The sequence below is a fragment of the Furipterus horrens genome, unplaced genomic scaffold (genome assembly GCF_987537825.1).
Source record: "Furipterus horrens unplaced genomic scaffold, mFurHor1.1.pri manual_scaffold_8, whole genome shotgun sequence".
In the NCBI taxonomy this organism is placed as follows: Eukaryota; Metazoa; Chordata; class Mammalia; order Chiroptera; family Furipteridae; genus Furipterus; species Furipterus horrens.
In genome coordinates, this window is record NW_028327178.1 from 36,029,660 (window position 1) to 36,173,838 (window position 144,179).

General features: G+C 36.7%; 1 protein-coding gene and 1 pseudogene across 2 annotated transcripts; both read left to right on the forward strand.

The window, feature by feature from the left end:
• The first annotated feature begins 502 nt into the window (after positions 1-502).
• SS18 (SS18 subunit of BAF chromatin remodeling complex) lies at positions 503-72,040 on the forward strand. Of its 2 annotated transcripts, XM_090285691.1 has the most exons (11): positions 503-670; positions 3,380-3,456; positions 15,742-15,826; positions 35,041-35,194; positions 39,004-39,225; positions 51,115-51,282; positions 51,947-52,051; positions 54,838-54,930; positions 55,646-55,768; positions 57,792-57,925; positions 70,283-72,040. In XM_090285691.1, the coding sequence occupies exons 1-11, from the start codon at positions 602-604 to the stop codon at positions 70,307-70,309; spliced, it is 1,257 nt and encodes a 418-aa protein (XP_090141817.1). In that variant the 5' UTR covers positions 503-601; the 3' UTR covers positions 70,310-72,040. The 2 variants fall into 2 exon arrangements, with proteins under 2 accessions (XP_090141817.1, XP_090141818.1); XM_090285692.1 differs by lacking the exon at positions 54,838-54,930 and having other exon boundaries at positions 505-670.
• Positions 72,041-110,521: 38,481 nt separating this feature from the next.
• On the forward strand, positions 110,522-115,870 carry LOC150002732 (large ribosomal subunit protein eL19 pseudogene; annotated as a pseudogene).
• Positions 115,871-144,179: the final 28,309 nt, after the last annotated feature.

Consider the following 144,179-nt stretch of genomic DNA (forward strand, 5'->3'; position numbering starts at 1 on the left):
CTGACCTTCTTCCTCCCCTCTCTCGCAACGCATACCGGGACTAGGTCGGGCAGCCAATTCTTCCCAGGAGGGATAAGGATAAAGCTGGAAAACTGAAGTCAATTAAGAGCAGAGTGCTGAAACACAGTTGGAGGGACGCATCAGCGCGCGGGGGAGGGAAGCAAGTCGCACCCGCGTGAAAGGGGCGGGCCGGCCCGGGCGCTCGCATTTCCTGTGACAGAGGCTGCCCGAGCCTCTCTCTCCCGTGGCGGCGGGACCATTTCCTGAATCGCTGAAGCGGTGGGAGGACAGGGGAGTGGCCCTACCATTAGCGCAAAAGGGTGGGGGAGGTGGACAAGTAAAGGTTGAGGGACAACTGGTTGACCAAGAACAGGGAAGTTACTTGGGGGCTCTGACTTTCCAAGCAAACACCGAAACGAAATGTCTATTGGTCTGAATGCCGCCGTTGGGCCAGGCAGGGAGCCTGTTTGTTCGACTCTGGAGCATCCCCCCTCCCCACATTCCCGAGGTGGTTCAGTCCGAGAGGCCGGCGTCTCTCCCCCAGTTTGCTGTTCACCCGGAGCTTTCGGGACTAGCCGACAGTGGCGGCGACGGCGGCAACATGTCTGTGGCGTTCGCAGCCCCGAGACAGCGAGGCAAGGGGGAGATCACTCCCGCCGCGATTCAGAAGGTGAAACCTCGCGGGGACGGGATGCCGCCTATGGGAGACCTCGGGGCCGGGCTGGGGGGTGGAGGCGGGCCTGCTGGGAGGTGGCAGTGTGGGACCCCTGCGGGTTGTGCCTGAGTGGGTGGCGGAAGAAGGCGAACTGGTCCTCTTGCGGAGAGCTTCACACATCGGAGCTCTTTCCTCCAGGCACAAAAGCCTAAGTACCGCCGCCTGATTTCTCTAGGGATGGGGCGGCGTTCGGACAGCGGGGCGCGTGCGCCGGGTGGCGGCGCCGCAGCGCGGGGAAGGGCTGTTTATCAGAGCCGGCGCCCCCCGCCGCCCCGCGCGCGCTTCGCTCTGGAGTTACTTTGGCGTCGCCCCGCCCATCGGGCTGTGGCTGCTTCGCGTAGAGCCAACCTGAGGTCGCGGGAGGCCGAGGGGAAGTCGCCGCCCTCTGCCGCGCTGCAAACTCTGGCGGAGTTGGGGTGCTCCCAGGAGAACTTGGAGGGACGCTGCAGGGAGCCTTAGTAGAGTCAAAGAGACGGGCGAAGGAGACTTACCTCTGAGTCTTAATTCCGGGTTCACCCCATATCCGTTTACACCACTGAGCGCCTAGTCTAGGTTCTGAGGCTACATTGGCGAGCCACGGTCCCTGCCTTCAGGGCGCTTACAGTCTGGTGGTGGAGACAATCGGATAATCATGATCAATTACAGAAGTCGTGATACACAGGGAGCTGCGTTGCTGTTGGACGGTAGCGTGCTGCCTCTTGTTGCTGTGTCACTGCCAGTTAGGGATACAGACATTATTGTCTCTTCCCCTTGTTGCCTACGAGCAAGTCAGTGTTCTGAGTTTTATTCAAACTTTGAAAAGTTATTTGCTCAATATCGGTTTTGTTTTATGCACTGGAGCAAGGATGAAAATTGAAGAAAAACCATCTTTTAAAACTACTTAGGACACCATCCTATGCCCAATAGATTTTTAAAATGTATTGAATTGATTGGGGTGACATTGGTTAATAGTTATATAGTTTTCAAGTGTATAATTCTATAATACCTCATCTGTATACCACCCAAAGTCAAGTCTTTCTGTCACCATTTATTTCCCCTTTAACCTCTTCAAACCCCGACACCCGTAATCACCATACTGTTGTCTATGAGTGAGGTTGTTTTTTTTTTTTTTGCTTACTCCCTTTTACCTTTTTCATCTAACCCCCCCACCCCACCACCTCCCCTCTGACAGCTGTCAATCTATTCTCAGCTCTGTTTACTATAAGATTCTTTGTAGTGTGGCAATTGACATTTGCCTGTTGCTTTATTTTATAAACTGACCATCTTGGCAGCTCTTACATATGCAGTGTTTTCATATAGTGTGTTGGCAAATACATACGGAAACATATTTCCGGGGTGGGGAGGGTTAACTTTTTATTTTTTTGACTGTTGGTAAGTCCTTAGATTTTCTATTTTTTTTTCCTACAGAGTTATTCTTGCTCTTAAGATATTTCTCATGCATGATTAATTCAGGAGATGCTTGCTCATCAAGTAGTTTAATCCTCAGATGAGAAGGGAAAATGGATTTCAAATTAAGTGCCTCATTGTACAGTGTGAGGGATTGATTTTAGATATGAGACAGATAATCCTAACAATGACGTTTGTTAGGTTGAGGAATCTATTGAGAAGATATGTTGTGAAATAGTTAGATTGGACTAATGCATTTTAAGGACAATTTTTTGGCATTCGATGGTTCTAATTTAAGAAATAAAAGCACTTTTTTGGAGGGACATGTTAATGTATTTTTTTGCAGCAAATGAAGATGATGATTCATCTGAAGAAAAAGTCACAGTTAATGTTAAATGGATCATCGTTTTTAATTAAAAGACTTGCATTAACTAAATTATTGAGATGGAATGATCATGGTATTATACTTCATGCTTTCATGGAAGGGTGGGGCAGGTACAGGAGAAACAGTTACTTCTGTCCTTTATCTTACAAATAATTTTGACACCCTGAAATCTTACGTGGTTTGCATGGGATAGCAAGGTTGGCACTAACATTAACTGGCCTTTTGCTACATCACTACTTTTCCTCAATGCCCTTTGCTTAGATGAATTATTTAATCCTTAAAGCCCATATTGCCTTAAATTATTTTAAGAGGATAGAATGATGTTGATACACTTTTGTTTTCAGTTTTGGGACAACTTAATTATAAGGTCAGCTCATAAAATCCACAACGAATATTATACATACATAGAAATGATTGTATTTGATTCCATATTTGGAGAATCATACTGTGTAAAACCTGGAAAGTAGCCAGCTATCTCCTCAAGCCCCCTGGGCTGAGGTTTTCATGTATGTATTTCATTCTGGATAAGGACGATTTTTCTTTACTACTAAAAAGCATTAGAATAATAGAAAGCCAACTTGGACTCAACTTTTAGTCTTCATAGTTTAAAGCTATTACATATAACAGGGGTAATTAAGTGTTTGAATGCAAAAGAAACTCCATATTTTTCCTTCTGGGCTGCAGGTAATAACTCAGGGAGAATAATTGAAATAGAGCTATTAAAAATTGTTGATTAAACATGACATTATTCCAGAGGTGTAAAATAAGACTTAAAAGACCTGAGTGGATTGAGTTTCTGTATAGATAAACATTTCTAGAAATCTGAAGGCTTTTAAAAAACGTTTTACTTGATTTACTAGATTTATAATAAACTTTTTCTAATTTTATTTCAGATGTTGGATGAAAATAACCATCTCATTCAGTGTATAATGGACTATCAGAATAAAGGAAAGACTTCAGAGTGTTCTCAGTAAGATTGACATGAAATTAAAAATTTTTTTTCATTTTTCTGTGTTGGTTAACTTTACTTTTCTTCTTAACAGCTTTAGTGAGCTATAATTCACATACCACATTATTCACCCATTTTAAAGTGTATAATTCAAGATTTTTATAATATTCATACAGTTGTAATACCATCACTTCAATTAATTTCAGAACATTTTCATTATTCCAAAAGAACCCCTATACACATTGGCAGTCATTCCCCATTTTCAACACCTAATTCCTCACCCCCTGACAACCACTAATTTTTCTGTCTGTGTAGATTTGTCTGTTGTGGACATTCCATATAAATGGATTCATACAACATATGGTCTTTTTTGATTGACTTCTTAGCATATTTTCTAGATTTATACATGTTGAAGAATGAATTAGTACTTCCTTTTTATTGCTGAATAATTTCATTGCCAGCTATGCCTCATTTTATTTATCACCAGTAATAAACATTCGGCTTGTTTTCACTTCTTGGCTATTATTAGTAATGCTACTATGAACATAGTTACGAATTTTTATTATCTTGATTTTTACAAAAGAAAAATTTATTCTCTGGGATGGAGTGGATATTAATTTTTTCTTATACTACTTCTTATTCTGCATTATAAAATAATGATTTCAAATTTGTATATGGTCCAATTTGTGGAAAAGTTAGATCTTCATCTTCATATATATAGGATATTCAGTTATATCCATGTATGTGATTGAGAAAGCAAAGGTCATACCTAATAAATAGAGAATTGGTCATCAGTCCTAAGAACTAATTTGTTAATTTGAAGTGTTATGTCTGAAGTAAACATTATCCCTTAATAAAATTTGATGGAGAAGAATAAATTGAATTATTTTATCAAGTCTCTAGAACAACACCATTTGGTAGGAATATATTGCGAACCACATGTAGTTTTACATTTGCTGGTAGACACATTAAACAAAGGGAAATTGATTTTAATAATATTTTATTTAACTCATTTCTAAAATAACATTGCTTCAATATATAATCAATATAAAATATTGATGAGATAGTTTACATTCTTTTGTTTAATCTTTTGTTACATTCTTTTGTGCATCTTACTTTATAATAACATTGTTTTGGACTAGTCACATTTCATTGTGTTTAGTGGCTACTGTTTAAACAACACCTCTCTAGAGTATTTTATTCTCACCATCGTATTGGGGCACATCTGTCTTTTCTAGGGGTATCACTGGTCTGCTTTCAAGTAGATCAGATACATTGGTTTTCATGTGTCTTGAATATACTTTAATCTGGAACAGACCTTCAATCTTTGTTATCTTTAATGATACTGATGTTGCTGAAGAGTGTGGAGCAGTTATTTTGTGGAATATCTTATTTTGGATTTGAGTGGTATTTCCTCTTGATTAGATTCACATTATGTACTTTTGGCAGGAGTATCACAGATGTAATGTGTCTTTAGTACATCTTCAGATAGCCATATGATTTTTCCCAGTATTTATCCCAATATTTGAGATAACTTTGGTCACTAAGTTAAGGTGGTACCTGCCAGTTTCTCCACTGTGAAGTTTCTATTTTTGCTTTATAATTCTTATCTATCTTGTTGGGGAGATACCTTGAGACTCACATAGGCTGTTTCTTATCATACTTATTCACACATTTATGTTAGCATCCACCAATGATTTTTAACTGAAATAGTTATTTCTATGGTGGTTGCCAAATGGTGACTAAATCCACCGTTCTTTCCACGTTTATTTGGAATTCTGTAAGGAAGAAATTTTCCATCTCTTGCCCCCATTCTTCATCATTTATTTATATCTGAATGGACTTAGGGATTCTTATTGTATTCCCTAGGTTATAACCTATTACTCTATTATTTATTTTCTTTCCCAAATTGTTTCTGATGTTGGCCTCAGGCAGCCCCTTGAGCTAGCTTTTTGATGTACCTCTGTTATTTTTTGACACTTTTTTCTTATTTTCTTGCATTTTAAAAGTTTATCTTGTACTTTTTTCTGCCCTAGTTTGGAATCACTCATTTCTTAAAGCCCTGGTCTTTTTTTGGAGAACTATGTTTAGAGTGCTAGGATGTGTTATTTTCTAATGACAGCACATTTTCCATTTTATATAACTATTTGCATTTTCTTTAGGCATATTCTTTCTTCGATAAATCTTGTCTGTTTATGTTTGAAAATACTGTTTCAAATAAAATATATTTGAAAATTAAGTAGCTTATTTACTTCCTTAGTTTAATTATGGATAATCATCAGTGGTAAGGAGATTACTAACTCATCAACCATGAGGTGATAAAAGTTGAGCGGTTCTAATTAGAATTATTTTCACCTATAGCTTTTAAAACCTTAGATAGAGCCAAGGGGTTTTGTGGCACAGGACTGGTTCATAAGGGACCCAGCAGTATACGGCACAGATAGGAAATAGCTCTAGAATCACCTTTTCCAACTTAGGTCAGCAAAAGTTTATATTGTTTTATTCTTTATTGTCGCAACCTTTTTTTTTTTTTTTTTTTTGTATATATGATCATTTCCCTCATTCTCTACATATTGGAATAGACTTCATTTTTGCACATAGGTGTACAAAAGGGGCTTAAGTTGATTTAGGTAGAATCTTCCTTTTTTTCCTACTTTTCTTTTTTATTGTTGTTCTATTACAGTTGCCCCAATTTATCCCCCTTGTTCTCCCCTGTCCTGCCCATCCCCTGCCTCAACAGTCAGTCCCCACCCTATTGTTTGTCTCCTTGGGTCATCCATACCTGTTCCTTGACTAGACCCTCCCCTTTCTTCCCCCCCTTATATCCCTCCTCCTCCCCTCTGGCCACAGTTAATCTGTTTCTTGTTTCCATGACTCTGGTTCTGTTTTGCTCATTTGTTTGTTTTGTTAATTAGGTTCCTCCTGTAGGTGAGATCATATGGTATTGTCTTTCACTGCCTGGCTTATTTCACTTAGCATAATACTCTCCACTTCATCCATGCTGTCATGAAAGGTAGGCGTTCTTTCTTTCTGCTGCATAGTATTCCATTGTGTAAATGTACCACAGTTTTTTGATCCACTCATTTACTGATGGGCACTTAGGTTGTTTCCAATACTTGGCTATTGTATGTAATGCTGCTATAAACACTGGGGTGCATAGGTCCTTTTGATTTGGTGTATCAAGATTCTTAGGGCATAATTCTAGCAGTGGGATTGCTGTATCAAAAGGCAGTTCCATTTTTAGTTTTTTGAGGAAATTCTATACCATATTCCTCAGTGGCTGCACCAGTCTGCATTCCCACCAACAGTTCACTAGGGTTCCCTTTTCTCCACATCCTCGCCGACACTTGCTTATTGATTTGTTAATGATGGCCATTCTGACTGGTGTAAAGTGGTATCTCATTGTGGTTTTAATTTGCATCTCTCTGATGGCTAGTGATGTTGAGCATCCTTTCATATGCCTATGGGCCCCCTATATGTCCTCCTTGGAGAAGTGTCTGTTCAGGTCCTTTGTCCATTTTTTAAATTCGATTGTTTGCCTTCCTGGTGTTGAATTATATGAGTTCTTTATATATTTTGGAGCTCAAACCCTTGTCTGAGGTATCATTGGCAAATATGTTTTCCCATATGGTTGGTTCCCTTTTCATTTTGATGATGTTTTCTTTAGTTGTGCTGAAGCTTTTTAATTTGATACAGTCCTGTTTGTTTATTCTTTCCTTTCCCCTAGAGGATATATTGGCAAAAATATTGCTGCGTGGGGTATCTGAAGTTTTACAGCCTATGTTTTCCTCTAGGACTTTTATGGTATCATGGCTTTTGTTTAAGCCTTTTATCCATTTTGAGTTTATTCTGGTGTATCATGTAAGTTGATGGTCTAGTTTCATTTTTATGTGTGTACCTGTTTAGATCTCCCAACACCATTTATTGAAGAGGCTATTTTTACTCCATTTTATGCTCCTGCCCCCTTTTTCAAATATTAATTGACCATAGAGACCTGGGTTTACTTCTGGGCTCTATTCTGTTCCATTGATCTATGTGTCTGTTCTTATGCCAGTACCAGACTGTCTTGATTACAGTGGCCTTTTAATATAGTTTGATATCAGGTATTGTGATCCCTTCTACTTTGTTCTTCTTTCTCAAGATTGCTAAAGCTATTCAGGGTCTTTTTTGGTTCCATAATACTTTTTGAAATATTTTGTTCTAAATATGTGAAATGACATCACTGCTATTTTAATAGGAATTGCATTGAATCTATTGATTGCTTTGGATAATATGGACATTTTAATGATGTTAATTCTTCTAATCCAGGAATACGGTATATTCTTCCACTTATTTGTATCTTCCTTAATTTCTTTCTTCATTGTTCTGTAGTTTTCTGAGTACAGGACTTTCACCTCTTGGTTAAGTTTATTACTAGGTACTTTATATTTCTTGTTGCTATAGTAAATGGGATTTCTGTTCTTGACATTTCATTGTTGGTGTACAAAAATGCCTTTGATTTCTGAATATTGACTTTGTATTCCATTGTTTTGCCCAATTCACTTATTAGATTGAATAGTTTTTTGGTGGCGCCTTATAGGGTTTTCTTTGTACACTATCATGTTGTCTGCAAATAGTGACAGTTTTACTTCCTCTGTTCCAATTTGGATGCTTTTTATTTCTTTTTCTTATCTAATTGCTATGGCTAGAACTTCCAATACTACTGTATTTTTCGCTCCATATAAGACGCACTTTTCTCCCCCCAAAAGTGGGGGGAAAATGTCTTGCATCTTATGGAGTGAATATGGCATCACAGACCGTGATGTGTATTACCTGACCTGTCAGCGGTGGCAACAGTTGTTAGAAGAGAAAGTGGTGGGCTCACATGAAACCTGTGGGGATGCTTAAATGTCCCACTTTACTGCTGAATCTTAGGATGTCTGGTCAGTATGAAGATAGCAAAGAAAGTGATATCAGTGAATGTGAGCAGCTGAGCTTCATACATTTTGACACTAGTGATGATGAGTTCTTGGGGTTCCCAGAAAACTAGAAGAGTACCTGAACCTTAAAGTCTCTCCTCATTTGTTAATGACAGTGATGTTTCTTAATATCGCTGTTGACTGCTGTTGACTTTACATGGTTGAAATATTATTGTTATATTTTGTTAAATATTTTAGTACACCATTTTTTTCAGAATATTTTTTTTCTTGTTTTCCTCCTCTAAACCTAGGTGTGTCTTATGGTCAGGTGGATCTTCTAGTGCGAAAAATACATTATGTCGAATAAAAATGGTGAAAGCAGACGCCCTTGTATTGTTTCTGGTCTGTGGGGGAAAGCTTTTCGTTTGTGCCCGTTGAGTATGATGTTGGCTGTAGGTTTCTCTTATATGGCCTTTATTAAGTTGAGGTATGCTCCCTCTATTCCCACTTTGCTGAGTGTTTTTATCATAAATGGGTGCTGTACTTTATCAAATGCTTGTTCAGCATCTATTGATATGATCATGTAATTTTTTTTTCATTTTGTATGGTATATTACATTCCTTGATTTGTGAATATTATACCATTCTTATATCCCTGGGATAAATCCCACTTGATCATAGTGTATGGTCTTTTTAAAGTATTGCTGGATCTGGTTTGCCAATATTTTGTTGAGGATTTTATCATTTATGCTCATTAGTGATATTGGTCTGTAGTTTTCTTTGTTGTGTCTTAACTTGGTTTTGGAATTAGGATAATACTGGCCTCATAGAAAGAGTTTGGGAGTTGTCCCTCTTTCTGAGTTTTTTGGAATAGTTTGAGAAGGATAGGAGTTAGTTCTTCCCTAAATGTGTGATAAAATTCTCCTGTGAAGGCATCTGGTCCAGGGCTTTAGTATGCTGGGAGTTTTTAAAAAATTATGGCTTCAATTTCACTAGTTGTTATCAGTCTATCAGGTTTTCTGCTTCTTGATTCAGTTATGAAGATTATGTTTCTAGAAACTTGTCTGTCTTCTCTGGGTTGTCAGATTTCTTGTCATATAGTTGTTCATAGTAATTTCTCCTCTTTCATTTCTTATTTTAATTATTTGGGTTCTCTTTTTTTCCTGATGAGTCTGGTTTAAAGCTTGTCGATTTTGTTTATCTTTTCAAAGAGCCAGTGCCTGGATTTACTTATCCTTTGAATTGTTCTTTTAGTGTTTATGTCATTTAATTTTGCTCTGATCTTGATTATTTCCTTCCTTCTACTTGTTCTGGGCCTTTTTTTTTTTTTTTTTTTGTTCCTCTAGTTCTTGTAGACACTGGGTCAGGTTGTTTATTTGAGATTTTTCTGTCTTTTAGGTATGTCTGTATTGCTACGAACTTCCCTCGCAGGACTGCCTTTTCTGTGTCCCATAGCTTTTGGGCTGTTGTGTGTTCATTTTCATTTGATTCCAGAGACTTTCTGATTTCTTCCTTGATCTCACTATTAACCCATTAATTATTTAATAACATGTTTTTTTCTGTCTTCATGAATTTGAAAGTTTTTGAGTTTTTTTTCTTAAGGTGGGTTTCTAGATTCAAGCCATTGTGATTCAAGAAGATGCTTGATATGATTACAATGTTCTTGAATTTGTTGAGTCTTATTTTGTGACCTACCTTGTGGTCTGTTTTTGAAAATGTTCCATGTGCATTTGAAAGGAATGAATATTTTCCTTCTTTGGGGTGAAAGGTTCTGTATATCAGTTCAGTTTATTTGCTCTGAATCTAGTGTTTACCAATGTATTCTCTTTTCTGGATCGCCCCTGGTGATGTCAGATGGTGTCCCATTCTGGCCCCAGGCAGCCTTTTTGAGACTATCTGCGATTCACAGTCTGTGGCTGCCTTTTTCAGCTGTTGAGTCAATCAGTAGTCAGTAGTCAGCAGTCAGGCATAAGAACCACAGGGTGGGGCAGAGTAATTCCTGTGGGTAAGGCTGTTGCTTCTCCTCAGGCTGATGCCACTTGGATAGGAATGCTCTGTCTGGCTCCTGCAGTATGGGGGATGAGTCAGCATAGTGATCTTATCTGCTGTTCCCTCAGTTATCTCTCCAAGCCACCATCTGCATCTCTAGTCCAATTGCCGACCCCCCCCCCCCCAGCTTTCCAGGGCCCAGGGTAAGTGACTGTAAATAAAATTTCATGCATGGCCCTTTAAGAAGCTCTCTGTGTTTCCAGCCATCTGTTCCTGGCACACAGAAACACTGCTGCTTTTCACAGCTGGATGTTATCTGGGTTCCTTTCTAGCTCTGGTGCTGTAGACTGGGGAGCCCAGCTTGGGGTTTAGATTCTATGCTTTTCAGGAAGAATCCCCCAGTCGCTGAAATATCTCTCTGGATCTTCAGCCTCGCCCAGGGGAGACCAGCCAGCGCTGTCGTGTCTCCATAACACTGTACTGGTCACATTGTGGTGAAGTGTTTTTCTCTGTCTGTGATTATAAGGCTTCTCTCCAGCTATTGTTCAGTTGGTTATTCTGGATGATTCCTCTGCAATTTAGTTGTAATTCCAGATTGGTCCTGGGAGGAGGTTAGAGTAGTTTCCATTTACTCCTCTGCCATCTTGGATCTCTTATGCAGAATCTTAAATTATGCTCTTTCTAACAGATTTCACTTGATTTGTAGAGTTCTTTATTCTTTCTTTTCTTAACTTGTCAGCATTGGTTTGTGAATGAAGAGAAAAAAGATTCCTTCTTTAAGTCTTAATAACTGTGTCTTATAGTAGGAGAAGTAAAAGGGAAGTAAAGAGGAACATCAGTAAATAACCACCACCTGGGAATTTATAGTTCAAATGTTTTTTTATTCTTACCCAAGGACATAAGCTATTGATTCTTTTTTAGAGAGGGGAAGGGAGGGAGAGAGAGAGGGAGAGAAACATCAATGAGAAAGAGAAGCATCAGTCAGGTGCCTCTCATATGTACCTTGACCAGAAATTGAACATGTAACCTTTTGGTTTACCGACAGTGCTCCAGCCAACTGAGCCACACTGGCCAGGGTGAAACTGTTGTTTTAATTGAAAATAAGTTTATTTTTATGAGAACAGTATATGCATTGTAGAAAATTAGAAGACACAGACATGTAAAAATGAGATAATGAACACCATATTCTTGCCACCCAAACATTTTTCACTCTTAACAATTTGTGTATATTGCTCTATGTACTTTATCTACATACACACGTATACACTCACATATTACATTCATATAAGTCAGTGAATCAGTTATGGAGCTCATATACACAGATTGTCTTCTCTTTAAGTCCTAATAATGGGGGAATGTAAGATTGCTCTTCCGTGATGTTTGGTTTGAGAATTTCCTATATCAATACTTGTTTGCTTAAATATATAAATTAATTTTTTTTATTTTAGAGTGAGTGCAGTTATTTCAGAGTGTACTGTTGTTACAGAACCCCTGGGCTGCTCCAATTGAAACAGAACCCACGGGCTGTTTAGTTAGGGGCCCCATTGCCCGCCACCAGAATTATAACTCAATACCAGAGTTTAGTGAAAAGAAAAAGAATTGTTTACTTAATAGTTATATAGACTTAGATTTGCGGATTTCTGCAGTTAAGTCTTATGTTCCTCAAAAACACCCACAAACACATATCTTTGGCTGCCCCTACCAAACCAGGCTAGTTTTAGAAAAGTTAGACATACTGTTTCCCTACTTTCTTAACACAGTTCAGCTTTACCAGTAGCTGCCAATCATTCAATTCTGATTGGGGAGACCTTTCTGCGTTGTGGTGTCCACCAGCTTTTAATCCAGAACCGTGTGAATTCCCAGCCTTTCCTTTCCAAAACCACATGGTCAGTTATTTGTAATCCACATGGAGAACTTTTCAAAAATGCATGGTCATTGTCCCCCGTTAAATCCGCATGGTCAGCCTAGTAAAAATGTCTGCCGCTTATTTTTAAATCCCTGACTGCCTCCTATGATTCAGTGGGCATGGCACTCAGTTCTGACCATTCACAGAACCTCACAAGAGCTGTGTTTCCTTTTCCATACCACATCCCCTGGTCCAAGCCCCCTCCCATCTACCTGAGGCCTTGGATGCATTAAAGCCATTTTGCATAACAGAGACACCAGCCCCTTGTCTCAGGCATGTGAAGGCATCCTGAAAGCTGCTTCCTTCTCCCCATTCCCCAGCTACAGCTCTGGGAGTTTTTGGACACCCCCTTTCTGTAACACTGTCAGTAATTATCAAGCAAAAAATTTCTATTCATAATATAAAGGAATGTGGTTTAATCCTTAGTTAGGAAGATGACTTTTATTCTGTAAATTGTATTTTTGATGTCTTAAGAACACAGTCATCTAGCTTCTAGATAAAGTTTATTTTTGTTTTTTTAAATGAAATTTATTTTGGATTCATTTTTAAATTATATCAATAAATTTAATAATGATTACTTTACCTTATTCAAGGTAATTGATGTAGTTCTTAGTGGAATCTTTGGAAGTGAACTAACTACCTCTCATTTAATAGGTTAATAATGATGGATGTTTTGGAATCATCAAACATAAAATGTTGAATATGTTTTGTATCTGCTCTTAGCTTATATACTTGATTTTATTTTATTAATTTAGACTATTTTAGAAATAACCATATACATTAAAAAAGGAAACTGTTTCAATGACAAATGTAGTACTATTTATAGGAAAAAAATTAAAAGTTTCTCAGAAAAATGTTTCTTTATTATTTGTAGGAGAATCTAACTTTTCATTTCATTTCAGTAGTCTTGGCTGAAGCTAGATTTTTCTATAATATTTGCTTATTTATTTTTAGGTGACATATAAACTTACAAAAGCATATGAGTATATAGTATTTTTATTAATGTTCATCTTTGAGCTTTGAATAATCTTATTCAAAACTGTAAAATCACAGTTTTACACAAAATAAAACCCACTGAAGTTAGAAATGGCCAGTTAAAAATGATCATTTTTATCTACTGCCTTACATTAGAGAAAAAGATTTGTGGCTTTTTGGACAATTGGAGAAATTTGAATGGGTTCTGTGGATAAGATGGTAATACTGCATCATAGTAATTTCTTTATAGTGGTTATACAGGGTATGTCCTTGTTTTGGGGAAGTTAACACTGAAGTATTAGTAGTAATGAGGTATTATGCCTGTAACTGACTAAAATGGATTTGGAAAAAAACGTGTGTGTGCTTGCATGTATGTGTATGTTGGTGTATATGTTTAGGATGGAATAAGACATGTGGCAAAATACTAGTGATTGGGCAATGTAGGAGAAAGATATATGGGGTTCTTTAAAACTGTAAGCTTGAAATTTGAAACTTAAAAGTTAAAAATCGCTGGGGAAATGGTTTAAAATTAAAGTACTCAATAAAAAACGCTGTACTTGTAGATGTTGAGAACCACGAGGGGCTTTGAGAGCTACTTTAACCATTATTTTACAAATGAGGCCTAAGAGCAGGGCAGATTAGATTTAACAGTATTTTAATATTGGTTTACTAAGTACTAATCAGCATAACTAAAATTTTTTCTTACAGGGTCATGAGTAAACCATAGTTTCTTATTAGGTTTGGATTTTTGTTTTTGATAGGGTGGTCAGCCAATCTCATATCTTAGTATAATGCAACCATACTAATACTCAGAAAAGAAAAGGAAAACTTGAAGGAGTAGATCCTGAAATGGGTTCTATGTTCTTATTAAAAATGGCTGACTGATTTTTAAAAAATGGTAAGATTGTGGAACCCCCATATCTTAAATTTTATTTGCAGTCTCTGTAGAATAACGAAGTAGTTTCAGCTAGTTGTGTCTTCGTGCTGTTTGAAGAGTTTTGACAACATAATTAACTGTTATGAGTAATTCAATATAATATAGTAATTCTTGGTCCTTATTTGTATAAGGGTCACCATAACAATATGTCAGGTCTGACTGAGCAGCAATACAGTGTATATGTGAGGAGGACCATTAAGAGCATAGAAGTGTTTTTAAACAATTTAAAAAACCCCAAAACAGGGAAACAGGAAACTGAGAAGTGCTGAATATCTATTACTGATATTTTGTGGTGATGGTATCACAGGTATTTTGCCTCTGTCCAAACTCATCATATTGTACACACTACATGTGGTTCTTTGTATATCACTTATACCGGAGTAAATCTGGAAAAAATAAACAAAAAAACATAACTTTATCAATGCGGAAGCTTTAAGGTCAGTGAGATTTAACTTTTTCTTTCCCAGTAAGAAAAAGGTAGTGAAACAAGTTATTTCTAATAGGAAAAAAGTAATGCGACAAATAATTTACTTGGATTCCTTTTACGGTTGTGTGTTTTAGAAAATTAACTTCATCTGAGATCTATATGAAACGTCTTTATTTAGCTGAATAAAGTTCGTTTGACTTATTTGTATTTAATATTTCTTAGTAAACAAAATTCTAAAACAGCCAGACAACCTGATGCAGGATATAAGTTTGTATCTTGGGGGTTTACAAACACTAGTATGTAATTGGATCACCAGTACTTTTAATCTGGTTTGGTCTTAGTTTTTAAAATTATGAAGAGAATGTTAGCAAAGCTAATTCATAAGCAAGATCACTGTAAATGTGTTTAACCACTTCTCTCCAGTAATGAGAATCTGCTTTATTTTTAAAAATTAATCCTTAATGCTGTTGGTGTACTATCATTTCCTCCATCTCTGCATTTTAGCATATCTATATAGGTATGTGTAATTGGAAACACCTATGCATTGTCTTAATAGATGGGTAGTATAACCACAGCAGGCATAAATTGTTGGTCACTGCTCCAAGAGCGGGAAGGAAAAAAATGTGTGGTTCCCACCTCTTTTCTGCTTTTTAGCAGAGCATGCTGACTGTTCTTGGGACTGAGGTTTTTGACAACATGAAAATGGCACAGGGAAGGGAATAAGCATATCAGTTTCAGTGAATTCCTTCATTCTAGACCTCTTTTTAAAAAGCATATGTACTAGATGTGGAGTCAGTGCGTATCTTAGTCACTCAGTTTACTAAGCTATGTAATCTTGTACAAGTTACTAACCTTTCTAAACCTGTTTCCTTATCTGTAAAATGGAGAAAGTAAGAACTTTTACTTTATAATGAAGGTGTTGCTTTGAGGACTAAATGAGATAACTATATAACTATAGCAATATTTAGCATATGCTAATACCTCTGAGTTTATCATCATCTTTGAATGTATTAAGTGGAATTATTTTGCAGAGGAACTAGAAAAAATGAAATTTTATTGTGTTCAGGTAACATAAGTCTTTTATTAATTTCGAGAAATGATTATAATACTGTTTGTATTTAAGCAGACAGGAACAAAATTATTTTTCAATATTGATACTTGTTTTGTTTTAATAGGTATCAGCAGATGTTGCATACAAACTTGGTGTACCTTGCAACAATAGCAGATTCTAATCAAAATATGCAGACTCTTTTACCAGCAGTAAGTACCTTTAAAATACTGTGAAGCAGACAATCTTTATAGAGTCATGTATGGTATAACACATTTTTGTTTAGTGGTTTTTGAGATTTGTTTAGTAAATCCTGGCCCCCATCCCCCGGGAACATGAAGCTATTTACCTGTGTAATCTAAAAGGTTTAATGTTTTGCCTTCATATTTAATTTGAATTAATTCACCTAGAATTGATCCTCCTGAGGAAGTCATATCCATCCACCCATTCACCCACACACCTATCAGTCTATGTATTTTGTTATGTAATCTGTAATTTACAGATAATTTATGAATAAATCTGTAGTATTTCAAAGCAAATCCCAGATATTTATGTTTACCTATAAAAACCCTAATATGTGTCTTTATCAAATAAGGACTATTATCCTACCCAACAAAATTAACCAGAGTTTCCTAATGTCTTATAATAACCAGAGTGTTCTTAATCTTTACCAATTATATTAAAAATTTGTTTTTTATGCAAGATTTATGCATAAAAATTTATGCATGATACACTGAATGTATAATTGTTTTTCCATTTTTTAATTATTCTATTACAGCTGTCCCATCCTTCCCCCATTGCTCTCCCCTTCCCTGCCCACCTCCCAACATAAATGTTTTAATGATTGTTTGCCACAGAATCCAGACAAAGTCCTCATGCTGCATTGATTGATGTGTCTTAAGTCTGTCTCAATCTGTATCAGTTTATCTTTTCTATTCTCCATTTACTTGTTGAAGAAACTGGGTTATGCATTTTGTAGAATTTCTCACATTCTGGATTTGCTGATTTTATCCTCATGGTCCTTTAACATGTTCTATTCATCTCATTTCTTTATTTCCTATAAACTAATAATTAGAGGCTTCATGAGAGTTAGATTTAATTTTGTATTTCATTGGTGGTGCCATGTATTGCCTATAGTTTTACACTAGGAGGAATGGAAAATCTAATATGTTTAAATCTATTGCAGTCATTCTTTGATACTCAAGTTATCTCATCTTTGGTCAGTGGGAGCCTCTTCATCTGACTCATGTCCTTCTGATATGATTTTACTGTTCTTGTGGAACATCTTTGCTTTCAGTATATGAGACACATATCAGGTTGATTATATTATTTGTCCCAGAATTGTTCTGCTGAAGCTATTTTTCCAAGCAGTCCTTTTTTAATGGGAATTGATATTTAGAGCACAATTTGTGTGTTCGGGGCATTCATCATTACTGGGTTTTCATTGTTTCTTAGGTGTTTTCAGTGGGTAGAACTAGTAAATACATTTTTTAGAAAAAAATAAATTATTGGATTAGTGATATTTGCCCTTCAGGGAAGGTTTTTTGTTTTTGTTTTAACTTAGCTTTAATTTTATGTGTTGGTATCTCTTCTTACTCTAGCAATCTTGGTACCTTAATGACATTATTATAATTTTTTATTTACTATATACTTTATATATAAGAATTTCATTTTAATACTACCAAGTTTACCACTAACAATAAGATGCTTAAGATAGCTCCCACTAAAGATATATAATTAGTAAATTTTGTTTTGAATCTGAAATAATTTTTTTGTGATTATTGACATGAACTTGGTTATCAGCTAAGTAGAATTTATTTTTGCTGATAGTGTGAAAAATAGGTTCGATTCATTGTTCCCATATGGATAGTTCTCTCGTCCAGCAATATGTATTGGAGAACCAAATGTATCTTTTCTCTCTTTTGTCATTCCATCTATATCACATATTGGGTGTCCAAAAATGCCTCAGTCTGATCTCTCTATTCTTTGTCATTGGTCTGTGTTTATAAATTCTACTATCCTGTCATACTTGTCATAATCTAATAAATCTTAATGTGTATTAGAGAAGTTCTTTACTTATTCCTTCTTTTTTTCAGAATAACTTGGCTGTTGGTCCTTTTTGTTTCCATAAACACGTAAATTTTAGCGTGTCCAACATAATCCTGTTGTGATTTTCATTGAGATTACCTTAACTCTAAATCAGTTTGGGGAGAATTGGTATTTTTACAGTATTTAGTCTCTCTCTCTGGCTGTGTTGCTCATTTGGATAGAGCATTTTCCCAATATGTCAAGGTTGCAGGTGTGATCCCTAGTCAGGGCAGGTACAAGAATCAACCAATGAATGCATAAGTAAATGAAACAACAAGTCAATGTCTCTGTCTCTTAAAAAATCAATTAATAAATAAAAATGTAAAAAAAAAATATTGAGCCTCTCAAATCAGGATCATTGTCTATATTTTTATTTATTTAGTCCTTTAATATCCACCAATGAAATTTTATGATTTTCTCTGTAGAGGATTTGTGCATGTCTCATTGGACTTATTGCTACGTGCTTAATGTTTTTTGAGGCAATTAAATGGAGTCTTTGTGGTCTAAGTTTTATTTTCTTTGATTGCTGTTTACATGGAAATGCAATTGACTTTGAATTTCACACACTTGTTCAACTCTTTATTTCTAATAATTTTCAGTAGATACTTTCAGTTTTCTGTATTCACAAACATATCTTTTGTGAATAATTGGTTTTGTTTCTTTCTTGCCAATCCTTACACCTTTTATTTCTTTCTCTTGCCTTACTTCTCTGGATAGGACCTCCAGTACATTCCTGAGTAGAAGTGGTGATAGAGGACATCCTTATCTTGTTGCTGATCACAAAGGGAAAGCTTTCACTGTTTGACCATGAAGTATGATGTTTGCTTTAGTGTTTTTTAGTATTTTTTTAGATAAATTTTTATCAGATTAAAGGAAGTTCCCTTTTGTTTTTGTTGTGTTAATAGTTTATGGTTTATGTCTTGAATGAACGTTAAATTTTATTAAATACTTTCATTGCATCTAATAGATGATCATAAATTTTTCTTTACTCTGTTTATGTGGTAAACTACATTAATTTACTTTTTAATGTTCAATCAATTTTGCATTCTTGTAATGAACATACTTTTTCATGACCCACTTGGTATTATTTTTGGGGGGTGGGTGGGTGGGTCATGGTCTTTTAAAATATTGCTGTATTCAGTTTGTTATAATTTCAATCAAGATTTTTTATGCCTTTGTTCATTAGTGTAATTGACCTTTAATTTTTCTTTTTTTAAAGAAGATTTTATTTATTTATTTTTAGGGAGAGGGGAAGGGAGGGAGAAAGAGAGGGAGAGAAAAGTCAGTATGTGGTTGCCTCATGCGTGCCCTCAACTGGGGACCTGGCTCGCAACCCAGGCATGTGCCCTGACTGGGAATCCAACCAGCAACCCTTGGGTTTGCAGGCCAGCACTCAATCCACTGAGCCACACTAGCCAGGGCTAATTTTTCTTTCTGGTAAAGCCTTTGTCTGGTCTTTATTATGAGGTTATGCTAGCTTTATAATATGAGCTGGATAATATTTCTACATTTTCTTAATCTAGAAAATTTGCATAAGAGAGCTGCTGTTTCTTAAATGATTGATATAATTCTTTAGAAAAGCCATCTGGGTCTGTAGTTTTCTTTGTGAAAAGGTTTTTACTTAATTTCCATAATTGTTACAGGATAATTTATTTCTCTTTTATGAGTTGCCTATTTTTGTAAATGGTGCTTTTCAGCATTTTACTTTAATTTTCAAAATTGTTGGCATAAAGTTCATGAAATAATCTTCTATGTCTAATGTCCTCAGTGATTTTTTTTTTCTTTCTAACATAGTTTATTTGTGCCTTATCTTTTAAAATATTTTTTGATACTCTTGCCAGGTGTTTATCATATATTTTTCAAGTCTTTTCAAAGAATCTATTTTTGGTTTTGACATTTCTCAAAACTTATTTTTTAAATTGTTTTATATTTTTATTTATTTTTAGAGAGAGTGGAAGGGAAGGAGAAAAAGAGAGAGAGAAACATTGATATGCTAGAGAAATAGATTGGTCATCTCTGACATTCCCTCAACTGGAGACCTGGCCCACAATCCACGCATGTGCCCTGACTGGGAATCGAACCGGTGACCTTTTGGTTCACTGGCCAGCACTCAATCCACTGAGTGACACCAGCCAGAGCTCAAAACTTTTTGTTTTCAGAATTCTTTACAATTAAAAATTGTTGATGGCTCCAAGGAGCTTTTATATAGGCTGTATATATTGAGATATTTATAAATATTTCTTAATTTTTAAATTAAAACAAAAATAAGATTATTTAAAATGAACAATAATAAACTCATTGTGAGTTAAAATAAAATTGTTTAAAGAACAAAATTTTTTTTAAAGATTTTATTTATTTATGTATTTATTTAATTTTAGAGAGAGGGGACGGGAGGGAGAAAGAGAGGGACAGAAACATCAATGTGTGGTTGCCTCTTGCATGCCCCCAACTGGGGGCCTGGTCTGCAACCCAGGCATGTGCCCTAATTGGGAATTGAACCAGTGACCCTTTTGTCTGCAGGCTGGCACTCAATCCACTGAGCCACACCAGCCAGGGCTAAGACTACTTTTAATGACATGAATGGCATTGTTTAGTAATTTTGCAAATACCCTTTAAATGTTAGGCTTAATAGAAAACAGCTGTATCCTTATGTCCACTTCTGGATTTAACCTAGTGTAATATGTTTTGGTTGAAGTGGAATAAAATCTAGTGTCACACAGATAGGGAATTGGAAAAGAGCAGAATATTTTAATAGCCTTTTCAGATTGTTGTTGATAATCTTTGCTAGTACAACTGGTCTCAACTATTTTTTTTAAAGGTTAGTGTAATATGAAATCTGAAATCATATCAATACCTTTTTCTTACTCTGGTACATTGAAGTCATCAGTGTGTCTTGCATTTTGGATAGATCTTTTTACTCATGCATAATTTTGTAATAATTATGCTTTGATCATTTGGAACATAAAACTTCTCTGAGTTATTCACTTCTAAATATTGAAATTTTATTTTATAATATTCCAAAAATCGCATTTGGTATATCATCAGATTACTACCAGTTTCATCAGAAAAGTCTTTTAAGTATTAAGTGCTTGAAGCTCAGACTGTAGATAATAGTTTGCCAAATTCCTAATTCTTGCTTGTAAGTCAAATTTGATAATTGGCTACAAATGCTGTCTTGGTATTCCAGGCTATGTTCATTTTTGAGAAAATGTTTGTGAGGTCCCCGAGCCTGGATAAGTAGTTTGTCTAGCAGTTGTTCTTTAAAGTAAAAATCGTATTCCATGGAAACAGCACCTAGATCAGCAAGCTGCTCAATCACAGTGTACTTTTATCTTACTTTGATTGGCAATGTATATGTTTATTATTTTCTCATTTAATCACAGAACATTTAATTGACATAGAACACTTAATAAATGAGTAATTTTACTGCTTCATTGAGGACTTTATTTATTTATTTATTTATTTTTAGAGGGAAGTCAAGGGAGGGAGGGAGGAAGAGAGGGAGAGAAACATCGATGTGTGAAAGAAACATTCGTCAATTGTCTCTTGCACATCCCCAACTGGGGACCTGGCCTGCAACCCAGGCATGTGCCTGACTGGGAATCGAACCAGTGACCCCCTTTGGTTTGTAGGCCAGCACTCAGTCCCCTGAGTCCAGCCAGGGCATCAAGGACATTCTTAAGTGAAAATGACCTTTTCTTTTTACTTTTTTTCCCCCCCTTTTTAAGATTTCATTTATTTTTAGAGAGAGGGGAAGGGAGGGAGAAAGAGAGTCAGAGAAATATTGATGTGTGGTTGCCTCTTGTGCGCCCCCAACCTGGGACCTGGCCTGCAACCCAAGCATGTGCCCTGACTGGGAATCAAACTGCAGCCCTTTGGTTCTCAGGCCAGCACTCAATCCACCGAGCCACACCAGCCAGGGCCCTTTTTTTGTTTTTGTTTTGTTTTGTTTTGTTAACTGCTCATCTGTAGCAGTCAATAATACAGTGATATACAGTTGAATATGGTGCTTTGACTCATGCTGCTCTAGTAGTTATATCCCCCTTTTTGTTTTTGCACCATTATTGTAAATATCAACATAGCATAAAAGGCACCTATCACTTAGTATTCTTATGGAAAAAGTTTTGACCCTTTGGACCCTTTGAAAGAGTCTTGAGAACCACGCTTTGTGAACCATTACTCTTTTTGGTTCTCATTAATTTCTGATCTTCTCTTATTATTTCCTTTCATTTTCCTTTGGTGTATTTTGTTGTTCTTTTTCTGAATTTTGAGATGACTGCCTTCATCAGTTTTCATCCTTCCATACTAATATATACATTTAAGCGCAGAAATTTCCCTCTAATCATAGTTCTGATATGTACTGTATTATATTTATATTATTTCAAATATTTTCTAATTTCCATTGTTATTTTTTCTTTATACATGAGTTGACAAGTACATTTTATTTCCAAACTTATGGAAATTGTATAATTTCTTTTTTCTTAATGATTTCTGGCTTCATTGTACTGTGATTGGATAACAATATTTTGTATGATTTCAGTTCTTGGAATTCTTTTGACAATTGTTTTATGGTACAGCATATGGTCAGTCTTTACAAATGTTCCATGTATACTTAAAAGAAATATATATTTATCTTATATATGTTTATCAGGTTAAGTGTGATAATCTTGTTTGATTTTTTTAACCTTTCTGAATGTTTTGTTCAGTCAGCTACTGAGAGATGTATATTTAAAATGTACAGGTATAATTGTAGATTGACTTTTTCTTTGTAACTCTTTCAAGTTTTCATTTAATTCATTTGAGGCACTGTTAGTGGTTGCATTGCATATATCAGTATATTTAGAAATGGCATGGCTTTCTAATTCGTCGTAACATTTGTCATTATGAAGTATACCTTTTTATCTTTAATAATGCCTTTTGTTCCTTTGTTTACTTATCTGATATCAGTGTAACACCATCAGTTTTCTTTAGTGTTTTGCATTGTATATATATCATTTAATTTTCTTGCATCAGAGGTATTTGTCTTGTGAACAGCATATAGATTAAAAAAAAAAAAAATCCAATCTAACAATCTTGGTCTTTTAATTGGAACATTAAATCACTCATTACCTGAGTTAAACCTACTATCATAAGTGCACTTTTTGTGTGTCTCATCTGTTGCATATTCCTTTTATTTTGTTCTTTTCGCCTTTATAATTATTTGTATTGTTTCTGTTTTTTCTTTGCTAGTGTGAAATTACATACTTAAAACTATATACTTATTATTCTTTTAGTGGTTACTATACAGTTTGCATTATACATCCCCAGATAATTCAAGGACCTTCACATACTTTATTTTTATTCATATCCTCAATGACATATTCGTTATTTTCATACATTTTAATATCTACATGTTTACTCACAAGTGATTGTACTTTTTTAAAAGTTAGTATTCATTAGAATTATCATTGTTAACCATTTCTGATGCTTCTTATTCCTCTCTTTGTTTAAAACTTTTTTTCTCAGATCATAGTTTTTCACTCTATGAAGAACATTTTTAGTATTTTCTTTTAGTGCTGGTTTTCTGGTGGCAAATTACTTTCAGGTTTGTTTGTTGTGCTTATTTTTTATAATTTGCAAAAACCTTTATTTCACCATGCTTTTTTAAAAAATTGAATTCATTGGAGTGACATTGGTTAATAAAATTATGTAGGTTTCAGATGTGTAATTCTATAATATATCGCCTGTATTGTGGACTTATCACCCCTATACCCTCTTTTACCTCCCCCGACTCCACTTTCCCTTGGCAATCAAATATTGTTTGTGTCTATGAGTTTACTTTTCCTTAATCCCTTACCTTTTTCATTCAGTCCTGCAACTGCTTTCCTCTCTGAGAGCTGTCAGTCTGTTCTCTAAGTCCATTTCTATTTTGTTATTTTATTTGTTCATTATATTCCACATATGAGTGAAATCATATGGTATTTGTCTTTCTCTGACTGGCTTATTTCACTTAGCATAATAGTCTCCAGGTCTATTCATGGTGTTGGAAAAGGTAAGATTTCCTTATTTTTTACTGCCAAGTAGTATTCCATTGTGTAAGTGTACCACAGCTCTTTTATCCATTCAACTACTGATGGACACCTGGGCTGCTTCTAAATCTTGGCTATTGTAAATAATGCTGCAATAAATATAGGGGTTCATATGTTCTTTTGAATTAGTGTTTTGGGTTTATTTGGATATATTCCCAGAGGTGGAATCTCTGGGTCATGAGGGAGTTAGTTCCATTTTTAATTTTTTGGGGTAACTCCATACTGCTTTCCACAGTTTATATTCCCTCCAACAGTGCACTAGGGTTCCCTTTCTCCACATCTTTGCCAGTACTTCTTGTTTGTTGATTTATTGATGATGGCCATTCTGACAGGTGTGGGGTGATACCTCATTGTGGTTATAAATTGCATTTCTCTTATGATTAGTGACGTTGAACATCTTTCCATATGTCTGTTGGCCATTTGTGTGTCCTAGTTGGAGAAGTGTCTGTTTAGGTCCTTTGCCCATTTTTTAATTGGATTGTTTGTTATTTTGGTGTTGAGTTTTGTAAGTTCTTCATAAGTTTTACATACATGAAGTTTTAGGCATCATTGGTTCAGGAAAGAATTATGAGAAGAGTTTAAATCACAAAAAGTTTTTATTTGTTAACTTATTTTTTCTTTGGAAAGAATTTGAGGAGAAGATAGTTTTGCTATTATGGTAGTTCATTTTAAGATACACAGTTTGGAAATATTTATACAGAATTAGAAATTTTAGACCTGGAAAGAACCTGATAGTTACATAGCCTAGTGATTCTTTACCTTGGCTACACATTTGAAAAGCTTCTTTGTTGAATCTACCATGCAGCTAGGAATTAAGGACATTATATTTTCATTATTTTTAAATGGAATTTCCAGTGATGTTCTGAGGATATACAGAACTTCAGGAAAATATGATTCTTATATCTGTAGTGTAGAAGGAAAACTCTGACTCCAAAAAACCTCCGCTGCCTTGCGGCACACCTCTTCAGGGGAAAGGCTAAGGGAGTAAACCCCGACAGAAAATCCGGAGCCGGAGTCCCTAAGGCGGTTTGACGTTGTAGTCAACACCGGCAACTCCTGCGGCGCACCTGAAGCCAAGCTGTATTGACTCCGTCTTTCCCTTGGACCCTTCAGCTGCGAAGAGAGGGGGGGTCTGCTGCATGGGCAACAGCAGACCCTCCATATCACCCTGCCCAGGCTCTGTAGCTTCAGCTTCACTGGAGAGGACACTTCAGCGTCATCGTAAGATGTCGATTCAACACGGGAGGAGACAGATACCGTGTCACTCCCTAGTCGGACTGCACAGCCATTCTCGGCGGTGCAGATAGACTCTTAAGAAGCTACACCATCGTCTCTCGAGACGGACGGCTGCTGACGACGAGTGTCAACTTTATCTGATGTTGCATTTGTACCATGAACTACTTTTACAATATGAGGAAGATAATGCTAATTCTGTAATGTGATGAAGATTATATAAAATAAATTATGGTATCCAGCATATAGGAGGTACTCAGTAAATATTGATGGTGATGAGAGGAAGGTAGTATACAACTGGAAAGTATAAATGGAAAGAGAAGTCAGATTCAGGAGTATTTGAAGCAAGACTAGCAGGATTTAATTACTGAATACATATGAAGGGTAAATTTGGAGACGTGACTGATAGTGATGCCGTTCACTAAGATTGAGTGTGTAAGCATGTCGTCTCAACTTTAAAAGAAAAGCTGAAAGCTGATTGGAATCGTTTATCTGGCTTTCAGTTAGGTAATTCATTATAAGTATAGGTTTTAAAAAATCGCTAATTTAACTGGATATTTTTCTTAAACTTTAAATTTATGAAAGATAATTTTTGTTTAGTAAATGTTCTGCACAAAGAAATAAAGTCTGTACTATTAATAATAATTGATTAATAGTAAGTTTTATTCTTTACATATTTTTCATTTTCTAAATTGCATTTTTTGGTGATGCCACCTACACTTGATGTCCTGAGCAAACCTTGGGCAGCACTTGATTATCCTTTAATTATACAAGCTTCAGTAAAAATGATAATAGTCTGGTCTTCAGGTTCAGTGACCATTCTGGCAGATCAACTGTTAAGGTACTTTAGTGACTAAAATTTGAAATTGTAGAATTGTAGAATTTACTCTTTACAGGTTTGATCCCAGTGAAGTGAAGGAACACATGCTAAAGCATATAAACAATATATTTCATTTATAAGTATTTTTAATTTATGACTTTTACCTCAATTTTAGCATAGGTAATATTTTGATATGGTTAGAACATCAAAAACTGAAAAAGGTTATACAAAAGCGTACCACCATCTCTTTCTCCCACTTGTTTTTTTATGCAAATAAAAATCAGTATAAATACAAGAGTGGGCAAAAGGTTTACAGTTGTGGGTATGTAAAACACATATAATAATTCTTGTATTATTATTTATTAATTATTGTATTATTTTCCTTATGAACAACTGTAAACCTACTTCTGCTCCATCCTGGAGTATAAATTAAGGCATCAGTTATTTGATTTTTGAGGTGTGGGAGGCTTTGTTGAGAAAAAGAAAACTAAAGATGCTGATTTAATTCCTCAAAAAAAGTAAAATAAAATCTTTAATATGACTATAAGTTGTATAAATGAAATTACAACAGATGGTATAATACATCCCATTTTAGAATACTGTATATGTAAGTACACCTGAAAGAGTAGAAAAAGTGATTAGTTTGGCTGATTGTTAGGGAAACTTTCACAAGGGAGGTAACCCTGTATTTTGTAGAGAATTGGTTTATGGGAGCACATTTCTCTGGATTAATGTACAATGTAGCATTTTACCTATTATTGCCTATCTTGTCCTTTCAGAGATCTATAAAAAATCATGTTAACTGTTTGCTGGACAGTATATGTTATATAAAATTCAAAAGACCATCTAGAGTCCAGATATGTAAAGAGATTGGATACGTCTTACTGTGAGGAATAAAAACATTTGTGCATTTGTATGTATGTATATACGTATGTTAGTACATTAATTTTTTTTTTTGCAGAACTGTATTAAATCAGTGAAAGTAACTTTTTAAATGTACTAAGGAACCTAAGGATTCTCCCTTTGTCATTAATTGAAAATAATGTATCTAGCTCACCTCTACAAGGAACAGAATTTTTGCTGTGTAGCTAAAAAAAAAAAAAAAAAAAAAAGAACCCCAAATGTTGGAAATTATGTAATTCACTCTTATTTGCATAGAATTAAGTACAGAAAAGTTTTTTACAAGGCTTTTAATTTAAGCATTGATTATATTAGAAAAAAAACAAACTAGGAACAAGTGTCAGTTTTGAGGTTGGGTAAAATTGTATAGCTTTTACAATTGAATTCTACACTTTTGAATGAGGTTGAATTACATACTGATAGAGTAATGCCTACAGTAGAATAAAAGAAATCACAGAATAGTGTGACCCTATTTCAAAAATAAATACACATATACACGTATTTTAAAATCTTTCTGAAGCATATAAAGCTTTTAGCTATGGTTCCCACTTTCATTATTTTCAGTTTTTATAAAGATTATACATTCTTTTGTAATTTAGCCAGATTGGTATAGATGTAAAAATAATATAAAAAATAAATTCAAGATTAAACCAAGTGTATCTTTCTTTTTTTTAATGGGCTTAGAGTTTATCTCCCCAATGTTTCAGAGTGGATTAGTTTTTTGTTTTTGGAAGTATATTCCAGAGAATTCTCCTGGTCTGGGAAGAAGGCTTTTTATTTTTTTAATCTTCACCAGAGGATACAGGATACATTTATTGATTTGAGAGAGGAAAGGAGGGAGGGAAGTAAGGATAGTGGGTGTGGGGGGGAGGAGGGGGCTACAGAGGGAAGGAAAGAAGCATGATGTGAGAGAAACATCGATTGATAGCCTCCCATACACACCCTGACCAGGGATTGAATCCTCAAACTAGGTATATGCCCTGACCAGGAATCAAGGAAATTGAACTGGCAACCATTTGGTGTATGGGAAGACTCTCCAGCCAACTGAGTCACCTGGCCAGGGCAGGAGGCATTTACTTTTTGTTCTTTAAGATTATGAATCTGGAGTGACTCTTTGGTGATTAATATCATTATAGTATTTCAGAACTGGGGTAATTTAATGTCAGACTTATGGTGAAAATGTTTGCTGTCTCATAAAGAAAAATTGGATTGAATGGGTAACCTGTTACTAAAACTGGGGAGAGTAATGTTAGTAGGTGAATCATTTTGGGTCCTAATATCTTAGGAAATTTGGAGAATCATCAGGCTGTGAAAACAAGTGGGAAAAATTAGTTAATGAAAGTTTAGCTTGTCAGGTGTTACAGTAGGATTGAATTCTGTATTAGCTGTTTAGGGAGAGGGTGACAGATATGACAGTTGAGAATATTAAATTGAGGGAACCAGTTGATAAGGTTGAAAGACTGAATCAGTTCAGAGCTACCTATCTGTGATGGCATCCTGAAATTTCTTGTGGGAATAAGTGAGGAATCAGGGAGATCTTCCTAAACTATTTCAGACATGTATAGAACTCATTTTGGGGAAACTGACTGAGGACTAGGAAGTAAGGCAAATACGATATCGATGGGGCTTTTGGAGCTAAACAAGACTTTTGTTTGTGTGTATAGAAGTCATACCTTTTTCAGCTTTTGGTAGTATTGTATATGTATCTCCTATTTTGAATAATTTTATTTTTAAGTTTCTTACATCTTGTGTCATTTTAGTGCCTCCTTGTGGGGAACTTCATTAATAACAGCTATATTAATAGTTATACAGATAACAATTATTAAACTAAAATTATATCTTGCAGTTATTTTTATGTTTTAAAGAAACATTGAAGATAAATTTATTGTCAGAGTTATATTTAGTTTTACAGTAAATCGCTTAAATTGAGAGTTCATTAATCTAATTACTAAATATTGAGAATCTACTGTGTGCCAGGCAATAGTTTAGGTGCTTTTTGAAACATCATTAAACAAAACATGTATTTCTTCTGTCTTTGGTTTTATATTCTAGCAAGCAAGGCAGGCATAATAAATAATTCAGTTACAATGTATAGCTTGTTAGAAGATGATAAGGAAAAAAATAGGGCAAGGAGAGGTGTATTGGGAAAGCTGGAGACAGGGATGAAATTTGTGACATGAAATAGAGTGGTCAGGGCTGATCTCATTGAGAAGGTAACATTTGAGCAAAGAATTGAGGGAGAGTTTGAGCCAGAGGAAACAAGTAGAAGGTCCTGAAGTCCAACTAACTGCCTGCTTATTAAGGAACATGAACGTTTTTTTGACTGGAACAAATAAAGGCAAGGAAGCTGTATGGACAGGTCCTATCTTGTAAGCTTTTAAAAAAAAATCTTGTAAGGACTTTGGTTTTTACTCTGAAATCGGAAGCTCTTGGATGATTTTGAGCAGAAGAGCCAAATAATATACACACGAAGGGCCACAGTCTTTTTAGTTTTAAAATGTTTATTGATTTGAGAGAGAAAGAGAGGGAGAGAGAGGAATGAGGGGAGAGAGAGAAACATTGATTGGTTCCCTCCCATACACACCCTGACTGGTTCCCTCCCATATACACCCTGACTTGGAATTGAACCCCCAACCTTCTGGTATACAGGACGATGCTCCCACCAACTGAGCCACACCAGCCAGAGCTGAGTTGATATATTTTAACCAGTTTATTGTAATCGTAATTACTAGGTGGAGGATTTACTGTAGAGGAGCATGGATTGAATAAGTAGTCCAGTTAGGAGGCTGTTGCAGTAATCAACAAGAGAGATGTTATGGTGGCTTATGCCAGAGTGGTCGCAGAGGAGGTGGTGATTGATGCCGTTAAATTTAACACTTGCTGAAAAATGCAAAAGCTTGTAACAATTTAACTTCACTTTATCCTACAGTTCTTTTTTGTTAGTCTTGTTATATATTTATGTTAAACATAGTTACATGTATATTTAAATCATGTAAGCCATTGTTACTATTTTAAATATCAATATTAATTTACATTTATCTACATACTTCTTTCTATTAATTCCTCTAGTTCTGTACTTCCATCGGGGGTCATTTTTGTTTTGCTTGATGAATTTCCTTTACTTGTAATGAGTTCTCTCAGCTTTTGTTTTTCTGAAATTATTATTTCATATTCAAATTTGGAGGATATTTTTTCTTAGTGTAGAACTTGAGGTAGGTTGTTTTATTCTTTTTAAAGATGTTATGTTATTGTAAACTTTTTCCATTGTTTCTGATAAATTGATTGTTAATCTTATTGCTGCTGCCCTGAAGGTAATGTCTGTTACTTTCCCTGGCTACTTTTAAGATTTCCTCTTAGACTTTGGTTTTTAGGACTCTGACTCTTAAGTTTCTAGATACAGTTTTTTTCTTCATATTATGCTGAGGTTTCTAGAGCTTCATATGTGTGCTAGAGACCCATGTCTTGTTAGCTTTGGCAGATTCTTTACTAGTATTCTTCAGATATGGATATTTAATTTTATCTTCTCTGCTTTTATAACTCCAGTTAGATGTGTGTTAGACCTTTTCACCATGTTGTGCATGTCTTTACACTTCTATTTTTGTATTTTTCTGTCTGTTTTCTCTTGGCTTGTCATATTTTCTGTACTTTTTTTTTTTTCCAGTTCACCAATTGTCTTGTTCTCTTTTTAACTGAACTGCTGAGTTCTTAGTTTCAGTGATGATATTTTTCAGTTCTGGAATTTTCATCTGACTCTTAAGAATTCTATGACTGCTGAAATTCTCCATCTGTCTTGAACATATCAATCACAGTTATTTTAAAGTCTCTCAGATAACTCCTATGCATGTTTTTCTATTTTCTATTTCTCTTGGTTGTCCATTTACTCTTTTTAAAATATTGAGATGAAATTCACATAACATGAAATTCACCATTTTAAACCTCTTTAAGTGTATAATTCTGTAGTTTTTGGTATATTCACAGTTCCGTGAAACTATCATTACTATCCAAAATTCCAAAACATTTTTGTTACTCCAGACTGGGGTTAATTGTCAATCCTAATTCTACCCTCTGCTCGTCCCCCAGCAATGAATCATCAACCTTTTTTTTTTTTGTCTCTGGATTTACCTATTCTGGACATTTCATATAAATGGAATTATACAATGTAGTCTTTTGAGTCTGACTTTTCACTTAGCATAGTGTTTTCAAGGCTTATCTGTGCTGTGATATATATCAGTACTTCATTCAATTTTTGTGGTTAATACTCCATGGTGTGGATATGCAATATATATTCCACATTTTGTTATTCATCATCAATCAGTTGATAGACATTTGAGTTTTTTCCTCCTCTTTGTCTATTATGAATAATGCTGCTATGAACATTTGTGTACAGGTTTTGTGTGAATGTATGTCTTCAATTCTCTTGGATCCATACCAGGAATAGAATTTCTAGATTATATGATAACTCTGTTTAACTTTTTAAGGAACTGTCAGATTGTTTTCCATAGTGGCCATACGCTTTTACAGTCCTAACAGCATTTATGAGAGTTTCATTTTCTCTGCATTCTTGCTGATATTTGATACTTCCTGTAGTTTTTTTAAATTTATTTTTGTAGCCATCCTAATTAATGTTGGCCATTTATTCTTGTTTTTTAGAATGCCCTGTAATTTTTAATTGAATGCCAGATATAAATGAACAGTTGTTGTGACTCCACTTGCTGTTATATTTCTCCAGAGAGTTAAGTTTTACTTTGGTAGGCAAAGTACTTAATCACCTTGGGCCTTTTGAGGGTTGATTATCAATGTTTTAGGGTTGATCTATTTCAATTTTGGCCTTAATTAATGGCGAGACTTTTTTGAAGTTTCAGTAGAGACTTTGAGTTGTTTGTGAAGGCCCTTCTCTTTTGGTGGGACCTAAACTCTATAAACTCTTATCTCCCTAGCACTGGGCAGAAGCTAAAATCTCTGCTTAGCTCTTTAGCTTCCTAACAGCTTTTTTCTTTAAATTTTCCCGCTTTTTGTGGTTGTTTAGTTTCCAGCTCTCTGGTAGCCCCAAACAGACTGTCTTCTACACAGCTCAGTAGAACTGCCACTTTCTACTTGGACTCTATTTTCCTGATGTACAGGAAAGTCAAGGAAAAAGCCAAGGTGGCGAGGAGCTGATCTTCTGTGCTTCCCTTCTTTCAAGAGTTCTAACCCTTCCTGTTTTTCTCCGTGTGCATTGCTCTTCAATGTTTTCAAGGAGTTTTTACATTTGTCTAGATTAGTGGTTCTCAACCTTCCTAATGCCGCGACCCTTTAATACAGTTCCTCATGTTGTGGTGACCCCCAACCATAACTAAAGCATAGTGATTAATCACAAAAACAATATGTAATTATATATGTGTTTTCTGATGGTCTTAGGTGACCCCTGTGAAAGGGTCTTTCGACACCCTAAAGGGTCGTTCGACCCCCAAAGGGGTCGCAACCCACATATTGAGAACCGCTGGTCTAGATAATGTCTATTAGGAGGAGTGTTAGTTCATTAAAGGCTACTCTTATTATGGTGGTAACCATGAATACTGATTTTTATGAACTGAATCACGGGCAGTGAAAAACTGATACCTATTGAGAGTGAGAACATTATTTTTCAATAGAAAGTTTGGACATCAATATAGGAGGTAAGATATTTATTTTAAAACCAGGGTCAAGATCAGCCACATTTGAAGGATGATAAAGGATAATGGATCCATTCATTTACTTGGGCTATTGCCATATCTTGGTGATTGTGAATAGCACAGCAATGAACAACATAGGGATGCTTATGTTCTTTCGAATTAGTGTTTTGGGTTTCTTCCGATAAATTCCCAGAAGTGGAATTGCTGGGTTATAAGGCGGTTCAATTTTTTATTTTTTGAGTTATCTCCATACTGCTTTCCACAGTAGCAGCACCAGTCTGCATTCCCACCAGCAATGCACCAGGGTTCCCATTTCTCCACATCCTCTCCAACACTTGTTTATTGATTTATTGATGATGGCCATTCTGACTAGTGTGAGGTGATATCTCATTGTGGTTTTAATTTGCATTTCTCTGATGATTAGTGATATTGAGCATCTTTTCATAGGTCTGTTGGCCATCTGTATGTTCTAGCTGGAGAAGAGTCTATTCAGGTCCTTTGCCTGTTATTTAATTGGATTTTTGTGTGTGTGTGTGTTGAATTTTATAGGTTATTTATAAACTTTGGATATTAACCCCTTATCAAATGTATCGGAGAATGTGTTCTCCTATTCAGTGGGTTGTCTTTTATTTTGTTGATGGTTTCCTTTGCTGTGCAAAGACTTTATTTAGATGTATTCCCAGTTCTTTATTTTTTCTTTTTTCTTCCTTGCCTGAGGAGATATATCAGAAAAAATATTGCTATGAGCAGTGTCCGAGATTTTACTGCCTATGTTTTTTTTTTTAGGATTTTATGGTTTGGGGTCTAACATTTAAATCTTTAGTCCATTTTGAATTTATTCTTGTGTGTGGTGTGAGAAAGTGGTCTAGACTAATTTTTTTGCATGTATCTGTTCAAGTTTCCCAACACCATTTATTGAATGAACTATCTTTAGTCCATTGTATGTGCTTGCTTCCTCTGTCACATGTTAATTGACTATAAAAATGGATATTTACACAATGGAATACTACTTGGCCATAAAAAAGAAGAAAATTTTACTCTTTGTATCAGCATAGATGGACCTGGAGAACATTATGCAAAGTGAAATAAGCCAGTCAGAGAAAGACAAATACATATGATTTCACTCATATGTGGAATCTAATGAACAAACTGAACTAACAAGCAAAATAGAGACAGACTCAGACGGAGAGCAGGCTGACAGCTCTAGGAGGGGGCTTAGAGGGTGGAGGGATCGAGCAAAAAGGAAAAAGGACTCATGGACATGGACAGCTGTGTGCTGATTGCAGGGGGGAGGGAGTTATAAGGGGGATAAATGGTAATTTAAAAACCACAATAAAAATTTCTCTAAAAAAAGGATAATTTAAAACTAAGCTATGTGACACTGAATTAATGTTTGGTAAGTTTTTTGAAAACTGAACAAGATCATTCAGTGTTAAAAACTACAAATTGAATAAAGTATTTAAGCTGAGAATTAAAAATATATTTAATAATAAAGAGCAATTAATATTTGGATTTAGAAAGAAGAAATGTAAAGATTACGAATTTTAAATGAGTGCCATTAGAGTAGCACTTGGTAATTCTTGTAAATGTTAGAGGTGATTAAGGGGTTGTATATTTGAGGGTTTACATGCAAGAGCTAAAGAACAATGTATATCTGTTAACCGTGCTAGAGAGGATTGTGTTCACACTATCTGGATGGTACAGACAAAGTCACTAACTGGCCACTTGAAGATGTGGGAGAAATAGAATAACTGATGTTACAGGAATAGACATTTTGATTAGAGCATAAAGAAGTAGAGAAAGAAGGCAGAAATAAGTCTGTAAAGAATAATACTGTACTATCCTTCTGCAGGCTTAAAAATTGGGGTTTGGAAAGAAACTAACCATTTGCTTTTTCCATCAAAATATCCCCAAGAAGGGAGCCAGGTGTTGCAGACCACCTCGTATCTGTGTTTTTCCTCTCGCCCTTTTGTGAACTCTCAAGGTTAGTCAGTGATTTTTCTTCACACTTTCATTAGGAAATTTGCCAAAGGCATCCTTTTGAGGCAGCTGTCTCTGTACCCTTGGAGGCCATCAGTAATGTTTCCTATCTGTAGGAGCAGTCGGCACAAAAATGCTGGGCTGAACTGAGTCTTGGTGATTTTAAATATTCCCCTGTCAAAACTACTCCTTCCCTACCTTCTAACAGTATAAAGTATATTAGATTTTGGGACTTCTAGTTCTTTAATAATTTTTTTACAGTATTTTTTCAGGTAAAATCTATCATTAATAGTAAATACACCCAAATATAATCATAATGAAAAGACACGTAATTTTTAAAACATAATTTAAATAACACATTTAGAAATCTTTATGCGTAAATAAATTCTTTTTGTATAGAATGTTAAAGTTTTTATTTTCATCATTGAGATTTTATAAATTAAAATATACTTGTGTTGTTTTTGTCTAAGGTGGTCAGGTGATATATTCATGCTAATGATATTGTGAACTTTTGGGGGCATGTAAAATATGATGTTAATAAGTCCATGATTAAAATGCATTATAGTAAATTGAGATGCATTTGTGGTTTTGTTTCTATTTAATCATATAGATGACTGTTATACCATATGCATCTTTAATATATTGTCTAACTGCTTCTGTTATTTTACTAAACTGTCTTCTTTCAGCCACCCACACAGAATATGCCTATGGGTCCTGGAGGGATGAATCAGAGTGGCCCTCCCCCACCTCCACGCTCCCACAGCATGCCTTCAGATGGAATGGTAGGTGGGGGTCCTCCTGCACCACACATGCAGAACCAGATGAACGGCCAGATGCCTGGTAAGTTTTTCTCCTCTAAGACATTAACACCAGAGTTGCTTAGCAACTGAAACGACATGGGGGCTCAAGGGATACTAGATTGTTGATGACAAAACTGCTTTGAATGCCCCCGAGTACAAGCTCTCTTAGAGTTTGTTAGCTACAGAGCTACGTGACCTGTATTCAGTGTTTATCAGGCTGCCCTTGGGCTTTTATGTAGCTGACACACAGCATTCCTCTGATGAACAGAACTAGCTAAATTTAGTCTGTCTGAAACTATGCAATACAGCTGGTTTTGGAAGCTTTTGGAAAAAAAAAAAGGCATTGTACCTTGGCTTAAGAATTAAAATCTCTTTATAAAAAGGTATTATAACATTTCCCTGTGTTTTGTATTAAAAATGTATTGGTCTCAGAAGCAGTAATCCTGGAAAAACACATAGGGAAAAGAAACAAAACAATCTCTAAAGTGCTAATGTATTTCAATATTTTCTCATTGATACTATTAAAGCTGATTATCGATTTGTGTTTACAACATAATATCAATATGGAAATTGATATTAAAGCAACATTAAAAAGTGAAAGATGTCAGCTTTCTTATATAATGAGCCATTTCCTTTACTGTTTATATGTTTTAAGTTTAGAGCTACATAGGATATGTTTCAGGCTATTGGAGGCTTATTTAGTTACCTTTTGCTGGTTTGAATTTTTAATCTGAAAAGAATCTAAACTGTTTTGTTTCTGTAACAGCCACAACCCATACCTGTCATTTTTGTTGGGGTGTTTTCTACATTTAATACAAGAATATTTTCACTTTCTAATGACAAAGGTTATTTTCATTAATGAAAAGTATACAAATAGCAATAATGCAAGTAAATTAAAATAACATAACAACTTACTTTTAAAATTAATAATTAGCATCCTTAGTAGAATGTCATTTTAGCTGATTGTGTTGGTTGGTAGCATTGGTGCCCATGGATGGTGGGTGTAGACCATGAAGTAAAAGAGAGCACAGAGCTAAGGAAGACAGGTAGTCTCCTTCATGGAAGATTGATGTGTGACTGATCAGGTAGTTGGGCAATGGGGTTTCGGTGGCTGTCTTCTGTTTATTGCTAAAGCTTGCCACAAACAATGGCCCACATTCCGCACAGTGATATGGAGTTAGGAATAGACATAATTGTTTGTCAGGATGTAGTCAGCAGGAATATTCTTGCTGAATCCAAATCAGGACCCAGTGTTTTTAAGACTGGAAACGTAGTGCTAATACAGGATAGCAAATTAGAAGTTTTGTGATTTTTTTGTTTGTTTGTTTTATTTTTACAGTGGTATCTTTAATTAGGATTTTGACTTAACTTCTTCATGTAACTCAAGCTTAAGGCCGAGGAACCATTGAGCAGCAATATAATGATTTCTAACCTGACATTTTGGTATTGTGTGAGGCCATCTGGAGTAGTTATAATTTTTATAAGCCAGAGATTTTCAACTAGTTATGACCCAGGTTGTCTGGAATCCTGTGAAGCTTCCAAAAGAATTTATAGAGAGTTATGATTAGATGTAGGAGAAGTTAGAAGCCCACTTACTTATATTTTATTTACTTACTAAGTTCTTCACAAGCATTTAGCCAACTTGTATGCACACCAATTTATGTCTAGGCTTTTTATTTACTTTTTTAGTTTTGTTTTTAATATTTTACAATCTAAGTTGCAGAACTATTTATATACTGTTGTTCTTGGTCAAATAACCTCTCAGTGTGAGGGTCCTTTTCAAAAAAAGTTAATTGATTTTTAAAAGAAGTCTAAATAGCACATGCCTATGGCACCAGAATCAAAAGGTACCGAAGGTATATAGTCTCTGCCTCTGCAGACACTTTGTTCCAGAGTCATTGGTGTCTAGTTGTCCTTCAAGAGACATTCTCTGTAGCCCTCACTAGTGTGGCTCTGTGGGTTGGCATCATCTCATGAACAGAAGAGTTCCCGGTTTCATTCCCCGTCAGGACACGTGCCTGGGTTGTGGACCAGGTCCTGGGTTGAGGGCCTGCAAGAGGCAACTGATCGATATTTCTCTTCCACATCAATGTTTTTGTCTTTCTCTCTTTCTCCCTTCCTTCCCTTTTTCTCTAAAATAAATAAAATCTTGATTAAAAAATAAATAAAAATTTTAGAGTGAGGGGAAGGAAGGGAGAAAGAGAGAGAGAGAAACATCAGTCGACTGCCTCTCACTGGTCCCCAGTTGGCCCCCCAGACCTGGCCTGCAACCCAGGCATATGCCGTGATCAGAAATTGAACCAGCAGTCTTTCAGTTCAGAGGCCAGTGCTCAATCCACTGAGCCACACCAGCCAGGGCTAAATAAGTTAAATCTTTAAAACACATTACTTAAAAAAGAGATTCTCTGTATATAAAATATATGCATATATTTTTTCTTATTCTTTTTAAAAAAGTAGTAGCATAAAGCATACATTAGTATTAATATATCATTTTTTCCCTCTTAAAGGTATATCTTAGAGACTGTGAGTATATAAAGATATATTTTGGAGACTACTCAGTGTATAAATAGTTGCCTCATTCTTTTTGGTGATTGCCTTGCATTCTTTTTTATGGATGCCTCTGATTTATTTGAGCAGTTCCTTTCTGATAGAAATAGAGGTTATTTCTAGTCTTGGTATTAAAAATTATGCTGCTGCGAATATGTGTAAAATAAAAGTAAGTAAACACACACTACTTTATACATGTACACACACATGTGCACACACAAAACTTGTATATTTATAAGATAAATTCTGAGAACTGAAATTGCTGGGATAAAATTACATGCATTTTGACGTATACATTCCTGGAACAATGTATGAAGGTGCATAGTTGGATCAAATCTTTTGATCTTTGCCAATGAAAGATGAAAAATGGGTTTCAGAGTTTTAATTTGTCTTTTTATATTGTAAGTAAAACATGCAGTCTAATAATGTTTATGACCTCTTGTAGTTTTTTGTGTGAACTAGTCATTCATGTCCTTTGCCCCATCTTTTACTGCTGGTGGTGTTTTACTTGTATGTTAAGTACCTACTTTGGACTGTGATGACTTGTAAATATATTTTTTTCCACTTAATTTTTTTACTATTTAATTTTGTTTTTGTCTTATTTGGGTCTTATTCAACTTTTTTTAATTATTATTTTTATTTTTAAATATAGTCTGTCAATCTTTCTAACATATTTAAGAAGGCCCTTCCACTCCAGTATTATTTAAAAAAATTTTTTTTAATGAAATTTCTTTTATGGTTTCTTTTTCTCTCTTCTTTTTTAATATTTGATTTTTTAGTCATCATGGAACTAATGTGGAAGGGGTCCAACTTGTTTTTTTCTAGATTGCTATTCAGTTGTCAGGACCCCATTTATTTTGCCAACTGATGCTTGGTGTCACCACTGTAATTGTTTTATAACTTATCCATCTGGGGTTGTTTTTAGACTCTGCTTTGGGTTCATTGATATGTTAGTTTGTGTATGTGCTTAAACTACACACTTCTAATTACACCAGCTTTATTTTTTGCTCTCTTATAAAACTAGTCTTCAAACATTATTTGTGTTTTTTAGAGTGTTCCTGGCTTTTCAGAAGCATTAATTTCTTAATCTGTAAAAGGGGAATAATAAATTACCTCATAGTATCCACTATCATTCATGTAAACCATTTTCTTTGTTTGCTGTTGACTAAATACTGAAGTTATTATTTGGTATTATTATGATGATGATGGTAATGTAAAAAAAATTTAAAAACTTTTAAGGTACTTTTATACAGACCATATGTTTAACTTTCATATTTTGGTTCTGATCACTTTTCTTCAAAGGGCCTAACCATATGCCTATGCAGGGACCTGGACCCAATCAGCTCAATATGACAAACAGTTCCATGAACATGCCTTCAAGTAGCCATGGATCCATGGGAGGTTACAACCATTCCGTGCCATCATCACAGAGCATGCCAGTACAGAATCAGATGACAATGAGTCAAGGGCAACCCATAGGAAACTATGGCCCCAGACCAAATATGAATATGCAGCCAAACCAAGGTAAATAAACCATGTTACTCTTGACTAGAATGCTACATCAGCTTTCGAAAATTAAACAAAATTTTCAAGTTGTTAGCTGATGCATAAAAATGTAAGTTTGAAGTAACAACTATATATGTATATATAAAAGGAATGTTAAGTTTGAAACCAGCTTAAAATACTCTTTATTTTTACACTTAAAAATTAAATAGCTTAATTTAGCCTTTTAAGCTTATTTATTTTTATGTCTTTTGGGCAGTTTATTTGAGGTTCTATATTTTTTGGATTTTTTTTTTTTTTAAGACAAGCTAATCAGTGAATAACCACACATTTGCTCTAGAGCTCGAAAATTGAGAAAATATTATTTTATTGTTGCAAGTACAACCTCTTAAAAAACATCTGCTCTGTAGTTCATTTTACTTAATAAGGATATATTAATTTATGTGAATTTACCTTGATTTATATGAATGTTTTCTGATACTGAGTTTCAGCATTTAAAAGGTAATTGTATAATTTGTTATTACAATGTTTAGTGGAGGTGCTGCTATGTTCTTGTATTAGAGTGGTGTGAAGTCTATTAAAATTTATTACCAATCTCAGGGAATGAAATTGTTATCATGTTTCTTTTATCTTTTCTTTGTTTTTTTCTTTTAAAGATTTTATTTATTTTAAGAGAAGGGGGAAGGGTGGGAGAAAGAGAGGGAAAGAAACATCGATGTGCAAGAAAGAAATATCCATCAGTTGCCCCTAGCACACCCCCAACTAGGGACCTGGCCCGCCACACCCCCAACTAGGGACCTGGCCTGCAACCCAGGCTGTGCCCTGACTAGGAATTGAACTGGTGGTCACACCAGCCAGGGCTTGTTTCTCTTTTTAATAGTCTTGTGAGTAATAGCTAAAAATTGGTAAGTGGGGCTCTGTTCTGCTAACTGCCTGTTAAAAGGTTTGACTATTGCCAGCCTAAAACTTCTTTAATTATGAAATATGGTGAGGTTAAGAGTATAAGATGGATTTAATGTATTTGCAATAAAAATTGCTAGACTTTGTTTATGAAAAACAAATCACTGTAGTGAATCCAGATAAAGGAAGTCAGTGTTAATCTGTTGATAGTTATTTAGGATGAAATAATATATTCTAAATTTTAAATATTAATATAGATATTTTCTGTAATTTTGATGAGATATGCTGAAAACAAAGGAAAATAATGGAATAAATTGCCAGTGAATGTAGCTTCACAAAACTGGTGCTTGCTCCAATTTTTTTCTCTGAAGTTGTTTACTGCCCACGATGGTATATTATTTTCTTTTTATTAGGTCAATTAAAGATTCAAACTAATAGCAATATACAATCATTGCTAGATCAGAATGGTATTCAGATGTCTCTCCATGTAGTTGGTTATCAGGAAAGAGAGCAAGAAAATTGATAGTGATTTTGACAGTAACTACAGTAATGACACATTTTCTAGAAACTATAGTTAAAAGTTAGGGTGTACACACAAAGAATGGATATTGTTGCAGCATAGTTTGATTTCAAGAAGAAAAAAATATGCTTGCAGCAATATGCATGTAGGAAAATAGTTACTGTTTTTGGAGAAAAGAGCTGAATATATAGAAATTTTCCACTTTAAGCTTAAGGACCAACTATTCTTTGAAAAAATGTCATCTTTTGAACTCTACGTATATGCCCTGACCAGGAATTAAACCTGCAACCTTTTGGTGCAGAGACGACACTAACCAACTGAGCCACCCAGCCAGGGCAACTACATATTTTATGATAAAAATTTTCTGTTTTGATAAATAGGTGGAAGAAATTAGAGGAAGCTACACTGTAAATATAGTCTTTTAAAGAAAAGCTTGAAAATACCAAAGTTTTATAAAAGGGAAACTCTTGACTTTTAAAAATTTCTTTTAACATTTATTGAGATATTATTAGCTGTTCTTTGAGTTAGACAAGCTGTTGGGATCTTTTGGCTATCTCCATATTCTTAAATACATATCTCTGTGTCAAGAGATATTGAACAATATTAAAGCTAATTACTAACCATTTTTAATACTAGGGTTTATCTAGTAAATCAAGGAAAAATATTTGTGGGATTTCTTAGATTAAACCTCTGTCAAGTGACCAAAAAAATGGAAAAAGACTAATTCTGAGAATTTTGTTTTAAAAAGGAACAATTAAATGGCAATTATTGTTAATTATTTTTGTGGCATATTTGGGAACTTTAACTGGTGATGTGGATTTATTTTGGTAGTTTTTGAAGTGACATTTTTACCCTTCCCTTCCTTCTTTTTCAGCTTTGAAAATGAAACGAAGTGGGGGAAAGTAACTAGTCTAAAAATCTTGTCATTGTAATTTAGGAATCTGGTTGAAAGTAATCCAAGGGATAGATATGTCATACATTTACAATTTATCATTTTGACTCTTTAAGGAAGTATACAGAAGTATTGTGCTAATTTATAGTACTAATTGTAATATAATAAGTCACATCGTGTACCAGTAAACATATCTCTCCTCACTGTTAAATTGATAAATCACTGCAATATTGCGTTCATTGCGGTTTCTGCTTGTAACAGTTTTAAGGATATATAGCTACATTTTAGTTCATTTATACATTTGATAAATATGACTATTTTGAATGAGTTTTTCAAGGTTGTAACTTTTTCCTTAGTGATGACATTTTTTGGTTGTAAAAATAATATTTAAAAGTCTGGAAAATGCAGAAATGCATAGAGTATAAAATAAAATCAATCATCTATAATTTTACTCTGTAAGTTCTAAATTACTGCTAAGGCAAGGTGCAGTTCACTTATATAAAGTTATATAGCCTGTACTTAGACACTTGGTAGCAGCAGTTTGAGTACTTTGTAAATATATGTTTAATTATTTTTCTCTAGGACTACATTTTATGAAGTCAGGAACTGTGTCTTGTTTTTTCCATCACTACTTTATCCTATTTGTTGACTGATAGATGAGCTAGCTCTCCTTTTTGCCATAACAAATTAGAAAGCTAGCATGCTTCTCTGTGGTACTGTCATCATCAGCTGTCATTCCAGGAATGAACCAAAAAAGGAGCTGTCAGATCATTGTCAGTTACACCAAAGCCTGTTGAGTTTGGGAGACAAAATTCAGATGTGTTTCTATTCAACAGATTATAAATTCAGTTTTATTACTGTTCAGTTTTAAAAACTTTAAAATAATTATAGGCTTACAGGAAGTTGCAAAGGTAATAGAGAGATCCTATGTGCCCTCCCCCTAACCAGCTCTAATCCCCAGCAACCACAGTTAATTTTCTCTCCATTTCTATAATTTTGCCCTTCTCAGGATGTCAGTATGTGACTTTGTCAGATTGGCTTTTTTTTTTTTCACTTAGCATAATTAATATTCAAGCTGTTGCATGTATCAGTGATTCCGTCCTTTTTATTGCTGAGTAGTATTACATAGGATGGTTGCACCACAGTTTGTTTAATCATTCACCCATTGAGGAACATTTTGGTTTCTAGTTTTAGGCTTTTACAAATAAACATGCTATGAACAATCGTGAACATATTTATGTTTTTGTTTGGGCATAAATTTTCATTTCTCTGGGATAAATACCCAGGAGCGCAGTTGCTGGGTCATTTGATAATTGGAGTTTTAGGTTGGTTTCTTTTATTTTTTTTTTTTTACCAACTGCCGAACTGATTATCGAAGTGGCTATATTGTTCCACAGTCTCACCAGCAATGTATAAAAAATGTGCTTCCTACAAATCCTTGTCAGCACTTGGTATAGTGATATCTCATTGTGCTCTTAATTTGCATTTCCCTAATGGCCACTGATGTGAATGTCTTTTCATGTGCTTATTTGCCATTATATATCTTCTTCAGTGAAATATCTCTTCATGTCTTTTGCCCTTTTTCTAGTTGGATTGTTTGTTTTTCACTATTGAGTTTTGAGAAGTCTTTATATATTATTTTAGGATTACTTTAAAATCTTCTCTTAATATTTTACTACATGAAATTTCAAACATACAGAAAAGTTGAAGGAATTGTACCTGCATAGTTGCCACTTGTATTCTACAGTTAATATTTTACTAAACTTGTTCACCATATATCTGTTAATTTATCCATCCATCAGTGAGTCATATTTTTTAAAATGCATTTCAGTGTAATTTGCAGATATCTGTACGCTTTCCCTGTATCACTTTAGGCTGCATATTATTAGAAGTCAACATTTTAAATACTTTATTAAAATTTTTTTAGATAACATTTACATAGAGAGAAACAAACAAATATTGTTATTCAATGAGTTTTGGCATATTTGTAACATAAACTCCTTTGGATTTATTTTTTTAGCTAACATCCTATAGTGCCCTTATGGGAGGTAGTCCTACTCCAATATTAACATTTTATATGAACCATAATCTGTGGCTTCTTTTATAGTGAAAGGGGTTGACTGGTTTTTCTTTCCCTTAGAACTCTATCTCAGTGACTAGTTCTAGGACTACCTGGATAAGAATCACCAGGAATACTTGTTAAAATAAGATTTGTCTGCCCCACCCTATACTGGTTAAACCAGAATCTCTAGGGATAAATTTTACAAATTACATTTAACAATATTCAATGTCAGGCTTATTTATAGTCCATTCCTTCAGAATTTTCTGGGTTGGAAATGTCTTCTGTGTTAGATGGTTCATAACTTTTCAGCTTTCATGCCAAATGACACAAAACCATGGCTTTCTACTTGGGCAAGATAGAATCTTTAATTTCATAGCATATTATCACTTGTACCACATAGATCTAGAGCTTTTGGAGTTTTTTTTTTTTTTAATTAATATTATAGAATATAGCTGAAACTATATAAAAGAGGTTGTCTAACCTTAAGGAATTGTATAATCTTTAATTTTACTGGATTTATTAAGCCATAATATATCCCTTTTCCATTTTTTAGTCCCCAGAAAGCTAAATTCAGTAGCCCCTCATTTATCGCGGGTATTATGTTCTAGACTCCGCTGCGATAGGTGAAGATCTATGAAGTAGGAACCTTACATTTATTTTAGTATTTATATATATTTTAAGGCTTATAACCCTTCCCACACACTTATAAACCATTCCCAGTCCCTTATTGACCTTTCCCACTCCCTTATTTACCTTTTCCACACTTATAAACACTACTTATGTTCTTAAACATATTCTACACTCTTAAACCTACGTAACTTTAACAACATATGTAACAGTACCGCAAAATCCCATGATGTAGTGAAAAATCCGCGATAAATAATTAAATATAATATTTTTTTAAATCCCGCAATACAGTGAGACTGCGATATAGAGGGGGACTACTGTACATAATTTAAATCCAAGATTATTTGTAGGGATGCCTATGATGTAAATTTATGCCCTTGAGATGCAGGATTTCTTAATTTGGCACTATTGCAATTTTGAGTTGAGTAATTACTGTGGGGCTTTGTCCTGTTCCTTGAGATATTGAGCAATATATCTTTCCTGTACCCACTAGGTGGCAGTAACACCCCCCATACCAATTGTGACAACCAAAATCTGCATTCTACTAAATGCCCCTTGGGGGACAAAATGTTGCCTGCAGTTATTAAGTAACAGCTTTAAGAAGTGGTTAATGTAAGGAACTACATATAGGGATGGTCTGTTATTAAAGAAACAAGATGATAATAACAAAAATTGCTGATACTCATGTTTTAATACTTTTTAATACATTCATGAGAATTTTTCTAAAACTTTCATGTTATAAAAGAATATATCTCTTAGTGAACTGCTAGTCTTTTTACTACCTAAAATCTATCATGGTTCTAGACCTGACTGGTGTGGCTCAGTTGGTTGGGCATCGTTTCACAAAGTGAAAGGTTGCTGGTTTGATTCCTGGTCAGGGCTTGTGCCTGTGTTGCAGGCCTGGTCCCTAGTTGGGGTGTGTGCAAGAGGCAATCGATAGATGTTTCTCTGACACATCGATGTATCTCACCCTCTCTTCATCTCTCCCTTCCCCTCTCTTTAAAATAAATAAATAAAATCTTAAAAATAAAATCTGTCATGGTTCTAATTTTTCATTGGTTGCTAAGAACTGCTAATTTGTACTAGTTCTAGTGACTTTATTAAGCTTTTAGGGTTTTCTCAATTGCTTGGCTCTTGTTCTTTTATCCTTGCTATTGTATTTAAATTTTTTTATTATGAACTGTTAAAAACTCTTGATGAGGACACATGTATGTTTTAAGTAAAGAATCCTGACATTTTAAATTGCTGTTTAATAGGTAGTAGGCTAGCTAATAGAGTTGCAATACAGGGATTTTTTTCTTGCAGTAAAAACCTTATTAATATCTTCAAATGAGAGCTGTACATGGTCACTTTGAGATTGAATCGTTAAGAAACGAGTAGTAAAGGGTCATCAGTACATAATGAAATATGAACAAGAAAACAGGCTTGGGGAGGGTGTTGTGTATGAAGTTTGATTCTTATAATATGGATACAGGTGGGATGAACAAATTTCTTGTATTGTAGGGTTTTTGTATTATAGTGATAATGTTATATAGAACTGTTTTCCTGAGATAGATTACATAGGATAAGTATGATTTGAGAGGAGGTACATGTGGTGGTTAAAAGCATGGCTTATAGAGTTCTTACCATTTACAAGTTATGCAACTTTAGGTAAGATTCTTACTGCTTGCAAGTGTTAGATTTTCTTACCTGTAAAGTGAAGTTGGTAATAATTCTACCTGTTTTATAGGTTTTGCGGTAGATAAAAATAAACATAAAGCTCTTGGCTTAGTAAGCCTGGCCCATAATAAGTGCTCATTAACACTTAGCTGTCATTTTTAAACTTTACTTAAAATAATTTATAGGTTAATGTTATGACTTACAGAGTTTTAGTGTATTGGTTTGCATCTGAAGATGTGAACATATATGTATAATATGTAGAGCTTTTAAAAATTTTATAATTCTGAATTATTCACAAATTAAAACAATGTTTATAGCTGAATCTTAAAAATTTACCAGTAACTTAAAATGCAACTAAGTATTAACTGTCTCATCAGAGTAAAGAATTCTAGTTTTATAAAATATGGTAATTTGGGAATATTTTACATGTGTTTAAGATATAGGATGTTTCAGTAGAATATCTATTGCAGTATGGAACTCAAAATGGAAAGAAATAATGTGGTGATGGACATTTGTTATATGTCCTTTTTAAACTTTTTCAGGAACACAGTGTAGGTAATTAAGATAATAATAGTATCTTTGTCAAGGGGGAGAAAATTGGAACTGTTGTAACAATATAATCAATAAAAAACATTTAAAAAAAAATAATAGTATCTTTGTGTATGTAATATCACTATTTGTAGTGCACCTTAGCCTCACAATGATTTCTGTACAAGATGAAGAAAACCTTTAAGCATGTAGTAATATATGATGTTATTGTTTGAGAAAGTGGTTTTGTCATCTTACTCCACTCTGTAGTACCAATTTTTAGAACTTACTTGGGGTAACCTTTTGAGATTTAGCTCTATTATTTTTATTAGTATTTCAAGGAATAATAATACTCACACATTTGCCAGTGTAGCATATTTCATTATCATACGAAAATAATATGCTTCCTAAATAATCAGAATTGAAGTCATAATTTTTTAATTGGTAGGCTTCAAGAAAAAACATAAAAAACTTTATTTACAATATCCAAAATTTATAAAGAATTTATACAACTCAGCACCAAATAAACAAACAATGCAATTTAAAAATGGGCAAAGGACCTGAATAGACATTTCTCCAAATAGGACATACAGATGGCCAGCAGACATATAAAGAGATGCTCAAAGTCACTAAGCGTAAGAGAAATATGCAAATTAGAAATCACAATGAGGTATCACCGCACACCTGTCAGAATGGTTATCATAAAAAAAATCAACAAACAACAAGTACTGACAAGGGATGTGGAGAAAAGGGAACCGTCGTGCACTGTTGGTGGGGATGCAGGTTGGTGCAGCCACTTGTGGAAAGCAGTGCTATGGAGATAGCTCGGAAATTTAAAAATAGATCTGCCTTTTGACCCAGCAATCCCACTTCTGGGAATTTATCTGAAGAAACCTGAAACATGAATTCAAAAGAATATAGGCACACCTATGTTCATTGCAGCGTTATTTACAATATTATTTCCAATATTTGGAAGCAGCTTAATGCCCCCATCAGTAGATGAGTGCATAAAAAAAGCTGTGATACATTTACACAATGAAATACTACTCTGCTGTAAAAAAATAAAAAGGATTATCTTATCTTTTGCAACAGCATGGATGGGCCTGGAGAGCATTATGATAAGTGAAAGAAGTCAGTCAGAGAAAGACGAGTACCATATGATTTCACTTACAGGTGGAATCTAAGGAACAAAATATACTAACAAAATAGAAACAGTCTTATAGGTACAGAGAACAGACTGACAGCTGTCAGAAGGGAGGGGGTTAGGGAGCTGGGTGAAACAGTGAAGGGATTAAGAAAAAAACCCCAAAAAACCCAAAACTCATTGACAGACAACAGTATGGTGATTATCAAGAGAGAGATGGGGGGTGGGATGAGGTAGGAGGAGGGTATAAGGGGGATAAATAGTGATGGATGGAGACCTTACTTGGGGTGGTGAACACTCAGGACAATATACAGATGGTGTATCATAGAATTGTACACCTGAAACTACATAATTATATTAACCAATGTCACCTCAGTAAGTTCAATTAAAAAAACAAGCTGAAAAACATTGTGTTTTAGCACTGCTCTCCTCCATTTTCTTTGGCTTTAGGCTTGATCTCGAGTGCTGTCGAGGATCCTTGGAGGGAGAGAAGTGAAGGAGAATAAAAGAAGGGGGTTATTTGAGCCCTTTGGGATAGGAACCGCTGACAGTCCCAAACGAGAAGGCACAAGTGGCATGGTTTTTTCTCTAGGGCTCAAGCTAGAAATACTTTACTCCCTTAGAGCAAAGCTTAGAATTTTGTTGTCATTGCATCCTTTTGGATTTTTCCCTCAGCCGTTACGTTTTTGCTTCCTTCTTCCTTTATTTCTAATTTTGACTCTACTGCATATTAAATGCTTTAGTTTTATAATTACATCCTGTTAGGACAAGAAAGAGGTCTTTAATCAGTGTTGCAGAAGACAGACAAGGCACAGCCGTCATTTCCTGAAAGTGCATTACACAGATGCCCAATCATGTTTCCTATTAAGTTATGAACGCTGGTGTTCAATACTTTGTTTTATACAAAATATGTTTTAAATATTGTAACCTTAATTAAACTAATTAGCGTTTGGAACTTTTGTTGCATAATTTGCTTCTGCACTACTGAATTTGCTAAAAATTGAGTAGAAGCAGTGAAGAATACTGGAATAAATATGTGCTTTGAAATCACAAACAAGTTTTGTCTGATTCCCATTTGATACCTATTCGCTATAAAATCTTGATCTTTGGATTCCTTTGGCTAAAAACTTGAATATTAGCATCCTTACATGAAATGAACGTTGAAAGTATGTTTGGCAGTGTTAAGTGCATTCAGTGTTAAGTTCTTGTCCCCGCCACTGTCCAATGAGCCACATTCTATCTACTTTTAAGAGTTTATTTCCTTGTTGAAAGAAAAATCACATAGTAACCTTAGAAAGGCTTATATTTATGGTAAAATTAGAAGGAAAAGGGAATTTGAAAAGTAGCAGAAAAACAAAAGAAAGCAAATAGGAGAAAGAGTTAGCTCTGAAGTCCTTCTTTAGAGAATACAGTTCTTCAGATGTAACAGAGTTGAATTATTTTCCACTTACATTGTTACTGCTATTGCAGGTCAGTTAACATATATATTTAACAAGGTGAACATGTTTTATTTAAGTAATTAAAGAATAAGCTTTTGGCTCATGTGGGTAATTTTGACTGTAAAACTTTTCTAGGCAAGTCCTTTGCCTTCTTAAATTGTCCTCTTCTACTAAAGGGAAGTATGTAGCAATTTAAGCAGTATAATCTGGGAGATAACTCATGCATACTTCTGAGACAGTAATAGTTATAATGGTAGAAGGACGAGCTCCCCATACCATAATTTGGCCCAGTGAACCTTTGAGGAACAGCTTACATTGTTGGATGGAACACAGAACTTTGTGTTGATTATTTTATGTGACATATTTTTACTATTGTCAGTGGGATACTATAGCAGTAGTAACTGGAAACTGCATAGTTCTGACTTTTGAGTCTATGGCTTATTGTTGCACTTCTCCGCCTAGGTGTTTTTGATTGTGCACACATTAGAACTTACTAAGGAATACTGTAGCCCTTTGGTTTCAAGAAGACCTTTGTAGTTTATAAATCTTATAGCTGGAAAAGGGAAAGCTGACCCTTTAAATTTTTGTCTAAAATGAAAGTTTGTGAAATTTCACCAATGTAAGTGTATTTACAGGTAACCCCCATATAACATGGTTGCTAGGTTCCTAACAAATGCTGTGTTATGCAAATCCGTGTTATATGAAACAAAGAACTATTACAAAAGGGGGGGCTAGGTTCCAAAAATTTAAAAAACATATTATTATATTTTTGTAATTAAGAGAAATATCTTTATTAAAGCAATTTTCATCAAAAGTATTACATATTAATATGAATTAAGTAATGTTTTCTTTGTTATCACTACTAAGCTCCATTAACTGAATGAGTTTTCTTTTTGACAAGGTATCTTCATCCTCTGAACTTTCTTCAGCATTATTTTGATTTCTATGCTCTACTTTTTGCAAAAGAGCTGTTATTTTAGATTGCTTGCTTTTAGCTAAGAGATCTTTATAAATTTCATTATATGGTGCTAAGCACTTTTGAAGTAATCTCTTAAACTTTGTGCTTTCATTGCAAGGATCTTCATTTAAGAAATATGACTCTTAACTTTTTGGCTAAATCTAGGCCTTTCTTTACACTTTTTAGAGTAAACTGTTTAACTTTTTTGTTTTCATCAGTGCTATCATCCCCTAAGCTATCTTGACACATTCCAGATGTCATTTCCACCAAAGCTGCTTCATCAGTTTCTTCTTCTACCAGCAATTCTTGGATATATTCTACAGTCATATCATCAAAACCTTCTTCTCCTAAAGACTTAGCAAGTTCTACTATTGCATCCATCCTGTTTTCTACTGGCTTGATTAGATTTTCACTTTGAATTGACTCCAGCCGTATATTTTTCCAACAAGCATTTAATGTTGTCAGTTTTATTTCTCTGATGGATGAGTTTATTAGATTAATACAGTCCAAAAATTTTATCATGCTACATATTTATATGGGGATTTTCCTAATTTCATGTTATACTGGAGTTTTCCCCAATTCTCTAACTGTGTTAGAATGAAACCGTGTTACAGAAGTACTGTGTTATATGGGGGGGATACCTGTATTTATAGATGTTTGCATAGTTTCCCTGTCTACCATTATGTAATGAGTGTCACTGAAAAAGGTAAAAATTGACATTCAGAAATTAGAGTTCTTTCTCTTGGCTTTACTACTGATTACTATGTGCTTTTGTGAAGTTTACCTTGTTTTGGTGTATTTTCTTGTGTAGCAAAAGGATTCTATCTTTTCTACAAGGGTTATATTTATAGTTATTATATAATACATAGAAAAAATACATACATTCAGGATGTTTATATATTATATCCACTTTATTATTTTTAAAAAATTACTAGACTACCTCTCCAGTGAATTTCAAATCAACTACTGTGGATTGGTTGTTTTCCCTTTGTTAGCAGATTATTTTAGGCATGTGGACTTTAATTCAAAGATTTTTTGCTTTTATTACTTAAAGTCAATTTATATTATAATAAATTATGTATTTGGGGGTTATATGATAATAAAAGATTTTTGTCTTTTTCTTAAGATGTTAACATCATATGTAAAAAAAATCACATGCATAATGTTTTGTCTGTTTTCAGGTCCAATGATGCATCAGCAACCTCCTTCTCAACAGTACAATATGCCTCAGGGAGGTGGGCAGCATTACCAAGGCCAGCAGCCACCTATGGGCATGATGGGTCAAGTTAACCAAGGCAATCATATGATGGGTCAGAGACAGATTCCTCCCTATAGACCACCTCAACAGGGTAAAGTTCTGTTTGGAAATTTTCCCTCTTGATATAAATAACAGTAGTTGAAAGACCTTCCATTTAATGAACTTTTCATTGAGGCAAAGTTAGGGTTTTTGTTTCATGATTAAAAAAAAAAAACTATATATTTTACCTGAAAGGTAGTAGATATAATAGGTACAAAGGATCACAAGTTGGGTACGAACTTCCTGATATTTGGCTTTCTTTTTCTTTTTCTGAGAAAACATTTCACCATGAAATTTTATGTCAAAAGCTAATTTATAGCAGAGAATACTTTTTTATTTTTGAGAAGGTACTAAATAGATGATCAGAAACAAACCATAATTTATTTCAAAATGCTCTAAATATCAGAATAAAAAGGAAATGAATTTTCTATGAATTTTACCCTCTTTTTAAAAGTAGTGGTTTGGTTTTTTTTTTGTTTTTTTGAGTTGGTGTTATTTGATATTGCATGTATGGTCTTAACAGTAATTTTTGTGAAATGTGGTGTTTGGTGTTGGCTGTGTTTATGTATGTGTCCGTATAAGAATAGTTAAAAGTATATGAAGTGCCAAAGCATGTGAGAGAAATCTAATAATCTCTCATAATATCAGGTAGAAAGAAAACCTTTGATGACCTAGCGAACCAATTGTTTACATCTTGACTGGTTGTGGTTTTTCAGGCCCACCCCAGCAGTACTCAGGCCAGGAAGACTATTATGGGGACCAGTACAGTCATGGTGGACAAGGTCCTCCAGAAGGCATGAACCAGCAGTATTACCCTGATGGTAATCTCTCCTAATGTTAACTTTCCTATTTTCTATCCCTGCCCAATATTAATGTAGAGAGCTGTTCAAAACATTTTAATATGGATGAAGAAACTAACAGTATGTTTCTTCTAAATTTAGAACACTTCTATAATTTACATCATTGATAGCATTAGTATGTAATCTATGTCAAAACATTTTATTTACATATTCCATATTCATACCATCAGGGATCACATTCTGTCATTGGAATCCTTTCTTATATAAAAGAGGATCCTTTTCTATTTGAAATTGTTTATTTCAATCAAAGCCAATGTTACTGATTTACTTTTTTAAATAACAACTTCATTGAGATAATTCACACACTATAAAGTTCACCTATTGGTTTATCTTTATGCATTGTATAAATACATAGAATTTCTCAAGTTTTTTTCTCTGTTTTATTATTTCAGTTAATGTTGCATACTTTTTAAACAACTATGGTTTGTATACATTAGCATTAGCTTTTGAGAAAAATTTTGGAGGCTAAATTATATTCATAATTGGTTGTATATAGTTAATGGAATAGGAAAGGCATTTGGAAAACATTTCAATTTTAGTTATTTAATTCAATGGAATTTTTTTTTTTTTTTAAGTAGGAAGGTGGCATGTGGAAAAGTGGTTAGTGAGGTTGTGCTGCACTTGGTAACAATCCAAGCATCCAAGCAGCTGTAACTGTGTGGTTCAGTTTTCTCAGTTTTTCTGTGTGTTTGAAAAATTTATAATGGAATGGTGAATAAAAGACAATTCAAACATCTAAAACTGATAAATCAGAGGTGGTTAGTCATGTCACAAAATAATTTGTCTTTTTATGAAAGGATTTTCCAGAGTCTTTATTTACATAATAAGCTCCGGTGGTGTATATAAGGTGAACTACTTAAAAAAGAGAAACTAGGGGAAACGTAAGAAAGTAAAGCTTAAGTGTTGGGACCATTTCCTGGAACCTAATGTAAGCTAGCAAGAAGATAGAACTTAGTGTATTTAAAAAATAATTTTGCCTGCCATTTTTCATTAGTGTATGAAGCATAAAGGTATATTGGTATAAGGACATTAGTTTTATTGCAGAGGCTTTGCCTATGTATAGGCAGAGCAAACATTCACCTGTAGAATTTTGCATATCATAAATGTTTGTTAGTGATATGATATGTATGGATAATTCTGATTAGAAAACAACATTTTTTTTAAATGTTAGGTTTTCTTGCTCTAAATTATTAAGTGTTCTTTTTTTTCACATGTAGACATTGTACTAATAAGTTTATAGACTTTTTAATAGGTGAACTCTAGGTTGTTAAATTTTATTAAGAAGTCTGAATATCAATGATTGGTTTAATTTTTAGAATACATTTCAAGTAATTGAGTTAAATTTGATACTGTTGTTTTGGTCCTATTTCCTGAAATGTGAAATTTGTATTGTTATAAGTAGTATCTTTCTATTCAAAATAGATATGTCATTTTTGTAAATGTCAGAACTTTAAGGTTCTATAAATAGTTCATCTTACCACATTGGGATTTAGAATTTTAAATGGTATCATTTTTGCATAGGTGTGTATTAATGTATTTGTCTAACATTTGCATAGAATAGATATTCCATTTATAACAATTTTCTTAGATAGCATTGGATATTTTCTTATTATGTTTAGATATTTATGCCAGTAAATATGTAGATTAGGAGTTGGTAGACTTCTTTTTTCTGTGAAGAGCCAGAGAATGAATATTGTAGTCTTTGTGTGCCATATGGTCTTTAACTCAACTGCTGAACTCTTGCAGCATGAAAACAGCTATAGAAAATATAAGTGGACACAACTGTATTTCATTAAAACTTTATTTACAAAAACAGGCCACTGGTTGTACATAGACTGCTGGCCATAGTTTGCTAACCCTTAATATAGATATATATGAGATGGTTTGGGTACATTGGAATACTAGAGCACTGAGTATAACATTTATTTATAACTGTATTCCTCCTTCCTTAGGCATTCTACTAAAATTAGTTCAGGTTTTAGCTAACTGAAAGGTTATATCTTGCATTTTCTTTGTGCAATTCAATTAAAAGGACTAGAGTATTGATTTTCACTAAAGTCTAGTCATCTTGCAGGTGAAATTTATTGTGTCTGAAAAGTAAAGGTATACTCCAGCACTTAATACAGTTTTAATTTTATGAAGATGTATGTCCATGTCACCCTAGAATATTTTCTAAGGTTTCTAGAATGGCAACACTAAGCAATATATTTTTGGATCTAAAAATATTTGGAGATACATTTATTTTATTCTAGTAAATCATATATGAAAAATTCGTTTCAGTTTTTTTCAGGGGAAAAAAACGTATGGAGCTCTTATATTTTGCATTGTTTAGCATATGCTGTGGAATTGGCGACCAGCAGAACAGGTGTTTGACAAAATATAATTGCTTCCTTTGTTCATTCAACTTAATTGAAGTTATTTACATGTGAAAGGCCTAAATGCTTTCATTCTCTTAAAAAAATTGAAGATGAAGTTTTTTTTCCTCCTCAGTGGGGATTATCAGAGTTAAGACTTAAGTGTGATGTTTCCAAAACTACTGTTTTTTGCTTTAAAAAAAATTGCACGTTATCTTGATATGAAAACAATTACATTGGTAAATATTTGGCTAATGCAATTGAAATTATTTTTCATGTATTTCCATTTCTTTCTCTTTTTTTTTTCAGTTTTATCTGAAAGTTTAAATATATTTAGGGTTTTCACTCAGTGGCCATTAACGTTTCTTCCTGTCTCTTGTCGAATTGATGTAGGTCATAATGATTACGGTTATCAGCAACCGTCGTATCCTGAACAAGGCTACGATAGGCCTTATGAGGATTCCTCACAACATTACTACGAAGGAGGTATCTATATACCTTCACACACATACACATATATATCCCCTTCTACAGGAACAAAAATTCTTGTATAAGACAACTTCTACTCGTGCAAAGCTCTTGTAGAATAATAGTTGCTGGCTGTCTTGAAAGTTACAGGGAGCCCAGAACAATCAAAATAATTTCCTTACAAATATTTAAAATGTATAACCATGACTTGCCATTTATAACAACAATAAAAAGACTAAAACATTTAAAAATAACTTTCCTCAGTGGAAATTTTCTATTTGAACATAATTTCATCCAATTTTTTTTGTGTGTTTACATAAGTATAATTTCACATATAAGTATAGTGCCTGTAGGAAACAGCTTGCTGATCTTGTGTAGCTAGTGTGTGCTCTTGTAGCTGTCTTTAATTTTGTCTTTTTTATTTTATTTAGCATAGTCATGATCTTATGACTGTGATGTTCCAGTAAATGTAATGCTCGTATGGCAGAGACGCTGAAAATGCTGCAGTTCAACCTTGCAAAATTGGCTTTAACTGCAGTTTGTTTGGCCGAAATCCTTCTGTTTGGTTTGAGTTTTTTCTTTGTTTTGTTAACTTTTAAAAATCAATATGGCATTTTATTTTGTTCTTGTGTTGTTGGCTATGCATCTTAGAGGAAAAAGTTAGTTAAGCAAACTTCTCAGTTTTTTTTTGTTTTTGTTTTTTTTTTTTTACTCTTCTTCAATTATCATGTAGGAAATTCACAGTATGGTCAACAGCAAGATGCTTACCAAGGACCCCCTCCTCAACAGGGGTACCCGCCCCAGCAACAGCAGTACCCAGGGCAGCAGGGCTACCCAGGACAGCAGCAGGGCTACGGTAATGGCTCACTGCATTTTATTTTTGTCCCCTCAGAATGAAGTGATTAATGTTTTGAAATGTGGAGGTGGATATGTATCATTTTTGAAAATTCACAGTTTTACCTCAGTTTCTTATTAATGTTTATTTAAAACTATTAATCTATTTTAAAAGAAACAGAAACTAGAGATGGTTCATTGACCAAAGATATGCTCTGTAGTTATATAAAGGACAAGAAATACGATCTCTTAAACCTGTTTGGCATTTATGACCACCCACTAGTTTTGTATGTTCTTGGAAAACAGATGAATTGATTGTTTATTATCCATTCCTACATAATATGATTAGCAAATTTGTTTCTAAAACTAATGACTATTACTATAAAAGATAATATTGATTTTTAAATTACAAATGTGATTTATTCACAGTGCATAAAGAAAATGTTTTAGTCATTCTCTAGATAGCAACATCCACATCCACAGGGGGTGTATTTCTTGCAGCTCTGTACCTCACAGTGTTTGGGTGGGATTAGCCATATTTCTCTATTATCTACTCACTAAAATATCTTCTAGCTGCATATCTGACTTTAAATAAGGAGTGGGATATAAGGACCTGATGTCTCAGTCTTAAATTGCGAGCTACTATAACAATTTTAGAAATAGGAAAATGAAAGAGAATTAGCTGTTTATTAATCTGTCATTTCTTGCTAACACAGTCTCTTTCTTATATCAGTAATGTCCTATTACTTTTATTCATTGATTTAAGCTCTGCTATTACTATGACACCTCCCTCTAATAGAAAATCTAAGACCCCAGGTCAGGCTGAAAAGTCTCTTGTGCCTTCAACAAAGGCACTGAAATTCAGACAGGTATTGGGAGTCAGGCATTTTCCCCAGAATGCTAAGTTCTGCTTTCCTAATTTCATATATGGCTTTGGAAATATTCCATGGATTTCTTGTTTTTTACGGAGAGGTTTTCTTGTTCTTCTTAAATGTAAATATTTAATGACCATTGAATATGTGTACTTTGAATAGAGTATTCTGGTTTTATTGTATTTGCATGAAAACAATCTGTGGCTAAATCAAGTAAACTTACTGATTTCAGAGAAATAATTATTTTAAGTAGGAAGAAAGAATAAAGGAAGTTAAATATTTTTGATTAAGTAGCTAAATGCTATTTTGTTAGACATCAGGAAACCTGAAGAAGTTCCCATTTTGCTTATTCATAGACTTCAGCTCTCAAACTTTCTATTAATAGAAAATTCAGAGTTTTAATAATAATAGTGTAGAGTTTATGAAATAGACATATTTGTTTGGTAAGCCAAATTAGTCTCTTGCCATCTTTGAAATTTGAAATCACTCATTTTTATAGGTTAACTATTAAAGGTGATTCATTACAGTGTGTAATCTTGGAATCAAGCTTTCCACATGCAACTTGTAGCTTATCAAGTTGTCTTTATTTTCCATTTAAAAAATATTGTGGTGTTAATGCAGAGCATAAACAATTTTGCAGTGATTGCAAATATAAATCTAGAATTACATGTAAAATTATTCTTTTTTATTCTATTGGTGATTGTATGTATAAATCTAGAGTCATATAGCTATATATATTATTAATTCCCAAAGTTTATTCAGAACTTGATTCATTATTTTAGTTTGAATCTGCTTTTTACCTTTTCTTTTACCTCTTGCTTCTACTGGTTAACTTTCCAGTAGAGGTATAGATGAATTTTCTTAATATGGAGTTAACCTGCCTTACAACTTGTGAATCTTTTACTCATTTTGACATAAATTTTTAGTGGCTAATGCAAAATCACAATAGTTACACTGAATCAGAGCATCTGGTGCGTAGTGATATTCGTACATTATTTTCACTCTTATTATAACCTTTGGAATTTATTTCAAAAAGCATTTGAGAAAATCAAGATACCAAACTATCCTTTTTAGTTTAGATATAAAAATATGACTCTTCATTTTAAACCCTTTCTAGAGTTTTAGGGAATTATGTTTTTATCTGGGCTCTTGTTTATGTTAATTATTTTGCAGGTCCTTCACAGGGTGGTCCAGGTCCTCAGTATCCTAACTACCCACAGGGACAAGGTCAGCAGTATGGGGGGTATAGACCAACACAGCCTGGACCACCACAGCCACCACAGCAGAGGCCTTACGGGTATGACCAGGTAAGTTCCTTGGCCGGCTGTGCTTGCTGCATTGTTTGCGCATTCTTGATAAGGTTAAACATTCTTCCTTGAAGGCTTATTTCTCCTTCTCCTGCTCATAATACATGAGTTAACCAACAAAAACCTGTTGACTTTTAACTCTTTCATAGAATGCGAGTACAGTAGATCATAATTACACTAACATGTAGAAAATGCCTTAGCATTCATTCGTAGTCTTTCATTCTCATTCCCATTCTCTTATCTCTTTCTCTCCTCCACCACTGCACTTCCTTCACATCCATGATATTCCTGCTTTTTAAATTCATGCTTATTATGTTGCCTCTTCCATGAACATATCCATTATCTCAAGTCTTAATAACCTTTCTTCCCTGTTACCTTTCCTTCTACTTTAAATATGTAGAGGTGTGTATCATCCTAAGACAACTGTGTTCTCTTGAACCTAGTGTTTATTTAGGTCTCTTCTTTTCAACAGTAAAGTTCTCAGACTTAATAATGTGTGCCACAGTCATACTTCTGTGAATCTTCTTATGTATACTCTGAATTATAATAGAAATGATTTATTACAGTGGCAGTTTCTTTAGATTGATTTCAAGTTTGCTAAAGACTTTCTGGTTATTAGTCTGTTCACCACTTAAGCTAGGTTATTTTTATTTATTTATTTATTTTGTAAGTTAGGGTTTCAGGGCCAGATGATCTGGTTGGAGGAACAACTTGTGGTGTTAATTAGAAACTAAGGCATGAGCAGTTTTTTTATTAACACTGTTTCAAGCCTACAACCTCTTTTTACTGACACTTTCTGTTTTAAATGATAAAGATAAAAGAGACATGAGAGACTTAACCTAAAAGGCTAAGGACAGATGACTAATATTGAAAATAATACACTAGAACTAAATCAAAGGGTTAGGCCGAGGATTTATTAAATTTTTAAAGAATAATAAGTCTTGGCTAGTGAGTATTTAAGGGCAGGATTCTTGAGCAGTTAACATTTAGGCTCATTCTAATCCACAAGTTAACTTTTTAAAAAGTGAGATTCTGGTAATTTATTTCCTTATTCAGTAAATATTTTATTAACTTTCTGTGTGTGTTGAACACTGTATTAGGTCCTAGATAAGTAAAAGAGACCTGATCCCTATAGCAAGCGGAGCTACTGTCTTGATCTTTTTAACTTCACTTTGTCATTTAATACATGTTCCTATTTTCATTCTGTCAATCCTTGGCTCAGTGTTTTTCTTAGTTTCTAAGAAACTAAGTTACATGAGGAGGAGCCCTAAAAAAACAGAATTATCTTCTGGAGGGTGGGCGCCTTGTAGTAGAGGCCTCCGCTGCTACATGAGTGAGTACTCTAGGAACCCATCTGTATCAGTGCACCAGCTGGCACTGTTGGGAGAGGCTGCATTCAGCGTCATTGAATTTCTTTTGGAGACTCTTTCAATATGTTTGCCCATTTCATGATGGGTGATATATGAGCGCACCTGCCCACACCATGCTGAGTCTTCAGCAGTTTTTGACCAGAATCAACATGACCTCTGTGCCCTACCCTCCCTATTTACCGGTTCTCACCTGGAGTGACTTTTTTTTGTTTGTTTTCCTGGACTGAAAAAGTCCTCAAAGGGAAACATTTTTCTGATGTAGAAGAGGTGAAACAAAAAATGGCAGAAACACTAAAAGGCATCAAAATCAACAAGTTCAAAAACTGTTTTCAGCAGTGGAACAAACGTCTCAATAGGTGTATTGCATCAAATGCAGAGGATTTTGAAGGTGACTGAAGTTTAGAAATGTAGGAATAAATACACAATTTTTTATAATAAATTCTGTTTTTTTGGGGTTCCCCCCCCTTGTATTTTCAGTATCCTTAGCTCGCGCTTCTCAACCCAGCTTCAACTCCATTTTTCCACCTATGTACAGAGCATCTCTCTTTTGGTGTCTTGCTGTTTTCCTCAGTTTTTAGCATGTCATGGACTAAACTAACAATTTTCTTTCTAAATCAACATTTTTCTAAATTCGCTAAACTTAACATCATTAAGTAAATGTTTCTTGAGCAACATTTATATGTGAGGTACCTGAGATTGTAGTGTATTGGGAACTAAGAGAGACATGAATTCTGCCTTTGTGAACTTAAGTCTAGATGGGGTTCAGAAGTAAGCAGATGACATAATAATATAGTATGAGAAGTATTTGTATGAGGAAAGGCAAGATTTTTGTAGAAGGAAGCTCCTAACCCAGATATAGAAAAAAATGTTCCTTGGGAAGTGTTATATAAGTATGAAGGCCCAAGGATGACTAGGTATTAGCTAGGTAGATATAGGGGAGGGAAGGGTATTCTAATAAAAAAAGTGTAATGTTGAAGGACTACGTTGAAATGTGTGGTTCGGTAAAGCAGAAGCATAGGGAAGAAGAGGCAAGACTGGCAAGATAAATTGGGTTAGATTAGGAAGACTCTTCTAAGCCACATTAGAGTACTTGGTAAACATTATTTATGATACCATGTTTGGTTTATGATAGATATATGATATAAAGCTGACACTTGAACAGCATGGATTTGAACTACATGGACTCACTATAAGTGGAATTTTTTTTTCAATTGACTGCAGTTCAGTTGAGCTGCACAATTGAAACCTGTCTTGAACTCCACAGTTGGAAATCTGCCAATGCAGAGGGCTAACTGTAGGTGTATATATGGATTTTTGACTGTGCCGAAGGTCAGTGCCCCTAACCCCCATATTTTTCAGAGGTTAGCTGTATTTTTATCATCATACTTCTTCTACCCTAAAGTTGTTAGGAACTTGGGACTGTAATATAGATAAAGACCCATGGTGTTTGGGGACCATAATTGCCAGCCACATCTGCCTCCCTTCTAGAAAAGGCTCTGAGGAGGGGACCACGTTAGCTATTCTGTGTCAGTTGTCTCTCCATGTTTGTTTCGTGTTCCTCCTCATCTTAGCCCCCAACCCAAACACTTAGGGTCTCTTAATTTTAGGGGAAGTAGTTTACCTCTTCAAGATGGTTAAGACAATGAAAAACCAATACAGATTCTTAAACCCAGCAGTAACATAATTATGGCAACAATTTAGGCAAATGAATCTTGTGGCAATGTGCAGGATGAGCTAAAAATGGGAGAACATTAAGAGAGAAAGCCTTGTTAGGGAGCTGCTGTTTCTCCATCAGTCTTTCTCATCTCAGTAAACAGCAGATCTATTCTTCCAGTTCTTTAGGCTAAAAGCCTGAGAAATCCTTGACTCCCTTCTTTTTTTTTGCAAATCAAACATCTTGTCAACCAGCAAATCTCCTCATCTCTACCTTCAAAATATATACAATATCACCCTGGCCTGTGTGGCTCAGTTGGTTAGAGCGTCATCCTATAAACTGAAAGGTCATGGGTTCCATTCCCAGTCAGGGCACATGACCAGGTTGCAGGTTCGGTCCTAGGTCAGGACGTGTACAAGAGACAACCATCTGGTGTTTTTCTCTCACATTGGTGTTACTTTCCCTCTCTCTTTTTCTCCCTTTTCCTCTCTTTAAAATTAATAAATATGTCCTCTGGTGAGGATAAACTCACTCTCTCTCCATATGTATATACACACACACACACACACACACACACACATATATATAGTTGTTATTTTTTAAATTTTATTTCTCAATTACAGTTTACATTCAGTATTACTTTATATTAGTTTCAGAAGTATAGTATAGTGGTTAAACAATCCTTGCCTATGGTATTTCAAATACTCAGCGGGCATATACCTAATTCTTACAATATTATTGACTATATTTTGTGTTGTACTTTATATCTCTGTGACTACCAATTTGTACTTCTTAATACCTTCACCTTTTTTATAACCTCCTGCTCTCACCCTCTGTCAAAGTTACAGCTATCACTTACCTGGACTATTGCAGTAGTATCTTCCTGTTTTTATCCTGGTTCCTCTGCAGGGTATGCTCTACATAGGACCTGGAGTGATCTTTTAAAAACATTGGTCAGATTATGCCACCCCTCTACAGAAAACCCTGTGGTGATGTTACTCTGACTCAGTGTAAAATACAGACCTTAAAATGGCCTATAAGGCACTGTATGACTTGTGTCCTCACCTTGTAACCCACCACCTTATCTCTGTATTTATACCCCAACTACTTGCTGCCCTCATTCACTCTACTTCAGTCACATTAACATGCAATCAAGCATGTTTCTACTTCTTTACATTCATATTTTTGCTCCCTCTTGAATACCTTCAATGCTTGCTTCCTCACTTTCTCCAAATCTCTGCTCTGATAGGTCACCATATCATATTATCAAGGAGTCCTTCAATATTTATCTATAATAGTAACACCCTTAATTGTCTCTCTCTGTTTTCCTACCCTTCTTAACATTTAAACAGCTTTACTAAAGTATAATTAACATATAATAAACTGCACATATTAAAAATGTACAGTTTGATATATTTTGACATGTATATACTCATGAAGCCATCATCAAAATCAAAGTAATGAAATATTTCTCATTCACAGAAGTTTTTGTGCCCCTTTGAAATTCTTCCCCTCACCACCAAGTTTTCCCTTGACAACCACTAATCTACTTTCTTTCAACATAGATTAGTTAATGTTTTTCAGAATTTTATATAAATGGAATCATATGTTATGTGGGTTTTTTGGTTTGTTTTTTGGTCTGGCTTCTTTAACTCAGCATAATTATTTTGATGTTTATTCTTATTGTATGTACCAATAATTCTTCTTTATTGTGATATTGCATTATTATATGGATATGCCACAATTTCTTTATTTGTTTAACTATAGATGGAGGTTTGGGTTTCCATTTGGGGGCTCTTGCAGATTTAGTGCTATAAACATGTGTATAAAACTGTGTGGACATCTGCTTTAATTTCTCTTGGATAAATACCTTGTAGTGGAATGGTATCATTTGATAGGTGTGTATTGAACTTGTTAAGAAGCTGTAAAACTTTTCCAACATGATTGTACCACTTTATAGTCCCATTAGCAATGTGTAAGAGTTTCAGTTCTCCCTATCCTTAGCAACCCTTGGTATGGTTAGTCTTTTTAATTTTACCTGTTCTAATACGTACATGTATAGTGATATATCATTGTGCTTTTATTTTGCATGTCTCTAAGGACTGATGATGATGACCATCTTCTTATGGGCTTATTTTCTAATCTGGGTAGCATCTTCTGTGAAATGACTGTTTAGATCTTTTGCTCATTTAAATATTTGCTTATTATTTTTTTATTTTACTATTTAATACTGAAATCATATATTCTAGATGCAGGTTCTTTATCAAATATAATTTGCAGTTTTTTTTTTCCAAATCAAGTTTGTGTCTTGCTTTTTAATTATCTTGACAGTGTCTCTCAAAGAGAGGAACTTAAAAAGTTTGTTGAACTTTTTCTGTTATGGCTTATACTTTTAGTATCATATGTAAGAAATCTTTACCTAACCCAAGGTCACAAAGATTTACATTTAAGTCTGTGATCCATTTTGAGTTAATTTTTTGTATATAGTGTGAAGTATGAATTGAAGTTTGTATGTTTTATTTTCTTTCATATGGATAGCAAATTTTCTTAGCACTATTTGTTGAGAAGAATACTCTTTCTCTACTGAATTGTGTTTGAACGTTTGCTAAAATTCAGTTATCTATAAAAATATCAATTTCTGGAGTCCATGCTGTTACACTGATCAGTTTATCAATCTTCACAGTGTCTTTATTACTATAGTTTTATAGCAAGCCTTCACATCAGGTATTGTTAGTCTTTCAACTTTTTTTTTTTTTTTTCGGAATTGTTTTGGCATTTTAGGTCCTTTGCATTTCCATATGAAATTTAGAATCAACTTCTAGGTTTCTACAAAAATACCTACTGAGGTTTTGATAGGAGTTGCCTTGAATCTGTAGATCAATTTGGGGAGAAATATTTTTTCACAAGTATTAAGTAGTTTTCAGTATACAGGTGTTAAAAAGATAGCTCCTGTCAGATTCATCCCTAAGTCTTTTATGTTTTTTGATACTACTATAGATTTCTTTTTAAAAATTAATTTCTACTTGTTAGTTGCTGGTTACATACAAATATAATTTATTTTTGAATAATGATTTAAACTGTAACATTACTAGCCTCACTTATTATTTCTAGTAGCTTTCTTGTAGATTCCATCAGACTTTCTACATAGGAATCATGTCTGTGAATAAAGACAGTCTTCTTCCTTGCCAACTCGATTGCTTGCCCTTGCCCCCACCTCTATCCTTGCCACCCTTCATCCTCCACCCTCACTTGAACCTCCAGTCCAGTGTTGACTAGAAATACTGAGAGTAGATGTGTTTGAGAGTGGACATTTTCCTTGTTCTTGATCTTGGGGGAAAGCTCTCAGCCTTACAATAAGATGCAGGATTTTGTAGATGTCCTTTATCGTGCAGAGGTTGTTCCCTGCATTTCTAATTTGCTGAGAATTTTTATCAGAACGAACATTGAATTTTGTCAAATGATTTTTCCTTAGCTGTTGTTAAGAATCATAGTTTTCCTTTTTTACTTTGTTAGTATGTTAAATTACATTGTTTAATTTTCATATTTTAAATCAATCTTGCATACATAGAATAGACTCCACGTGGTCATGATGTATTTATGCTTTTTAGATATCATTGAATGTGAACAGTTAAAATTTTGTAAAGAATTTTTGCTACTATTTTTTTCAGGAATATTGGACTCTAGTTTTCTTTTAATGTCATTACTTTTGTTATCAAAGTAGTACTGGCTTTATAAAGTGAATTAGGAACAATTCACCCCTCTTCAATTTTCTGGAAGGATATTGTGTAAAATTGGTATCATTCTTTCTAAAATGTTTATACAATTCACCAGTGAAGCCATCTGGGTGTAGATTTTGTTTGTGGGAAGGGTTTTAATTACAAATTTGATTTATTGCATACGGGGTTTTCATGTTACCTAGTTTTTTGAGTAAACACATTTTTCAAGGGATTTATCCATTTCATCTGTGTTGTCGAATAATTTCTTTATAGTTCTTTTAATATCTGTGAAATCAGTAGTGATATCATTTTCATTGCTGATATTGGTGATTTCTGTCTTTTTGCTTTCTTTCTCTGATTAAAATGGCTACAGGTTTTTATCTACTTTATTGATCTCAAAATCCAGCTTATGGTTTTACTGATTCCCACCTATCCCCTGCCTCCATTTATTTTTCTGTTTTCTGTTTCAGTGATCTCTGTGCTGGTTGATCATTATTCTTTTCTTCTGCTTACTTTTGGTTTCATTTGTTCTTCTTTTCCCAGTTCCTTAAGGTAAGAGCTGACGTCCCATTGATTAAAGAACTGTCTTGCTTCCTAATATAGGTGTCTTTTTCTGCTATAAATTGCCCTCTTAAGTGTTTCTAAAGCTGCATCCTACAAATTTTTATATAATGTGTTTTTATTTTCAGTCACTTCACAGTACTTTCTGATTTCGCTTTTGATTTCTTCTTTGACCCAAGAGTTTTTAGAAGTGTGTTACTTAGCTTTCAAATGCTTGGAAATTTTTCAGACATTTTTCTGCTATTGATTTCTAATTTAGTTCCATCATTATACTACATAATTGGTATGTTTTAAATTCTTCAACATTTATTGAGACTTTTTTTTTTGCCCCAGAATATGGTCTGTGAAGGTGTCCTATAAGTATTAGATCCATTTGGTTGGTAGTGTTGTTCAAGTCTCCTATGTCTTAGTGATTTTTTCCCCATTCTATTTATTACTGAGAAGTGGATATTAGATCTGATTATAATTGTGCATTTGTCTATTTTTCCTTGCAGTTTTATCCATATTTTGCTCCATGTATTTTAATTTTATGTTTTTAAGGTATATACATTTTCAGGACTTTTATGTCTTGATGAATTTGTTCCTTTACCATTTTTAATTAGCCTTCTTTATTCCTGGTAGTATTATTTGCTCTGAAATCTGTGTGATACTAATATAGCCACTAGCTTTGTTTTGGTTAGTGTTAAAACGATCAATCTTTTTTATCCTTTTATTTTTCAACATATTCATGTTTTTATATTTAAATTGTATTTCATGTAAACAGAATATAGTTAGGTCTTGCTTTGTTCAACAGTTTGACAACCTCTGCCTTTTAATACGGTATTTTGACAAGTTTAATGTGATTGTGGACATGGTTAAGTCATCTTGATATCTTTTTTTATTTGTCTCATCTGTTCTTCATTCTCCTTCTCCTTTTTTCTGTTATTTTGAATATTTTCTTTCTGTTTTTGAAAAATCATCTTCATTGAGACATAAGTCACATAGCATTAAACTCCATTGTAAAGTATACCATTCAATGGATTTTTTTTTCTTTTAGTATACATCTTTCTTTCTAAATATCCAGCCCTTGGAAACAGCTAGTTTACGTTTAGTCTCTATGGATTTTTCTATTCTGATTATTTAAGATAAATGGAATCATGCAGTATGTGGATTATTTCACTTAGTTTAATGTTCTTAAGGTTCATCTATGTTATAGCTTGTATCAAGACTGTTAAGTAATATTACACCACTTTATATATAGTATAATAGTTTACTTTTATTTCCTTCTCTTGACCTTTGTGTGATGTTGTAACACATACATACTTCTGTTATAAACCTCATAATATATTGGATTTATTTTCTTTAAAAAACAATTATTCTTTAAAAATATTTTAAATACTAACTTAAACATTTACTCATCTGCTCATTTTTATGTGTAGATTCATATTTCCATCTGGTATTATTTTCCTTCGTCTGAAGGACATAGTTTAACATATATCCTAAAAAGTGTTTATTTCTCTTTTATTTTTGCAAGATAGTTTTTCTGGGTATAGAATTCTAGATGGACAGTTCTTTTTCTTTCAGCATGTTAAAGATGTGGCTCCACTGTTTTCTCACATTATTTCCAAGTAAATGACTGCTGTCACTTGTTTCTTTCCTGTTACCTAGCTAGAGTGACAAGTGTCGTATTTGATATTTAAGTCTTTCTCCCTCTCCCTCTTTCCATCTAATGAACAAAAAAATCATGTTAGTCACTCTTCTTGAAATAACACATCCACTTCTCTTTAACCGCTGCCTTCTCTTAGACCAGTAACATTAGCTTCATCACAGCAGGATCCTCTCATACACTGTCTTTTTACTTCTTTCTCACTCATTCTTTACACTCTAGTCAGAGGAATTTTGTAATTAAAAAAAAAAAATTCAAAGAAGCAGAGAGAGGAAAGAGAGACAGACTGTGGTTTAGAGAATTGGAGTGATTTACGTGAGATGGTAGAGTCAAGAAGTGGTGGAACTGAGAGCAAATTTGGAGAGATTAGAGCCTCCAGTAACTAGTCTTTATCGTACCATGCTGCCTCCAGTGGTATGATTGCTTGAGAAGTTTGCAGAGCATTTTCATGTTTTTCTTCTTGAGGAACTTTTTGAGGCAATGATTATAATTACTCTCCTCGCTTGTCGGATAAGAAAGTTGAAAAGGAAGGTTAGTTAACTTGCTCAAGGACAAGAAACTGTTAAGTGACAGAGTTACCGTGGTACCTCGGTACTTGTCGTGTTAATTTATTCAGTCACTGAAACCGATGAGTACCATCTGATGGAGCATTTTCTCTTGCGGGGCAGCATTGTGGCTCATACAGATTCTAGCAAGTGCGAGTCCCGAGCAAGCACCAAATACTGAAACATTTTTTTCTCATCAAAATGCGACGAGTACAGGGTTTGATGAGTTCTGAAGCTGATGCGTACTGAGGTATGACTGTATTACTAGAAATTGTTAGCTGGCTCCAAAACCCATACTTTTAACCCTGGAATTTGCTAGTGGTCAGAGATATACAGTATATGTTTTTGGGTTTGCCCATGATTTGATGCAGGCCTAGCATTGTAATCAGGGGTGGGTCGAGTTACTTAAATTCTCTGTGCCTCAATTTCTTCTACATAAAATGGAGATAGTACTTACTATATCTGGTATAGATGGACCACAAAGCACTTATTGCTGTGTCTAAACATGGTAAGGTCTTAGTTAATTGAGATATATTAAAAGTTAGCTATTGTTAGTATTAGCCAGACTTCTTATTTCCATTATTTCAAGCTCTGTGTTACCAAATAATTCTTCTTCTCTTCATTATTATGTATTATCTTTAATTTTCCAGTTCCCTAAGCATTCTGTACTCATTTTCTCCATGCCTTTCCTTTCGTTATTCCTTTTATTTGAATTGTTCCTTTTTCTGTCCTCTGCTACTTAAATTTTACTATTCTCTTAAGGCTCCCACAGTCTCTGAAATATTTTTCTAATTATTTTAGCTGTGTTAACCTTTTTCTTTCTGAACTTCTGGTAGAATCTCTATTCTTTAATTGTACTTTAAGTATGTATTTATAAGTTTTACCTTCTTTCTTTTACAGATTTATTATGGTGATTAGTATATAACATTTGCTCAATAAATGTTTATAATTGTTTGAATATAATACAGGGTGGGGCAGATGTGGGTTTGCAGTTATGAGTATGTAAAAGTTTATTTTTGTATTTTAAAAAATTATTGTCTTATTTCCCATACAAACAACCACTAATATATTTTTGCTCCACCTGTATTTGGCATACATTATTGGAGAACTATCAGGCACTCTTCCATACTTAAGGCATAGGGATAGATAACACCTACTTTATTCTTATGTAATTCATAATGTAGCAGTTTTTAACCTTCCTTCTGCTTTGTATTATTAATAATGTGTTATTTTCTTTCAGTATCTCATTATACACATTAATTGGGGGAGCATTTTCCTCTAACATTGAGATTTGCTTATTTATACTTTATAATTGAAAAAATCATTTTTATGTCCTCTCATTTAATTTCTGCCCAAACAAATGAGGCAGGAAATAATGTAGACATGAATAGAAAGAAAAATTGAGATCCAGAGATAGAGATGTTAATAGTCCCACCTTATAGGTGAAGAAACTGAGTCTTGAAAACTTTTTAGACTCAAGTAGAAATATAACAATAGAGTTGTTAAGTCACCTAATAATTGAATAATAAGCTCCTGTATGATAAGCATTGACTTATGTGTCTTATTTTCAACTTTGTATTATAGGAATCTTTAAACAAAAACTAAAAAGGGTATATACCATGAATTCCTGTGTACCCACCAACTAACTTCAACAATTATCAACATTTTGCCAGTGTTGTTCTATATACTCTTACATTAATTTTCTTCTTTTCAGAGTATCTTAAATCCTAGATTTGCTATTCTAACCACTAGTATTTCAAGATGAGCATTGACTTTAAATTATGCTGACTATAACTATGTGAAGTAGATTAACTTTTTAAATACCATTAATTCTATTTATGGTGCATTTATCCATAAGATGTCTAGTGGCATTCAACAGATCTTTAAGTATATCTGTTTCTGTGGAAATGTAAACTTTTAGGGTACTATTTTCCTATGGTACATTGTTGATGTAAAGTAATTAGTGTGGCTTGGAGGAGGAAATCTAACCAAAGGAAACAATTAGCTGATTATGTCGTTTCCAGTGAGTACTGTTTTTGTAAAATAGGTGGTTTTATGAACATTTATTTTAAATACATCTAAGATTTTTGATAAAATATGTATTTTCTATTACAGTATGTTTCTCTTTTAAAAACTTTTTTTTTTTAACCTTTTTTCTTCTGTTGTAGAGGAAAAGATTTTCTTCTGCAAAAGCTAAGTTTAACAGTTGTATACTGGATATTACTTACCTTCCTTGTAGAATTTTGCTGCTTCATTTTCTGTTTGATGTCTGTACTCTCTTTTTCTCTCCTTCCTGCCAGCCTTACAGGCTTTCAAGTCTACTTCATTAAGAGCAACAAAAACAAAACAAACTTCTCTTGGTTTTATGTAGCAATATTGTTGGCCTTAGAGAAAGGCCCAGATCTTTAGAAGGTCCTTTTTCCTTTATCTCCCATATATCTTTTCTTCTTTGCCACTTATTCCAAATACTTCTGATATTAATTCATAGTAGTAGAAGCTAAACAGCCACAACGTTGTTACACTAGCATAAAATTTATATACTGATGTATACCACAACAGAATTTAGAACCAGAACTTCTTACTCATTCTTGCCCAAATCAGTTCATCAGTATTCACCAAACATTAATATTTCCACTGTATGAAAGGTACTATTCTATGCTCAAAGGCTGAGATACATTTGCAAATGAATGTAATATTTAAGAAAGTACAGAGGTAATATGCACTTAAATATATAACAGTTTTTGTTTGTTATAAATGCAATTGCTTTTATAGTATGGCAGTTTTAAGATTTATGTATAATTTTCTGTGCCAAACTATTATGATCAAATTATTATCTAATTGTCTTTTAAATTTTATTTTTTTTTAGGGACAGTATGGAAATTACCAGCAGTGAAAAGTACTTACATTCCTATAGCCAGTATCTATTAGCAGCCATATTGTCACCTCAGCACTGTGGACACCTCCCTGTGAAGAGATCCTTCCATTCCATCTAGTTTTTGGAAAAACCTTGTGGCTAAGTGGCTGTTTCGTCAGTAAGCAGCGTTTGTGGCTTAGTTGTTTAAAAGGCTTTAGTAGCTCAAACATACTCTTAATTTCACATTTCTACTCTAGATGGCAACATTGGACAGAAAATACAACATAACCAATTTGCAATGATTTTGGAACTGTGTTTCAAATGGACTGTTACAGACTGAAAGGTGTGAACAGCTTTGTATGTTTATGAAGGTTAAGGGAATGGAATACTTTTCCACAGATTCTTTTGTAAGGGGAAGAGGGAAATGTACACTTTTTACAGTAGCAATATTTTGTATATTATGTTTATTTCATGTGGTGAATATGCAAGGCAGTACACTACAGATTGGACAGAATCAGAAATCCTCTGTTAATGTGGATTGAAACATGGTGTATGCTTGATTGTGTTGGTCTCGAAATGGTGTACTCTAAAATAGGTAAAGGTGAGCGAGGAGACAAAAAGCACACCATGGCCACTGTTAGTGTTCTTTAGAGAAAATTCAAATCCCTTTTATCAGGGGCACTGTGATACAGTTTTGAGTAAAAAGATTTTTTAAAGCTTTCCAGTTTTGTGATTTAAAACGTTTTTATAAAGATCATTTATAATACAGTTTTAAAATGTGAGGCAATAAGAATTCATATTGGATTTGAAGAATCTTAGGAAGTTTTAAGTTAGTGAAATGGTAATCCTCTCCCAAAATAGCAGTAAGTGAAAATGGAATTGTTAATTTTACCTTATTTGAGTAATCAGGGAAGTTATCAAAATATTATTTAAACAGTATCAAAGAAGAGTCAACATTGACTCAGTAATTTTATTTTTAACATTAGAAGGTTAATTGGTTTATATAATAGAATAGTTCAGGAGGCTTACAAACCTTTACTTCAACTTTCCTACTGGAAATAATACCATTTATATAAAGGGACACTTAAGTTTTTTGTGTGTTGGTTAATAAAACAAAAAGATGTTTAGGAAAATGCTTATTGATGAGGTTGATTATGATCTCTATTAAAAGCATAAAGGTTGCATTCTAGATCACTTTGTTAATTAGCACTGCATATTTAGTCATATCTGAGACTGTCCTGTGCCTGATTATTTTAACTTAATTCAGGGATGTTGCATTAGACAGGAAATCATGCATTGAGAAGTTTATAACCACAATTATTTAAGCATAATCTGAAAACATCTAGCCCAAAGGTAAGTTTCTGTTTTCATCACAGTTGCCTATGCCCGGGGAATAAAGTGTATTCTTTATAATTGAATTTATTTTTCCCACTTCTAACTGGAAACAAAACAGAGGGGGTGCCATTAATTCGAATAAGCAAAACATACTATTCTCAACATACTGTAATCAAAAGGAGAAACTTCATGTGTCTGTGTGTATGTATGAAAGAGAGTGTGTGTGTTTTAAGGGCAGAATAGGTTTTTTTGTTTTTTTTTAAATCAGCTTGGTCAGTAGAAAATGAACATCAAGTTTGAACAGATAAAGCATGGACAGCCTTGTTGTGACTGAAATGCTTATAGGTTCTGTGCCAATTTTCCACCATTGTGTACTTCGTTGCTATTTAAAACTGTATCAACTCTAACGGAAAAATAAATTATTTGTGATTTTAATTTTCTCATTTGTTTCTTTAAATTAGATCTCTTTGACGCTCTTCTTTTGTCTGGAGACTTGCTGTGGGTATTTTATATAAGTTAGTCCAGTATAAGCAGACTATATTTGTATTCTAGGACTTAATCAAAATTCTCTTGCCATGCCCAAGTTAATTAGAATTAACTGTTGAGTAATCAGCATGTTGTGTGGGCTGTTTGCTACAGAATTCTCTCTGAAAATAAAGTCCATGAGGCTATAATCAAGATGACTGAATTAGATAAATGAGTTGAGGAGACAAAATGTACTAAACCCAACCTGGTATAGATACGTTATCTCATTTGAAATAAGCTCAACTGACATTAAGAAATAATTTGTCTTGCCATCCCATCTTCTGTTGTCTTACTCTCCTTTTAATGGAAACTAAAATTGCAATTTTAATAAGGAGAATTTCCTCCAGGACTCTCTTCCTGGAGACTAGTGCCTTTGCAAGGTTTAATTGTTTTATAACAGTCTTACTGAATAAAAGTTTTTAATTGGTGGTGACAGAAATTACCTTACTCATTTGATACCTGGGAAGAAGAATTTACCAGTAGCTTTCCACCACATTTGTCATTCCCATGTAGACTATATATTCTAAAAGTGAAATTTTTATTTTATCAAAATGTCTATTATTATGAAGAAGAAATTATTATAGCATGCTATAAAATTCCAGACACAAAATATTGCTAAAACAAATGCAGGGTGATTATTGATTAACATTTAAAAATGTTTAACTGTGCTAGTTTAGTTGTTTGAGAATATGTTAGTATTATTTTGTAGAGTTGAGGTGACACATTGCTTTTGGTTTTGTTTTTAATTTTATAATGGAATTTCCAAACACACACCTAAGTGGAGAGAATGGTATAATGAGCCCATGTACCAGTAACCAACTTAGCCACTTAGCATCTCATGGCCAGTCTTGTGTTGTCTATACACTGACCCACAAATGGAAGAATACACTACGTCCTTTAATTATTTCAGTAAGTACGTTTAAAAGACAAGTACTCTTTTAAAAAACACCTTGGTACTTAAGGACTCTTCCTGTTTCAGAAATTTTGTATTTTCAGTGTTAACAGTGAATTAGAAACCATCTGAGAAATTGTATGACTTAATCACTGTCTTATTTTAAATAGTCATTCATACTAAATAGTTAAGACATTAGTAAAAATAGGTTATACAGAAAGCAAACGTTCTCCATAATTTTATATTTAAAGGTAACAGTTATTTAAAGGATTTGACATATTTCTTCTGACTTCAGTTTACACACAGAAGCCAATATGCAAGGTCTGTCCAGAAGGTATCCAGCCATGTAATATGAAAAAATAGAGACATTTATTGAAGATACAAGAAACATTGTACATAGGACAGTGATGCCTCAGCCCCCTTCAATGTAGGCTCCTTGGGACCTCACACAGTTCTTCTATCAGCTGCTCCATTTTATTTTCCTAAATCTCATCAACCATCTGAAATCTCTTCCCTTTCAAAGGTGATTTTAGTTTTGGGAAAAGCCAGAAGTCACAGGGCACACCAAATTTGGGCTTGGTGGGCTGAGTCACCTGGGTGATTGGAAGTTTGGACAAAAAGCTGCACGAGACATGCTGCATGAGTGGGCATGTGTTCGTGATGAAGCTGCCAGTCACCAGTGGCCCATAGCTGTGGCCTTCAGAATTATCCGAATAGTTTCCTCAGAGGGATGTTCAAGCTTAAAGCAAAACTTGATGCAGATTCATTGCTGTATTTGCTCAGTCCTTTGAGGTGCAATGACCGCACAGTACACATGCTCACTCAGTGGCGTTTACCACCCCCACTGACTAGTACAGTGAAGTTGTCATTGTTCATGCATGCACATTTCAGTTCACTGTCCTTAGCTGCCAGGTTCTATCAATGTCACACAAACCGTTCCTGTTAAATTAGCAATGGCTGGATTTTTTTCTGGACAGAATTCGCACACAATTATTTGTCTCTTCTATGTATTGCACATCTCGTCAGCCTTTTCATGATTTTTTAACTTTGGCGCTGATGTATTTCACTATTAAAGTTTTAAGATTTTATATAGTCAATTTCATAGCTTGTTACAACCTCTCTACTTCCAAATTTATAAAAAAAATCCATAGTGTGTTATTTTTTTAAATTTGTACATGGTATGATTTAGAGCATTAACTTTTTCTGTATGGATAGAGTTGTTTCATATCATTTATTAAATAAACCAATGATTTGAGATGTCACCTTATGTTATTTGTTTTAAACATTAATTATACTTAATGCATGTTTGATTTATGCTATTTCAAAGATTAGTTGGATTCATTTAATTATAACTTTAATTGACATAAAGTTGCTAGTCACCCCCCCACCCCCAGCAAGATGTTTTTTATTAGATAAGTGTTAACTGCAAAGCATATAAACAGTAACTGGCTTCTTAATAGAGATTATTGAAATATAATTTTATATAGTATGACTACAACATCTTGGACATTTTTATTTGTTGAAGGTTTCAAGCTCTTTAGTTTTTTGAACCCTACTAATTATCTCCATGCCTGCCCCCAAATATATCAATTTGATTACTACCAAGAAATTAAGAAATCAATAGCAAATTATTTTATCATTTAAAACTCTTAAGTTTCAGAAATAGGCAACACAACATACTTTGTGTTAATTCAAAAAAAGCCTGTGAATAAGGTGATTCTGTAATTTATTGCTCTGTCTGGGAAACTTGAGAATCAAAGGCAGATATATACACACAAACACATGCATATATATAGATATACATGCATGTATTTGTGCATGTGTGTTTTACTTGTGTATATATGTGGATGTGTATGTACATTTTTTTCCTGATAGGGAACCATAGTTTAAGAACTTAAATATGTGAGTCGTCGGCAGCCGTCCGTCTCGAGAGACGATGGTGTAGCTTCTTAAGAGTCTATCTGCACCGCCGAGAATGGCTGTGCAGTCCGACTCGGGAGTGACATGGTATCTGTCTCCTCCCATGTTGAATCGACATCTTGTGATGACGCTGAAGCTACAGAGCCTGGGCAGGGTAATATGGAGGGTCTGCTGTTGCCCATGCAGCAGACCCCCCCTCTCTTCGCAGCTGAAGGGTCCAAGGGAAAGACGGAGTCGATACAGCTTGGGTTCAGGTGCGCCGCAGGAGTTGCCGGTGTTGACTACAACGTCAAACCGCCTTAGGGACTCCGGCTCCGGATTTTCTGTCAGGGTTTACTCCCTTAGCCTTTCCCCTGAAGAGGTATGCCGCAAGGCAGCGGAGGTTTTTTGGAGTCAGAGTTTTCCTTCTCTGATGTACCCTGACTGGAAGATCGAACCAGCGACACTTAGCTCGCAGGCCGACGCTCAATCCACTGAGCTAAACCAGCCAGGGTATGAGCACAGGATATTATTGCGCATGAAAAACTGCAACATAAAATATGTGAGTGATGCATTTATATTTGCACAGGCTGTAATCTTTTATTGTGATAGCATACTGCAAGGTTTCTCATGAAACAGTACATTAAAAATAATTATTTGAAACTAAAATAGATGAGTAAAACAAGCCTGAATATTTTGAGATGTTTTCATTATGTTTCATTTTTGTTAGGGAATACCGACTACATTTTATATAGCCTCCTTTGCTGTAAAATACGTGGTGATGTGACTGTTAAGTTCAGCCAGTGAGATGTGAGCTAGAGTGATGTGTGCAGCTACTAGATCACATCCTCAAAAGTGTACTTCATTTTCTGTTTACCAAGGGCTGGAACATGATATATTAGTGGTGAACTTTGGCCTTATAGACTGGAAAAATACTCTAGAGAATGGCTGTGCAATCTCAGAAGTTCCCTCAATTGCTTCATGAAGCCCCACTCTTCTGCTGCCTATCAGCTTTGACTTTGACATGAGAGAAATAGCACTCCTATCTTACTAAGTTCTTTTATGTTATAGCAGCAAAGCCTGTATTCTAATGTTAGGATCACGTAGTAGAGGGCCAGTTCATACTGCCCTGTATGGAGTCATAGATTTAGGAATGACAAGTCAGTGTGTTGTATGTGTGATGTACTTCGTAATCTTTCAGTTCATATTTCTGACTAATGAAGTAGGACAAAATTCTTCATAGTCCTTGTAAGAGCATCCATTTCCATCACTTGAATGAATTGGATGCTGTAGTTAGTCACAATTTAGTTCATTTAAAATATCGGTAAAAATACACTTAGTATTTGTAATCATTTTGTCATCTGTATAATTAACAATTTTACAAATAGCATGTTTTCTAAGAACTTACTTTGAGCATTAGGTAGGACTTAATAAAATCTCTTAGGTTTTTAACTTTATTTTGACTTCTGCCACTTTAATTTGTTCTTTGGAATTTTTTCTCATTTGTTTTCTTGCTGTTTCCTTAGTTTCCTGACTTTCACTATAAGAAGTTTAGCAAAATAGAACCAGAGACAAGGAAATAAGGAACAAACTGACAGTGACCAGAGGGAAGGGGAGACGAGGGTAACGGGGGTAAGAAGGGGGAGGGTCTAGTCAAGGAACAAGTGTAAAGGACCTTGGACATGGACAGCAGGGTGGGACTGACTGTGGGAGGCTGCAGCCCAGGGGAGAGCAATGGGGGAAAATTGGGACAACTGTAATTGAACAATAATAAAATTAAATTAAAAAACAGCATTAAAAAAAGAAGTTTGTACTTTGAGTCTAGTTTCCCTGCCAACTTTTCTTTTTTGGGGGAAAAAAAAAAAAAGATGTACTAAAAGCATTTTGACATTATACCTATAGTGGCTTTTATTCAGTTTAGATCAATATAAAGAATTTTATATTTATAGGACGTATATATTAGCTGTGGAAGGGTATTTTAGAATAACAATTTTCATATATTATTTAATACACATAAATTTTTTAAAAGAATTTCACAACTCTTGATAATCAGTGGTTCTAAATACTGTTAATAGCTATCACAGATTTTATATTCTATTAATATGACTGTACCAGAGAATTATTTCTGTTAATTCTTAGTATTAATAAATTAAGAGCAAGGAAGTGTGACTGTGGCTTCTTTTCAGTACAGATATCATTCTATCCATGGAAATCCTATTTTCTGTTCAGTAATTTCAGTATTCCATTCTTCCCCAAGATTTCGCTTCACAGCAAGCTTTCATACTTCAAGATCTACATGTTAGTGCTCAGTCCTCATTCCCACATAAACACAACCATTTTGAAAACATGAACTGATATTAATTACCCCCTTGGCACCAAAAAGTCAGGATTTCCTGATGCGGCACGCTAATGTAAAATGCATTAGTGCAAACGCTGGCTCCAAGGGGTAATACTCTCTAAATAAACATAGCAATGTTTTTCTTTATTCACGATTCTCAGGCTATTCTGAAAGTCATTCATCCTCCATACCCCTCAAAAAAGCATTTTGAATTTTAATAAGTTACAACTGGATTTTCAAAGAAAGAATTGAATTCCAAGCTGCAAATCAATGACACTTAACTCTTTGGTTATTTGAAATAAAAGTACCTATATTAAGTGGATTTGTACTATAATTTGCAATAGTCTGTTGGAAAATAACAGTTTATGTGGAATTATTGGTATCGCTAAAAGTCTCATTTTTAACTTGAAATTTTCTTTGGAAATAGAAAATGGATAAGGATGCCAGTCACTGAAGGCCAGAATTAATGTATATGAGCTTTTAGTTAGTTTGTTTTAAATTTGTTTTGAGGTGTGTGTTTGTGTGTTTGAACATTCCATGTAGTCTTCTGGTCAAGAAGGCATTTTATGCTTTGATGAACCCTCCCAAACCAAAGGTAGCCAGCTTCAAACAAAGTGAACATCTCTATGGAATGAAAATGGAGCAAAAATGTAAATTGGTGAGTGAGGCTGAAACCATGGGCCTTCCAGGTTCTGAGTGTTGAAGCTGGTAGTGGTACTTGAGAAATGGCCTTCTACAAAGTAATAGAAACCAAAAATATTACACAGGATTGGCTATTGGAGCCAGGTTTACTGCTGAAATCAGAGGCTAGAATGTAACTCTCCCCGATGTTCCCACTGAAGCTTAGAAAAGCTTGTTTCTGCTGACCACTACCTACGATTTTGTTTTGAGGAAGCTGAAGATAATGATGCTAGAAAATGCCTCGATCTGGAGCTGAACCAAGGTATTCTGAGGTTTGGTAATTATAGGTTTACAATATTTCTAAAATAACCATTGTAGGGAAGAAGTTCTTAAAGATTTGGTTCTGGACTTGATATAAGGGTCAAGCGGTACAAGGGGGAGCACAGAAGGGAAACGAAAGGGTGGGAAAGAGGTGGGGAAAGACAAGTAAAACCTACTTTAAGCCCATGAACTAAAATTTTAAAATACATCAACAAAATGACTTGACAGAACGTGTATTTATGCCATATTAAAATTAATTCTTTAGAACAGTCTGACATTTAAAGTTGTGAATGTTTAGGATGCTTAAGGAAATTAATTCCCCTAGATCCTTAAATTGATATGAAATAAAAATGAGAAGTAAAACAGGATTATGAAAATTCTTGAGAAATATTACAAGTGAAAGTCATTGAAACAAGCTCAACTGGCATAAACTGGGCTGGACACAGTTGAAGAAATTGGTGAATTAGATGATAGTCTAAGAAATGGTCTCATTGAAGTACAAAGAAAAATATTTTAAAAAATATGAATATTTAAGAAATATGGAAGTGAGAGCAGGGTTTTAATAAGGTAGCTCCAAAAGAAGGAAAAGGAGGGACTGGTAGAAAAGCAATACATTAAAAGAGAAAGAAATAAAAATGAAAAGCTGACAGTTTTCTACAATTGAATCTATGAATACTCAGTCTGTAAATTCACACTAAATCCAATCAGGGCAAAGCAAAATGAATCCATATCCAGATACATTATGATGGTATTCAGAAGGAAACCCACAATTTAAGTACCTGAGAGAAAAGGTTCGTTACCTATAAAGAAATAAAATTTAGCAGGATTTTCTGCAACAATTGAAAGAGAGGATTGAAGTACTGAGGGAAAATAAGTCAATCTAAATGTTACACCAGCTAAACTACATTTTTATAGTGAGGGCAAAATAAAAAGTTTTCAGATTTACAAAGATCAAGAGAGTCATCCATAGATGTATTTCAGCAAAAATAAATATCTAGAAGAAGGTGTAGGATGCATAAAAGAATAGAGGTTATATAAAATCTGTCACATAAAATTCATAGTAAACATCACTTATTTGGGTGCAAAAAAAGGGTAAAGTTAAAAGTGATAGGTTGATTGCATTCGTGACCTCAATTCTTTTACCTCTCCCTGAATTCATACCCTTTGGCCAAGTTATTTTGCAGGTTGAAGAGACAGAGTTAATTTTCCTGCCCCTTGATTCTGAGTTTGGCTATGTGACTTGCTTTGGCCAGTAGGACCTTAGCAGATGAGACTCAGATACAATAGAATCTTGCAAAAACGCTGGTGCATTTCTGCTGCCACTCTGTACCTCTGCGTGTGCGGTGGGAAACTGCTCAGGCTAACCTGCTGAAGGAATGTGAGACATCTGAGGCAGAACCAAATCAGCACAATCGACACCAGCTGACTTCCAGTGATGATCAGTAGAGCCACCGGGCCAACCAGCCAGCTGGCTACAGGTGTGTAAGCAAGTCTATACCTAGGCGAGCTAGACTTTGCAGGCTCTGAAGCTAAACCCATGTTTATTGTGGTGTGTCACTGGTTTTGAGTTCTTTGTTATGCAGCGTAAAGTAGGGAGCAGATACCACAGGATATAAGTGAGGAAGCATGGTGAATGGCTGAAGCATGCTAAGGGACTTTCACGGTCAGGAGAAAAAAAAGATTGAAAAATGTTAGATTTTTTGGAAATTTTCAAGTGAAGTTTTATGAGTACTATTAAAATATTACTATAAAAATATGATTTAATATTAAAAGATAAAACAAATGCAATTCAGAAATTTAGAGCCGGAAATGAGGGAGGGAGAGGAATAGGGGAGGAGATATAAAGAAAATGTAAGAATCCAATGAAAGGAAGGAAGCAAGAAAAAAAGTGGCATAAATTACCAAAAAAGATGGTGGAGTTATGTCTAAATATGTCATAGTTATAATAAATATAAACAATAAACCTATTTATTAAAAGACATTAAATAGAGAGGAAACTGAACTATATTATTAAGAAATACTACCAAACAAAATATAGCAAAGGTAGAAAATAGATGCAGATATATTAATATCAAAGAATTTAATGCAAAAGCAATAACGAGTAAAGAAGGATCCTAAGCAATAATTAGAAAAACCATTTAAGATGTAATAACTTTGGAATACAGAAGCAAAAATAGAGAATTACAAGCAAAAACGTAGAACTCCAAAACTAGTGGAAGAATTTCAAACTACTTTTAGCAGAAACTCAGTTCAGAGTATAGAACTGTTCTATCTATAAAAATATAATGTCAGCCCCATATATGATTTAAAATTTATTAGTAGCTACATTAAAAACAAATGGAAACTATTTTAATAATATATTTACTTAACCCACTATATATTAAATGCTATTTCAATATTTAGAAAACTTGCGAGACCGTGTGCATTCTATTTTTTTAACAGTAAATATTAGAAATTAGTTATTTCATACTCACTTGTCACATTTCAAGTGCTCAGTAGCCACATTTGGTCAGTGGCTACCATATTGGATAGACTTGATGCAGGAAATCTAATAGATAAAAACTTAAAATTTTTTTTTCTGTACATGACTATACATTATTTCAAGTACATGTGGTATTTAGAAAAATTAACTTCATACTAATTTAAAAAGTCTGATAATTTAAAGCATCATTGTTATATAAACAACTTTCTCTGACAACAGTACATGTGCTAGGAGCTTTGAAAATTTATTAATAATGAGGTTAAAGAGAAAAATCACAGTGGAAATTTTAAAAAACTTGGAAATGAACTAAAAGTTCTCAAATCAAAACTTGTGAGGTGCTGATATAATAGTTCTTAAAAGTAAACTAGCCTTAAATACTTTTATGTAAAAGCAGAAAAGATGGAAAAGAAATTTAACAGGAATATTGATGAGGAAGTCAAAATTAAGGGTTGATAAAAAATATAATGAAGCATTTTGAAGGGAATAATAAAGTTAAGAGGGTAAGTTAGTGAAATAAGTTAACAAAAAAAGAGATTACCAAAAAGAACCAAGTCTGTTTTTTGAATAAAAGCTTTAAGTTGACAAAATTAAAATATTGAGACACAAGTAAGCTGTTCTAGAGAAAGAAGAAAATGACTATAAATGTATTATATATTCCAAATTTTAAAAGTGCACCATAAAAGAACTATAGCAAACCTCACTATGAACTTTTTACATTTTACATTAACATTAAATAATATAAATAGGTATGACATAAGATGCAGTCTCTGGCCCTTTTAGGACCTGTGACTAGGTTTACGAATCAAACAATTCTTTAATCACCCGCAGCTCATTTATGAATTTCGTCATTGCCCAGCGGTAGTCATTGTCAGTTCCCTGCAGGCAGGGACTTTGTTTTTGTCTACTGCTGTCCACTCAATGCCTCGAATAATACCCAGTGTATAATGAGGGTTCCATAAATTTTGGTTGGAAGAAAGCATATGGGGAATGTTGGTTATGAATTAAGATGTATGCAGAAATTTAGGATTTATATACTGTAAATGAAGTAATAAATGGATTAGTGGCTTTAAACTAAACACAGGTCCACACTACCTTCTCCACAATTCTATCATCCTGACCTGTCCTGATATCATCTGGCTGGAAAATCTGGCCTGACTGATGGTGAGTTTATTTATAGTCTATCTTTATCTGACTCAAGATTCCCTTGGAGGTGTCCTGTCACATGCTGTATATGCACACAGCTGGTCCCAGGAGTTTCGGATAAGGGACTATGAACCTGTGTAAATGTCTATACTTAATGTGTGTAATAGAAGAATACATTTCATATTTAAGTAGGCCAGGGGTAGTTTACCTGGTCATACTGGCGATGTATTAATAAATGATGGCGTTGCAATAATTTTATGGTTAAAAATAGTAAGCATAGCTAACTTTGTACTGTTTCCTCTTGTTAATAAAAAAAAAAATCTCCTTGGGGGAGTAAGTTTTGTATGGGAATGCAGATGAAAGAATAATGACATTCAGTCCTCTACTTTGGTCTCTGTTATCCTCTATTCTGTGTCCAGAGCTGAACCATTAGGAAGGATTCTACAACTTGCTGGGGAAATGTGCTAGTCTGCCCCGTCGTCAGTACAGTATAGCCAACTGTACGATACATATAATGACCTCCCATCATGAACCTCCTTTGGCCTTCCCTCGTCACATCTCTCAGCCTTTGCTGCATGCCCATTCTACCTCACGATGCTCCTTCTCTTTCCCTGTGTTTCTTCCTCCCTCCCTCTGTGCAGCCTCCCCATGTTGTTACATTGCAAGTGGCTTTCCTTACTGTACAATATTCAGCCACGTTCAGTCAAGCTGTCTGTTAAACCTATTTCCTTCCTTAACATTTTACGCTTTCTAAGCATTTCCAGGATCCTAGTAGATGGTTTCTTTACACGAGGGGTGATGGCCTTCTGGTCTGGCATGTGTAATTATTAGTAATAACTTCTCTTCTTCTATGAAAAATAGATAGCAAGAGCTCCTTGGTAAGCATGTGTGGGACCTGAATGCTCATATTTGGGCTGATGCATCAATAAGTTTGCCACAGTGAAGTAAGGAAGATGTGTGAAAATTCAGGCTGAAAAGGATAAGCCATATTATATCACTTCATATTTGGAAACTCATATCTAAAGTTCTCTTCAGGAAGAAACACTACCTCGTAGGTTAAACTAAATATACTATATTTCATCTAATCTAATTACATTGCTTTAACTTTACTCCGTTTATGTCCTTAAGGTGGTGTTGGGTAAAAAGCTGCTTCTTCTTTAGCAAACCCTATTGAGGTGGGTTAGCCCCTTGTTTGGAATGTGTTTTGAATCTCTCCCTAAAGTAAGGCTACACGGTTCTAGTTTAATACACTAGATTTCCAACCTCTCCAGAGTGCTCAGCAAAAATTAATTCTCTATAAATGTTGGCTGAATGAACTAATGATCTCTTAAATGAATAGATGCTTCATTCTTTGTGATCACCACTTGGTATCATTTCATACTTTTTTAAAAGTATATTTTATTGATTATGTTGTTACAAGTCCCAATTTTTTCCCCTTTGCTCCCCTCTGCCAAGAACCAACATCCCTCCAGCAATCCCATGCTCCTTAGTTTATGTCCATGTGTCATGTATATAAGTTCTTTGGCTTCACCCTTTCCTATATTATTTTTAACTTCCCCCTCTCTATTTTGTACCAATGAATTATGTTTCTCAATCCCTGCACTATTTCCCCATTTCTCCCCATTCCCCCCCTCCCAGCTGATAACCCTCCAAATGATCCCCATACCTATGATTCTATTCCTATTTTGGTTTGCTTAGCTGGATTTTGTTTTTATTTTTTAGATTCAGTTGTTGATTAACGTGAGTTAGTTGTCATTTTAATGTTCCTAGTTTTTATCTTTTTCTTAAGTAAGTCCCTTTGATGTTTCATATGATAATGGCTTTGTGATGATGAACTCCTTTAGCTTTACTTTGTCTGGGAAGCACTTCATCTGCCCTTCCAATCTAAAGGAGAGCTTTGCTGGATAGAGTAATCTTAGTTGTAGGGCCTTGCTTTTCATCACATTGAATACTTCTTGCCAGTCCCTTCTTGCCTACAAAGTTTCTTTTGAGAAATCAACTGATAGTCTTAAAGGCACCCCTTTGTAGGTAACTCTCTGCTTTTCTCTTGCTGCTTTTAAGATTTTCTCTTTATCCTTAACCTTTAGCATTTTAATTATGATGTGTCTTGGTGTGGTCCTCTTTGGGTCTAGCTTGTTTGGGACTCTGTGCTTCCTGGACTTGTATGTCTTTTTCCTTCGCCAAATGTGGGAAGTTTTTCTTCATTATTTTTTCACTTAATCTTTCAATATTTTGCTCTTCCTCTTCTCCTTCTGGCACCCCTATGAGACGGATGTTGGTTTGTTTAAAGTTGTCCCAGAAGTTCCTAAGCCTTTCTTCATTTTTTTTCAATTCTTGTTTCCTCATTCTATACTGGTTGACTGTTTTTTTTCTTCCTTATGTCCCAAGTCATTGATTTGAACCCTGGTGTTCTTCCCTTCAGCATTGGTTTTGTGTGGACTTTCCTCCATTTCATTTAGCATAGCCTTCACTTCTTCCCTTATGCATTTGCTGTACTTAAGCATATCTGTCAAGCCTGTGACCATCTTTATCACCAGTGTTTTAAACTCTGCATCTGTTAAGTTGGCTATCTCCTCATTTGTTAGGTTGGCTATCTCCTTGTTGCTTAGTTCTCCCACTGGAACTTTAATCCATTCCCCCTTTTGGGACATACATCTCTGTCTCCACATCTTGACAGGCTCCTGTGTTTGTTTACCTCTGTGTCTTAGGTAGAGCTGTTGCACCTGTTACGTTGTAAGGGGCGGAGCCTTAGGTATTCGTCAGTACAGGGTGACACGTTTTACCACATGGTGGCACTGTATGTGGGGGAGGAGCCCCAGAGGGAACAATGCTGCCTGCCCAGCACTCTCCCCTTTTCTAGGCACCTCTCCCACTTCCGCACCAGGCTGACGTCCCTCTCGCTGCTGCCCTGGCCATCGTTCCCAGAGTGTGTGGGTCTGCGGATGGTCTAGGACCATGGGTGCCCTTTAAACAAGCGGATTCTGCTGAGAGACTGGCAGTTTCTGCCTTCACCCCAACCCCCACTGGTTTGCACAATCAAGCAATGAGGCTTGATTTTCCCCAGTGCTGGGACAGTGAGCTTCGAGGTCCAGTGAGGAGCTGTTAATGCTCCCCAGGTGTCCCTCCTGACTTTTTAAAATGTGTGACTGAGCTTTCTGCTGGCCTGCCGCTGTGGCGGTGCAGCCACCACCACACTGCGTCCTCTCCACCCTGGCTCCGCCCCTCCTACCTGTCTGGATGAGTATTTCTTCTTTATATCTTTGTTTGCTGGACTTCCATCGTCGTCGGCAGCCATCCGTCTCGAGAGACGATGGCGTAGCTTCCTGAGAGTCTATCTGCACCGCCGAGAATGGCTGTGCAGTCCGACTCGGGAGTGACAATCCCTGCCACACTTGTTACAGGTGAAGGCAGATGGCCGTTGTTGCTGCTGTTGACGCTGCTTCCGCCTCGATCTTTTCTGGACCGCCTCCTCGTTGCGCGCAGCCTCTGCACGTGACGTACCTTGCCTGACCGCGAGCCTCCAGGCTAGGCGGTCGTCTGCTTGAACTTCCCATGTGTTGAGATTGATGGAGCATTGTGTCATGTCCTTTTTGCAGATGTCTTTGAACCGCAGTTTTGGGCGCCCTGTCATCCTCTGGCCTTCTGCTAGCTCGCCGTAGAGGAGGTCTTTGGGGATACGGCCTGCATCCATTCTTTTGACATGGCCGAGCCACCTGAGGCATCTCTCGCTAAGAACTGCATGCAAACTGCTCATGTTGGCTCGCTTCAGCACCTCGGTGTTGGGGACCTTATCCTGCCAGGCGACATGCAGGACGCGTCGCAGGCACCTCATGTGGAAGCTGTTGAGTTTCCTTTCGTGCCTTGCGTAGGTGGTCCACGTCTCGCTGCCATAGAGGAGAGTGCTGAGTACGCAGGCTTGGTAGATGCGCAGTCTGGTTTTCTCAGTGAGGCTGGAATTGTTCCACGCTCGCCGGTTCAGTCTGGCCATAACTGTGGCTGCCCTGGCGATTCTCCGGTTGACCTCCAAGTCGACTGACAGAGAGCTCAAGATGGTGGACCCGAGGTAAGTGAAGTCGTTGACAACCTCCAGGGTGTACCCGTCGATGGTGATGCATGGGGGAGTCCCCGTGCCTTGAGCCATAACATTCGTCTTCGTCAGGCTGATGGCTAGTCCAAACTCCTTGCATGCGTGGGAAAGGCAAGTGACTAGCTGCTGGAGTCCCTCTTCGGAGTGTGATGTCAAAGCTGCGTCATCGGCGAAGAGCATCTCACGGATGAGCACCTCTTTGACTTTGGTCTTGGCTCGTAGACGGGCCAGGTTGTAGAGCTTGCCATCGGATCTGGTGTGAATGAAGACACCCTCGCTGCAGTCCTTAAAGGCGTATTGGAGGAGCATGGAGAAGAAGATTCCGAACAGCGTAGGCGCGAGGACGCAGCCCTGCTTTACTCCGCTGCTGACTGGGAAGGCCTCAGAGGTTGCGCCGTTGTAGGACACCATGCTGTGCATGTTGTCTTGAAAGGACATGACCACAGCAAGCAGATGTGGCGGACAGCCAATCTTCCGTAGCAAGCTGAAGAGACCGCTTCGACTGACCAGATCAAACGCCTTCGTAAGGTCGATAAAGGCGAGGTAGAGTGGTTTATGCTGCTCGTGACACTTCTCCTGCAGCTGGCGTAGGGAGAAGATCATGTCCACTGTTGATCGGCCAGCTCTGAAGCCACACTGGGACTCTGGGTAGACGCGGGAAGCAAGGGTCTGCAGGCGGGCAAGAGCGACCCGGGCGAATACTTTGCCGACGATGCTGAGGAGAGAGATGCCCCGGTAGTTGTTGCAGTCGCTGCGGTCTCCTTTGTTCTTGTACATGGTGATAATGTTGGCATCTCTCATATCCTGGGGGATGTAACCCTCCTTCCAGCAGCGACAGAGTAGATGGTGGAGCGGCTGTAGCAGGACTGGTTTCCCGCTCTTTAGGATTTCTGGAGGGATTCCGTCGCTTCCTGGTGCTTTCCCGCAAGCGAGGCGGTCGATGGCTTTGCTGAGCTCTGCCGCAGTAGGTGGGGTGTCTAGCTCCTCCATGACTGGTAGGGCTGGGATGGCGTTAAGAGCAGTGTCTGTTACGGTGTTCTTCGTTGCGTACAGCTCGAGGTAGTGCTCGGTCCACCGCCGCATTTGCTGTTCCTGGTCAGTGATGACCTCACCTGTCTTGGACTTAAGGGGGGCGATCTTGGAGGGGATTGGGCCTGTTGCCTTCTTGATACCCTCATACATTCCTCGTGCGTTGCCTATATCGGCGGCTTCCTGAATGCTTCTGCACAGGTTTAGCCAATAGGTGTTGGCACAGTGGCGGGCGGTCTTCTGGACTTTGTTCCTGGCAGCCCGTAGAGCTTGAAGTGTACTGGGAGTGGGCGTGGCCTTGTAAGCCAGTAGGGCCTTCCTCTTAGCCTCGATCACGGGTTCCATTTCTTCCCAGTGAGCCTCGTACCAGTCAGCATTCTTCCGCTCTTTCTTCCCGTAAGCAATAATGGCGGAGTTGTATATGGCGTCGCGGAGACGTGGCCAATTGGATTCGATAATGTCATCTGCCGCCACTCCCTCGCCGAGTGCATCTTCCATCTTGCTGATGAATTGCTGGGTCTTAACTGGGTTGCTGGCACAACTGGTGTTGATGCGTGGGCGACCCTTCGTCTTGGAGTGGTGCAACCTCTTCGGCATTATGCGCACCTTGCTTACCACGAGGGCATGGTCCGTGTCGCAGTCTGCACTGTGGTAGCTGCGGGTGAGGAGGGTGCTGCCAATATCCGTTCTTCTGGTGATGACGAGGTCAAGCTGGTGCCAATGGCGGGAGCGGGGGTGCCTCCATGACACCTGGTGGATCTCTTTGCACTTGAAGAATGTGTTTGTCACGCACAGGCCATGGTGACACGAAAGCTCAAGCAGTCGCTGACCATTCTCATTGATCTTTCCTCTCCCAAAGTTTCCAAGGCAGGTGGGCCAGGCCATGTGGTCGGCTCCTACTCTTGCGTTGAAGTCTCCAAGGAGATAGAGAGCGTTACTTCTGGGGATCTTGGATAACGCTTCGTCCAGTGCATGGTAGAACTGTTCTTTCTCTTCGATGGTGGCGCTGGACTTCCATATAGTTTGATTTTCTGGAACTTCAGGTTGTCTCTAGTTTTGAGGTTGTTGTAGTCCTTCTTAGTTGTAGAGGGAGTCCCAGTATATCTGTCTATGCCTCCATCTTGGCCGGAAGTCCGTACTGTGATTACTCCCTCTTTCTATATCACTCTTCTCCCTGGGTGCCCCTCATTGCCCTCTTCAGCCTCCATTTCTACTTCTTCACTGGTTTTCCTTATGTTCTCCTCACCCTCACTTTTTACTGCCTGCCCTTTGAATGTGGGTTTCCACCAGCATTTTATCCCCTCTACCTTCTCTACTATCTTATTAAATATATTCTCCCTGGGGGAATTTCACTCATATCCTGGGTTTCACCACTACCTTTACTCTATGTCCTACCCCAAACTTCTGCACTTCACATTAGACCAACAGTGTGCTACAGCCAGATTGTACCAGCTCATGTGAGCCAATTATTAAATTTGCAGCAATTTTGTGCCAGTTACTAAAGGTGCCATTATTAAAATTTTGTGAATTTGCAGTTAAATATATTAAAAACAAAAGTAATAAGTACTGAAAACTCATTATTTTCTAAGAATTTTGCTATTTTTTTCTGATTATCAGTGTTTTTGAGATAGCGTATATCTTGTATTTGTATGTTGGAAATAAAGTTGACCCCTGTAAAACACAGATTTGAACTGTGTGTGTCCACATATATGTAGATTTTTTTCAATAAATGCTGTAAATGTGTGTCCTCATGATTTTCTTAATATTTTCTCTAGCTTACTTTATTGTAAGAATATAGTATATACTACATACAATATATGAAATGCTAATTGTTTATGTTATTGAGTCAACAGTCACTATCCTCCCACTACACCAGATCAACCCTTTCTTCCTAGAGATAATTATTGTTAACAGCTTGATATCTAGTTTTTTGTACATGCATAAGCACATTTGGAATTTACATGTATGAAGTCTGTCTGGAAAAAGTTCAGCCGTTGTAAATATAATGAGAACAGTTTGAGTGACATTGATGGTACCTAGTAGGCAAGAAGAGTGGGCTGGAATGTGCATGTGTGAACAATGACAACTTCACTGTACTAGTCAGTGGGGGTGTCAAGTAAGCATGTGTACCGTATGGCCATCTCATTCAAAATGACTGAGCGAGTAGAACAATGAATGTGTATCAAATTTTGCATTAAGCTTGAACATTCCTCCACAGAAACTATTCACATGACTGAGAAGGCCACAGCTATGGGCCACTGGTGACTGGCAGCTTCATCACGAACACATGCCCACTCATGCAGCATGTCTCGTGCAGCTTTTTGTCCAAACTTCCAATCACCCAGGTGACTCAGCTCACCAAGCCCAAATTTGGTGTGCCCTGTGACTTCTGGCTTTTCCCAAAACTAAAATCACCTTGGAAAGGGAAAAGATTTCAGACCATCAATGAGCTTCAGGGAAATACTACAGGGAAGCTGATGGTGATTGAGGTCCCAAGGTGCCTACTTTGAAGGGGACTGAGGCATCCTTGTCCTATGGACAATGTTTTTTTAATCTTGTGTCTTCTTCAATAAATGTCTATTTTTCATATTACATGACAGGATACCTTCTGGACATACCTCATATATATAAGTATATACATAAATATTATATATAACATTCTGGTATTTAACCTGCTACTTTTCAGTCAATAATGATTTTGGGTATTTTAACTTGATTAATTTTCCCTTTTTTATAGCTACCTATTTTCCATGGAAGAAGCACCATGTTTTGAACAAATTTCCCACTCATGAGCATTTAAGTAGATTCTACTCTTTTGTTATAAATGATAGAACATTCTATGTATGCTTCATTTTGTACTTAGCTAATTATTTTAGATAATTTTCTAGAATTAGGATTATTAGATTAAAATGTAAGATATTTTCACATATTAACTAACTGATATACATTGCCAGGTAACTTTCAAAATTTTTGCATAAATTTATTCCCTAGTGAACAGTGTAGAAGATTGCTTATTTCTTTACCAACACAGAGCTTTATCAGTATTTCAATCTGATTAGTTAAAGTTATATTTTAAGAAACTATTTGTAATAATTCTGGTGATAAAAGATGAAAACCAAGATTGTTGTTATTGCAGATGGAAAATATTCTCTGAGTAGTCGAGTTCAAAAACTGTGTTTAGTAATTAACTTTTGATGGCTCCGTATGAGTTTTTCGAGTTGATTAAGATGGTATAGAAATCCTGAGGCTGCTTTCATTTCTCATTTAGTTTCAAACTCTCCCAAAATCCATGGAGGTGAAATTCACCACTATGGTTGACGGCAGTTACTTGGTAGAACCTGGTTTAGGAGTTTACCTGTGATATGCAGAAATGACCCTCTCCCACCTTTCATTGTATGAGGAAGGCTTCTCAAAGAGGCTAAGTTCTCCATATTCTAGAGCCATTATAAAATTCTTTAAGTTCAAAAAGAAAATTGCCTTGGATTTTTTAGCAGTAACAAGAGAATAAGTTAATATCAGCTATTAGAATTACAAGTGAAAATATACATTTAGAGGAAGAGGAAATTGAAAACATCATCATTATAACAAATATTCCTTGCTTTGGCTAACAGAATAGGGTGAAAGTTTTAGTTTTGAGTTTAGACCTGTGAGGTGAACATGCCTGGGCTGGCCCAATGGTTCAAGGATAATGAGAGACACATGGAGCAGATTCAATCTAGTGTGTGAAGCAGAACCACCCCATCTCATTGTAAAACCATGAGAAAAAGTGCTTATTGTTCTATGTCACTAGCTATTGTGGTTGTTTGTTATGTGGCATGATTTTGGCAATAGCTAACTGATACACAACTTTTAAAAAAAGTTCTTGGTGCTTCTATAATGTTTTCCACTGATTTTTAAATTTGACATACTTCTAATAGGTTTTATATTTGTTGGTTATCTCTTTATTTTGTACAACATTTTCTTAGATCACAGTCCAAGAGAAAATTCACCCAAATTTATTTCCTTATATGCTGGTAAAAATAAAAGCAAGTTCAATTTTATTTTCCTCAGATTTCTATTTAATTGTAAATAAACTTTCCCTGTCCTTTTCAATTCCATGCTGGAGTCATGACAATGAGGAATGGATACTGAAGTTCTTAAAATGTTTCTATTTTGCATTCAGTTTTCAGAATTCTCTTTATGTCATGCAGGTTTGAAAAATTAAAAATAACTGTACCTCCAGAGATGACTTCTTGGGCTGTATTCTTCCGTGGGATTTTCTAAGCTTATACCACCCAAACTGGGTCATCATCCTTGCCTAATTTAAAAATCTCCCAGATCCAATGCACTACAAAAATCAATGAGATCTCTCTCACCAGATAATCCCAGCAGCCATACATTATATTCTCTGGTCTGATTCTGCATGAATTTGATTTTATATACTCTATTGTAATAATTTATTAACTCGATAAAATCTGGTGACTCCTCATGGAAAATATTCTGTTTATATTTCATTTTCCTGTAGCTTTCTTTTTATAGCCTTTATTATTGAGTATTTACATGAGAATAGGGCCTTTGTTTTTTAAAAGTTCATCTGTGCCTGCTGTTTATTGTCTCCCCTGAAGTCACAGCTCTCTGTTTGTGACATACATCGTGCTCTTCATATTGAAAGCACTCAATGAATCCTGAATAATTAATCTTCTCATCGTGTCTGTGAGTTACCTCGGGGAGTTGAATTAGCCCCATTTTCTGGCAAGGCAACCCCAAGAGATACAGAATGTAATCAGTTGAGGATGTCCAAGGTCAAGTGTAAAGTCCTCACTTTTGTGCTAGAATATGCTCCTCTCCTTGGTTATAGTTAGTTCTGCTGGTTTATTATCATATATATTGTATCATCCCTGGCTGGTTTGGCTCAGTGGATTGAGCGTCGGCCTGCAAGCTAAGTGTCGCTGGTTCGATCTTCCAGTCAGGGCACATCAGAGAAGGAAAACTCTGATTCCAAAAAAAACCTCCGTTGCCTTGCGGCATACCTCTTCAGGGGAAAGGCTAAGGGAGTAAACCCCGACAGAAAATCCGGAGCCGGAGTCCCTAAGGCGGTTTGACGTTGTAGTCAACACCGGCAACTCCTGCGGCGCACCTGAAGCCAAGCTGTATTGACTCCGTCTTTCCCTTGGACCCTTCAGCTGCGAAGAGAGGGGGGGTCTGCTGCATGGGCAACAGCAGACCCTCCATATCACCCTGCCCAGGCTCTGTAGCTTCAGCGTCATCACAAGATGTCGATTCAACACGGGAGGAGACAGATACCATGTCACTCCCGAGTCGGACTGCACAGCCATTCTCGGCGGTGCAGATAGACTCTTAAGAAGCTACACCATCGTCTCTCGAGACGGACGGCTGCCGACGACGACTATATTGTATCACGCCTGCTTTTTCCCAGAAACACGTCCAAAAGAAGGATATATCATCAGGAAAGGAACATTCGGTAATGAAACTCCAAATAAGTACTCCACATATTTCTGAGGGGAATGGTTGCTGGATCATCTGTTGGTAAAGCTGGGGCAGTAGCCATATGTAACAATAAATATGCATAGAGTGAAGAGCAAATTCTGACTTTAGCCCTCCTTACACATTGTTTATTTCTGAATCACAACTTCAGGGTCAACTGGCAAATAACAGAGTGAATCATAAAGAGAAGATTCAGTGTATTCACATTAGCCACTAAACTAGCTTGATTTATTCATGTTCTTTTGATTGATATGCCCAGATAACACTAAGAATTTGCTTACTGATTAGTGATCAATAGCTGTGAGGATTAAAACATAATAAAAATTTAAAAATCTATGAGCAGTTTTTAATACTCTATTTGGTTTCTCAGAAAAGGTTAAGTCATACAGTTCCTATAGGTCAATGTTCAGGACCATGGGCAATGGGATGAGACAGTTCCTTGCTCTCCTGCCCTCTGAGGTGTCTTCCACAGCTTTCTGGTCTTCTCTCTCCCCTCGATATAGTCCTGTTAAAATCCTTCAAGAACCTTCTCAAATGGAACAGCTTCTATCCTCAACCAACCTTTTTCTTTTAAATCTATATTACAACCATTTTTTTTGAATCCATATTATATTTTGTTTGAAGCTCTCATGTAAGTTATCATTGCCTACTGTCTTATCCTCTTGGTAGAGTATAAGTTTCTTGGGGGCAAGAACTGTAATGAATTCATCTTCATATTCTCTGAAGGCCTACGATTCCAGTGGTATTCTTCTAATCTTGCTATTTGAATAGTGTTCACTTCAATGCTAAAGTAACTCATGAAAAGTAATACTTAAAAAAATATATATCCTGCCCTGGCTGCTGTGGCTCAGTGGTTTGAGCATCGGCCTGCGAGCCAAGTGTCGCTGGTTCGATTCCCAGTCAGGGCACATGATTAGGTTGCACATTAGGTCCCCAGTTGGGGGTGCGAGTGAGAGGCAACCACACAGTGATGTTTCTCTCCCTCTCTCCTTTCCTCTCTCTCTAAAAATAAATAAATAAACAAATAAATTATTAAAAATAAAAATAAAAAATAAAAAATATATATCCCCTTCACCCAATTGAGTTTGCCTTGGTTGGAGAATCTAGTCTCAAAGTAAACTACATGAGGAAAACCAAACATTAATAAATAATTTTTATAATAGTTCTGTTACTATAACTTACCTAAACTAAATCCAGGATCATCATTTTGGTGAATTTCATAGTTTTTGTAGTTCATGTACTAGAACCTCCAAAAACATTTTAGTTCCAATTTTCAAAAGAATGAAGTAGCCTCAGTGAGAAATCAGGAACTGAATGGAAGCTCTGCTTGGGTGTCATGTATAAGAAAAAAAACCCAACATGATGGAATATAAGTAGGGGAGAGCATATTCTCCTGTGTACTCAAGAATTAATTCCAGTTCTGACTGGGTGGCTCAGTTGGTGGGAGCATTGGCCCATACACCAGAAAGTTGCGTGTTTGATTCCTCATCAGGGCACATACCTAGGCTGCAGGTTCAATCCCCAGTTGGAATGTGTACTGGAGGCAAACAGTCGATGTTTCTCTCTCACATTGATGCCTCTCTCTCTCTCTCTCTCTCTCTCCACCCCCTTCCTCCATCTCTAAAATCAATAAAAAACATTTCCTTGGGTGAAGATTAAAAAATAAGTCCACTGTTATTCACCAGTCTTTAGGAATTTGTCTATTTGTGTTAGAACAGATGTAAAATTAATAGATGTAACTAATTAATAGTACTAGGTCTGCCTTGGCCAGTGAAGATTTTATATAGTTCTCCCCAAACAGGAACTATTAAAGTCTCCAAATTACATTACAAGTAAGTTCAGATATTGTCATTATGTCATATTAACTCATGTTTCTCTTCTTGCGAATCATTTTTACCTTCTCCCAGGAAACACGAAGTCATTCCATTCCATAACTCACTCTTCCTGGAAGGCAGTTTTCTTGCCCATCACATCATCGCTGTCTTGGAAGGCTGGGTAGTAAGAACAATGCATCTTACCTGAGCAGCTAGATCTTCAGCAGCTCTTCCAGAAGGAGGAGCCTCTGTCTCTGGCAAGACTAAGCTGCAGGAGATGGCCCTGTTGAATTTCAGAGAATACGGATGTACCCTGATAGCCATGGTATTGGAAGCAACACACCTCCTAACTAAATAAAATAATAAATTTAATAAATAAAATAAATTATTTTAATAAATATTGATTTCTAGTCATCTTCCAAGATTGAGCTATACAGGGAGTTGTTAATTAAACTGTTAAATGAGAATGACATCTACAATTCATGAAATGGATTAAGGAAACCAAGACCTTTATACAATGCCTTTCACTTTAAGTAGAGGACCTCAGTTTGAGTCTTAGCCTAAGTATTTTCAGAACAATCCCACTGAACAGCTAGTAAATATAAATATTGAACAAGTGAACAGCTCTGGCTCTGTTGCTTTGGTGTTGTTTTGTGGCAATTATCCAGAACTCCCCTTGCTTGGTTTAAGTTCACATGCTCCCAAGCATCCTATTTTTCTGCTTCATTCCTCTCTCAACTCTCAGGATTCCTTTTTTTTTTTTTTTTTTTTGAGAGAGAGAGAGGAAAAGGAAGGGGGAAGAAGTCGGCAAGAGTGGGAGAGAAACTTAATGTGAGAGAGAAACATTGATTGGTTGCCTTGCGAATATCTGAGCCACACCAATCAGGGCTCAGCATTCTTTAGAACCTAAATTCAAGCACACTTCTCTGCAGTGCAAACTCACTTCTCTGTTAGCCCCTTTTAGCAAAGTTATTCAGCCCAACACCAACACTGGGTGACCTGGTTTCCACATTGGCTTGCCCAAGACCCTATGAAGATGGAAATTACACATAAATTCTCAGAGCCTCAGGTTTCTTTATGTACAGAATGGAGCCTAAAATCTATCTGACATTGTTTTGTGATGTTAAAGCACCAAATACTGCACTGGACCCTGGGATCTACAGATGAGTAAGTTATAGTTTTCTGGTGACAAATAATAAGTCATGGCTATAGAGGAACAGGAAGGAAGGTATATGAATGAGGGATATAGCTCAGAGGAGTATCAATTTGGGTAGGAGAGCAAGTGCATCTTTATACAATGCCTTTATACAAAGGCATCTGAAATAAAATCACACTTGACCTGTATTTCAAAGCACATTTTGGAATTGGACAAATGAAGAAATAGCGTAAGAACCATCTGGAAAAAGGGAACAAGTAGGTGTTAAGAAACGATGGCCATATCAGAGAGAGCTGGTCTCTGTGGTCTTTAGCAAGTGGCTTAACCTCTGTGAGCTTTGCCGAAACTAAAGAAAAGGAGGGTGGGTGGGCCTTTTTATGATCATGGAGTTATATATTGGGTGTTAATTATTACTGTTATTTCCTGTGTCCTTTCCTGTTTTTGTAATTGTGTGCTCATCTTAATTAGGAGAAATCACTCATTTCTCATCTCTGGGTGAGCCTCCGGAGGCAGAGTTCATTCCTTGCTTCAAGGAGAGGTATGTGCCTTGGGCCTGGGCTTGTCCCAGTGGCAATGGTTGATTCAGGAATGGTTATATGAGAACCAACAAAAAAAATTTTGAGACTTTTGAGGTTTTTTTTTTTTTTGAGGGGGGGAGTCTTGACCCTAGAATAATATTGGCCTAGAATGTCCACAGCCAACTATAGCCCACAGAATGTCAATAGAAGAAAAGTAGAGCTCAGAAGTGGCAAAAGGAAAACTGGACCTCAAGGTCAACACTGTTACCCCATTGAAGCCAATCCTGACACCAGTTTTACTCCTATATTCTATTATGAATCAAATCTCCATTATGCATCAGTTCATTTCCATCCCTGGCCATAAAACCAAAAGTTGTGACTATGATAGGTTATTTTTTGGGCTGAATGAAACAATATATTAAATTGCCTTGTACCATGTCTGACCCTTACCAGGCCAAGAAATGCTAGCTTCTGTTATGAGCAAAAGCCAGAATGTTGAGAATGTGCAGAGTATTTGAGGAATTGCTGGGATGTTGTTATGGTGGGATGAATTGCACTTATGGGGAAGTGGCAGGAGGGGAGGGAGGGAGGAAAGGAAGGGAAGGAAGGAAAGAAGGAAGGGAAAGAAAGAAAGAAAATAAAAGAAGTGAAAAATTGTCCATTTGGATTTAGCAACTGTGTGAGAAGAATTTCAGTGCTGTTGTGTGGCATGGTGGGGACAGATTCCAGGCTGTGAGAGTTAAAGAAGTATAAGAAACTTGACTAATTATTTCCAGTAAAGTGTAGAGTTCAGGAAATACATTTTCTGCTACATATAACTTTTCTATAGAGATGAAAGCAGGTTAAAAGGAATATTAAGTACAGGCTCAGTCCTATGAGGCAAAGTCTAGGGGAAAAGTGAATATGGGAGTGTGGACTCTGCATTGATAATGCAATTGTGAGAATGTGTTCATATGTATGTTGTTTATAGATTTTATATTCATTTGTTTATTTAACAAATATTTACTGAGTGTGTCTCTCCCATGCTAGACTTAGGAACAGGGGAATCAGGAATAAACAGAAAGGATAAAAATCCTTTTTCTCAAGGCACCTACATCTTAGTGGTGTGCATCTGTGTGGTGTATGTGCGTGCATGCATGTGCATGCAATGGCTCTGGAGAAAAGAAAAGCAGAGAGGAGGCTAGGGGTTTGGGATTGGAGGGGTTGGGAGAAGGTGACAATTGAGTGACTTGAAAGAGGTGAGGGAGTGAGCCATCATGCATTCTGCTGGAAAAGTCTTTTGAGGGCAGAGGAAACATAATTGTAAGAATAGCTCAGATTTAAAAAACAAAACATTAGTGAGTAGAGCCATTTCCTGTCTCCTTGAGTCACTCTGCAGAACCAACACAGCACTCTAAAAAAAAATAGTTCTATTGAGAGAAACTTGTCACTGGGGCCACTTAGTCATTGCTTCCTCTAGTCAAGTATATAGGCCTTGTGGGGTTCTGGGCATAAGATTGACCAAAAGTGAGAAGCACAGTCACCCTGAAAAGGTTAGGATAGTAACTGTAGAGAATGGTGAAATTTAAAGTATAAATTTCCCCTTCAACTCTTACGTGTAAACTTACAATTGTGTTTTACTAAGTATAAATGAGTTCATTTTGCCTTAGCACAGAACCGGTTTATGAGGGAAATGTTACAAATCATCTTTTTGTATTTGCTAAATCTGGACCTAATTCCAGTTTCAAGAAGTTGTGTTTGCAGAAATAAGGCACATAGAAATGAACAAACAATGGAAAATAGAATATAAAAAAACCCTGAAGTCCTGGAGAATTAAGACTTTGTCAGAATTATTTATAAAATGTGCACTAGTATCCAAAAGTATTTACAATTTGCCCCATGGCTTACAAAATCTGGTGCAACCCAAACATATCTGGTAGTTCCAGGAGACCCAAAACATGTTTCTGAAATCATGTGTCCAACTCCAATGCAAAGCAAAGATCCCCATGTGGTGGGATCATAATCTTGACATGAAAAATTCTTGTAACTAGTGATGTTTAGGATCCTTCAAAAGAGAAGTTGAATTCTGCATGTAACTGGGTTACTCTCTAGTAAGTCTAAGTATAGATGAACATCCAATTTCTTATGACGTAGTGAAGTTGGTGCAAGTTGGGGAGTCAGGAATTCCGAATTTGGGCTTGGTCAGAGTGAAAGAAGCTGGATTGCACAAAAATCAATGCGGGGAAAGAAAAGTGAACACAAATCAAGACCCTTTGAAATAAATACAAAGGCTTATCTCAACACTAAACAGTCACATGATTTATTAATGCTTGAACAATGTAGAATCAACTCAAGCTTTAAAGTTCCCCAAAGTATAGCAGTGCTGGGAGGGACATGGCTGAGGGATTTCTCTGTGTGTCCTCCATCACACATCCCTGCTCCCATGGCCATTCAGATGGTGGGAACACAATGTCATCCATCTGTACCTCTTTGAAAACAACAATCTCACATTCAAGCATCCCTCTTAAATGGTGGCTACAAGAGCCAACTCTTGCTGCTAGCACAAGGTCTCACAAGGCTGTTAATCAAGTACTGATAGCTACTGTTCTGCCTTGGCTGAATACCAATTAGAGAGCTGGGGCAACCTGAGGAATGGAGAGGAGAGAGCGGTGGGGGACTGGTTTTGTTGTTTTGGGGAGGGGCTGCCAAGAAAATATTACCTGGGGCGCCAGAGCTTTTTTCACCAACCCTGAGGGGCAACTGATGTGAATGGCAGGCTAATTTACAAAGTATGAAGTAGGGGATATATCAGAAGCATCATATTATTATTAATAGGGTTTGTTCTTCTGGGTAGTAATGGCTGAATCTTATTTATTTTTAATTTTAGAATAAGACAGCATTTGCCTGAACATTTTTTTTTTGGTTTGTGTTTTCTTTTATGATATCTCCTAAAAGAGGTTGTGTGCAACTCCAGGGAAGCTTAGAGAGAAAAGTCCTGGAAATAAAAAAAATTACCATATACAAAAGACAAGAATTCACCAGGGAACATTTAGGAAAACAGAATGAAGAGTTCTTCTAAGTTAAAGACCATATCAAAATAACCCAACTTAGATCAGGTAGCTCAGACTAGAAGGGCTTTCATCGAAATGAGATGTAATTTGCTCACGTACATCTCTCCACTTGGCCAATGATGTACAAATCTGGTGTTCAATGCAGAGAGTTGGTCCCTTGAGTGCTCCCTCCTTTGTCCTGTGCAAGTCCTCATCTGGTATCAGAAGTCTCTCAGCACCTTTGGATGCATCTTGGGGACAGTGATTCTCAATATGATTATAGGGTTTTATAATCGGCTACTCAGAAGCAAACTTGTTGAGAAACAACTACATATGTGGGAGTAGGGAAAGAAAAGCATACATAATTTCCCCTAGTTTATTTTAGAGTTGTCTTCTACTGTCCCAGAGTGCTGTGAGCACAGCATGGAGCTATTCAGAAAACCTGATTAGGTCCCAGAGTGCTCAGCACACAGAATTTCAAGAGGCTGGGAAATTGTTACCATTGGAAGTAGTATGAAAAATGGTCCATGTGGGGGGAGGACAAAAATTAAACTGAGATGACTAAGAAACATTTTAACTAAAATTATATTTGATTTGCCATCAAGAGCTCTCTCTTCTAGATGCTTGGGAGAGTGCCTCTGCAGGGAGTTGAAAAGTGTTCATGGCCTCTTCTGAATTGATATTGCTCCCAGGGCTGATGTGAACAGTTTAGGAGCAGGGAGGGCCACAGAGACTTTTCAATTAGCTGGGAGGCCCTTGTGATGGATTTGAGGAGAACGGGTTTGAAGAAATAAGAAAAATCATTTAGCTATAAGAGTTGTTCCTTTTTTCTTTTGTTGCATAAAGTAGACACGAATAGATATTGATTGAGTAAAAGAATGATTATTTTAACATATTAAAATGGTATGAAATTTGAAATCAAGTAGTGAATCTGGCCAGATGTTGTTTCTCAGATGACTAGGAACACTTCATTCTGTGTGAGAATAGTCAGAAGATAATTTTGTAGAAATTTCTCTTGGATTTGAGCTTTTTGGTTCATTATTTGCTTAAGTGATTTATGATCTTGAGGTTGTGGAAGCCATAGCAATACTGAAATTGCCAAATAGAAATAAAAGCAAACCTTATGTAGCAAGGTCTTGGATTAAACATAATCATGGGGATGGCTGATAAGTAAGGAGAAAGGTCTACGGAGGCTGCTTCCTGTATAAAACAGACCTTCGCCTTTTGGTTGATACACTAGTTACCGTAGTGATTAATTGGACTTTGCCTTCATTAAATCTTTTTGTGTCTGTATGAACTTGATGCAATGGACCTCATGCAGCTAGGTTTGTGTTTTTGTTTTTCCTTTTTCTTAAAGATCATTAGAGGGTATGTGCCCTCCTGTATTGCTGTCCTTTGCAACCTTCCAGCAGAACCATAGGGAGTGGGAAACATTTCCATTGCTCTTGGTAGGGCAGGGTAAGAAGGTGGCTGCCGAGAAGGCTATGGAAAAAGGAAGGCCTTTGGACTCATTCTAGGGAGGACACATTCCTGATCGACTATATTTTTAAAGGACAGATGCCACTCAAAGAGTTTCCTTTTGCATAAATACTGTCAGATCAAAACCAGTTAAAACCCAGACCATGAAGAAGAAAGGTAGAATAATATCCTTAGAAGAAAAACTGGAAGAAGAATAGAAAACTTCATATACTTGGGCCGCCAAGTTGCAGCAGATTGTGAGATCAGGGGAGACATATGTTAGGCATGAGGAGAAAAGCAATCCACCCTAACAGCTATTCAGGTGCAGAAAGATCAGTCTAAGGACTAAACTGAAAATACATAGTAGCATCAATATCTTGCTAACATTCTTGTGAGGAGCTCAGTGAAAGCAGCTCTTCTGAAAAGAAGAGAGGGGATTCAATCCTTTAGACCAGTGGTAATTGGGGAAAATTCAAAATGGAATGTAACTTTTGGGACTTCAGCCATGTCTTGAAAGTCAGGGAAGTTACTGACAAGTGAAAAAGTAGAGGAAGGATGGAACTGTCTTGTGAGTAGTACACTTTGTGAGTTTGGATGCCTGATAAGTGGAAGAAAGCAAAGATTCTAGATCAGTGCTTCTCAAACTTAAATACATGAAGGAATCATCTGGGGCTCTTGTTAAAATGTAGATTCTAATTCAGTATGACTTGGAAGGACTAAGGTTTAACATTTCTAACAAGTGCCTAGATTGTACTAATAATACTGTTTCAAAGATCATACCTTGGATAGCAAGGGTCTAGTTCCAAAGACCATCCTTTGAGTGACTGGTAGCAAGGGGCTGGGCCATTATGTCTTAGTTTGGTCAACAGAAATTGTTGTCAGAGAAGAGTTTAGCATGGTGCCATATTCATGATTATATATATTTTAGTTTCATTAGGTAATAAATTAGCATGTTTTAATCGTTACTATTTTAAGTATATCAGATTATAGGTTGTTTAAGCTATCTTTGATAACGACTGTTGTATCAATGTCCTATTCAGATTACTATTTGTATTTTTTTAGTTGTTGAGATTTGATAGTCTCTCTCCAGATATTGTTATGCAGGAGAAAACTCTGAGAAGTGTCATTACCTTTATCTAATTCTAACTGCACAGGATGTACTAGGACTCCTTTCTTTCTCTTGATTTTTTTTTTAACCAATACTGAGTTCATGGATCTCAGCCAACTCCCTGGAAATAATCCAGACCTACACATTTCTCTTGCCCATTACAACTGAAACAGTAGTAGCAAAATAGAAATAGCTCTATTTACTAAAACATTTTCCCCCTACAATTTAAGATTATAACCAGCATGCCAAATCAATATTAGGGACATGTTTAATACACCTAGGTATTTTGAGGGTGGGGAATAGAAATAACACCTTTTATTTCAAAATCAATTTGAAGGGAGCTGACTTCATACCGCTGAATAGAGATCTCAGCCCATAATCTTGGGTTCCTGAGCACACAGCACCAGTTTAGCTTCTAATTTACTCTCGGGTGACTTAATGGTATTGCTTAATTATAACAGTTGCAAATTCCATCCTCCAAAATATATCACAGGCAGCCAAACATCTGCAGGGTTTTGTAGTAAGGAGGATGCCAAAATGAAATGCTCATTTTTTGTATTATTTTGCTTTTATTAGTTTTTAATACATATATGTAATAAACAAGATGAGCAAGACAACACTTAAATATGCACCAATGGTAATCAAATGTAAGATATTAAGTTGCAAAAATGCCCATTCTATGGAAAGGAATATGCTCCTCGGGAGAATCTAGGCGGTGACAAGGGACATTTTAAAATAACATTAACTTTTCAGTGATAGAAAAGAAGTAGAAGACTTCCCAACATGGGAAGTGCAGATCAGAGCTGGAAAAAACCTGCAGAATGTACTGGATGAACATCAGCAAAAAAAAGAAAAATTGTTTTTATGTGAAGAGGAGGACTAACTGTTGACTAATTGAAACATCTCCATTACTCAATCCTGTCTTCAGAATAGGTTACAGAAATGTAAACTAGTGTCAACAAACTCAGAAACTTAAATATGAAATTAGCTCTGGTTTGTCTCAAGCTTATGAGTGACAAATCATAATTAAAATAGTTAGGTTTCTTTTTCAATAAGAGAAAAGATGTTTTCAGGATAAGCAAACAACATATAATGATCATTTCTAGGAATAATATAATTTTACATATACCATAATTTTGAAACATATTTTACAGGTAGTTTTTCTTTATTTTGTTTTACAAAGGTATCCCCATTATTTTTTAAAAAACATATATATTTCTAAATGGTCTAGGTCTAAAAAGGGAAGAGTATTCTTTATGATGAAGCCTGAAAAAATATACTAACAAATAAAACTTCAGATTCCACCAATGAGTCATCTCCCTTGTACAATAGTATTTGTGTACATTTAAGAAGAGAAAAAGAAAGAAAAGTACAAAATATAAAAAAAATAGCCAATTAAAAAAATTGCCTCTGTGTATGCTCAGCAGGGATCTGGTAAAAATTAAGCTGGGGCTAATGAAGCTCCAAGCCCCTGCATAACGCCACAGAGGGAGGAAGACTGAATATTGCCTGCTATGAGGCAAACTGCTTAAGGAGCTCTGTGAAAGTCTCACTGAAACCAACTTAGCAAACGCTCCTGTCCCCCAGCCTTTATGAAGATCATCTCCAATCAGACGATATTGCCGCCGCCACGGAGCTAGGTGCGACTCCAGTGTGTGCTTATTGCTTAGTCACCTCGGTGAGATGTTAACTTGAAAGTCAAGGGAGGCTGGTAAGTGGGTCTTATTACACAATCCAGGGCTCTGGGCTCTCATTGATGCCCAGGTGGGTGCTAGGCATATAGATGGCTTATTATAAGACTCACCCATTCCCTTGGCTGAACCCGGCTTTGAACTTTCTTTGTTGTTGTTGTTCAAACCAAGCAGCTTCCAGCAAAACAGAGTTTTGGTGCTCTGCCTTTACTTCCCACAGTAGGAGCCCTCCAGGGGCTGGCCTTTCTGAATCAGGAGCTCCTGCTGAAGCCTCATTGCCACCAGATGGATGCCTGTGTTCTACTCCCTCTCCATCTTGTTTGGAGACCTGTGTGCTAATTTCAGATAGACCACTCAAGCTGTGGTCCTCAGGCCAGCATCACTGCACCTGAGAGCTTGTTTGAAGCGCAGAAACTCGGGCCCTGCCCCCGAATGACAGAATCAGAAGCTGCTCTGTCCTGAGAGCCCAAGACAAAGGCTATGCACAGCCAATTTTCTGAAGTACGGTTCTGATAAGGCCTACCCAGGAGCACCGACGTTAGAAAAAGGGACTTCCTGGGAGGCAAAATTTGTACTAAAAGGACAAAATATGTGATAAACGGGAATCTTTATAAGAAAACTTTTGGACTTCGGGTCCTCTTAGGTATCGTCATAGTTACTCTTTGCCAAGATCCGCCACCTAGAGAACCCCTTATGCCATCTCAAGGCCAGGTCTCGGAAAAAGCCCTGGATAGCCATGACCATGAAATTGAATCTATTTTCCTTGAAGTGCGCATTTGTTTTTCCATGGAGCAGGAGATGAGTGCAATTATTCAGCAAATATTTATTAAATGCGAGGCCATAAGACCCATAAGCAGTGTGGCAATGGCAGCAATAACACTGTGCTGGGAATCTGAAGACAGTTGCATACCATATTGCTCTTTCCCCTTTCCCTGCCACTCCTCTTCAACCCTGACAGGGCGACATCTTGGCTAGGGCTGAGCTGGGCATCGTGGGGAGGGGAGGGATAGTGTGGGGAGAGTAAATAAGTCAATCATGCTCATTTTGCCACTGTTGACATTCAGCCTGAATCAGGCCTAGCTGCAGAAGGGAAGAACACTTAACTTTAAGCATCATTGGAAAATTTGACAAGTATCAAAGGTTGAACATTTCATTAATGAACTGAGACTGTTTGGGGGAATGGAGCCCCCATAGGAACTTTTGTTACCTAAGTGTATTCTGAAAAGCAATGGAACCTGCCCTAATTTTTATCCAAAGAGGTGGAAAAAACTAGCTCCAGACCGGGCTGATTTAAAGGACAGTGAGGGAAAAAAATAAAGGAGAGTGGGAGAAAATATATAGTTGCTTTATGACTGCTGGTCTTATTTGTTCAGTTTATTTGAACAGTTTAACTTAAAATATTAATTTATTATTACATCAATAGAGTCCCCTTTTCTAAGTCTAGAAAGGGCATTGCAAAAATCAAAAAGTAATTGAATTAAATTATTAAACTTTATGAGTTTAAGACTCTGCGTTTAACAAATAGCTACATATGTAGTGAATTTCATCTTTCAGAAGTAGGGATCCACTGATTGCTATAAAGGAAACTGAAGAACTCTTACATGCTCCTAGGAAACCATCTGTTAATGCAAGTATCCAAATGAACCCAAGCCTAGCTCCCAGTCTAGGGCATTTTTGAGCTGGGACTTCCATCAACGATGGGTACTGCTACTACCATTCCCATCAATTAACTCTTCCCAAACTTTCTCTTCGTTTAGCACAGTAGAGAGTGAGGAGAAATCTTGCTGTTTTTGAAGGTTGTGATATTGGAGGAGCAGGGATAATTCTTTTTTAAAAAAATAAATTTTCCCCTTTTCTGAAATAAGTAAGACTTGGCCTTTAAAATATATTTATTGTTAACCCATAAGAAACCAGGCCCTATTCTAGAATCTCTTTCTAGCTATCAAGCTGTGGATGTAATGATCCCTGCTTTTTAAAAAAACTTTTCATTGTTAGATATTACCTTCTTGAAATAATGCTCCCTCATCCATACTTTTAGGATAAAACACCCTAGTAGGAGCCTTGACCCCTTAATATGTTCCTCCAATTAAATAATGCTAGGGGCCATGTAGACATGCATATAGTAAAAAATTTAATTTTATGTATTTTCACTTAAATATATTTCTAATTGTTCTTTATTTCAACATTGTTTCAGTAGTGTCAGATTTATAGAGACTTTGCAAGCATAGTACAAAGAGTCCCCATATGCTCTTCAGTTATTCTCCAGATTTTTATATTTTATACCACATGTGCTTTATACATACCATATATGTGTATGTATAATGTATATATACACACATACATGCATTACTTTAGTTATTCTGAAATGTATTTTGAAGATTAAACTACAGACATGATACCTATATAGCCTTAAATACTTCAATGTATATTTCCTAAAGCAAGGACTTTTTTTTTTTACATAACCCCAATGCAATTATCAAACTCATAAAATCCACATTGATATAATACCATTATCTAATCTACATTGTTCAAGTTGCTGATTTTACCAACAATTTTGTAATAGCAAGAGAAAACCCCAGATGATGCATTGCATTCAACTATCAAGTCTCCTTAGCCTCCTTTAAGCTGGAACAGTCTCCAGTCTGTCTTTGTCACGGCCTTGACATTTTTGAAGACTACAAGTCAGTTATTTTGTAGAATATCTCTCAATTTGGGTTCTGTAAACTTCGTCCTTAAACAAAAATAGTAAATGGCCAAAGTCATGAGCTGGAAAGTTTGTGATTCATTTTCTAGAGAAGAATTCTAAGTTCTCAATTATAGTAGCATTACTATAGACTGCCTTTTTTTATTTGGGCTATTTGTCTCACTTTGTCTTAAGTAACAGATAGGAGTGAAAAGTTGCTAGTGAAAAGTTCAGGAGAGGTTTAATAGATAACTGAACTAGTTTACTGAAAAAGTCCAGAAAGACATACCATCAACTGAAAGCCTTTTTGGACAGCCAGACCATTGCTATCCAGGGATTCTTTGTCTTTTTGTTTCAAGGCTTCTCTTCTTCATTCATGTCTCAGTTTTGGTGTGTCCATTACTTTCAGGTCTGTTAGATAAACATCACTTTCTGCATACAACAGTGTAGGATTATTATTAAATCATCAAATCAAGTTTTGGAACAGTTTTCCCTTTTATTTTGTTAAATTTATTGGGATGACTTTGATTAATAATATTATGTAAGTTTCAAGTGTACAATTCTATAATACACGATCTGTATATTGCATTGTGTACCTATCACCCAAAGTCAAGTCTCCTTCTGTCACCATTTTTTTGATCCTCTTTCCTCTTCAACCTCACCAGCCCCCCAGAAGTTCAATAAGATTGGACTTGAGAATTAACATTCTTTCTCCTCTACTACAATAGATAACCTGAAACATAACAATTTTGTCTCTTCTTGAACAATATATTTTTATTGTAGAGCTGAGGAGGGGGTTGCTTGGATAATACAAATGTTGTTATTATTATTACATTGTTCTGATAACATATGGGCATAAAGCCCTTTCCCACTGAAGTTAAAATTTAGTTCCCAGGATACAATAAATTTCTTTCTTTCTTTCTTTTTCTCTTTCATTCATTTTTCTTTCTTTCTTTCTTTCTTTCTTTCTTTCTTCCTTTCTTTCTTTCTTTCTTTCTTTCTTTCTTTCTTTCTTTCTTTCTTTCTTTCTTTCTTTCTTTCTTTCTTTCTTTCTTTCTTTCTTTCTTCCTTCCTTCTTTCCTTTCTTTTCTTCCCTTTTTTTTTTTGAAAGCAAAAGGAAATGATGATAAATAAATTTAAAAACACAAATAGTGAGTGACATTCAAGCCCCAGGTAGGTGTTGACTTTGGCAGAACTGTCAACTCAACATAAGGAACATTTCTGTCCTAGACCCTCCAGGGTCTTGTGTCTCTACAACCATTAGTTCCCTCTCTTCAAGGATTTCCTCTGTAACAGCAATCAGTGTAAGAATTATTGAATAACTATCTTGAAAAAACAACTATAGTCCTCTTTGCCATTATAAATGTGACTGGCACTTAAAATGCTGCATTTCTGATTAAAAAAAGACAAATATGGTACACACGTTTCTTCTGAATTTTATTCTTCTTTGCAAGTGAAGTGATTAATATTAGAATTCTCTTAATTGAGCTCAAACATTGCAGAGCTTCTCTTCCAGACAAATCAATGTAAAAAAACCCCTTTGTTCTCTTCTTAATTGCTACCACCTGCCTTCTAAAGCTGCCCAAATTATTATTTTTTAGTGGTCTTAATATTTACTTGATTCTGACCAACAGTAGGTTCATTTGCCATTTATTTACTTCTCGCCTGCTAACGTCATCCAGAATTTTCTTGCCGAATCTACTTGTTGGGCTCTCCACTTTATCTTCAATTGTCTTACTGCTGCTGCTGATGCCAGGCCGAGGGATTCAGCTCTGTTGCACCAACGCACACTTCAAAGCCGTTTCAGAATTCGCACTTCAAAATTAAAACATACATTTTATTTTGGTGACTGAGCCAGGAAACAGAGTCACCTGGGATAAGGAAGTGGTAGAGCAGAACAGAAAAAAAACTACAACATAGACGCAAGCCTGTCCCAGAGAGTTAACTTTCTCAAACGTGTGTTTCCCAGAGCTCACAAAACACTGGTTTCTGTGCTGCTGGTGGTGTTTCGTTGTTCTACTCTGCCACTTCCTCATCCCACATGATTCCATTTCACGCCTCGGTCAACATGTAAGAAAATGTATACTTTAGGTTAGATTTTAACATTAAGCACATTTTTGAAGTGAGCCCCTAATACTAAAAATGTTAGCACTGGTGGTATTAGCTGGAAGCCAGGTGTTAGGATCTGAAAGACTCCTCACAATAAAAAAAAACAAAAAAGAAAAAAACAAGGGTAAATACATCACCTGGCGACAGAGACTACAACTCCTGACTCAAGCTATAGATCATTTAACTAGAGTTCTGTAGGGACCAATAGAACCTTAGCACCTGAGCTGCCCGATGTTGAATGTGGGAAGGGTCCGTGGTTCAGAACACTGTACAGTTGTAAGGCTGTTGAAACAGGGGTGATGTGTCCCACTGCTGTGCAGATGGCTGGCTGATTTCACATGATTCTATATGTTCCTGTCTATTAGGGGCTTTGCCTTCCTGCCATCATCCTGAAGATGATGATGTTTATTCTATTTGAGAGAAGCTTACTAATGTCCTGGGCCATGATGGGATCAGGGTTATGTAAGAGGATGGGTGGGGAAAATTCTGGTGCCCCTATGAGAGTCAGTCCAACCCAGGGAATATCCGGGTAATCAGCTGGCTGCTGTCAGGGGATCTTCCAGAACAGGAGTGCTCTTCCCAAACACTCCCGTGGCACAATAGCTTTCCCTCTTTTTCCCCCGATTTGAAGTCAAGAAGAGGACATTTTCTTATTTCTAGGAACAGAAAAACCTACTTGGCAAATATGCGTTTGAGTCTTTCTCCTTGGATTCAGATGAGAAGATTTTCCTTTTTTCCAAGCCCCGCCCCCCCACCCCGCCCCCTAGTTAAGTGCCTGACGCTTGTTCTGGTTCTATTAAAGAAAAACAAACAAACAAAAAACAAAACAAAACAATATTCAATGACTCTTTTAAAGATGTTAGGGAAGACTTTGTTCAGGACCATTGCGATAGATACAGAGACCACTGAGGTGGGATTTTACAGTGGCAGGGAGAGATTGAACTCAGCTCTAAATACAGCATAAGTAAGTGAAAGTTTACAACCAAGGAGCAAAGTGTGTGTGTGTGTGTGGGGGGGTCAGTGGATGGAAGGTTACTTGGAGGAACCATCGGTGCTAAGGGGAGGACTTGACTAAACCAACCTGACAGGATTCTGGCTGAAGATGGGACAAGATGATCAGGCGTTCGAACATCACCTGGAGGAAGGTGGAGGGTGAGGAACCTATATTGGGGCAGAGGGGGTGTTCTGCCTAGACTGAGTGAGCAAGACTCTTGCTTAGATTAGATTTTACAAGGAAGTACACAGATGGGCTTAGGAGAAGACTCAGGAGCCTGACTACCATTTGGTCAAGCAGAGTACTTGTTAGTTTGTAGTGAGAGACTTAGACCACAAGCTGAAGGGAAAAGGTCTGCATATATAAGTAGAAGAATTCAGTGGGTTTGAGGTGGTAATGGGGAGAAGCAGGCAATGAGAGAGTAAATATTTCAAATCATTTTCCTTCAATATGTTCTGTAACCTCACTGAGCACACAATTCTTTCTTATCCCAACTTCTCACCAGTGCAAGTCTTGAATTCTAAAAGGTTAACCCTAACAAGTCTTAAGAATATAATCTGAAGTATGGTAGACAGCATTGGAAGTATGAAGGCCTCACCCAAGGCCATCTGGGAGCCTGGCAAATTCCTACTGCAACACTTGGAATTTTTCATCAGACTTAAAACTCTAGTGCAGGTAGTTCAACAAACCCTAATTAAGCCCTAGAAAATGGTAAGCCCTTGGCTAGCACTAAGGATTACAAAGAAGGTAAAAATCTGTCTTTGTGGAGTTTAGAGTCAAGCATGAAAAATAAATACATGAAATGATACAAGCAGTAATAAGGTCTATACGAAGTACAAAAATATTACTAAGCTGGGCGTGATTTATTCTCATGAAGAGAAGAAATTTTTAGGACAGTATTTCCAGAAGTGATAATGCCTTCCCTGAGTTTTGAAGGTTGAATACGATTTTGGCAGATGAACAAGAAAGAGGCTGGTCTGCCCAATTGGAAGTAGCATGTGCAAAGACACAAAGACCTGTCCCAACCTTCTATCCTGACTCTCCTGTTGGATGCATATGGGATCTTTGAGGCCCAGAGTGATTTAGGGATAGAAATTTAGAGGATACTGGGGCTTTTTGCATCTGCTCTGTGGATCTAGGGGAGTCTGGAGAGTTCCCGGTAAGAAGCGAGTTCTAAATCCTCCAGAAAACTCTCATGTAACCAAGATTGGAAAGCAGTTGTTGGAATCCTAACTTATTCCAGAAGGTCCACTTTTGGTCTCTGCAGTCCCTGTGCTTTGAATAACATTGTGTATTGAGCACTGTTGCTCCTTTCTTAGGGATGAGAAGCTAGGTAGACTCTGGGCAGATGTCTAGTGATCAGAGTTGCACCAAGCCTGAGATGTCGAAAGGACCAATCAGCACCTGTTCAGGGAACTAGAGGAATCTATGCTCTTGAACTTTTGGAGAGAGAATGAAGGATCAACAGCGCTGGTCTGTCATCTAGCCCTCTGGAAATGAGCCTGGTCCATTAGAAAGTTTATCCAGTGTTGCCAATGACTTCTAGTGAAGTTCAGAAGGAGCCCACTGAGTATAAGGCTGTTTCTTTCAGAGAACTCTTTGTGATCCTGTGTACTAGTACTTGGTGGACTCGTTCGTCTTACCTTGGTCACGTGGTCATTAAGCGTTTACTCAAAATTCAGAGAAGCCCTCACAATCCTGTTGCAAAGGTCCAGGTAACACAGAAGTATACCTGTGCCAAGTGACAGCATAGCTGGGTGGGCGATTGAGTTTAGGACATTCAATTTTACAAAAGAGTCTCTAAGACAGGAACTTCGTTCCTTCTAAAAATAGATTTCTATTGTTAGCAGCCAGATTATAGTAGATGGTCCTACACAGACCATAATTTGATTATATGCTTTGATATTTTATTGAGCATTGATTTAATGTAGTTATAAATCTGCTCTTGAATATATTCTTCTCAAAGATTTCAATGTCCCTTTCACAAAGATCTGTACAATAAGATCTCCTAAAAAATTATAAAGAGATCCTAATAAACTGATATTCTTTTTTTAAATCAGTTAATGAGTGATGAGTAACCCAGGTGTTTTACATTTTGCCTTAGCTACCATGAAGTTCAGAGATCAATACGGCTAAGTCCTAACTTAACGTAGCTGACTCATAGGTTGTTGAAACTGTGGTGAAACATTTAACAAAACCAGTTTTACCATAGGCAAATTGATATAAGCAAGAGTTAAGTTCCTACAGCATCTTATCAACATAATGAGTGATATTGAATGAAACAACATTATTTGAGGACCTGCTGTATTTTCATCAATTCAGTCATGCTAGTTTTCTGTTTTGTCTCTTACTCTCTTACCATTTACAAAGTCCTCCTGTTGTATAGATGTTTTTCATTACAAGTGATTTCAAATCCATTTTTGGAAACAGTAGGGGTGTAGAAAATAAATATGTGCAATGAAACTATAACATTTTATTAAATGGCATTGTCTTACTTTCTAATGAAACACACATGTATAAACTCTGTATTTAGCATAAGTGAGGGTTCTGATTGTGGCTGTTATTCACTCAGAAGTATTATTGACAGGAAAGCACTCCCATCCCTACCGGAATGCCTATGTGGGCATTCCTCTGTTAAGCCCTCCTAGATTAACTCACTCATCTCCAGACACTCCTATCACTCTAAGCACCCCTAAGCACTTATGTATATGTGTCTGGGTAACCATAACTGTCATTAGTTATGTATTTCATAGAACATAGAAATTTAGAGCTAGAAGGAATGTAATCACCCAAATCCCATTTAGCTAAAACGATAGATGGGCATTTTGCAACCACTAAGAGATTACAACAAAAGTTAGTGCATTGTAGGTTATTGCATGGGCTCTATGGGACTCTCTTCCAAATGTGGAGACTGGGCCTAAGAGACTCTGGGTGGTGTTTGCATTGTTCTTCCTTGAATAACAAACAGAAACTTGGCTTTGGGACTTTCTTCTTAAAAATAAATTTTCATCTAGTTATTTGTTTTTGGTTTCTATTCACACGTTACTGTCTTCATTTCTGGAAGGAGTAGTCCTCAAGGGCAGGGACCATATTTCAGTCATCTTTCTGTCTCTGGCATCAGCTCAGGTGCTTGCACAAAACAAACACATAATAAAAATTGACTGAGTGAATGAATAAATGGCATACTGTTTCTTTGGTAGGACTGTACATTCAGTGAAAGAGGGTCTTACCCCTGTCATTTCTTTCCTGCCTTGCAAGATGAACTGCCTACAGAGAACACAATGACCAATGATTGACCAAAAAAGAGGATAAGGCCAAGACAGTGAGCAAAGCATCATATTATGAGGTTGGCAAGTAACTTTAGTTGTGGCTGTCACTGTCATTGTCACTACCAATCTGATAGCTGCTCAGGCAGGGCCGGGGTCAGAGGGAAGAGCCAAACATGCAGTGATGAAAGAATCAGAAAAATGTAGTGAAAGATTTGCTGTCTGATAGCAGAAATGACAAAGTTGAAGAAGATAACAAAATTATAAGTAATTTTATGTTTCGGAGGGTAGTGATGTTGCACCTGGAGTCTGGGGAGGCTGAGAGGAAGAAAATTTGAAGGGATAAAGAAATCATTTCTGGGCTGTTGTGCAGAGTTGTCAGGAGCTTGGTTTTCCTCCACTTCCCTGAGGTGTGGTCCTTGTCTGTATGGTACAAAATAGCTGCCAGTGCTCTGACTGTCACAGGGGAGTCTGGCATCAGGATGGAGGAGAGGGGCAAGGAAGGGGCAGAAAAAGGCCATGAGTGAAGACTAGATTGTGAAGAGGTTTTTTGGAAGTCACAGACTTGTTCTTAAATCATATTGGCCAGAACTTTGTCACATGGCTGTATCTAGCTACAAAGGAGTTTAGAAAATGCAGTGTTAAACACATGCTCTATATAAAACTGGGAGGCCTCTTACTATGGAAAAGGTAAGGCTGAGTACTGAGGGGCCACTAACAGTCTATGTCACACAAGTCCAGACATGAAACTTGGCCTCAGACTCCTAATCCAATGCTCTATTAACTCTACTGCACAACTGAAGATGTGAACTCTATATCATGGAGGCAGAACGTGGGCTAAGAAATGTTCAAGACTTAGTGCTCAATGTTCTGGCTTAGCTATCTACTGTTACCTTGGACAGAGCATATCATTTCTCTGACTTCCTGAATCTACATCTGTAAAATGGTTCCTTGGATAAAATGATCTCTGAATTTCTATCAGCTAAAATATCATATGGGTTTTAAAAAACAATGGGAGCTAAAAGTGAGTGAACAATTGAACACATCAAAGGAGTCTATATAGTCCTCCCTTGAATGCCATTCTTGTTTGATAGCCATCATGGAGCCCCATGATCAGGCTGAATTATAAACTTACCTCTTCTCTTAAGAAACAATTTTCCCAAATGAAGGTTAAAGTGGTTGCCTACTCAACAATTATTTCTCCATTTTTCTTGTCAACAGGATCCCAATTTTATTTGAATGTTGGTCAGGAATCCTGTGGTAAATTGACTCCAAAGATGGCTGCCATCAGTTCCTTCCCTCCCTGCCCCCCACCCCCACTGAGAAGTGGGGTGTCGAATATGGACTGGACTGGATTGACCCATAGAATATGGCAGAAGAATGTGACATAATTGAATGTGGCCAGTTCTAGGCTTAGCTTTAAAGAGGACTGGAAAACCCTAATAGATCTTCTCATCATTTTCCTGAACATTTTCAAACACTCTCTCTCTCTCTCTCTCTCTCTGGTTTATTTGTCTGTCTGTAACTTAAACGGCATTCTATTGCCCTGCAATTTGATTTATTCACTCAGTGTCTTCATCCTACAATGGCAGCTACATTTCATCCAATATAATACAATAAAGTATTCAGCACTGTGCTTAGCAAAGTTAGCACTTGATAAATATTAATGCATCAGTACATGGAGCATGCAGTGCTATCATCAGAAAACAACTGTTTTCTCCTGACCATTTAAACTTTACTCAGTGGGGAATGCTTTATCTCAGCTCCTGGATGAAAGTCCAGGGTGTTCCACACCTCTTCCAAGCATCTTTAGGCAACAAAAATTTCTAAAGTAATTTTAAGTTGTAAATACACTGTTATGTGAGAAACAAAACTCCAAACTTCATTTATAATTAAACCTCAAACCTTTCCCCTTGTTCAGCTAGGACCTGCTGTAGTTGGGAGGCCCCATTCTGGGAAAGGTGCATTGAGTTCAAGTTCTTTCTCTACATTCTTTCCCCATCTTATCCTTGCACCCCTCTTCTGACATCTTCTATGGTCTCTGACATGTCCAGGGTTGAGACAGGAGAATAAGTTGCTATAAGGAGGCAGGAAAGTTATTTCATGGTCAGATGATTTTCTGCTTTCTGAATCCGGCAGCTTTAACAATGAACTCTTTCTCATGGATGTTTGCATTGGTGCTTTTGGGATATCCCTAGCCACTAGGGACTTCCCACCTGTATTTCTCTTGAAAAGAATGATGAACTGGCTTCCAACTGGCTGCTTTCCAATGATGCATTCCCTAGAAATACATTGCTACCTCCAGCTTCTCTCTGCTGACGTCTGTCCACCCTCTCAGTTGGCCCAATTGGACAGGCCCCAAGAAGACATCAGGCTGGTTGATTCTTCCCAACAGCCCACATCTGGTCCCTGGAAATCACTCAAATCTTGCTTTCATAAACTCTGGCAGTGCAGGCCACCTCAACACAGCCCCACCCCTCCTTCAGTTAATACATCAGTAGTAGACAGCCTGCTTCTCCTTTTCTGTTTCTTACATGGGATCAGACGTCAAGTTCACTGTATCCCCTGTCCTCTTAGCTTCAGGGATAGTTCTTTCTCTGAGTAGGGTCTCTGGATATTCTTCCTCTTAATTTGAGATATACAAGGAGCACTCCAAACCTTTCCTACTTGCTGATACTCAGAGTACATCAATAGCTTTCAGCAAAGAAGTGTTCCTGACATCCTCTTAATTTCCTATAAATTGATATTCTTGTGTCTTTGAATAATAGGGTGAGATGTTTAAGAGTTCAGTAACAGGCTCTATTTACTGCATCTTGGTGCCTCAGTGAAAACTTCTAATTTAGCAACCTATTCCATCAGCTGTAACTCTCATCATTGTTTTTGTTGTTATCTACCATTAAAAAATGATTTCATAGTGTTTCATAATATGAATGTTATAACTTATTTAAATCTTTTTCTACTGATTGTCATAGAGGTGGTTTCCAATTTCTTTTTATTAAAAGTAATGCACACTTCTCCTTTTGCTGTTGCATCGGCAGCCCTGAGGACGCTCAGGCTTCATGTGAGGCTTGTCTCAGCTGTGGCAAAAGGGAGGTCTGGTTGGTCCCCAATGAGACCAGTGAAATCGCCAATGCCAACTCCTGTCAGCAGATTCGGAAGCTGGTTGGAAATGGGCTGATTATATGAAAGCCTGTGACTGTCTGTTCCTGGCTGGATGCTGGAAAAATCCATTGGCCTGCTGGCAGAGCAAGTGTATGGGCAAAGGGAAGCCAAAGTGTGCCGCCAATGCTGGGAGGCCAGAGAAAGTCACCTGGGTAAGGAGGATGAGAATTCTCCACCTGCTACTCAGAAGACACCATGAATTGGAGAAGATTGACTGCCACATGGACCACAGCCTGTGCCTGACAGTGAAGGGTAATGCCTTCAAAAACAAGTAGATTCTCATGGAGCAGCACATCCACAAGCTGAAGGTGGACAAGGCTGGCAAGAAGCTTCTGGCTGACCAGGCTGAGGCCCGGGGTCTAGGACCAAGGAAGATTGCAAGGGCTGTGAAGAGCGGCTCCAGGCCAAGGAGGATATATCAAAACTCTGTTCAAGGAGGAAGAAACCAAGAAATAAAGCTACACCTCTCTTACCTGTACACAGTGGCCTTGGCAATTACATAGATCAATCATTGAATAAAGTAGCCTAATTTGCAAAAAAAAAAAAGTAACGCACAAAGATATGTTCAAGGATGTTTATCTTCATGCACACGTTTGGGATTTCTGTAGAATAGATTCATAGCATCTATTTAAATTGTATTATATAAATATAATTTAAAATTGAAGTTGCTTCTCACTTTTCACTTCATTAATTAACAGTGTCTTCTTACCTTCTCAATAACATTGATATTTACATTTTACCAGTGTTAGGGGTAAAGTCTTTTTCCTTATTGTTTCAACTTACAATTTCTTGATTAATAGAGAAGCTCAACATCTTTACATATCTTTGTTGACCACTAAAATATCCTCTTCAATTAATTTCCTTTTCATGACCTTTGCACACTTTATTTCTATTGGCTGATTTGTCATTTTTTTTTTGTTGTTGATTTACAAATGCCTTTAATATATTGTGGATATAAATCTAGTCCCATGATTTTCAAACTGCCATCCATGGAGCCCTAGGTTTCTGAGGAGCTATGTGTGAGTTATCTGTATGGGTGCAACTCCTTGAAAATGAGAGGCAGAACAGACAAGGTTCTGGTTCCCTCCACCTCTATCTCACTTTGAGATTAGAGCCTTTATAAGATTGTGTTTTGGGAAAGAAAATAATGTTGCTAAAAATAAGTGTTTGAACATATCATCTTTAAGTACTACTGTCACTCTGAAATACTGTGATCTTTGATTCTATAATTAAAAAACATACTTGTAGCCTGTCAGGAATAGAAGATACAACAGGATTGCTAGATGATCACGGTTTTCAGAGCGTTATGTGTTTGTTAATTTACTAAGTATTATTGGGCATCTACTTTGTACCAGGCAGTATACAAAATAGCCATGGTTCCTAACTTATTAGTTCACCAACCTCTGCTTTGTTGAGGAGATAGATAGTAAACAAATAATTGCAATAAAAGGTATTGGGGATTATAAAAGTCACATGGCATATTACCCTAACGCAGGTGAAGGGAAAGGGACTAGAGATTGGGGGTGGGTGGGCAAAACACAAGACAATAAATAATGTAAATAAATTAAAATTTCCTTGGACTATTATTTTGTTTAATGACCAAATCTTCAAACAAGCAAATTTAGAGAGATTTTTGTTTACTTTTTATATATAAAAATTACAGTGAGTTGACATTCTTCTCATTTTCTTTTGACGTCTTTTGCCTTTTCTCTCTCTCCACCTTTCTAAGGTGAAAGTAAACCTTTACTTGGGTAACTTACAAACTAAAATTATATTTCTAAGATTGAACATACCTACATAGACAGTCTTCTAAGTAACAATTCAGTGGAAATTTAAATGTTCTCCATTTAAATTTTGAGATTTTTGACCAACTTCCAATAACATAAAGAACCACTTGACTTGAATTCAACCAAAACAATTGATTCAGAATTTACAATTATTGAGAGACTACAAACAGAAGTTAACACACTGTAGGTTATTATGTGGGTTTTGCTGAGCTTTCTCCAAAATGAATAGACAGAGCCCAAGAGAATCAGGTGGTTTTCACATAGTGCTAACCTGGGTAGAGAACCTGAATTTAGCTATAGAATTTTTTTAAAGTATATTTTATTGGTTATGTTGTTACAGTAGTCTCCCTGGCTGGTTTGGCTCAGTGGATTGAGCGTCGGCCTGTGAGCTAAGTGTCGCTGGTTCGATCTTCCAGTCAGGGCACATCAGAGAAGGAAAACTCTGACTCCAAAAAACCTCCGCTGCCTTGCGGCATACCTCTTCAGGGGAAAGGCTAAGGGAGTAAACCCCGACAGAAAATCCGGAGCCGGAGTCCCTAAGGCGGTTTGACGTTGTAGTCAACACCGGCAACTCCTGCGGCGCACCTGAAGCCAAGCTGTATTGACTCCGTCTTTCCCTTGGACCCTTCAGCTGCGAAGAGAGGGGGGGTCTGCTGCATGGGCAACAGCAGACCCTCCATATCACCCTGCCCAGGCTCTGTAGCTTCAGCTTCACTGGAGAGGACACTCCAGCATCATCGCAAGATGTCGATTCAAGATGGGAGGAGACAGATACCGTGTCACTCCCGAGTCGGACTGCACAGCCATTCTCGGCGGTGCAGATAGACTCTTAAGAAGCTACACCATCATCTCTCGAGGCTCTGTAGCTTCAGCTTCACTGGAGAGGACACTCCAGCGTCATCGCAAGATGTCGATTCAAGACGGGAGGAGACAGATACCGTGTCACTCCCGAGTCGGACTGCACAGCCATTCTCGGCGGTGCAGATAGACTCTTAAGAAGCTACACCATCGTCTCTCGAGACGGACGGCTGCCGACGATGTTACAGTAGTCCCAATTTTTTCTTTTGCATCCTTCTTCCCAGTACCGCCTTTCCCTCCAACAATCCCCCCCCACTTAGGTCATGTCCATGGGGCATGCATATAAGTTCTTTGGCTTCACCTCTTTCTATATTATTCTTAACTTTCCCTTGCCTATTTTTTACCAACCAATTATGCTTCTTAATCCCTGCACCATTTCCCCATTTCTCCCCCTTCCCCCTCCCAGCTGATAATCCTCCAAATGATGCCCATAACTATGATTCTGTTCCTGTTCTGGTTTGCTTATTTAGATTTTGTTTTTATTTTTTAGATTCAGTTGTTGATAGGTGTGAGTTTGTTGTTACTTTAATGTTCATAGTTTTGATCTTTTTTATCTTAAGTAAGTCCCTTTGACATTTCATATAATAATACCTTGGTGATGATGAACTCCTTTAGCTTCATCTTGTCTGGGAAGCACTTCATCTGTCCTTCCATTCTAAATGGTAGTTTCGCTGGATAGAGCAATCTTGGTTGTAAGTCCTTGTTTTTCATTACCTTGAAGAATTCTTGCCAGCCCCTTCTTGCCTGCAAAGTTTCTTTTGAGAAGTCAGTTGATAGACAGTCTTATAGGCACTCCTTTGTAGGTGTAACCCTCTGCTTTTCTCTTGCTGCTCTTAAGATTCTCTCTTTACCTTGAACCTTTGGCATTTTAATTATGATGTATCTTGGTGTGGCCCTTTTTGGGTCTAGCTTGTTTGGGACCCTGAGCTTTCTGGACTTGTAGGTCTATTTCCTTCACCAAATTTGTTGAGTTTTTCTTCGTTATTTTCTCACATAAGCTTTCAATTCCTTGCTCTTCTTCTCCTTCTGGCACCCCTATGGTTTGGATGTTGGCATGTTTAAAATTGTCCCAGAGGTTCCTAAGCCTCTCCTCATTTTTTTCAATTGTTGTTTCCTCATTCTGCACTGGTTGACTTTTTTATTTTCCTTTATGTTTCAAATCATTGACTTGAACCCCAGTTTCATTCCCTTCACCATTGGTTTTGTGTGGATTTTCCTTCATTTCATTTAGCATAGCCTTCACTTCTTCCCCTATGCATTTGCCATGCTTAAACATATCTGTCAAGCCTGTGAACATCTTTATCACCAGTGTTTTGAACTCTGAATCTGTTAAGTTGGCTATCTCCTTGTCTGTGAAGTTGACTATCTCCTCATCGCTTAGTTCTCCCACTGGAACCTTGATCCATTTCCCCTTTTGGGCCATACTTCTCTGTCTCCTCATCTTGACAAGCTCCTCTGTTTGTTTGCCTCTGTGTCTTAGGTAGAGCTGTCACTTCTGTTATGTTGTAAGGGGTGGAGTGTTAGGTATTTGTCAGTACAGAGCAACCCGTTTCACCATGTTATGGCACTGTATGTCAGGGAGGGGTCTGAGAGGGAACAATGCCACTCAGCACTCGCTTCTTTTCCAGGCACTTACCCCACTTCCGTATGGGACTGGTGCCTCTCCAGCTGTTGCCCTGGCTGTCACTCCCAGAGTGGGTGGGTCTGCGGATGTTCTAAGACCATGGGGGCCCTTTAAACAAGTGGACTCTGCTGCGAGATCAGCAGTATCCTCCTCCACCCCAACCCCACCAGCTTTCACAGTCAGAAGCAATGAGGCTCTAACTTCCCTGGCACTGGGACTGTGAGCCTTGGGGCCTGGTCTGGTGCTGGGAGTGCTCGCCAGTGTTCTTCCCGACTTTCCAAAACATGTGACTGCACCCTCCACCCCCCTGTCCCCACCCCCTGCCCCAGCTCTGCCCTTCCTACCCGTCTGGATGAGTATTTCTTCTTTATATCTTTGTTTGCTGGACTTCCATGCAGCTCGATTTTATGGAACTTCTAGTTGTCCCTAGTTTTTGTTTTTTTAATTAATTATTTATTTGTTTGTTTGTTTATTTATTTATTTATTTCTTTTAGAGAGAGGGGAAAGGAGAAAGAGAGGAAGAGAAACATCACTGTGTGGTCGCCTCTCACTTGCGTCCCCAACTGGGGACCTGATGTGCAACCTAGTCATGTGCCCTGACTGGGAATCGAACCAGCGACACTTGGCTTGCAGGCCGACGCTCAATCCACTGAGCCATAGCAGCCAGGTAGTTGTCTCTAGTTTTGAGGTAGTTGTATTTCTTCTTAGTTGTGGAGGGAGACACAGCGTGTCTCTCTAGGCCTCTATCTTGGCTGGAAGTCTAGCTATAGAATTTTGCTGTTGGAAATACGTTTTCTGTATAGATTTGGATTACCTCCCCCACCAGCACCCTTCTGTCTTTCTCCTTCCTTTCACTATCAAACATTTAAAAGAACAGTCTACTCTCCCCGTTTCTATTGGGTTGGTCAAAAAATCCATTTAATTTTTTTTCATAAAAGACACTTTTTTCATTTTGACCAATAACTTTATTGATTTGGATATTTTAAGTATGTCGGCCATCTCTCACGTGGTATAATGTTTATTGTTCTAAATTTCTTGATTTTATCGCTATCAACTTCAACTGGTCTACCGGACTGTGGAGCATCATCCAGTAAGGAATCTCCAGTATGAAACTTCACAAACCACTTTTGATATGTTTGATCAGTCACAGCACCTTCTCTGTAAACTGCACAAATCTCTCTCTCTCTCTTTTTTTTTTTTTGCATTTCAGTTGTGCTTTTACATTTCTTGAAATAATAAAGCATAATATACTGAAAATGTCGCTTATTTTCTTCCGTCTTCAATATTAAAATGGCTGCACAAAAATTCACCAATTTCGATTTTAAAAAAAATGCACACTAATATGACAGCTGTCACAATACAATCTAACAAAATTGTTTTGAATGAAATTAAAGACAACTAAGTGCTACTTGAGACATCTATGGAAAAAACCAAACGAACTTTTTGGCCAACCCAATATTTTCTCATCCTCACTCACTACTTATCTTTATTTGCAGTCTAGCTTTAGTTTGCATCTCTTTAAAGAAACTGCTTCTTGTTCACTGGTAACTCCCAGAATCGGGAGCTTTGGCTCTATTATTCTTCCTGCAGCATCTGGTGCCCTTGTTCTCCTGTTTTGTCTGAACTCACTTGGAAGTCCTTGTTCTGGTGATAATGGCCGATTTTTCTCCTTGTATGTCTTTGGCCTCTGTGTTGACTCCTTCACTGATCTTCCCTCCAATAAGTGTATTCCCGTGCCTGTCTTTCGCTGTTTTCTTTTCCTTCCCTTCTTATGGAGATGAGTCCCTTAGTTCTACATCCAGACATTTGCTCTCTGTTTGACGGCTTCACCTGGTTACCTCTTGCGCCTACACAGCACCCAGGCGTGTCCTGTTTCTATGAACAGTACCAATGCTCTCAGGTTTCCCCAGAGCTCAGTGTTACATTTGATCCTTCCCTTTCTCTGGATCTCTTGAATATGGTAAATCACTCACTCTTTTTTTTTTTTTTTTCCCTTCACATTTCTCTCTCATCTTTCTTTCTGTGTCTTTCCACTGCCTTGAGTGACATTATACCCCAGTTTGCTTAGAACAGCTGGGTTTACAACCAGCACCCCATTCTGTTACCACCCTCTTTCACTCACAAAAGCTTCCCTATTAGGGCCATAAATTAGTCACCCTCCCACCTTTATAACATGAGTTTAGATCTTGAGTGGCTCTTGTAATAGTTTCTAACTGATCTCTCACTTCTAGCCTTTTTCTGAATGTATGCTACTGAAAAAGACTGATCTTTCAAAAATACTCTAAAAAATAAATTTACCTGTCTACTTTAAAACATTTGACAACTCATCGTTGCCTTTGAAATAAAGCAAATGCCCCATGGTTTTTGTCTAGGGCTTTCCACAGTTTGGCCCCAAACTGTGTTTTCAGCCTTATTTCTTTCCGAAAGAAAAGAATAAGGCATCCAAATATGAGGCACATGTGGACCAGCATTTCAGCGTGGTTGCCAGCTGGGTCTGTAGAAGACACTTTAGGAACTGCCAGAATTTGGCATCACTCTTCTTTCTGGAATAAGCCCAACTTTGGTTCTTTTCATAACAATGAGACAGAAATTCCAGGACTTTAAGAGACTCCTCACTCACTTTTTATTTTCCCTTTATTCCCAGTTCAAGCAATGTGAAGGTACTGTTTCTGAGGCATCTGTGCGTGAAGAGATGACCGCAGAAATCTTACCCACCACCGACGTTCCTGGGTGTGACTGGGCAGGTGTTTCCAAGAATGGACATATTTTGGCTTCCTGAGGCAGATAACAGAGTCTGAGGTAATATCCAACATAATGTTTTTGCTTCATAGCAGATCGCCTTTTTAATTCTCTGATGGAAACATACCCCAGGAAGCAAGTATAATGTCAACACAAGGATGGACTTGGCTTTCCTCAAGCATTTTGGATATCTTTCCTTGCTGCTGTGCATGATTTTTTCATATCCTGAGTGGGGCTTTTGTGCATAGAAAAAAACCCCCCAACATTTATAATACTTGAGTTTTAAATGAATAATTTATAGAAATTTAAAAAATTAAATGTTTTATTGCATATTTTCATTTTGACTTATAAATCTTGTGTTCTATATAAAAATCTATTAAAATAAAAACAAATAACTACACTTTTTTAGATTAGTTCTTTAATTAACTCAAGTTGGAGAACCAGATGTCCTCAAACAACCAGTCCTATTTACAAATCTAATTTAATTAAATTCCTTAAACATTTAAAAATGCACCAATATATTTAATAGATTTCATTTTCTTTTATAGAACTTTGAGTGCCTGACAGGGCAAGTCTACTACATAGGGCAAATCTTGTAAATCTCCTACATTAAGTTTGCAAACATATTAAAGCAAATGATAAACAAGGTCTCTGAATATTCTAATGTTATTTACCAGGTTTTTAAAATATTCTCTTAATTCTTTTAAAACAATTTTGAAATTGATTAGACATTTTAAGTTGAAATTACAAAGCTTAATAACTTGTCACAATCCCTAATAAGCTAAATTCTCTTAAAATTAAAATACTTTAATACTAAACATATACCAATTGTCCCAATGATATAAAAATTTTTCCCAAATTTAACACAGAATTATTAATATTAAGGGTTTTATTTATTTTATTATATTTATAGTTTATTTCAGCCTTTCCCAATCTGGAAAACATACTTTCCCATTAGAAGATTTGCTCTGCTGAGTGAGCTAAGGATGGTTATAGGATTGAGAAGGCATGGCCAGGATGTGGTCAGAGGTAGGAGACGGGAAGTGGGGCTTGAGGGCTCTATGCTTCTGTGATAATTCTGTGTCACCAGCTGAAGTCTTAACTTATCTTCCAAGTTTCTGTATCAAGGGGAGAACTCCAAATCCATGCTTTGACTAGTACTATTATCTGATGTAAGTCTTCATCTTTTTCCAAATAGCCAAGAACTTTATTCAATTAATTTCTTTACTACTCTCTTTAAATCAGCATCCTTTTCATCCAGGTTTTGAAAACATCTAGGGCAACACTATCCAATAGAAATAAAATGTGAGCCACTAATGTGAGCCACACAATAAAGTTTTCTGATGTTAACATTAATAAAAAAAAAGAGACATGTGAAATTAATTTTAATAGTATATTTTATTTATCTCATATATCCACAATATTATCATTTTAACATGTAATAAATATAACAATTATTGTGTTCTAAATCACCTTTACTTTACTACCAAAGCAAGAGAAACAAAATTAGCATTAAGGTAGGGGCTGGGTGGTTAGCTGTCAGCTGAGTATGTTTCGGGATATATTTAATAGAAAGTCGAGAGATTGCTGCCAGGATCTATGTAGTGAAACATTTCTCCTCTCCTCTAGAAGATTAAGCATCCTGAAGGTAGAAATCATTTTCTTGCTGCCTTCCCAGCACTGGCTTCATTAGCTATTAAATTCTAAGTAAATATGTTTTGAATGAATGAGTGAAAGAAAGTAAGAGATAAAATGGCTTTACTCCTTCAGAGTGGATCTCATTAGGCCTGACAATAAAGATGCCCAAGTACAGGCAAGTTTCCACATTACCAGTGGATTTGGAATCTGGGAAATCGGTCTCCATCAAGGTTGGGATTCAAATTCTGAGTCTCAAAGATTATCCTGGGAGGGGTCTCCTTTGGTCCATTGACATCTCCGATACCACATTCTTATCACTGAAGAAAAGAGTCTTTGAAGACTGTAGGAACTATTCAGATAATAGTGACATCATCACTAATCCATTTTGGGGGCTAGTGAATGTTGAGAAGATAGACTATTTACCATAACAATGTTATCATTACTACATGGGAACTGAAGAATAATAAGTGTGCTTACACTTTGACTTAGTATGTTAATTTCTGGGAAAGTAGCACAAGGAAATATAGAAAAAAAATCTGTATTAGTTAGCTTTGGTTGCGTAACAAACTACTCCAAAATAAAGTGGCTTGATATAATAACCATTTATTTAGCTCATGATTTTGTGGGTCACTAGGTGTTTCTTCTCATCTGGGCCAGCTCTGTCCACATCAGCAAGGCTTGCTGAAGTCTATATATGGTTGACGAGTTGGCTGGTGGCTGGGTGACCTAGGATGTCTGGTGGTTGGTAGGTAGGTTTGCAGAAAGGATGGTAGCAACTGGGCCACATGTCTTGTCATCCAGCAAACCAGCCCATGCTTGTTGAAATGGTGACAGGGTTCCTTAGAGAGCAAGGGAGAAAGCTCTAATTTACAAGTACTCGCATGCATTAGGATTGCTAATATCCTATTTGCCAAGCAAGTCACATGGCTGAGCTCTGAGTCAGAGTGGGAGGGCACTCACAGTGGCATGGCAAAAAGGTATGGTCAGCCAAAGAGGAAGAATGGCTGGCATTTTTGCAAAATCAGTCTACATAAGCAATCAAAACATATGCAGTAAGATGTTCATCACAATGGTTTTTGTAGCATAGCAATACATAATGCAACTCAAATGTCTAATGAAGATAATAAAAAATTATGACACACTAGTAATATATTTGGTAGCTGTCCTGCAGTAACAGAAAAAATGCTTCTGTTATGGTGTTAAATAAAAGAAAGGAAGATACACAATTTTATGTACTCTATGATAAAAACTATGTAATAAGCATGAATTCAAATAAAAATGTTAGAAAGGAATACACAAAATTTTTCACAATTATATGTACTAAAGTATGACATCATGAGTCAGTCTTCTCTTCATTAATCAAAACTTCTGAAATGCACCACATGTACATTTATAAAATTTACTTAAAATAATATTCAAAGTCAATTTTAAACTTTTCATGTTTATTAAGAAGAGATAGTTTTGTACAACTCCAAATTATTACTATGTCATATTATAAACACTCAGAAAATGTGCTTCAGCAACATTTTCTCTTAGTATAAAGGAAACTTTTTACAATTTCTTTTTATAAAAGAATAATATAAGACTATAAGAGCAAGAAGTAATTTAAATATGTTCAGGGACCATTTTCATCTTCAGAATTAAGGATTATTTTAATTTTACATCATTGCCTTTTCTCTTTACTTTTCTTTTTAGTTCTATCATTTAGGATTCCTATTTTTAATTTTCATACAGCGATTTCTTTAATTGATCAATATAATTAAGCATAAAGTCTTAAGTTACAATGTCATATTTTGCTGGATCCTAGCAGTCTAAATTATTCATTCCACTTACTGTTTTTAGATTAGTTTATCTTAAAATTTTCAGTTTATTGTTTTTTGCTTTGTACCAATAAAAAGGCAGGAAAAAGGAAGTATATTATAAAATAGATACCTGAGTTTAATAGATCTTAAAGTTCCTATTGTTTGATGCTCTTTTGTCCTTACCAGACATCAGTTTTCCCAGAAGCTCTTGATTTTATTTTTTATAAACCTTGACGTACTCAGTATATTCCAGCAAACCATCACTGTTTCTTCTTGGATCTTAACTTCTTAACTAAAGCCATTTATTGATATAATACTTTTTTTCCCAGTGAGCTAGCAAATCAATAAATTAAAGATTAGTTCAGCGTGTCAGCTTTTCCTAGCATTCTGGGACTCATTTACTACTTTGGTCGACATTGAGGCCAGGTGGCAGTCTTACACAGAAATAATGGGTTTCTCTGTCACACATTTCCAGAAGTTACCTTTTATACTAATTATTGAATTCCAACTGTTTTAGATGAGAAATTGGGTGTAAATCATAACTGCATATATATTAGCATTACTAACTAAAACAATTTTCAGTCTATCCATTTTATATTACCCTACCAGGCTAAGATCCAGTTTCAGGAAGATGCTTCGAGAGATAGTTTGTTCATTACATAAAACAAGCCCCTGCCATGACCTCAAAGCCTGTGTTCCCTTTCTTTTTCCTTTCCCCTTCATTCCTTCCTTTGTTCATTCCTTCCTTCCATGGCACACATTTCCATAAGCTCTCTTCAAACCCGATTTATATAACTATGTGGCTGGGATATATTAGTGCTACCCTGGATTTCATTAATCTTATTTCTTGGAATAGGTACAGTCTATTTACTCTGATATTGTTCTGTTCACTCCTGCTAACTTTTATCCAACTTTCACTCCTCAGAGGTTCATTCAGAACCTGACCTGTTTACTCACTAGATCAGTGGTTCTCAACCTGGGGGTCGCGATCCCTTTGGGGGTCGAACAACCATTTCACAGGGGTTGCCTAAGACCATCGGAAAACACATATATAATTACATATGTTTTTGTGATTAGTCATATGCTTTAATTAGGTTCAATTTGTAACAATGAAAATACATCCTGCATATCAGATATTTACATTATGATTCATAACAGCAAAATTACAGTTATGAAGTAGCAATGAAAATAATTTTATGGTTGGGGGTCACCACAACATGAACCATTAAAGGGTTGTGGCATTAGGAAGGTTGAGAACTACTGCATTATATCTTCCTGTTATTATCACCACAGTCATTGCCAAAAACTCTCCCCTCAACTGAGTTTTACAATTTAAAACATCATTAGGTTTTATAGAACCATATTTAGAATTTCTATTCCTAACTGTTTGAAATTGCCTCTATTTTTACTTAAGAGCACTTAGATATCTGGTCAGAAATATTTTGTGTGGATGAAAAAGAACAGATTAGCCATAAAAAGTGAGGATCTAGGAGCCACATTAGAACAGTATTCAGTGATCAGATTTGACATGTTGATGGCCAGTTTTTATGAAAGACGTCATGGGGACAAACATGCTTAACTCTAATCTGCCATTGATTTACTGGTTTAAAGACAATGGTCAGAACAAATTCTATTCTGAAAAGCAGAAAGTCAAAATAATGGGAAACCTAGTGTGGGAAAATGGGGAAAAATGCATTTTGATAATGGTAGGAATGTAAATTGGTATAATCTTTCTGAAAAGCAATTTTACAATATATAGAAAGCTTTAATAATTGACTAATCCCAATGACTCAGCAAGTCAATTTACAAGATTGTACCCTAAGGAAATAATTTTGGATTTAGGCAAGGATAAAAGGAGGTTCAACACAATCTGGCTAATGATAACCAAGTATTAGCAACAACTTAAATATCCAATAATAGGAGGTTGTTGAATAATATGCATCATATGGCATGATATGTATGTTTTGAAAATTATGCTTGGAAGAATATTGAATGATATAGAAAATGTGTGTGATATATTAATTGATAGAAAGCTGTTTATAATATAGTATAAGATAAATATCAAATTATAATGTATACCTCAAAAATAAGTATATATAGTATAATACTATTTTGAAAGAAAAAAGTGGATTTATGCATAGAAAACCTGATTAAAAGTAATCAAAATAAGAAAGTCTGTTCTTGGATTGGGGCTTATGAATAATTTTTATTTTTTTCTTTATGCCTTCCTTTTATTTCTAAATTTTCTATAACAATGAATATTATATTTTTGAGTAGGGAAAATGTTATTTCAGAAAATGATGGGAATCGGGAGGGCAAGAATCACTTAAAAACTGTATCTATATAGTGCATATATATGCGCCCACTACAAGAATTCCCATTAACAAAGAGACATTAACATTTGCAAAGGAGCTCATGCAGGCTGCTAAAATGTGTTATGTGGATGTATGTGCAGAACCAGTGGTCTGAAAACCCAATGATCTTTGTGCAAAAAGGCAGAAACAGAATTAATAATCCATACAATTTTCTCTTTCCATACATGACTTGACTTCAACATTCTTTAAAAGCAGAATTTTTGAATTGGTAAAATAAACTGCAATGCAACGCGGACTTTTAGCCCTTCCAAATTATGATTTATTCCACCTGTGTCCTTCACACATGGCCTCTCGTGTAGAAGAGCTGTCAGGACTTCTGGGTGTGTTCGTGTGTATCTGTGGTCTGTAGGGACAGAGGATGGCTCCAGGGACAGGAGCTGGGAGAGATTTGAGGAGCTGATGCTGCCCCTAGAGTGTTTTTGGGCTCAACTACACTGACCTGTCTTAATAGTCGAGGTGGACAGGAGAGCTTGACACACATGGACCCACTGCCATACATAAAATTAAAACAAATAACATAAATCTAAAATTATTGGAAATATTTTCTGTTTCAGTTCTGTAATAAGGGACCATCAGCTCAGATGGGGGTGGGTATATCCACATTTACCTCCTATCAGCTCTGCTCCCCTCCCCGGTACACCCTGGGTGACTTTACTAAGAGGTCAAATAGGGTAAAGTGCTTTCCCCCTATTCCCAATTTAGCCTTTATTTTGCTTGGTAAACCTATTATCATTGAATGGTGGGCTGAACATGCTACTTGCCTGGCCGCTTTGTGAACCGTGGCACTGGGGCCGCTTCTGTTCCTAAACACCTGTTTTCAAATCTGGTTCATTTACAAGAATTAGGATTAACCTTCTAACAGGCAAATTCAAGAGGCCCTGTGATAATTTGAAGAGCCAGCCTGCAGCCCTTCTTATAGATCTCTTCTCAGTCAGGCTCTTTTGAAATATAACCTTGATTAGTGGTCTATGGGGAGGCGTGCTATGGAAAGTGGTAGCAACTGGAGGTTTTCTAGGGACTAGCACTCTTCCCAAAGCAGTTCACCCTAGAAACTTAAGAGTAAACTGACTTTATCTGAGAGATCTGCATCTCTCTCAGTAAAATATTTTGAGATATGTTTTGAGAAATTTATTGGAAGTCATTTGCATAGTGTGCTAAATGTTACTTGCTTATTCTAAACAAATTCTCCTCTACTTAATTAAAAGGCCATCAAGAATTACATCACTTTGGCCAACGGTAGGTGAACCAAGGAAGCCTACCCTTCATTGCTTTTTGGGGATCTCTGCACCCTTCCTCATTCTTCCTGTTAATTCATCAAACCTACAGCTGGGAAATCTTTCCTGCACTTTTCAAGGGGCACCTACAGCACCAGTCTTTGAGAACAGGGGCTAATGTTCAATTCAGAACTCACTTATTGCCGGGAACATTTGCAGTGTTTTGGCAGTAGAGGCAATCGGTGTGTACAGAGACATCACCCTGGAATGTTCTTCAGGTCACCCTGGGTGAAGTGACATTATGACATGCTGGACAACTGTGCTTCATTTCTTACCTTCCTGGTCCCGATTGGAGTTTCTCATTTTTGTTTTCTTCATCTTTTTTTTCTCAACCTGTTGATATTGTGCCTGACACTGTGGTGGTGAATTTTAGGATTGCTTCTCATAAATTACTTCCTAGAATGTGCATTCTTACTATATCAGTTGATTTTTTTTTTCTGTATCTTCCAGTTTTTCCTTTCTCTGGCTCCTTCCCTAAAATATATAAATGTTCCCAGATCTCCCTTATCTTAAACAGGTCTCTCCTTGGCCAACATATGGCTGTTCCTCACTATAGCCTGTTATAGCCCTATTTCTTGAAAGAGTATTCTGCCTGGATTTCATCTCTTCCTCCTTTGCACTCACTCTACACATTCATAATATTCTGGTTTTTTCTTCCACAAAACTACCAAGCTGCTCACATTGGGTTCATCAAGTACTAATTTTCAGTTTCCATCCTATGTGACCTCCCTGCAGCAAATGCTGTGTTGTTCACAACCTGTTTTGTAGAACTCTGCTCTCTGGGTGTCTGAGACATCATTTCCCCCAGTTTTCCTGTTTCTGACCAGTCTACTGCTTCAATTTTGTATTCTCCACTGTTGTCTCTTTGATCTTATTCTCTTGTCACTCTAGTCTACATGATCTCCCTCTTGAGATAATCTCTTGCAAATCTGTGGCTTTAAATACCATCTATGCATGACCTCCAAATCGATAACACTAGTTCTGACACATCTTGATGTCCAGGAACATTCCTAGCAGCTGTCTGCCTTGTTTCTTTGACTCCATTTTCTTTCTACTCGTTAAACCTGCTGCTTTTATTTCTCTCTTGGTTATGCACATCTAATGGCTTCATGTTGCCCAGAGGTGGAGCCCAGGCTCCTTAGGCTGGCATTCAGGGCCCTGCATGACTCGGTCCATGTCCAGTCAGTACCTTGGGAGCTGTCTCTCTCTCATCACAGCCCTAAACTATGTCACATTTAATTTAGCCAATCTGCTGCTGGTTATACCAACAACTGTAAGTGTATGTCCCTCTGCATCTTCACGCATGACATTTTTCAGCAGAGGTTGTGGCTCAACAAGTATACACTCAGTAAATGAATAGAATATCTGCTCAGCTATTGAACAGAATTCTTTTTATTCTTCTCAGCCTAGTTCTTGTTCTGTCACCTCCAGGAAGTCTTGCCTGATCGTCTCCCTGGAAGGTGTCTCTCCTTTGAGCTCCTGTGGCACTTGTTTTATTATATTAGTCCTATGATACTTCGTACATTTTTATAGTCCATCACAGAACCTTGTACCCACCAGGTGCTTATTAATGATGAAAGACTTAATGCAGTCTTTTTAAAACTGTGTAACATGAAACCCTTGGGATATGAACTTTGTACCCAAATAAAAATGTTTAAAAAACTCACTTAATAAATAATTTAATAATTAATAAAGTAAAATAAAAATGTAGATGTTTCTATTTTTTTTACAATATAGATATGTTCCCAGAATCTACACAGAGCAGTTTAGTATATGAATCTGACCATGGAACTGTAAGGTATTAAAGTCAAACCAAATAAGGCTGAGAGATTGGGGTAGTTGTCCATATATTAACAGTTGATAATTTTCAACTTAATCTGTCATTTAAAAAATGTCTGCCAAATTTTATTTCTAACTGAACAACAGTTGCCTTAATGTATTAGGCAAATGGAGCCCTAATACAGTTAAAGGTTTTATGGCAAGATTAATTTAAGTATTAAAAAAATCATATTTGACTGCTATATAATAAGCATGGTTATTAAAAGATGTTACCAATTTCAGACTCATCTGATCCTGTATCAATATGTTCGTAATTGTGGCTTACTTATGCTGACCTTATCACCTCTGTCACGTGAACATGGCAGTGACTGAATAGAGTTCTTAGTTACTTAGCAATGACACATGTTTCTAAGTCTTTGGGTTAACTATATTTTCAATGCACATGTAATTGGTCTGCATGTCAGATGGTGACTTGGCATGAAGCCATAAGCAAATTGTCATGCACATATGCAAAGTGAAGTCTTCTGCAGTTGTAGACTTAAAATGAACACAGGACAATTTGGAGAATATGCTATTGTGGAGGAATTGGGAAGATGTTTTTCAATCTTGCACTTGAGCTAGATTTCTGATGGCCAATAACACAGAAAAACCTGCTAATGAGTAGGCCACTTGTGTAATCTTTTTTTTTTCTTAAAGTAAAATGTAAAATGTCAGGCAACTATCCATGACTTCCTCTAGGGAAAGGGAAAAGCTAGTGATTAGTCTTCTGTTTACAATTACAGTCTGATTTCTTTTTCTTTTTCTAATTTTTGTTGACTTGCTATTGGTTCTCTGGACTCCTAATAAGCTTTGTGGATTCTAAATAGATTCTGCTTTGACTCCCAATTACCATGCAATTAAAGGACCTCCAAATGCTACCCTTTAATTTTGTTTATGCTCATTTCTTTTCAGCTTTTTGTTCCATAATCTACTTTTAGTACCATATCAGCTATTTATAATCTTGTATTTTGTTCTTTAGTGATATACTACCTTGATTTTCCAATAGAGCCCTTCTTTATTAAAAAACAAACAAACAAACAAAACAATAACCACCCTGATTGGTGTGGCTCATTTGGTTGGGCATCATCCACAAAGGGAAAAGTCACTGGTTTAATTCCTGGTCAGGGCACATGCCTAGGTTGTAGATTCATTCCCAGACAGGGCATATATGAGAGGCAACTGATCGATGTTTCTCGCTCACATCAATGTTTCTCTGCCTCTCTTCTTCCCTCCCTTCCCCTCTGTCTAAAAATAAATGAATAAAATCTTAAAAAAACCCAAAAAACAAAAACAACTAAAAGAACACCAAAATGACTGCATAAACTTGAGTGGAAACGCTCAATGGACCTAATCGAGAGAGGACTGGTTTAAGAATATGGGTTTGGTGACTAGCTTCAACCCTGAACTGATGAAGTGAATACCTTGATCCTTTTCACTTAACCTCTTAGATTTAACCAAAAGGACAGGTATTTTGTTTGTTTTTCAAAGTAGGTGTTTGTTTTGTACATTCTCTGGGAGTCTGTGCATGAACTTAAATAGTCAGGTGGCTGAATAATGGATAGCCAACCCCTATCCTGTTTACCATATAGGATATAATCTTGAGGTTATTTATAAAAACGGTCCCTACTCCACAGGGCCAGACTCTCTGAATCTTCCTGGGTGATGATTAGTTAAGCTGATAATGGAAGAAAGTTAAGGAAGAGGCCCCATGGCAGGCAGGTCACAAATATACATTCTAACAGTGACCTTTAAGGGTCGTGCCCCAACCCCTCAAAGAGTCACTCCAATGGTGACTAATTAGACTTTTTCTGAAAGTGACAACAAAGGAACTTCAATATTGGGGTTTTCAGAAGCATAGAACACCTGGTATCTGGTGGGGACTCTCAAATCACACTTGGCCTCCTCCAGCTCTGTAGAGTAGTGGCCCTAGACCGAAAGATCTTCAAAGGTCTGAAAGGCTGTAGGAAGAAGGCAGTGTACCAGCCCTTAATGAAGATGAGTTCAACGCAGTAAGCAGTAATCACCATCAGGCCTTGCAAAAAGTGCTAAGTTACTTTACTCTCTGCTTTCTCTTGATGACTCAGGAGGATAGAGGGGAAAAGTCACTGATATAGGTTACCCCGATCCATAAATAATGGAAAGAATATGTAATGCAAATTCAAATTCATTTTATTTCATAACAACCTTACTTAAACAGCTCATTCAACTGTGTATCCCAGTAAGTGGAGTGGAATTGGAATTGACAAGAGGGGTTTCTCTTGACTATGCTTGAATACGCCAAGTGAGATGCAGAAATCCTTTCTGGGGCAAAACAAAGAAATCAGCAAATGAAGGCAGTCAGTCTGAGCTACCCTACTTCTCTATTGCCTTCCTGATGAAGCACCTAATGAAATGTGAAGTGGTCCAGGAGCTGTAGGCAGAAGAATGCTTAAGTGGAATAATAGAGAGAGAGGTGGTTGCTAAAATAATGGGTGTAGGTGTAAAATATATCTCCAGGCTTGAGATAAGCAAAGAACAAGGCTCATGATCAGAGAATGTAGGAAAATAGGCTGCAGGGAAGGCACAATTCAATCACTAATGCCTTTTGAGATTTAAGAACAAGACAGTTTCAAATCAGGGAATAGCAGATGCAAATGTGATGGCATTTGAAAATATTAACTGATGTTTTTCTCTCTTCCTTGATAGTATTCTCCCCTTTCTTCTACTGCCCCTCCCAATTAAGTAAATGCCCTAGATTCATGCTTCAAGGGAGGATGGGACAGTGTCAAAGAGGTTTCTAAACCCTAAACCCTGGGGAGATCTGAGAAAATTTGGGATATGGGTAGAGCTTGGTAGAATAAGGTTCAGGGAGAGAGGGCTTCCTCTTGGACTAGGAAAAGGTTCCCTTGGTCAGGGGTGGAGAGAGGGAGATGTTTGCAGATGTTAGTGGGCGCTGCAGGGAGAGCTCTGTGTCCTGCTTCTCAGGGATACCAAGGGGAGGTGGCAAGATTGTCATCCCCCAGCAATTATGGACAGCTTTGCAGAGATTCTTCAGCCAAAAGTGACACCCAAAGAGCAAAGGGTTCCTGTGTCCCAGCAAGTGCCATGGCAGCTGTGGAGAGAGCCAGTGGGCTCAAGGGGCAGAAAGGAATAAAGAACGGACACTTCATTGCTTCCTGTGACACATGAGCACTGTCTGAGCCCTCTTGGAATTTAAACACAGCCCTGAGGTAAGAGGGTGTTTTCTAATTGACTGGGACTGAGTTCTATCCTGGAGGAGTGTGGCATTAATATAGAAATTGAGTTATATGAAAATAACTTATGAAAATAAAGTGTTATAAACCACTATTTGTACCTGCCATGAGTGGGGCCAGACCCAGGATTTCTAAGCATCCTGAGAGTGCATAGGAGCCTGACTGAGGCAAATGCCATGACCTGGGTAGGGAATTGTGGGCAGAGAGGAAGTGGACTGTTGGAGGTAACAGTAGAATTTGGAGATACAGGTGGACTGTGAAGAAACCAAGTTTAAAAGAGTGTCACAGGTTGCTTTAACCTCCAGGAAAACTAGCAGAAGGATGAAGGGAAGCAGGGATTGTGGGAGGTTAGAAGCAGAGGGAGGGTGCCTTCCTGGGAGCCAGAGAAGAGATTAAATTATTTGATTCTCAGGATAATGTTCATGAAAAAGGCAGAAGCAATCTTAATGGCTCCAGCTCGGTTCCTGAGAGGTAGGGCTGGTAGAGACAATAGATAATCCTCAAGTGACACTTCTCAGGCTTCCTGAGAAGGTAGGGTAGCATCCCCACCACAGAGCACACAGAGAGGCACCCACCTTGCTGCAGGGCCTGGGGCGTGAGAGCGGGGGGAGACTGGGTCTTGTCTGCAGAACACTGCCCACCCCGAAGGGCAATGCTTTAAGGATAGCTCTAAGAATTTGGGGAAATACAAATTCCCCCTTTTTCTTTTTGTTGTGAGAAAAAAGTGAACTGTTCATGGTAGACTCTAGAGAACCATAGCCAGGAACGACAAAACTAAGGTAGGATTGCGGGGTTCTTGGGAAAGAAGAGATACATGCTGATCTTGACTCCTGACTCTTGGCTTCTTGGCCCATGAGACTTGGGAATCAGGTGAGACTTGCTTGCACCAGGCGCCCTGCCAGGAGGAAGGAGTAGACAGAGCTGGGGAACTCACCGCCTGCAGTGCCTATCATCTTGAAGCCTAATGCTGATGGGAAGTTGACTGAGGCTCACCTTGGCATAATAGAGTCTTGCCTGTGGCCAGACTCCCTCTGGTGGATGGGGCTGTACATGAAGATGAACCAATTGGAGTGTCTCCTGGATTAAGCGACCCCAGATAATGGAGGCAAGAAATTTGCTCCAAAGAAGGGCTCACCTTCTCGAGCTGAGGAAGCTAACACCCCCACTACCATGGGATATTTTGCTTGAAAAAATTACTATTCTGCAAAACTAGATTAGGGACAGAGAGCCAGTTTGCTGGGGCACCTGGAAGAAGAATAAGTTTCCTTTGTAGGAATGATTCACTAGGACAAAAAGTATAGTGAGAACATAATTTGCGCCAATGCAAATTTCCCTCATCGTCTTTCTTGCCCTGGCTGTCCCTTCCCATCTGTCACAGACTCTGGCCCCTGGTTTGTGTTTCTTGTCTAAATCTCTGTTAAATCCAGCATGAGCAAAGTTCTCAGGCTAGAGGCTACACTGCTAATTAAGATGCAGAGAATTCCCCCCTGGAGGGTCAGTCAGTAAAGGACTACGCAGGGCTGGTTAGGAAGGAAGAAAGGGTGAAAAAGGAGAAAGTCTAATTTTGGGTGGAAGGGTTGTCTCCTGAGACCTGAAGGAAAAAAAGGAAGGACGCCTCCCCTCCCCCATGTTTTACACATTCTTTTGGACCTGAGGAGTGGTGCTGGCAACGGAGACGACTTTGGACTCAGTTTTTCAGGGCCGGGACTGAGTGCACCTGCAAGCCCAGTGTCTCTGTGGACCCTTTCTGGTCTCGTGAGGTGTGGCCTGCCAGCTGATGTTCTGAATAACCCCATTGCCCTTGGCTTTAGAACTTCAGAATTCCCTTGTTAAAAGGAGTAGTTTCCTTTGTTTTGTCCCATTAGTCTCAGGGTTCTAAGCAGCATCTAAGCGATGATGAAAAGTGCATGGGATCCCTCTAACGCTTTTCACCCACTTAACATGGCGTCTCTGCAATTCATTCACTCAAAGAACAATTACTGAGGCCTCTGCGTGTACCTGGCACTTGTTTATGCTAGAAATCAGATGAAGCCCCTTTTGCCACCGGATGGACAAGACAGCCGTGAAGACTGAGAATCATGGTCCAGTGTGACAAGAGCTATGATAGATGTGTGCACTGGGGGACAAATGAGGACCTGATTCAGCCTTTAGATGTCTGGAGGGCTTCCCAGCTGCCTTAATTTTTTATTTTTTATTTTTTAGGAGGTGATTTTTCCAAGAGAATCATAGCAATATTGATTTAGCCAGCTGATATCAGTGAGAACGTGAATCAACCCCTAGAATTGTCTATCGCAGACTTCTTGTAATTTGAAGTAATTAAATGTGTTTATTGCTTAGACAATGTTAGGTTTTCTGTAGCTTTCCGCCAAAAGGATCTTGACTGACACAATGTTCTTTCTCAATTTCTGTGTTAAAGCACTTTGAAGAAAAAGTTGAAATTCTGCGTTGTTTTGCCTGTAATTACCATTCTTTTTTACTTGCATAGGAATTTATGTAAAAAGAAAAAGAGATAGTTTTTTGACTCCAGGAAAATTGCAACAGGCTTCTCTTCTCTTTTTCTTTACTTGTCCCTCCCCTCCCCTCTCCCTTTCGTATTTGCTATTTGAATTATTTAAAATGTGCGTAGAGTAAAAGTCAGTGGGTTAAATATTACATTGTTGATTTAATATATATTCATTTTCATAAAACCAATGAAAAATAGTTTCCTATAACAAGCAAATAAACATACTTATTAATCTCAAGATTATGTAACAAAACATTGTTTATAAACTAGAACTTCACAGGAGAATTTCTTGAAAGTGACTGATCCAGGGTTCAATTTTGTAACCATGAGACACTAATTAAGTGTAAAGAAGATAAGGAAGACCTTTACTTCAACTTGGGTAATATTTGTATTCTTAGTTTCTTAGAGTTTTAAATATCCCATATTACTTATCTTTATCTGAGTTTTAAATATCCTGAAGTTTCTTCCTTTACAATAAAATGTGAAAGCCTTGCTCAGTGATTTGTTTTCTTAATATTCTCCCTCTATTTCTGCTACCAAAGGCTTGTGACCTATGATGTTTAACTTGAATTTTAATTAAGACTATGTTTAAGAAATTGGGGCTTATAATTTTAGGGTCACTGGTAGTCATCTTTTTCTCAATGACTTGCAAGGGAACTTTGCGTATTAAGATACTAGCCCTTTGTCATGTATGTTGCAAACATTTTCCTCTCTTTGCTATTTGTATTTTAACTTGCAATGATTTTTGTTTTCTTTAGAGAATTTTTATGTTTTCAGATGTACAATCTTTTGAAGTTATAATTTCTGGCTTTTTGTATAAGTTTAAAGAGGCTTCCTTTACATCAGTATTATAAAAATAATTATCAACATTTTCTTCTATTATTTTCATGGCTTCATAGATAACTTTTAACTCTTTGATCCATCTGAAATTTATTTTGAGATGAAAATAATTTATAAATAAGCATATTTATTTAGGAAGTAGCTAATCTTTTATTTTAATAAAATTTACTAGGTTTATTTTTTTCCATTACTTTGAAATGTCACCATAATTTCACACTAAATTTTTGTATCTCCTTTATTCCATTTTTTTGAATTGATACTTGATTATACTCACCTGTCCATCTATATACCCATGCCACTACCTAACTTTAACAATGACCATGGTTTTAAGGACATTATAATAATCGGTAAGACAAGTTCTCTCACATAATTCTACCTTTTAAGGAATATCTTACCTCTCCTTGCAATTGTATTCTTTTAGATTGATTTTAAAAATAGTGCTTACCAAAATAAGAGACATAAAACAATTAAAAAATAAATAAAAGAAAAAAATAGTGCTTACTATGCCATTTTATGTATGTACATATTTATTTTTTCCTGTGTTGATATTTCAGGAAAAGAAATTACAAAAGTAATATATGCTTGCAAAAACAAAGCCAAACAATACAGACATGTGGGGAGTAAGTTTTGACAAGCTCCCTGTCTTCCACTTTAACAACACATCCCGGTAACTCCTTTTAGACTTTCTCCCATTCTTAGGCATAAACGCATTTCATGAAGAAGTGTCCCCCCCACCCCCAAATATCAGTGATACTTTGACAGATATTTCTCAATAAATATTTGGAAAGACATGTTTTCTTTTATATCTCTGGCTATCAAATCATGTAATACTCTTTTTCGTATGTACACTGGTATAGTGCTACTCATCTCTGTTGCAGAAATTGCATGAGACTGTTAATGATATGAAAACACATTTCAAATTTATCTTATGCCCTTCCTCAAAGCATGTTTGGTCACATATACATATTGCAGGGCACTCTGCAAAGAAAATCAGTGTCCCTTGGGCAAATGTGTTTGGGAAACAATAGGTGACGTATACTAGGTCTGTCCATAAAGCATCCACCCATGCAATATGAAAATAGACATTTATTGAAGAAGATACAAGATACAAGAAACATTGTACATAGGACAGTGATGCCTCAGTCCCCTTCAAAGTAGGCACGTTGGGACCTCACACAGCTCTCCCAGTGTCTCTTCCAATTGTTCAAAACACTGTAAAATCTTTTGTTGGAATCGCCGTCAGCTGCCCTGTCGTACTTTCCTGAATCTCATTCATGGTTTGAAATCTCATTTTGGGAGCATAGTCGTAGACCCACGATTTATCTCCAGTTATGACCTTCTTGAGGAAATCTGGTTCATTAGTTGCAGTTTGAATCAAGTCAATAGCAACTGCAGCACAATGTTCCTTCTGCTCTGGTAGCAGAAGCTGCGGAACAAATTTTGCCATGACATGTTTCATGCCAAGATCCTGCATCAAAATCTCAGACACGGTAGTTTTGGAATCCAGTTCTTGCACTGTCAGTCGCCAGTCTTTTTTGATTGCACCCCGTACACATTTAACATTCTTGGGTGTTCTGCTTGTTGCAGGCCTTCCAGAATGTGGATCACTTTTAAAATTCTTGACCATTTTTTAAGCATTTGTGCCACACTTTTACTTGTGCTGCACTCATTGCATCATACCTGAAAGCCTTCTGAGTCATCCAAACAGTGCAGGAGAATATTCAAGCTTCAGGCAAAATTTGATGCAGATTTATTGCTCGATTTGCTCAGTCATTTTGAATGTGACAGCCACACAGTACACATGCTCACTCACTGGTGTCTACTGCCCCTACTGACTGGCACAGTGAAATTGTCATTTTTCACACATGAATATTCTAATCCACTCTCCTTCGCTGCTTACATTGATATTGCACAACCATCCTCATCATATTAATAGTGATTGGACTTTTTCCAGACTATTTTATACACACACACACACACACACACACACACACACACATTTGCAATGCTTGGTAACTTAGAAAACTCTGTTAAGCCTTATGATAAAGGTTTAACTTTTCTGACCCAGTGTTTTCCATACTGATTTGATCAGGGAAACTATTTTCCTATTGACAGTATATTCATAGGATACAATTGGGAAGTGCTGAGTTACATAGACTGACTCAGCAATTGTCTGGGGGTAGGGTGGTAAAGAACTAGCACAACTCAACTCCCAGGTCTCTGACTTTGATAAGTGGATTGTTAACATTGTCACTGAATGAGATAAAGAATAGGAGTGGAGGGTCAGTTCTGGATATACTGCAGTTTGATGCCTCTGGGAAGCTCAAGTAGAGATGTTTAGTAAGCTGAGAATATACAGGTCTGGAGCTCAGGAGAGAAGTCAGAGCTCAAGAATGGTGGATGCCAAAGTTTGTTTTAAATTAAAGTGCATTGTCTAAAAAAGCCTATTTTAAAATGCACTTATATTACCTAGGAAAGATAAGTATTATATTATTAATATTTATTATGTAATCATATTAGCTTACTACTATTTTAAAGCACTGATCAGGCCCTTTAAGGACTGAAAATCAGAACTGGTGGATTTTGAGTGGAAGTTTGGCAAAGAAATAGTCTGAAGTGGTGATTTCCAACCCTTTAGAGTCTGGAGCCTCTTTTTAATGTTAATTTTTTTCAAACCTTTGCACTGCCCCACAATTCTAATTTTACTATTCTTTGATTAAGAAAATATACCCCGACCAAAACTAGTATAAATTAACTTTGAGAGGAATCAGCACACATTTAGTACGTTGTTTATTTATTCAGCCTACTGATAGTAGCATTGAGCATATGGATCTCTGATATTCCTGTTACTCCATGTTTCCAGGTTAAGACAGATTTAAGGACCCTGACTTTCAGTTTTGAGCAAACACTGTGTTCTCCCACTCTTACAGGCTCATGTCAAATTTAAAGGAGAAGCCGAGGGAGAAGGTGTTAGTACAATTTTTAGGTCAGTCGTCTGCTATCTTTTCAGCACAGGATCATTTTAACCAAAACTGAGCTTTTAGCCTGGCTTCCCCATCACTAACTAGGTGACTTTAAGAAACTTAACTGCCTCCTTTGCCTTAACTATCAAATGGGGTAATAGCAATAGTTTTTCTTGCCTCCCAGGGCCCCTGTACAGTAGTCAGTAAGATAAACGGTTGTGAAAATGAGTGGGAAGGTTAACAGTGCCCTAAGATGTGAGGTATTTTCTGGGCTGCATTTTCATATGGCTCAGCACTAGATATCCTGAAGGTAGCAATTCCCTGGGAAGGAGTTCAATCATCCGGGCTCACTATAGGGTGGACTCCATTTAACCTGTGTGTTCTAGTTGATTAGGTTATTGTGTGTAGATTGCAGGAATTTCAAGCTCTACTCCATCTTTTTCCTTTTGATATAATTTTAATGAGATTTTCCCCATTCTTTTATTGCATGGTAGGCTACCACTGGAAAAAAATATGAAGAAAATTTTTTAAAATGCAGAATACAGGAGGGCTGCAGAGATGGAAAATGCAGGGGGTAAGCCAGGGGATAGGTGGAAAGGCTGTTCTCAGACCTGCAGGGATCTCCTGATGACTTTAGTATTCCCGGGGGCGCTTCCTCATGTGCCAGGCTCTCTGACAGATAAGAGAGGACGCCCAACTAAGGCCACTGAAGAAATGTCTTTTTAAATAGTTGAAAAAGTGCCATATTCCTTACAAGAAGCTTCATCATCAGGCCGAAGAATCCAGTAATTTTCTTTGTATTGCACAGTCCAAACTCTTCCCACACAATGGCCTCTGTGTGTTTCTCTTCTTGTGTGGGATACACTAGGACTCTTAAAACGCTATGAATGTATGGGAAGAACACATTTCTCATTAGACCAATCCAGGTAATGCTTAAAAGCTATTTTTCCTGAGTTGAGGTTGTTATTTTTAATTAATCAAGTCTACCTTCACTGAAACTGTCACTGACCAGTGAATCACTAACTGATGAGGGCTTCATTCATTTTCCTTTCTTGGGAAGAAGTGTTTGTGTGTGTGTGTATGTGTGCATGCGTGTAGGTTGAGGTGGGGAACAAGAGAAATGTGGGTACCTGATATATGCCAGGTACACTTTAAGGATCTCTGAGATTATTCAGTCCAATAACCCAGGTAGATATTAGTTTTCCCATGTCACTGACAAGACTCAGAGAGATGAGGTAACTCATTATGCTCAGTAGCTTGGAGTAGTTAGGCTAGAATTTGAACCCAAGTTTTGTTCTTGGTCCAACTCTTTCCAGAGGTGGCAAAAAAGTTTCTATTCATGTTTCAGCTCTGGAGTTGCTGCCTGGAGACGGGTCCCCAGGAAAGATCTCTGTGACTCAATCACTAATAGTTGAAGAAGTGAAGATGGTGAGTGGGTCACATAAGCCATGTATATGTCTTTCCTTGTTTAGAAGCTCTCCTGCACCAAGTTTCAATTTTACTGTCCTATGGTTCTCTTTGGGCAAGTCACGGGTCTCTGAAAAAAGGAAGAGAGGCAACAGAACATTTATGGAGCTCAGAAAGAACTCCCTACAAGCCGGAACACTCAAGATTAGAAGGAAGGGTCACAAATGACATAGAGAATCCCCCAACATTTCATAAGTTCATCACCATTTTTTTTAGTGATTTATTGCTATGCAGTAGTGAGTATAATTTGGGTAAAACATTCTGGGACTGAAGTAGAGGCCCTTTTGTTAAAGCATGGCAACCTGTCCCTGGGATGAATTTGGGAATTAATGTTTCTATAAAGACAGGCTCTGATCCTCTCCATGACAAGAACAGCATGGAGTAGAGTGTGGTTAAAGGAGTTGGCAAAGTCTGCTACGTATATGTCATCATGACGCAAGGGGACATAATCAACCTGGCTTGGGCGAGTCATATCAATTAGGACTAATAGTGAGGGGTGTAAAACTATGTTTACAATGTCACTGACTGCTTTTCTTATTACTTAGGGACAACTTTAGTGATTTCTTTTAGGAAAGAAATTACTGTAATTTGACTTACTTTGCTCTGCCAATTTTACTCACTATTTACTAAGAGCATTTTATAGCTGCTAGCATTGGAACCCTATCATCAGCTTACATCCTCTTGAGGTGTTTGGGTACAAAGAATCCCATTCCCCTGGCTCCAAGCTCTAGATCAGTGGTTCTCAATCCTGACTGAACATAGAATCCCCTGAGGGACTATTAAAAATACTGATGTCTGGGCTCTATCCTAAGAGAATTTGATTTAATTGGTCTAGGTGGGACCCTCACACAGGTATTTTTCAACAGCTCCCCAAGTGATCCTAACGAGTGGCCAAAATTGGGAAGTTCTGCTCTGGATGGTTAACTCATCCTACGTAATCTGTCAGCTGGAGTCTCTGTGGCTTCTGGGGCTGTGCAAGTACATTGATGCCTTTGTGTGAATTAGAAAAAGGTGTCCCTCTGCCTGAACACATTAGAAAAATATGCTGCTACTTCTGGGTTGACACAGCTCAATGGGCCCATGGCTTGGTGAGAAGAGTATAGAGTCTTCACAACTCTGCCGGTCAGTCCTGGTGGCTTCCAACCTTAGGTTCCTCTTTGAGTCCCCTGCTTTGGTCCAGTTCCTCTTCTGAGGCTCTCTCCTGGGTCTTGGCCTTAGGAGAATCTCATTCATTAAATGAATATAGAAGAAACATCTAAAATGGTAGTTTGAGAAGCTCTACTAATCACAACTACACATCTCTAACTCATGAAAAAATTTAAAAAGAACCACTTAAAGTTTCCAGAAATTGTCCTAAGGGCATACAGCAAATAGAGATACATTTAATTAAAATGACCTACTAAAGCTCTGTTAGAACAATGAGCTTGTGACATTTGAGCCACAGACCATCCTTCCTTTCCCACTCAGCTCAAAGTGATGGGAGCTCTACTCCAGCTGGGTGTGGCCAAAATGGACTTCCACTCCCCCCCACTCCCTACCCCTGCTCTCAGTCTAGGGCTAAGTTTCTTCTTGAGAGGAGCAAGTTGCCAGAATTTCTCATTCCCCACCCACCGCTTCAGGTTGCAGAAACTCTATCCCAGTCAGATTGAGAACACTCAGGCCTTCACCCTAGTTCATCCAAAGGGTCTAAGTTCCATGTCAGGAGACGCAAGCCAAGAAGATCAGGGCTACTGTTCTGTCCCAGTGCCCCACTTGCAAAGCAGTGATGTCACTTCAAGTAAAGCAGGATCTCATCCCTGTTCTAAGCTCCAGAGCAGTGGCACAGAGGTTTTGCCAAAGAGAGG

Excerpts from the sequence above, each read along its gene's own strand:
- SS18 (XM_090285691.1), top strand. The coding sequence starts at position 602 with ATGTCTGTGGCGTTCGCAGCCCCGAGACAGCGAGGCAAGGGGGAGATC. Across the intron at positions 39,226-51,114 it reads GAATATGCAGCCAAACCAAG|GTCCAATGATGCATCAGCAA; the intron begins GTAAATAAACCA and ends GTCTGTTTTCAG. Across the intron at positions 51,283-51,946 it reads CTATAGACCACCTCAACAGG|GCCCACCCCAGCAGTACTCA; the intron begins GTAAAGTTCTGT and ends GTGGTTTTTCAG.